At 38.3% G+C, this 144179-nt stretch overlaps 2 protein-coding genes across 4 annotated transcripts in view; both read left to right on the forward strand.

Annotated features, from left to right (window-relative positions):
* On the forward strand, window positions 12470-97267 carry PPM1B (protein phosphatase, Mg2+/Mn2+ dependent 1B). Of its 3 annotated transcripts, none has more exons than XM_018055181.1 (6): window positions 12470-12959; window positions 70717-71576; window positions 80264-80381; window positions 84445-84556; window positions 84941-84998; window positions 95505-97267. In XM_018055181.1, exons 2-6 carry the CDS (start codon window positions 70731-70733, stop codon window positions 95532-95534), a joined length of 1164 nt encoding a protein of 387 aa, XP_017910670.1. In that variant the 5' UTR covers window positions 12470-12959; window positions 70717-70730; the 3' UTR covers window positions 95535-97267. The 3 variants fall into 3 exon arrangements, with proteins under 3 accessions (XP_017910670.1, XP_017910669.1, XP_017910671.1); XM_018055180.1 differs by lacking the exon at window positions 95505-97267 and adding an exon at window positions 93608-94668; XM_018055182.1 differs by lacking the exon at window positions 95505-97267 and adding an exon at window positions 93608-94668 and having other exon boundaries at window positions 12512-12959; window positions 70717-70859.
* Window positions 130106-144179, forward strand: part of SLC3A1 (solute carrier family 3 member 1) — a 33815-nt gene continuing 19741 nt past the window's right edge. Inside the window, exons 1-5 of the mRNA XM_005686551.3 lie at window positions 130106-130195; window positions 130347-130808; window positions 134288-134467; window positions 134620-134774; window positions 137711-137836. Of these exons, the coding sequence (XP_005686608.2) occupies window positions 130379-130808; window positions 134288-134467; window positions 134620-134774; window positions 137711-137836 (891 nt within the window). The 5' untranslated portion in view covers window positions 130106-130195; window positions 130347-130378. The remainder of the gene's footprint in view (window positions 130196-130346; window positions 130809-134287; window positions 134468-134619; window positions 134775-137710; window positions 137837-144179) is intronic.

Below are 144179 nucleotides of genomic sequence, written 5' to 3' on the forward strand. Positions count from 1 at the left end.
TGTAGAGATTTGAGTGTAAGATATCTGAATTAACTTACAGAGGTCTTGGGATGTTTATGGAATTTCACCTACTGTATTATTCTATAGGCTCAGTCCCATAAAAGTGGGAGGGGGTTCCAATTTCAGCATGCTGCCCATCTATTTTTAAGAAAAATACAAATTAGTTGATTTCTATTCAGGTATGATTTCATTTGTTAGTTAATGATATCGTGTTCTTTTAAAAATGCACTGCCTTAACATTTCCAATTATGTTCTGTGGGATTCCAGAAAATGGTGACTGGAAAACAAATGCCTGTCTAGTCAATTAAGTTAGAGAAGCACTGAACAGTAGTGTCCCTTCTTGATTCATAATGCATGGAAATTTACAGAAGGCTCTGAGAAGTCCTGGAGCAACTTAATGAATGGTTAATCAAATAAACGTATTTGGCAGAGGAAGATTTCTCTGAAAAAGTATTCCTTAAAAAATCTTCACTTGGAAAATGTCTCATCCATCCATCCAGTCCCCTGTTCACTTATTCAACAAATAGATATTGAGTACCCACTACACTAGAGTCTGTGAAGAAGACAGAGATGGCCATGACCAGTACTTTTACTTTATGTGAGCCCCTCGTTTCTCATGAAGGCTATTTCAGGCATTAACAGCACTAAGTTTTGTTTTGCCACTAACAGTAACTTTGTCAACAGAGAGAAAGAAAAAGTTGTAAAGAAATATTGACAAATCTGGCTGCTGCTACTGCTGCTGCTGCTACTGCTGCTGCTGCTAAGTCGCTTCAGTCGTGTCCGACTCTATGCGACCCCATAGACGGCAGCCCACCAGGCTCCCCCATCCCTGGGATTCTCCAGGCAAGAACACGGGAGTGGGTTGCCATTTTCTTCTCCAACAAATCTGGCGAGATATGGGGTATTATAAAGAAGACTGAATGGGGAAATTGCAATGCCTTGACAGATGCAAAAAATTTGAGCAAGCTTTGGGAGAAAGGAAACTTATCTGAGGCATATGTATCAATTAGGATGCTTGGGGCTATGAATAGTAAAAAATTCAACCAAAGAGACACATTTAGTAAGGAAAATTGTCTTCCTTATTGAGAAATTCAGGGGTAGAGTAATTGCAAGCTTGCTTAATTCAGTAGCTTGACATCAATGATTAAGCTTCTTTCCACATTTTCTCTCATGCACAGTGGGCTGGTCTTTCTCCTCAAGCTTGCCTCTCCATGGGCATAAGATAGCTGCCACAGCTCCAAGCATCACATCCTTACAAAATAATAATCATAGCTAAAATTTAATTTGCACTTTTGATAGACCAGATACTGTTCTAAGAACTTTGCATATATTAATTCCTTTGTTCCTTACAACAACCCCATGAGTTGCTTCTATCATCCTATTTCACAGATAAGAACACTGAGGTACAGTAAAGTTATGTAACTTGTTCAGAGTCACCTAGCTAGTGAGTGCCATCACTGAGATGCAACTGTAGGAAGACTGGCTCCAACAAATGAAGAGGGTACTTTTTCCTGTTCCCTTATAACAGCAAGGAAAATTCTTTAGAACCTCCTAGTGAAGTCGCTCAGTCATGTCCAACTCTTTGCGATCCCATGGACTGTAGCCTACCAGGCTCCTCTGTCCATGGGATTTTCCAGGCAATAGTACTGGAGTGGATTGCCATTTCCTTCTCCAAGAAAGCGAAAGTCGCTCAGCTGTGTTTGACCCTTTACTACCCCATTCCATTCAGTCCATGGAATTCTCCTGGTCAGAATACTGGAGTGGGTAGCCTTTCCCTTCTCCAGGGTATCTTCCTAACCCAGGGATAGAACCCAGATATCCCGCATTGCAGGCGGAGTCTTTACCAGCTAAGCCACCAGGGAAGCCCTTAGAACCTCCCCCTTCTTGCCTATTTCCCCTCAAGTGTTGCTAGCCAAATCTACATCACATGTACATTCCTAAACCAATCACCCTAAAGGGAAATGAAATTATCAAGGATAATTTAGAATAACCAAGATGAATTTCTGGGACTGGAAAGAAACATACACCAACTAAATGTGATTTATTAAAGGATGGGGCTGGTGTTCCACACTTGGAGCTCAGATTCACTGAGGCAGTGGTGGGAGTCATGAGAGAAGGAAGCATATTTCCAAGGAAGATGGTATAAAAACCAGAGGGCTAAAAACCAAACCTTAAAAAAAAAGCTGAGGGCAAGGATAGTTGAAGCAATGTAGTCCAAATGTTGAGAACTGTACAAGCTATGTGGCTGGTACATGGGGTTCATTATTTAATATCACTGTCTATTTTCACGTGTGACTGAAAATTGCCCTAATGAAAATTTTTTGAAAAACAAAACAAAAACCAACCATGGAGACTTTGGAAACTCTCTCTCACTAGGAAGGAACGTCCTATAGTTGCTTTCCCAACCCTTCTGCAGCTTTGTACTTTCCTTATCCCTTGTCTAAGGTTTGAACCCACTCTTGTGCTTTGAGACAATTTCAGGTCCCAGGCTGGGAGAATATAAGAAGCCCTAGGACTTCCCAGGTGGCCCACGGTTAAGAATCTGCCCACCAATGCAGGGGAAACGGGTTTGATCCCTGGTCCAGGAGGATTCCACATGCCAAGGGGCAACTCAACCCTTGAGCCACCACTACTGAGCCCATGCACTGAAACAGCTGAGCGCCTGGAGCCCATGCTCCAGAGGACAGCCCCCACTCGCCACAACTGGAGGGGCCTCCCAGGCGGTGCTAGCGGTAAAGAAGCCGCCTGCTAATGCAGGAGATGGAAGGGATTCACGGTTCAATCCCTGGGTCAGGAAAGGAGGAAATGGCAAATCCACTCCAGTATTCTTGTCTGGAGAATCCCCATGGACAGAGGAGCCTGGTAGGCTACAGTCCACAGGGTCGTAAAGAGTCGGACCCAACTGAAGCGACTTAGCACGCACATATGCAGCAATGAAGACCCAGCGTGGCCAAAAATAAATAAAACTAAAAACTACAAAATAAAAAAAGAAGCTCTAGTTTGGTCTTTAACTGGTTCAGTTTCTAGTCATTTCTGCCACTGATCTCTAGCTAGTCTCTGACTTCCTCTCCTATCACCATTTCTCAGAACCTAAATTTCTCAACCCTGATCTTCAATTTTTGTATGGCCTGGTCCTGATAAGATACCTGCCTCTAGACAAGTCATCTAACTGCTGGGGCCTGTTATTTTCCAGAAACATAAGGCTTTTATTAAAGGACAGTAATTGTAGGCCTTATTATGAAACCTTTTAAACTAATAGCATTCAAGTCTGGCGTGTCCCTTTCACCATGAATATTTCATCTGAGAGTTTTCTTACAACTACATTGCTGCATGCTTATTGATAATATAACCAACCTGTGACTTGACTCCCGTGCTCATCTCCTTGATATTTGCTTGATTCTGAAATTCTGCTTAGATTCTCAAGATCACTATTCATATCCAGCTTTTTTTTTTTTTTTTTTTAATGCAGTTCCTGATATGTTTTTAGGGCTTCCTTTGTGGCTCAGCTGGTAAAGAATCCACCTGTAATGCAGGTAGACCTGGGTTTGATCCCTGGGCTGGGTAGATCCCATGGAGAAGGGAACTGCTACTCACTCCAGTATTCTGGCCTGGAGAATTCCTTGGGGTCGCAAAGAGTCAGACATGACTGAGCAACTTTCACTTTCACATGTTTTTATTTACTTATCTCTGCATTGGGTCTTAGTTGCAGCTCATGGGCTTCTCTCTACCTGTGGCATTCAGGCTTTGTTGCCCTGAGGCATGTGAGATTTTAGTTCTCCAACAAGGGATCCCACCAGATCAAACCCACATCCCCTGCCTTGGAAGGTGAATTTTTAACCACTGGACTGCTAGGGAAGTCCCCATGTACAGCTTTAGTAGCAGGAAATAAAGAGCTTTCAGAGAAGGTAAACTGGAAAGGAGTCCTTGCAGATGTGGAAGAAGAATAAGGGAAAAGTAGCACAATGTTTCCATTTAGGTTTTTGAAACATGAGGACCCTACCATATTGCACAAGCAAATGACAGTGCTAGCAAGAAGCAAAGATGAAGTTGGCAGAAATGTATAGTTTATTGTAAAAAGAAAGCAAAACATAACAAAGCAAATGAATAATGTAAATGAATTTGGGCATAAATGCTCAACTGCTTACATAAATGGCTGATATTAGCGTTTTCCACAGCCAAGCATGTTTAAACATTTTGTAGTTTTGCAGAATTTATATCACTGGGCTCCAAGTAAAAAGTGTTTCTGATACCACCCACTGTGTTGTAACCATAATCTCAATCATCTCTTGTGCATGACACTCACTTTAAAACACAAAAGTGCATCTGGCTCTGAGGCAGCCAGCTTTGGCCTCCAAGGCTGTGGGGATTGCATGCAGGATGGTGATAGCTTGATCAACTTCCTCTCTTAAGAGGAAGTGGGGTGGGGGGTTGGGGAGAGGGGACCTGGGCCAACCTCTGCTGAGTGGTGCCAAGGAAAGGGAAAATATCCAGTGAACTACTTGAGATGCCCCAAATTTAATTCATGAAGTAATTATTGAGTATCTATGGTGTACAATGTACAACCAAAGAAATAACATCCTTGCTGAACTGAAGATTACAGCAGGGGTTATTATTCCCTATACCATTTTTTTTTTTTTTTTTTTGACAAAGCATTCCTTTGGTGAATCCTGTGGGATCCCTTCCCAGGACAATGTTCTAAAATATGTAAAACAAAGTTCATAAGATTTCCAAGGAAACGATTATATTGAAATAGTCATCAAAGTATTAAAGAAACTAAATTTGTAATACAGTAATATGTATGCTCTTACTTTAACAAGATCTAATGGTGAGTCTAATAATTCCAATAATTTTAAAATAACATTGATTGTATATGTTGAGAGCTTTGTAACAACTCTAATGTGATATTACAATATCAGCAATCTCTGATGACTACAAAGTCACAGGTATTATTGCTGCTCCTGTGGTTTGTTGTCTACATTCATAAGAAAGAAATGCTAAATTTCAGTTAGAGGTTAATAAAAATAACTAATTTTTCTCCCTCCAGGTTCATAAACTTGTGAATTCAATCTCCTTGGACTTTGTGGACCTCAGGTTGAGAATTTCTCATTGGGTATGTGTGTGTGTGTGTGCATGTGTGTGTGTGTGTGTGTGTGTGTACATGTGCACATGTGCTCAAACACGTCCTTCAGACAGAGTAGCATGTTGGAACAATAAATTACCTAAATAATTAAAATATGAGATAGAATAGGATAAGTAGTCTAGGATTGCAGGAGCAAAGTACTACAGGGAATCAATAGGGAGAGGAAATCTGAAAAGGCCTTAAAATAGGTGAAGGGGAAGAAAAGAGAGGGGAGATAAGGAAGGAAGGCATTTTACTTTCTTGGTCATCTTTTTCTTCTTCCCATCCTCCTCCTTAGCTCATTATACTGACTAAAGCTGACTGGCTTTTGGAGCTAGCCCTAGGTGGAATATGATTTAAAGTAGCTCTCAGTTTGGTCTCACTATCTCTTGGCCCTCATAAATTATTGAGTACCCAAAGAGCTTTGTCTCTGTGGGTTATATCTGTGAACATTTATTGTACAGAAATTAAAACTGAGAAATTTAAAAATATTTATCAATTTATCAATTTATATGTTCACATATGTCACTTTTGGTGACACATCACTTTTATTTTATTTTCACTGTTATTATTCCTATAACAAAAATATTAGTGAGGAAGGAGACATTGTCTTATATTTTTGCAGATCTTTTTCAAATCTGGCTTAATAAAAGCAGGCTGGAGTCTGCTTTTGCTTTTGCACTCACTGTGTTGCAATAGCACCTGTTATATAGCCCCTGGAAAGCTCCACTGTATTCTCGTGAAAGAACTGGAATAAAACAGGCAGATAATATCTTAATATCATTGTGAAAATGGTTTTGACCTTGTTGATCCTCAGGGGCCTGAGACCTTACTTTGAGATCTTTGAGTTAAGGATGTCTTCTGACATTTTTCTTCTTTGTTTTACGATTTGAATTTTCTTCAACTATGGAAAAAGATGAGTTATATAACTAGAAATAAATGATATGCATGTGCTTGTTGTCTTTAAATATATGTGTTGGATATCTCTTGTTGCCCCTCCAGATGTCCAGCTGTCCCTCCATTTCTCCATCTTGTTCTGTGACCTACATGGATAATGTCAACAGGCTCCAGTTGGGCTTGGCCCATGGGTAGAATCTGTGGGAGATCAAAGGGTGGGAGGAGAATGAGGTTGGGATCCTTGAAGAGGGCTCACTTGGTCCTTCACCACAGGTCAGACCCTCTGCATATAACGCTTTCCGGGTTCAGGTTTCTGCAAGCCCTTCCTACTCTTATCCCTTCAGGCACAGAGGTTCTGTTTCTGTTTCCCTATTACTAGCCTGAGAGGATTAGATTTTATGATTTATCTCTACCCTGCCTGCACCTTTGAAAACATTTCCTTTATTACACTCTCCTCAAAATTCCTAATTTGGGTGCACCATCTGTTTCTTGCCAGACTCTGACTAATGCAAGCTATGAGAGTTACATGACCTTAAGGATAAACTTCAGTTAAAGTATTACCCATGGCATCCAACCCACCTGATTTTTAATGGAAATTAGAAAGCTCTGAAGCCCTGGTGTCTCAGAGCCTAAGGTCTTTAATGGCTTGAAAAAGAGAGGGCTGGGTGCCTTGACAACCTACTGACGTCTGCAGAGATTTCTTGGTTTTGTCTGCTTGATTTTACTTTCATCTGTGCATAGATAAAACAGAAACATAGCTGCAAAACTATAAATGCTCTGGGCAGCAGTGTGACCATGCCAGGCAATAGATCATGATTAGCCTGAATCAGTGGTTCTCAAAAATGTGGTCCCTGGACTGGCAGCAGTGGCATCTCGGGGGCTCTTGTTAGGCAAATTCTGAGGCCCTACCTGAGAGCTACTGTGTCAGAAACTCTAGGGGTCAGGCCTAACAATCTATATTTTAACAAGTCCTCCAGGGGATTTAGATACTTGTAAAGTGTAAGAACCTCTACTCTAATCAACTCTGACATCACAGTTCTCTAATTTCCTGGCCTCCGTTGCACTTGGGGGTGGTCATGTAACTCCCTCACACCCTACTACCTTCAACTTGGGCATCTTACTCTGAAGACACGGGAACCATCTTGTGATCTTGGGGCAATAAGATCATTGTAGAAAAACTGACCCTGACATCACTGTTCACCTCCAAAGTTCTTGTGCGAAAAAAATGCCACCCCACACTCTCCAGTTATTTAAGCCTCTGTTTAAGTTTTCTGCTAGTTGTAGTCAAACATTTCTAACCAACAAAATATGGTTTTTGGAAAAGACTTTTCCCCCTCATGATGATAAGAATTGTAAACAATATTTTAATATTAAAATAAGTGTTAAGTATGGGGTAGAGGGCAAAATTCTCTGGATTTTGAAGATAATTTTTAGCACATGTGGCCCAATTCTTGCTAAATTCCCAGATACCTTAGGATAAAAGAGCCTCAGTACTAAGAAGTCCTTTCTCTAGAAACACTTTCAACAGAAACAACATTGTGGATTCATGAAAGTCAGGGTTGAACATTTCTAAGAAAGTGGCAGTGGTCAAGAAAAGGGAAAACTTGTTCTCCGACTCTTACTCACCACACTTCTGACACCAAATGTGTGGGTTGTTTTCCTCATGTTATACAATTCTGGCACTAACTACCCGGAGTTAGCACAAATCCCACAGGTTTCAAAGTTTAGTCCCACAAGACCAACCCTGACTTCAGGGGCTAGTCATCAGTTCCAGGTTGTGACCTGTACTTCTAACCGATTAGGTATAAATCAGGAGTTCCTACAACCCCCTCCATGGGTTTGATACTTTAGACGAGCTCACAGAACTCAGCTCACAGGGAAACATTATCACCTGCTTTTGATAAAGGATAAAACTCTGAGATTCATGGGGTCGCAAAGAGTCGGACATGAATGAGCGACTGAACTGAACTGAACTGAACTGAAAACTCAGAAACAGCCAGAGGCTTCCCTGGTGGTCCAGTGGTTCAGATTCTGTGCTTCCAATGCAGGGTGCACGGATTCTGTTCCTGGTGAGGGAACTAAGATACCACATGCTTCTTGGCTAGGCTAGAAAAAAAAAAAAAGAAACAAAACTCAGGAAGCTGAATGGAAGAGATTCATACAGCAAGCTACGTGAGAAGGGTGTGAACTTCCATGCCCTCTTGGGGCTCACCACCCTCCTAGCACCTTGATGTGTTCACCAACCCAGAAGCTCGCCAAAACTTGTCATTGAGGGTTTTTATGGGGGCTTCATTATGTAGGCAGGATTGATTAATTCATTAGCCACTGGTGATTAAGCCCATTTCCAGCTCCTCTCCCCTCACCAGAGGTCAGGTTGAAAGTTCTAACCTTCTCATTACATGGTTGATTCCTCCAGCAACCAGCCTCCATTCTCCAGGAACCACCTCATTAGCTTAAATTCAGGTAGGGTTCAAAGGGGCTTATTATGAATCACAAAAAATTCTCCTGACACCCCTATCAAGAAACTACAAAAGTTTTAGAAGCGCTGTGCCAGAAACCAGGGATAAAGACTGAATATATAATTATTATACCTACCATATCAGTTAATACATTCCATAAGCAGCAATACCCATCGTCTACCATAGCACGTGATTCACAGTGAATGCTTAGTAAATATTTGTAGAGTGGAGCTGGTGAATTTTTTCTTAAGTGAAGAAAACAGGTTTATTAGTGGAACATTTATTTTCAGTGGCCAAGAAGGGAGTGGATCAGATGAGACTACTTGAAGTATGACACTGAAGCTCGTTGTCAGAAACTACAGCATCTGCATATAAGAGGCACATAAATATGCTGAGTGAATAAATGAAATTTCTTCTAAATTTCTCCTAAAAAATTCTTTATAGAGAATTTCTTTCTCTATAAAGATTCTGATTCAACTGTGACAAGCATTACATTAGGTGTTATTATGTACCATATTCCATTTAGTCTTTAAAAGTCATGTGAAGTTGGCAGCATTGGATTACCAAGGGTGGGCTTAGTGCACCAGCAAAACTGGGGCATCCAATTTGTTTGGAGAAAATTGATACCTGATGTCTTATTTTAAAAAGAACTTAAGAGTACTACAGTCAACATTGGAAAAATCGGGACCTTTTCTACATTACGTTTAGCATTATTTCTATTTAAAATTATGTATTAGGGAGTGCTTTGTATTACTAAGAGTGCCCAAAGCGCTTCATCTGACTCTGGAAGAAGATGTTATGATTCCTATTTTACAGAATAATAAACTGAGGCTTGTTTACCAGCTGAAGAGCTCAGTTACTAGCTGAAGCCACACAGCTAGTTTTCAACAGAGCCCACTGTGATGACACTCAATGACACATTATATGTTAACAATAAAGTGAAGTCGCTCAGTTGTGTCTGACTCTGTGAACCCATGGACTGTAGCCTACCAGGCTCCTCTGTCCATGGGACTTTCCAGGCAAGAATACTGGAGTGGGGTGCCATTTCCTTCTCCAATGATACACACCAATTTTGTGAATCTTCTTGGACCTTCCCTATTGGTTTAGTTTTTTAATTAAATAAAGTATATAACAAAATTAACTTAAAATCTTTTTGATCCTTGTATTCTCAGCACCTAGAAGAGTATTCAGTACATCTTTACAGTACATCCTTATTCCTGATTGAAAGAAGGAATGATGGACAATCTTCAGCCCACCTAAATGATTTTGCTATGTATTAATTTTGAGGCCAACCAAGGGAAAGTGAGAAGGAAATCAAGCAGACCCAGAAAATTCTCTGATGACCTTGCTTGGATTCTCAAGACAAGGGTCCTGAGATGTCGCCACTTGTAGGATCTTTAGTATGATTCCTATTTTGGAACCTGGGATCCTAGATTCCCTTACCCCTATATAAGGCATGTCAGGCAAAGGAGTATGATCTAAAGAAATAGATTCTGTGAATCATTTAAGAAATATTTCCTGAGAACTGTATGATCCCATACTGATAATGAGGGGGACAAGAGAAAGGCAAAATCTAAATGGGCTACTTCATTTCTTATTTTCTTCCCAACATGCAAAAGTAGGGAAACTGAATTTTAACTCACAGTGTTTCCGTTATGCTACCTCAATCACTGGAGTACATAAAAACTACGTGTGAGAATTGTTTAAAAATTCACTTGTCTTATCCCCTGGGTCCTTGCTATTAGAGATGTGAGTGGACCCAGGAATCTGCTTCCCAGGTGATTCTGATGCTGGTGGTCTAGCCATCATGCTGTAAGAAACACTATCCTTACACAAACTTGAGTAGATTAAGAAATCTGAATGGCAGTCAAGCCTTTATTTCTGCTATCCTCACAACGGCCAGGACAATCACCCTATTTTTAAATCTGCCCTTCTCCCCAAAACACTGACAGCACCTAAGTTGAGTAACATTGTTTTGGGTCTTAGCTTAACTGTCTGCCCAAACCAATTTACACCAAAGTATGAACAAAGGTTAAATTCTCTTTCAGGGCATTTTCATTGGAAAAAATGAAAAATTTCATTACATTTTAATTTTCTTTTTGTTGGGGGTGGGGAAGGAACAGAGAATCCCATGGACAGAATCCCATAGACAGGTGGGGAAGGGACCTGGAGAATCCCATGGACAGAGGAGCCTGGTGGGCTACGGTTCATAGTGTCATAGAGTCAGACACTAGTGAAGTGACTTAGCATGCATGAATGCACCTTTTAGTCTAATTCAGTTGCTGGAAGAATTATGTCCACTTCTCTCATCCTCTTATTGAATCATTTATTCTAGATTAATCCTGCATTAAGCCTTCCTCTGTAAATTTACAGGAAAGATCCTTTGGGTCATCACCGTCTCTATCATGTTTCAGTTACAGCAAGCATCATCTTATAATTTATTTTTGTACTTCAGCTCTACGTACAGGGCCTGACAAATAGCAGGCGTTCAATAACCGTGGAACGAACGAATGTCAAAGCCTAGGCCAAGAGTTTCTAAAATCAATGTTGACTAAGAAACAAAACACGGAAATGCTAAGGGCTGAATGCCAGGTAGTGCGGGCCTAGAAGAAATAAAAATAACCCCTAACAGCACAGAGAGAGAAGGCGACGGCACCCCACTCCAGTACTCTTGCCTGAAAAATCCCATGGACGGAAGAGCCAAGTAGGCTGCAGTCCATGGGGTCGCTAAGAGTCGGACACGACTGAGCGATTTCACTTTTACGCATTGTAGAAGGAAATGGCAACCCCACTCCAGTGTTCTTGCCTGGAGAATCCCAGGGACGAGGGAGCCTGGTGGGCTGCCGTCTATGGGGTCGCACAGAGTCGTACACGACTGAAGCGACTTAGCAGCAACAGCAGCAACAGCACAGAATCCTTCCGAAGGAATCACCTGTCTCATTTTCTTACATCGCTTTTTGGCCTCTCCAGACACCCCAATTTCCCGCTCTCTAACTCCTTTTCTTCCCTTATGGGGACAGGTCAGGCAGGTAGTCCAGTGCAGCTGCTCTGATTGGTCGGCGATGATTTCATTGTTAGGGAACATCCGGGCCTTTCTCCTCCCCGCACCACCTCCCCCAGAGCCCTGCCTTCTGAGTTTCCCTCTCCCGCGTGCGCCCCACCCGCTGGCTAAAGCAAAACAACCGCCTCTCCTTGGATCGCTTCTTGCCCTCGCCTGCGCCATCCTTCTCGTCTCTACGTCTAAGAGAGGCGTTTATATCTTCCAATGAGGGCCTAGTAGGACTTTGTTTGCCAATCAGCAGCGAACCCCCTGCAATTCCGGGTGGGACTAGGCCTCCACACCTATAATTGGACAGCCCATTGGCTCCTTTATGGCGTTTGGTTTTACGCAAGGCTTAGAGGTCAAAAATAAAGGGGCACGGTCTTCACAGAACGAAAAGGCTCCGCACAGACTCTCTAGGTTTGACCGTTTTGGAGGACTAGCCAATCGCTTTTCGAATACTTCCCCGCCTTTTGCGCGTTTATTTAAAAAAAGCCGGTGTGACGGACTTGGAAATTGGTTCCGTGACAGACATGTAAAGAAAGCCAATGATTGAAAGTTCGGGCCACCATTTGGACCAATAACAAAAGAGAATCGCTAGGGTCTGGGCTCTGAGAGGCAGAGCGCAGGTGGGCGTTACTTGATTGACGACGGTCTCTACTTATGGCTGTTAGGGTGGGTTGGTCCCTGATATCTGGGCGGCATAGCAGAGGCGGGGCCGAATGAAGTAAAGGGTAATGATGGGTTGGGTCTCACTCAGTGGGCGGTGTTTGATGGATAGCTGACCTTGCCAATTGAAAATGGTCACTTGTGTCCAATGGGAAACTAAGAGCCCAAGGGCGGGGCCTTGTGGGCGGGGAAAACTAAGGACGGAGCTACTGGGGCTGCCGGACTGGGAGGGCGGTGATTGACGGGCCGGCCAACCAACCGGCTTCAGTGAGAGGCCGCGTGGCGTCCCAATGGGTGGGAATGGGGGCGGGGCTCTCCGAGGGGCGGGGAAGGACAGGGTGCGGGGAGGGCGTTGCAGAAGGAGCGGAGCGGCTGCTGCTCAATGGCGGAAAAGCCGCCGGTGCTCTGACCGCCTCGTCCCCCTAGCAGTTGCGGGGGAGTTTCCTGCCGGCGCGGCTGGAGTCTCTGTTTCTCAGGGTTAGGTGGCTGGAAGATGCTCCAGAGAGACGAGGCTGCGGCGGAGGAGGTGGCGGCGGCCGAATCGGCAGCGGCGCTAGGGTGGAAAGAAGGCGGCAGCGGCGGCGGCGGCGGCGTGCGGGGCCCGAGGGTGTAAACAGTCCCGGAGGCGGCGGAGGCGGTGGCCAAGACCCCGAGCGGGAAGCGGCGACTGAGGCAGGGTCGCGCCTCCGTTGGAAGCCTGGGCTGAGTGCAGCAGGGGGGCTCTGCGGCGGTCGCGAGCGGACGCCCTAGACCTCGCCTCCCTCCCTCGCCCCAGGTAAGGCCGCTGGGCGACCCGGCGAAGGGGAAGCGGCTCGCGGGCACCGCGGAGGCCCCGGACCGTTTTCGCGGTGCCGCCGAGCCTCGGCTGGGATCTCTGCCCTCCTAATCCTCGCCTCTTTTCTTGGGCCGCGGAGCCCGGAGGAGCGGTACGCCGGGCCTGGCTCCTGGCTAGGCCCCTTCCCCGCCGCCTCCGCGCTCGGCCGAGGTTGGGAGAGGCTCGGGGCCGGGAATTTTAGTTTGCTTCAACGTCTGAAAGTAAACTGCTTGTTCCTGTTCTCTGCGAGCATCTCTATCATCTGAAAGCACTGGGGCTACTCCAGGCCTTAACTCGTTCCGTCCTGGTGCATGCCTATATGAAAACACTACCTTTTCCCATTTGTTTCCTTATTAGCTTCTGCCCTCTGCGCTCCACTTCACTTCCTTGTTAAATCTTCTTTCTCGCTCTTCTATTTCTGCGTCTCATCACCTTCTTTCTCCTTAGTGACTTTAAATCGTTTCTCTTTCTCTTCTCAGCCGACTCCGCGGCTTCCTTCCTTGCCCTTCCGAGCAGTCCTTTTCGGATGTCTGTCTTTTTACAGTGAAGCTACTATCGTCAGTATTCCAAACCCACCAGAGGCCCATTAAGAATAGACTCACCAGTTTGAAGCGGCAGATCAGTTTTTTGATTAACTGAGCCTGTCCGTCTTAAAAAATTGTGTTATTAAATGCAGAGTGTGGAAATAGCCCTGAAGTTATTTTAAAAATGAAGAGCTCAGTGAGTGTTGTAAGAGTTATTTCATTTTTCAAGTTGCATGACCTCCAATGTCAGATTGCCTAGCTCTAGAACATTTGCCCATTTTGTTTAATAGCGACCCACATTCATCAGTATTCAAGTTGGCTTAAAAACAACTTGGAAACTTTAGAAAGAAGACATAACAACAACTAGGAAGCTGTTTTGATGAAGGCACTGCTAACTACCTTTTAAAACAGGCTCCACATGTTTAATGTATCAAAATAAAGTTGGCGGGATTCTTGTAAAAAGGATTATTTAGGAATTTGAGTAGTCGCAGTGTTATGTATCTATTTTAGGAGAAACATTCTTTTTCGGTTAACAATCGTTTACAACTCCTGTGTGAGAATTACCGAGGTTTATTGCGGGATTAACACAGGAACTCATTTTATTTGCGCTACTGCGTGGATGCAGAAGTGGTAAATTGTTCAGGGTAGATAGTGCAAGCCAGTATGTTCCAGTGGATGGAAAAGTATGCCACCAACACTGAATGCTAATAGACATTATTTCATTTACTTTTTCTGTTGTGCAATAGCAAAGTTGTTATTGTTGGCCTCCTTTTAAATAGTGCATTTCTAAATAAATAGTGAGGCAGGTTATTCTAATTATTATAGTATTTTCCAAGTGTACAGCCTTTTAAAAATATAGCTAAAATTACACTATTGAATAATGGTAATTTATTAAAGAAATAATTTTGTAGGCTTCTTGAACAGACTGGTTTCAATAGCACTTTTATTTAGTATTTGAACAGATTTTGTTAGTCAACAGATTTTCAGGGATAATCCTGATTTTTACTGTGCTGCTTTCTCTCAGTTGCTTCTTTGTCTATTTTTTTTAATGGTCGTTTGTGTTTTCTCATCATTTATTTTTGCTCTCATAAAGTCTTACCACAGTTTCTGCAGTGTTTCTTTATGTTGCATTGTCAATATGGAATAGTATTTTTATTATATCTTTCATAACCATTAAGTTTTCCCCAGTGTCTTGGACATTATCCTTTAGATTTATGTTGTGATTCTTCTCTTAGATGTGACCAACAGAGCTTTAAACACCTGTTTTCTTATACTGGGTGTCTGATTTTCTGTAAAGACTTGAGGAATAAGTGAAAGCCTTTTCAGTTTGTCTGCTAGGTCAGTAAATACTATTTTATGTTAGTAATTCACATGTAATTATCAAATCCCTTAAGAATACATCATTTGAAAAAAAAAAGAATACATCATTTGAAGAAGTGGGATAGTATCTAAAATAAGAACACCTCGTTCACAATTTGACAAGGTCAGAAAAAGTGGCTCTCATTGACAGTTTATTTTCTTACATAATTTTCTTATGGAGTCCTTTGAATTAAAATGTGTGGATAGACTCTCGCTTGGCATTTGTGGAAGAGTAGAATTTGCCATTGGATTGTTTAGCAATCATAGTGTTTCATTAAAAATTGGCTGAGCCTGTAATGGAAGAATTTGCACACATGTCCTTGTAGGTGGATTGGTAAACATTTACTACACATGATACTGGGAGTGAATGTTCCCCCTTCACACAGACACACACACTCATTGGTGTTAGTTACACATTTTGTCTACGTTATATGAATGTTTGTATACTATGTATAATTATTTGGAAATATTTTTTGACATCTAACGTAGAAAGTAATAAAATAGTATGATCCTAACTCTACAGTAGTCCTTCAGAAGATATTAATAGCATGAATAAAATTAATATATTAAAATAAAACTCATAGTGTTTTACTTTTTTGTGAAATATGACTTTCACAGTTCACTGATTTAAGAAGTTAGTTGACAAAAACTGACAGTTTCAGTGTTCTAAGAGTTGTAAGTTTTTCAAATTACAAAATTTTCAGGTAATACTTGGTTAAAATTATAGGGAGCAGTAAGGATTTGGGGGAATATGGATTTCAATGATTTTTTTCACACTGTAACTGATTCTTTTAATTTTTCTTAGCTAATTTCAGAATTTGGATTGGAACTGAATACTGAATTTATTTTAGCAACTTTAAAGTTTTATTTTAGAATGTATCATATATTATATCAGAATTGTGAATTAGGAGGATTGATTAATTGGGGATTTGAGATAAGATGCCTGGAAATTGAGAAAACCCTAGAAGTGTAATCTAGATTGCCGTCCACCTTGCTGTCCTGTACTCAAACTTAACAGTCAAGGTAAAATATTGTAGATTGGGAAGTATTGATTTTTATACTTTTTGCTTTGATTATCATAAAATTTATAGAATGATAGAGCTTGTCATCAGCTTTTAGCAGCTGACCTCACAAATATAGGTGAAGAAAAAGATACATGGAGTTCAATATCCCTTTCATTTTATTCCTGTTTTAGGTGGTGGTACTTCTTTACATCAAAACATTGATTTAAAATAAAGTAACTTTCAGTGTTTTAAACTAATTTAAGTATGCTAATATCTCTGATTAGCCATTTTGAAATCTTTTTTTCAAGTGAAATATTTCTAAGGTGATTTAACCTCCTTGTGTATATTTGACTTGAGTTATACTTTTCAGCGTTTTCTCTGGTTTGTCCCCAAACCACCACCGTTTAGAATGATTTGATCAAGTAGTCGAATCAGTGTTATAAAAATGTCTTCACTGAATTCTTGCTAAAGTTACAAAACTTTCAAAAGTGTAGTCTGTCTACTGTAGTTTCATTTATCAGACTTTATGATGATTTTGAGATTGAGTTTTTAATATCAACTAGCAACCTAGGAAACAAGTACATATGGTTGCTTATACTTTTTTTTTTCAAGTTTTCAGAGTGTTTTACTTGTACCCTTAATAATAACAGACATAAACATTTTGCTCTGAATTATGGTTAAGTCATGATACAGAGTTTCTCAAGTTTTTTTCTTTTTCTGTAGCTAGCTTCTGACCACACCTTCTATACCGTAACAGATGTACACTTCATAATAACTTATTTAACTTTGGAACCCAGTAGTTTAACAGTCAAATGTAGCGTTGAACTTCTTATAATTAAACATTTAATTGGTTTGTAACATTTAAAGCATAGTTGGCTAATTTAAAGCTTTTATGACTTAATAAGTGTGATGGTAAACTTATGTGAAAATGGCTTCAGAGTTTTCTTTTGGAGTATGTTGAATTATCAAGATTATGTTTATTGGCTTTAAATTGATTTCTTGAAAATTAAAGATCTTAAAGTTTAGAGACATAACACTAGTTGGAATATGTGCTTTGCATCCTTTTGAACAAAAGATCTATTAAAACATGGTCTGAGGTATAGAAGAGAGAGAAACATTGGAAGACTTCTATTTAATATTAAGGAACTTGTCTCACTTTGAGAGATGGGACCGATCACCGGTAGTCATTTAGGAAAGGTCAGACCTGTGTCTGTCTGGTTCTGTTTTTAATCTCTGTAGAAGGACCTTCACTTCAAAATAGGTGGTAAATGAAAAGTGCATTTGTATGAAAAACCTTTTCATGGAAAACTTGTCAAATGTGGTTATGTCATTAGGTATAACTGAATTTGTTATATAAGAAAAAAGCCAGGTGTATAGATTTTGTTTGATAAGTAGTACATACCTGAGAAGTAGGTTTGATAAATTTGTGAAGTTCTGAAGGATTTCAAAGCACTTTTGAAAGCTTGAGAGTAATGTGACTGATTCTTAAGTATAATGGCATTTTCTTGATGTAGGTATGTTTAAGTGTACTCCTAACCTTGAAAAGGGATGGTTAATAGATATTCTTATAAGTAGGAAAATCTAAGAGAGTTCATATAACTCATGAGTGCTTAAACTTGTCTTGGCAAAGAGTTTTTCCTTCTTCAGATTAAAACAATACTTGAGTTAACGAACTGGTGTTATCTGTTGAACACAGGTGGCCCTTCTTAGTCTCTTACAAAGAGGAAATAAACTCAAAGTGACTCTAAAAAGATAGAATGTAAGGGAGATAAAATTTAGATATGAGGAGCTTCCTGTTACTTTTGCTTACTTTAGGTTACCAACCCAGTGAGAAGTAAAAAAATTGGTAGAACTTAATAGTATTTAGTCTGTAGGCTGCCCTGCTCTTACGTGTGTGCTCAGTGCTGTCTGACTCTGTGCGGCCCCGCGGTCTGCAGCCTGCCAGACTGCTCAGTCCATGGAGTTTTCCAGGCAAGAATACTGGAGTGGGTTGCCATTTTCTACTTTCTAGGCAAGAGGCCCAACAAAATAACAAAATCCTTGCCCGCAGAGATCTTATGTTCTGATAACTCTTCCTTAGTTTACAACTGTGCTCCCTTCATGGGTGACTTGAATTGAGTGGGATTTGGCATGTGTGATGTTTTCTACACTTTGCTTAGAAGCTGTGATTAGAGCTTTACTATTTTTAACAAAGAGAGAAGGAAGAGGAGGTTTTTATAACTGGACGAAAACTGGAATATGAAAAGAGGAAGTAGGAAGGGGGAAATAGTGTTGTACCTAAGATTAAAATGTGAGCCAAAGATTAAAAAAAAAAAGATTCCTACATTAGGCATGTGGGAAGCTGGGGAAAACACCATTTGCTCTCCAATCTTGGATAGAGGAGTTCTTGGACAGGAGAATGGGAGAAAAGATGACATAGTGCGAGAAGGATAAAGAGGGCTTTTAACAAGTCTGTTTTAAGTAACTTGGGATGTTCCTATAAAATATATGTTATTTGTGTTGGAAAAGACCCTTTTCCTTTTCTTTTGTGAACATAGTTGAAAGATTAGTGGTTGGCCAGTAGTGTCTGAAATACTGTCGCTGATTTGTGACCGCTAATCTGTCTCCGGTTAGTTGACAGTTCTGTTGAGGTTAGCTGATGGAGTCAGTCCATCTCTTCGTTTATTGTCCTCCAGTTGCCCTGTATACCGAACTGCATCCCTTAATTCCATAGCTGTTTATGTATTACTTGAAGCTGTGCCTTTGTTTTCCTGCCTTGTAGGTTTCTGCATAACGATGTCCTGTTGTACTTAGGAGACAAAGCAAGTGCTTAGTTTTCTACTTTCTGTTTATAGCTTTTTTTAGTGATGATCCAGTTTGGTAAAGAAGTCTCTTCTTGAGTTTACACAAAACATTGCACACTTTTAAAGATAAGCATGAGAGATCTTTGATGTTTGTTTTTGTTTTAATGCATAATTGTTTTTTGCTTTCATTTATGAGTCATTCCGTCAGAGTCTCATGTGATCTTGCTTGCTGCAGTGAATTGAGATTGATTTTTTTATTTTAAAGCAAATCAACCTCTGTTTATTTCAGTGCTCCAATATGAAAATGAACACTAGTTCCCATTCATGACCTAAGAGACTCCCTTTATAACACGCGAATAAGCCTTCAGAGTACTGGTTTCACTTAATGTAATTTTGTAACTGTATTTATCACTTTTATCAAAACTCCAATGTGCAGAACTTGAACTTTTGAATATATTAAATATAAGACTGTAATTCAGACAAGGTTCATTAAGCTGTTCAAAATCTGGACATCTTTGAGTGCGTATGTTTTAGACCGAAAAATGAAGCAAAAATAACCTTACTTGATTTCTAAAGTTATCTTTTATAAAGTGTTGGTGATTATAGGTCCTAAATATAAGGAAGTTGAGTTTAGCTACTTTCTATTCAACTGTTTTGGAGTGTTTTGAATCAGAATGTGAAAGTGAAATAGTAACTTTTAGCTTAAGACATAATAGATTCAGTTATACTTTCATTTTGTTTTTGGTTTATAAAATCTGACTCTAGTTTGTAAGGGAGGTAGAGGCTTCTAAGGATTAGTGATGATTTAGGATGTTATTACTCTTAACATCTTGAGTCTTTTTCTCAGTGATAGGTTTGTATTTTAGTTCAGTTTATTTGCTGTTGGGCTTTTGGTTTATGTTGCTCTTTCTGCCTCTGTCTTTGCTTACTTGCTTTTTTTGAAGTATAGAGTGGCCACCAAATCTGGAAACAACAACAAAAAACTGTACACGATGAATGGTTTATTGATGTTATAGAATATGTTAACATAATACCTATGTTTTCAGACTTTATGACCATCCTGTAGAGTGGAATTCATGTAAGTAGGTCTTCTGTTTTTGTTTGGATATATATTAATTACATGGTTATTATGGAGTCAGGTATAAGGTATTGAATATAAAGGAGTAGAGATGCATAGTTAACGATAGAGAGCTGGCTAGAATAATGTTGATCCTGCGATTTAAGGGGACTGAAAACTATCTAACATGGTAAAAATAAGTGTGATGGTTAGTTGGTTTGTAATATTTGGCTGACAAAGTTTGGGAGATGCTGGATAAGCAGTAGCTTCAGGACTATATTTGAGAGATGGTCTCAGGAAGAGTTGGACACGATTGAGTGACTTCACTTTCTCTTTTCACTTTCATGCATTGGAGAAGGCAATGGCACCCCACTCCAGTACTCTCGCCTAGAAAATCCCATGGACAGAGGAGCCTGGTAGGCCATAGTCCATGGGGTCGCGAAGAGTCGGAGACGACTGAGTGACTTCACTTTCACTTTTCCCTTGCATGCATTGGAGAAGGAAATGGCAACCCACTCCAGTGTTCTTGCCTGGAGGATTCCAGGGACAGGGGAGCCTGGTGGGCTGCAGTCTGTGGGGTTGCACAGAGTCGGACACGACTGAAGTGACTTGGCAGCAGCAGCAGAGGTGCTGACCAAACAGTGATGCAGTTAAGAGTGTTTTTAGGCCTTAGCTCTGTTGTTTGAGAGTAATGCCTTTGGTAATAGTAAAATCCTTACGTCACTTAAGAATGAAAACTGGTCTATATCCACAGAGCTAGATGAGAAAAACTTTCACAAATGTGTGTGAAGCATCTTTTCAAAAGATTTAGATGCAAAAGATTTAGTGTTTTTGCTGCTCTGTGCTTTTAGGTGATGCTGTCAGATGCTTGACACCGTTAACTTGTGTATGTTTGTAGGTGTATATTAAGTGTAAGAAACCTTTGTATTACTAGGGGTTATGTTTCTTGGAAACTTTTCCAAAGGAAGGAAGGTGATAGGAAGCATAGACTCTATAAGGTCAGAATGCTTCTATCTGAGTCCCTCTTTCCCCATTCTGTAGATTGGATAACTTAAAGCAATTACTTAATGTTTCTAAGCCTCAGTTTTCTCTTTTGTACAGTGAGGCTATTTCATAAAATTGTTTAGTTGGACTATTCCATGTGAAGTCGTTACCATGGAGCCTTGGAATGTTATAATTTGAGTGCTTTCTCTTATTGCTATAACTGTTGTTACTACAGCTTCTAAATGATACTGGTACATTAGAAGGCGGAAGGCCCTGTTTGAGATTCCCACTGAACCTTTTAATGATTATGTGACTTTGTGAGTTATATATTCTTTCTCGGATTTAGTGGCCTTAATCTGTAATGTAATGTTTTTGAGTTAAGGCAGAGCTGAACCATATGATGTCTTGAGGTCCTTTTGATTCTTAAATTTAGAGCTCAGTTTTAAGATTGTCATTTCCTTCCAAAGTGTAAGCTACATAAGGATAACAACTATGTTCTGTGTGGAGATTTATCCATTTATCTCTGTTATATAAACATTTGTTGAATACATTTTCCCATAAAAAACAATGTCTTTTAGGGGGAGGAGAATAGAGAGTAATAAGAGGGAAGGAAGGTTTGCATTCCTTCTCAAGAACTTGATGCTTATTGTGTTAAAGGTATGAACACGGATTCCTGCTGCTTAGTTTCATTTAGTACATAAATAGTGTCTGCTAGCGTTAGATACTTTGGGGGACAAAGATTATCAGTCTGCCATGTGTGGGATGAGGAAGGGAGTATATGAATTGTCATACATGGTGAAAAGTAAAGATGCTATAAAGGAGCTGTAAGTGTATTTTATTGGAAGGATTGATTCTGAAGCTGAAACTCCAATACTTTGGCCACTTGATGCGAAGAAGTAACTCACTGGAAAAGACCCTGATGCTGGGAAAGATTGAAGGCGGGAGGAGAAGGGGATGACAGAGGATAAGATGGTTGGATGGCATCACCGACTCAGTGGACGTGAGTTTGAGTAAACTCCAGGAGTTGGTGATGGCCAGGGAGGCCTGGCGTGCTGCAGTCCATGGGGTCGCAAAGAGTTGGACACGACTGAGCGACTGAACTGAACTGAGGTGTATTTTATATATTAAGAATCCTTATAAAATGTATAAAAAATCAAATGGCAGTATAATTAGATTGTCTTACCTTGTAATTTGCTTTGTTCTCACTTTTAGAAATCAGATGCTTAAAAGGAAAAGCATCAGGGCTGTGAACTTTAGGAAAGTTTACGACCTTAAGAACTTTTACTGAAACTTAAGACTAATATTTATGGAGGAGATCGATGAAAAAATTTAATAAGTATATAATCCCATTGCATTTTGGCCTTTGTATTATGAAAATTTTTAATCCTATGGAATATTGTAACAGTACACTGAGTTCCCATGTGAAAGTGAAAGTTGTCAGTCGTGTCTGACTCTTCGACCCCATGGGACGGTAACCTGGCCAGGCTGCTCTGTCCATAGAATTCTCCAGGCAGAAATACTGGAATGGGTAGCCACTCCCTTTTCCAGGGGATCTTCCCAACCCAGGGTTCAAACCTGGGTCTCCCTCACTGCAGGTGGTTTCTTTACTGTCTGAGTCACCAGGGAATCCCCCTTATGTATACCACCACCTAAATTCAGTGGTATTTTATATTTTTGCCATATTTGCCTCATCCATAATCTTGCTGAACCATTTGAAAATATATTAGAAACATGTCATTTCACCCCTAAATACTTAAGTATGAATCTCCCAAAAATGACATTTCCTTTATACTTAAAATACTTATATCATGCATAGTATAGTTATCTAATTCCTAGAAGTCATGTAATTCTCAATCAAAATGTCTTCTATAGGTTTTTTCCTCTCCGTACCAAGGTTTGGTGAAGGATCTTGCATTATATTGCATTTGCTGTTGTATCTCAGTTCTCTTGTAAATTTAAGCACTAGTTTTAAAAAATGAGTTTCTGAAGAGACCAATTATTTTGTAAAATGTCCTGTATTCAGAATTTCTGTGATTGTTTCTGTGAAAATTGTTTAAAACTTCACTGAAGACTGTGTTAAATTCAGTTTAAACATTTGGCCATGATACCTCATAGGTGATGCTGCTTCGTGTTACACCACGTCAGGAGGTATTACAGAATGATTGGTTGCACTATTAGCGGTGCTGAGTTTGATGGCTGGGTTAAGGTGGTGATTGTTCAGTGTCTCCCTGGACAAGAAACATTTTCTCTTTTGAGATTACCAGGTAATTCATGGCATATTTTGTTACTGTAAAAATCTTTCTCCTTCAGACTTTGACTTAATGGGTTTATTGATATCTTTTTAAAAGATAGATCTGGACAGGCGTTACCAAACCATTGCTTACTGGCCAAATTTGGTCTGCTGCCTGAGTCCATAAATAAAGTTTTATTGGAATACAGCCATGCTCATTTGTTTACATACTGTTTCACTACTTTTCCACTACAGTGGCAGAGTTAAGTAGCTGTGACACAAACCATATGGCCCTGCAGAGCTCCAGATATTTACTGTTTGGTGCTTTATAGAATAAGTTTGCTGACCCCTCCGGTTTGTATTCTCCTTTTTCTCATCATGTTGTTAGTGGTATAAAACTGGTGTTTATATGTTGCCTCTCCTGCGTCCTGATGTATTATTCAAGGTATAATTGCTTTTCACATGGTTGAAATTGTGAAGTTTTTGCTTATGTCCCCACAAAGCATAAATACATAGTATATAAAATCATATGTTAAAAAACGAATATTTCAGACATAAAAAGAATAAAGAACCCCAAAGTACCCACTGTGCAGCTTTAGTTTAGGATGTAGAACATTACTGATACAGTTGAAGCCGTCTGTAGTCTTCCTGGATACCATCCTTCCTTTCCCACTGTCTTGAATGCTGTGCCTTCTGTTGCATATACAGTCTCCATGTATATATATGTATCTGTGTGTAACATATAGAACTGTCCTAAGAGATTTTGTAGTTTCTGTACATAACTATGTATGGAATGTCTTTTTATACAATTAGCATTTCTGCAGAGTTCTTCCTTGTTGATCTGTTCCTCTTTTTAATAGTGTTGCATTGTATCCCGTTGTGTCATTATAACACATTTGTCTAATGTCTTTGGATGAACATTTGGGATTACTTTGCATATATATACAATTGTGCCGAAACATAAATTACATCTTTTTATATATGTGTTAAAGTTTCTCTAGAACACAAGGTTAGAAGTATAATTGCTAAATTGTAGGTTATTCTTATAATCTACCTAGATATTTCCAAAATTCTCTCCAAAGTGGCTGTACCAATTTATCCTCTGGCCAGTGGTATAGACAACTTTTGTTTCTGTTACTCTAGGGCTTCCCTGGTGGCTCAGCTGGTAAAGAATCCGCCTGCAATGCAGGAGACCTGGGTTCAATCCCTGGGTTGGTAAGATCCCCTGCAGAAGGGAAATGCTACCCACTCCAGTATTCTGGCCTGGAGAATTCCATGGGGTCCATAGTCCATGGGGTCACAAAGAGTCGGACATGACTGAGTGACTTTCACTTCACTTCATGTCAATATCAGTGCTGTCTTATATAAATACAGTGTTGGTCATACATGTGACTTAAAATTTTCTAGTCATTAACAAAAAAGGTGAAGTCAATTTTAGTGATGTATTTTATTTAATCATTATATAAAAAATACCATTTCAGTATATAAACAATAAAAGTAGTGAGATTTTTGTATTCTCTATTAAATCATCAAAATGTGATATGTATTTTATATTTAACAGCAAGTCTCAATTTGGGTTAGCCACACTTCAGATTCTTACTAGTCATCAGTGGTTAGTAGCTGTTAGCAGAGCTCTATATCGTCTCCATTCAGTACTAAGAATTCCTTCCCCCGCCCCATATTTCATTATAACGTTAATTTTTTATTTCGTGTGATTTGTGAGGGTGAACATTCTCATATGTTTATTGGCCATTTAAATTTCCCCTTTTGTGTATTTACTGTTTTCATTTGCCCTGCTTTCTGTTTTCCTGGTTTCTTTCTTAATGACAAAATATTATAGATGTAAATATGGGTATACTTTGCCACTAGCATGCTGGTGATTTTGTCAATTGTGTTTTAAGAGTTTTTACAGAAGTGTCTCTATAAAATGACACATTAAACATTTTAACCTAAAGCTAGTTTTAAAATGACTCCAAAAATATTTGGACTGAAGTGAAGTATTTGAACGTTTATCAGGTGGTGCTAGTGTTAAAGAACCCACCTGCCAATGTGCGAAAAGATGAAAGTTTGATCCTTGGATTGGGAAGATCCTCTGGAGGAGGACATGGCTACCCACTCCAGTATTCTTGCCTGGAGAATCCCTGGACGGAGGAGCCTGGCGCAGTCGACAGTCAGTAGGGTCGCAAAGAGTTGGATGCGACTGGAGTGACTTAGCACATATGCATACACTTGAGGGAGAAAAGGGGGGTGGGATGATTGCTTTACACTTAAATAATCCTTTGTGTGTATTTCTTTTCCTTCTCTTTGTTCAGCTTAATCTTTTAGTCTTGCTTCTTTGCTTAACTGTAACCTCAAGGACTCTAGGAAGAACTACCCTGAATGGATTCTGGCCTAGAGTTAAAAATGTTCTCAAAAAAGGCTATAGGGCTCCACTGAGGTAGGGACTTGGGGCTTCTTTATATGCTGCATCTGAAAAAAACCCAGGTGACAAATTCATTAGCATGCCTTCTGTCTGCAGTTAAGTGGGTGTAATTGATTGGGTGCCTTAAATGCGAAGATCCTCTGGAGAAGGAAATGGCAAACCACACCAGTATTCTTGCCTGGAGAATCCCAGAGACAGTGGAGTCTAACCCACTACATACAGTCCCTGGGGTCGCAAAGAGTCGGACATGACTGAGCGACTAACACCTTATATGTGAAACACCAAAAGTAAATTTGCTGAAAATCCAGAACTGCTTTTACTTAATAAATGCTCCAGTAGATGACAGGGGTTAGTCTTTTGATATAATATTTTTATGAATGTTAGAATTAGAATGGCTGCCTTGGAATCTTTTCTTACAGGAGTATCTTTTAACTTCATGCATTTTTTACTCAAACCCTGTTAGTTGCCAGGGTCACAAGTTAGGATATGAGAGGAGGTAAGAAATGCAAAATGAAAAAAAAAAAAGAAATGCAAAATGTTAAAAGGAATATGGATGATTTTATAAAGAATGGTGAGACAGTGGGATAAGGGTTGGAGAAGGCATCAAGGAAGTATTATTTCATTGTTACCCTGAATATCTGGTTATCTTAGTTAAAGAAGGTAGGCAAATTGCCCATGAGGTAGGAGTAAGCATGATGTACTTGGTCTGTGTAAGTCCTCAGCAGGCAGATTAGAGAAGAAGGTTCCAGACTGGATATTTCATACTTAATTTTAGTTGGGGAGTGGGAAGAAGCTGTATTTTTTGGGGACAGTTAAGGTATGTTTTAAGGAAATCAAATTGGTAGTAATATGGAAAGTGAATGGAAGGAAGGGGAAATTGAAGTCAGGGAGACCAATCAGGAAGCTGTGAGATAATCCAGAGGATAGGTTATATTAAAGGCTTAAGATTGGAGGGTAAGTGATACACTTAAATGGAAAATGTGGTGGAATGTGGTGTTGAAGTAGTTGGATTTATATAAATGGTTTATAGTTTCTAGCCCCAGTTAAAAGGATTACAAATATGTAGATTCAGTTCAGTTCAGTCGCTCAGTCGTGTCCGACTCTTCGCGGCCCCGTGAATTGCAGCATGTCAGGCCTGCCTGTCCATCACCAACTCCCGGAGTTCACTCAAACTCAGGTCCATCGAGTCTGTGATGCCATCCAGCCATCTCATCCTCTGTCGTCCCCTTCTCCTGCCCTCAGTCCCTCCCAGTGTCAGAGTCCTTTCCAATGAGTCAACTCGCATGAGGTAGCCAAAGTACTGGAGTTTCAGTCTCAGCATCAGTCCTTCCAAAGAACACCCAGGACTGATCTCCTTTAGAATGGACTAGTTGGATCTCCTTGCAGTCCATGGGACTCTCAAGAGTCTTCTCCAACACCACAGTTCAAAAGCATCAATTCTTCAGCGCTCAGCTTTCTTCACAGTCCAACTCTCACATCCATACATGACTAGTGGAAAAACCATAGCCTTGACTAGACGGACCTTTGTAGGCAAAATAATGTCTCTGCTTTTTACTGTGCTATCTAGGTTGGTTATAACTTTCCTTCCAAGGAGTAAGTGTCTTTTATTTTCATGGCTGCAATCACCATCTGCAGCACAGGTAGTTAATACAGATAGTAGTTAGTTTGGGATATGAGGGTGTTTTGGTGGCAGAGATGAAGATTTTGGTTATGTTTGAAGAAATATGTACAAACATTTTAATGATTGAAATCTGCACTAAAATTCACCTGAAAATCTACGAGTGATAGCTGAAGCAGTGAGATTGGATCAGAGGACGGACACTGTGTTTTGGGTTGAAGGCTACTTAATGTTGTGGGGGGCCCGATTCTCTCTTGAATTTAGGAAGCTGAAGGAAAAAGAATGAACATGAATGGTTGTGTTTAGAATTTGAGTGTTTTCAGAGTCAGCAGAAGTGTCAAGAGTTTCAGGAAGGGTGGCATTTTCAGTAGCGTGATGTGTCACAAAGTAGCTTATTTTGCGAAGCCTCCTTTTTAGGACCAGTTGTTGTTCAGTCACCCAGTCGTGTCCATCTCTTTGCCATCCCATTAACTTCTGTATGCCAAGCCTCCCTGTCCCTCCTCATCTAAAGTTTGCCCAAGTTCACATCCATTGCATCAGTGATGCCATCCAACCATCTCAACTTCTAATGCCTTCTTCTCCCTCTGCCTTCAATCTTTCCCAGCATCAGGGACATTTTCGGTTTGTCCACTGTTCACATCAGATGACCAAAATACTGGAGTTTCAGCTTCAGCATAAGTCCTTCCTATGAGTATTCAGCCTTGATTTCCCTTAGGATTGACTGGTTTGATTTCCTTGCTGTCCAAGGGACTCTCAGGAGTCCTCTCCAGTACCACGGTTTGAAGGCATCAATTCTTTGGCACTCTCCCTTCTTTACAGTCCAGCTCTCACGACCTTACATGACCACTGGGAAGACCATAGCCTTGACTTACACAGACCTTTGTCGGCAGAGTAGTGTCTGCTTTTCAACACACTGTCTAGGTTTGTCATAGTTTTCCTGCCAAGAGGCAAACGTCCTCTGATTTCATGGTTGTAGTCACCATCCACAGTGATTTTAGAGCCCAAGAAAAGGAAATCTGTCACTACTTCTCTTTCCCCCCTTTATTTGCCATGAAGTAATGGGGCCGGATGCCATGATCTTACTTTTCTCCTTTTTTTTTTAGTATTTAGTATTAAGCCAGCTCTTTCAGTCTCTTCCTTCACCTTCATCAAGAGGCTCTTTAGTTCCTCTTGGTTTTCTGCCTTTAGAGTGGTATCCGCATATCTGAGGTAGTTGATGTTTCTCCTTCCTGTCTTGATTCCAGCTTGTAACTCATCCAGCCTTGCATTTCTCATTATGTGCTCAATGTATAGATTAAACAGACCGGGTGACAGCAGACAGCTCTGTCGTACTCCTTTCTCAATCTGGAACCTCTATACAGGGTTCTTAGGAGACAAGCAAGATGGTTTGGTATTCCCATCTCTTTAAGAGCTTTCCAGTTTATTAGGACCAGACTGTTGTATGTATGAACTAATAAGTCTTTTAAGCGGGAGTTGATTCTACCAAGCAAAACATCAGTGTTTGAGTTGTTTTTGCCAGGAATATTACGTGAAACATTCTAGATAAGTTATTCATAATCTAACCATGCTCCAGGGTAAAGTAAATTCACTTTGGTGGATATTAGGACTATGACTGTACTTTAGAGTCTTTATCTATTCCACCTCAATAACTTATCATAAATAGATCACTAAAAGGATTATATAATCAAACCTACAAATGAAAATTTCTCCAAAAACTTGTTGAAACCTTTGCTGTCTGAATTTTTTTCTTCTACTTTTATAGCCTGAAGTCATTTATTTAGGATAGAGGAGAAGACAGAGAACAGCTGGAAGTTAAATCACGTAGCCCTGAACTTACTTTATTGTAATTGCTAATTGAAAAACCTTTGGAATTAAGAGCAGTTATGTTATTCCTGAGTTGCTTTGCTGAAGTTAAGAAAGGTCATTTCTGTCAGTGTGTTTGAAGTCAGTCATGGAGTAAAATGAACAAGTATAAAATCATGACAAAATCCAAGCTACCTTTAGCCCTTGTTTCATTATTCAGGTAGTCAAATACAGGTAGGACATGAGCTACTTCTGATTTTAGCAACATGAGCTGAAAATTGTAGTCTTAGGGTCCCAAGGGAAAATGCTTTTACCTTATAATATCAAGCTTTTAATGGACATATGCAGGTATCTGGTAGTGTGTTCTTTATACTGGCCTAAACTTTCTTTGGGCTTTGCCTCAGCCTGTTTCAGGTCTGTTAGGGCTGAAAATTTTCAAAAGCCAAGGAAGCAATAAAAAGAAACAAACTAATGATAACCACAACATGGATGGATCTCTGAAACATGCTAAGTGAAAGAGGGCAGATGCAAAGGAGTATGTACTATGATTCTGTGTACATGAAATTTTAGAAAAGGCAAAAGTACGCTGAGAGCAGATGAGTGTTTGCCTAAGTCTAGAGGTGATGGGGAGATTATCCTCAAAGGGGATACTTTTGACGAGATAAAAGTGTTCTGTATCTTTATTGTGTGTAGTGGTGGTTACTCAAGTGTATACGTTTGTTCACAACTCATCAAACTGTATACATAAAATGGGTACATTTTATTATACATAAAACAGCAGCAGCCAGAGGTCTTCAGCAACAAGAATAAGTTGGGCAACAGAATGGAACTTTATGGATTGGACTCTAATCCCAGGTTTTCATAGTGAAGTGACCTTGACCTGCTTTTTGACAGTAAAGCTAACACTGATGTCACCTCTTCATGTCTGCTGACAGGGAGTTATCCATATGAGAAGGTAATTCAGATGAATGCGGTGGTTGTTACTACATCAGAAATATAAGTAAACGTGTATATACATATATCAACTGAAATGTTCTGATAATATCTAGTTTATTAAATTTTTTTTTCCAGTTTGCTGGTTTTAGAAGTCATTGAAAGGATTTCAGAAATGAAAAAAGCATTAAAAAATATTTAAATAGTATAGTTCAGCCTAGTTGGGAAAACTTGAGACTTCAGTATATTAGGGCAATCATTCTCTTATATCAAATAGTTTCTCAGGTCAATTTATATATTATTGATCTCGAATATAAACTATAGTTTTTTTATTTGAATATATCTGATTTTATTTATGTCTTAGACTGCTTATGATAAAGTATGATTTGTGGATTATAATGGTAATACTAGCTAATACTTCTGAAGCACTTACTTCTTGCCAGGACCTTCGTGCAGTTAACCTGCACTGTCTCATTCAGTTACTACAGCTGCTCTGTGACACAGGTGCTTTTATTACTCTTCATCTGTTAGATGAATACATCACGGCTCTGAGGAAATGAAATAATTAGGTCAGAGTGGCACAGAAAGCGGTTGAGCTGGCACAGAAAGTGTTTACTTTGTGTTAACGTCCATACTGATTTTTTTTTTTAATGTAACTCTTGAGAGGAAGAGTGGTGATTTAACAGAGAGGGCATAGCTGCAGATGCTCTGGCCCATAATTGTGCCTTTGACACCAAAGAGTCTGGCGTTTCTGGCTTTTGGCAGCCTGTCATGGCAGGCAGTACGTGATGGATCTGGTCATGACGGCCATTGGGAAGGAGGTTTCTGTCATTCCTGAGGACTTTGATGCAACACTCTGGCTCTTTGCCTTCAGGAAGCCTTTTCCCCTCTTCCTCTTCCTCATGCTCACATGCTTATGTCATTGTCTCAAATCAGGTCTCCCTGGAAGGCCGCATGGGAACAATATTTCGCGCGTTCCTGTGTGTTCATGCAGGTTTGTCCATACTCTCTGTACTTGGAAGTTAGTTTTGCTGTATATAAAATTCATGAGAAACATTTTCTTTCTTTGCGTATCTTAAAAATATCACTGTTTTCTGGCATAGAGCGCTGCTATCAAAGTTTGATGCCAGTCTGACACAGCAGACTGTATATTCTTCACAGTTCAGATGCATGTGGGGTCTGATTTTTAGAGGACACTGTACGTATCCAGAGGATTGGGAAAGTCCCCTGGAGGAGAGCATGGCAGCCCACTCCAGTATTCTTGCCTGAGTATTCTTGTTCCTGATTGACAGAGCAGCCTGGCAGGCTATAGTCTGTAGGGTTGCTTAGAGTTGGACATGACTGAAGCGACTTAGCACAGCAGCACATATGTATCCAAACAGAGATGGATTTTTGTTTTCTCATTAAATCGGCAGCTAAAGTGAAATGCCACTGTCAACAAAGCTGTTTCCATTTTTTAAACTATTTTTTCTTTATTGAAGGGCGATGGAAAGGATTAAGAACTGGTACTGTTGCCCTGAATTTGACATCTCTAACTATGCTTTTGAGTTTGAACAAGAAAATACGTTATTCTCATATATGATGAACTTCACTTATAAATTAATTTCACAAAATCTGACTTACTGAATTATTTTCATAATCTAATCTAAAGCTGTAGTTTCCAAATTTGGGGGAATTCTTAAAACTGCCCAGCATGGTCTCATCATGACATCTCTTTATTACTGGAGCTGGGTGTGGTCAAGGCTAGGTGGTCCTTAGTCATGTCCGTCTCTTTGTTATCCCATGATGGACTGTAGCCTGCCAGGCTCCTCTGTCCATGGGATTTCCCAACAAGAATAGTGGAGTGGGTTGCCGTTACCTATTCTGAGGGATCTTCCCAACCCACAGATTGAACCCATGTCTCCTTCATTGGTAGGTGGATTCTTTACCACTGAGCCACCTGGGTAAGCCCCAATGCCTAGTTACCCAGCTGTTATTATAAAAACTGTTAAAAGTATCAATTTAATCACTACCCAGACCCTTTTGAACTTTCCATTTCATTTTTTATAATAATCTTAAACAAATGCCATCCATGTAACAATTCACCAAAGTTGATTTGGAGGCAGGGACAACTTTGAATTTAGTTATAAAAGTATTAAAAATTGGAAGGACGGTGAAGGGATAAGAACCAAATGTTGTCTTTAGTGAATGAGAAAAGTGTTCTTTCTTTGCTTCTTATTCAGACACTAGTATTTAGGATTTGATGCCGATATTTCTAAAAAATAATGCTTTTTAAGACTCTGGATTGGTATTAGTACTGTGTGACTCTTCATGCCTCATTTAAAGCATGAGGGATTTTACTACTCCTGTCATTAACTTCAGTGACATATTCTAGTAAAAAGTCGTTGTCATGTCTAGCAATAGGCTGGTAGTGAAGAATATTTGGCTATATCTTAGAAACATTTCTTGATAACCCATAGGAGAATACTAAATATAGAAAGAGACACTGTTCAATGTATTTCATGTGCTTGATAACTTCTGTTACACTCTGAGGGTAGGTGTTATTCCCAGTTTTATAGAAACTGAGGCAGAGTTAAGGTTAAGTAACTTGACCAAGATTACCTGTTTTGTGGGAAATCAATGGAAATCCAGACAGCTTGGCTCTAGGTCCTTGCTTTTAACTGCAAGTAAATAGAACCATGAATTATATTGGGAAAGAATGCATATATTAAGAGGTAATAGCTGAGAATTTTCCACACTTGATGAAACTGGATTATCTCATTAAGAAAGGTTATCAATTCTCAATCTTAAAAGTACTATTTAAAAGTTTAGAGTGCTTAGTCAGTGATCTAGATCTATAGTCTACAGCATAAAGTTAATCAACTTGTATGCTCTTTCTCCTTCTTTTTGTCCTGCTATTAAATTACAGATTTTTAGTCTTGTGGCTGCTGCTGCTAAGTCACATCAGTCGTGTCCAACTCTGTGCGACCCCACAGACGGCAGCCCAATAGGCTCCTCTGTCCATGGGATTCTCCAGGCAAGAATACTGGAGTGGCTAGTTTAAACATAACTTCAGTTAGTCAGTTCAGTTGCTCAGTTGTGACTCTTTGAGACTCCATGGACTATAGCATGCCAGGCTTCCCTGTCCATCTCCAACTCCTGGAGCTTGCTCAGACTTGTGACTATCGAGTCGGTGATGCCATCCAACCATGTCCTCCTCTGTTGGCCCCTTCTCCTCCCACCTTCAATCTTGCCCAGCATCAGGGTCTTTTCCAGTGAATCAGTTCTTCGCATCAGGTGGCCAAAGTATTGGAGCTTTAGCATCAGTCCTCTCAATGAATAGTCAAGACTGATTTCCTTTAGAATTGACTGGATTGATCTCCTTGCAGTCCAAGAGTCTTCTCCAACACCACCATTCAAAAACATCAACTTTCTTTATAGTCCAACTCTCACATCCATACATGCCTACTGGAAAAACCGTAGCTTTGACTGCTGCTGCTGCTAAGTTGCTTCAGTCATGTCCGACTCTGTGCGACCCCATAGACGGCAGACCATCAGGCTCCTCCGTCCATGGGATTTTCCAGGCAAGAGTACTGGAGTGGGGTGCCATTGCCTTCTCCAGCTTTGACTAGATGGACCTTTGTTGGCAAAGTAATGTTTCTGCTTTTTAATATGCTGTCTAGGATGGTCATAACTTTTCTTCCAAGGAGCAAGTGTCTTAATTTCATGGCTTCAGTCACCACCTGCAGTGATATTGGAGCCCATAAAAATAAAGTCTCTCACAGTTTCCTTTGTTTCCCCACCTATTTGCCATGAAGACCAGATGGGACCAGATGCCATGGGACCAGATACCATGACTTAGTTTTCTGAATGTTGACCCTTAAGCCAAATTTTTCCCTCTCCTCTTTCACTTTCATCAAGAGGCTCTTTAGTTCTTCACTTTCTGCCATAGAGGTGGTGTCATTTGCATATCTGAGGTTATTGATATTTCTCCCAGCAGTCTTGATTCCAGCTGTGCTTCGTCCAGCCCAGCATTTCGCATGATGTTTTCTGCATATAAGTTAAATAAGCAGGGTGACAGTATACAGCCTTGACGTACTCCTTTCCCGATTTGGAAGCAGTCAGTTGTTACATGTCTGGTTCTATCTTGCTTCTTGACTTGCATACAGGTTTCTCAGAAGGCAAATAAGGTGGTCTGCTATTCCCATCTCTTTTTAAGAATTTTCCACAGTTTGTTGTGATCCACACAGGCAAAGGCTTTGGTGTAGTCAGTAAAGCAGAAGTAGATGTTTTTCTGGAACTCTCTTGCTTTTTCGATGATTCAGCGCATGTTGGCAATTTGATCTTTGGTTCCTCTGCCTTTCCTGAATCCAGCTTGAACATCTGGAAATTCAGTTATGTACTGTTGAAACCTGGCTTGGAGAATTTTGAGCATTACTTTGCTAGCGTGTGAAATGAGTACAGTTGTGCCGTAGTTTGAGCATTCTTTGGCATTGCCTTTCTTTGGGATTGGAATGAAAACTGACCTTTTCCAGTTCTGTGGCCACTGCTGAGTTTTCCAAATTTGCTGGCATATGGAGAGCAGCACTTTCACAGCATCATCTTTTAAGATTTGAAGTAGCTCAACTGGAATGCCATCACCTCCACTAGCTTTGTTCCTAGAGATGCTTCCTAAGGCCCACTTGACTTCCGCACTCCAGGATGTCTGGCTCCAGCAGAGTGATCACACTGTTGTGGTTATCTGGGTCATGAAGATCTTTTTTGTACAGTTCTTCTGTGTATTCTTGGCACCTCTTCTTAATTATCTTCTGCTTCTGTTAGGTTGATACCATTTCTGTCCTTTATTGTGCCCATCTTTGCATGAAATGTTCCTTGGTATCTCTAATTTTCTTAACTTAAACATAACTTGCCTGTATGCTATTATGAATGCTATAATTAGAATTACTACTTGTTATAAGCAAGTATGTTTCCATTAAGTTTTTTTTGCCTTAGATTTCTTCATTTTTAAATGTCATTATTACCTTATAACTAACTATTTAAATTCAGAGAAATATGTTTCACATTTTATAGTGGAAAGCAAAAAGAAAAGGTAAATTTCAGTTTATTTTGGTGATCTATTAAGTAAGCAGTCTATTGGCTCAGTAAGGGTACTTTTATATTTAACAGTTTAAAAAAATCAAACTAGTATGTGCACAGTTAAAAAACAATTATATAGAATGCTTGTAACAAAGAAAATCCTTTCCTACAGAAACAGCATTTTTGATACTGTCTGTGGCTTCTTCTGGTAATTACTTCCATTATCTTTAACTAAAATGTTTATACAACTATTTAGTGATTTATGTTTTAGTTAGATAGTATTATTTGATTTTTGCTGTAGAACTTGAAAGGAATTTTCTGTCATGTACTTATGATGATGAAATGTCCCATGCCATCTGGATTCTTATTTTTATGTAGATGACTTACTTGCCCTATTTTTAACCCCAAAAGCTTAAAAAAACAATTAAAAAAAATTTTTTTAATCATGGTTAAAAAACAAACAAAAGTTACCATTTAAACCATTTAAAAATGCACAGTAATGACAAGTATATTCATATTATTTTGAAATAGATCTCTAGAACTTTTTCATCTTGCAAAGCTGAAATTATTCCCATTGAACAACTTCCCTCTATCCCTTGCCCCGATTCCTTGGTAACCACCATTCTACTTTCTGTTTCTGTTGTGACTGCTTATTTCACTTAGCATAGTGTTGTCAAGGTACATCCATATTGTAACATATGACAGAATTTCCTTTGTAAAGCTGAATAATTATTCATTGTATGCATATACCACATTTTAAAAAATCCATCTGGACTATTATTATGAGTTACACTGCCATGAACACTGAAGGGTGTGCAAATATCTTTTTGAGATTCAGCTTCCAGATCTTTCGGATTATATATACTGAAGTGGGATTGCTGGATCCCTTAGTAGTTCCATTCTTAATTTTCTGAGAACCACCATATTGTTCCCAAAAGGTTTAAAGACATCTTAATTTTTGGCCACGTGAAAGTTCACAAGAATCTGTCCAGACATGAGTCTTTCCCCATACTCCACTTCTCCCTCAAGCAATACACTGAGTATTTGTATCTTCCCTCAGCCTTGAGAGATTGTTTTTCTTTTATTCTTTCTTTGATAATTAATTCTCTTGTTCTGTTTCTGGAATACTTATTTTGTCCTTTGTTGCACTTCCTAAATTGAACCACTGTGATGTTCATTTTTTGTGTGTGTATTTGTGTGTGAGAGTTTTTTTGGGGTGGGAATGAGAGTGGTAGTCAGTCATATATTTAAATCTAAAGATCTGTTTCTCATCCTGAGTTCCATTTTCATAGCATCCTGTTCTTGTTTTATGGAAGCAAGAGCCAGTATTTTTTTCAGTTTCTAAGGATTTGGATTTCTGATTTTTTTAAAGATCCCCTTTTCTTGTTGAAATTCCCTTTACAGTGATAGCTTTGTCCCGTTTCCCTCTGTTTTTCATGGTCTTTGCATTTGATGCTGCTGGGTGTCCTTATATATGTGAATATCCTAGGCTGTCTTTCCACTCTTACTCTTAAATATGAGTAGAAAATTCATCTTAAGTTTCTTGAGAAAAAAATACTTCTGATTTTTGTTTGAAAGTAATTCTGATAGAAGCTTTTCTGGATATGGACTTAAGTATGAGGAGAGGGTGAGGTTAGTGGTTCTCTGTTACTTCTTCCAGCTCCCTGTATTTTCATTTGTGTGTAGTCTCCCATTTTACTGTGTTCACACACAAGCAGTGTCTGAATTCTGTCTAGGAGTCTCTCATCACTTCTGATTTGTTACTTGCATATTCATTGTTACTTGCCAATCCTTTCATTGTTTTGTTAATTACCATACTTCCATCTGCTAACACCTTCCAAGGATTTTTAATATCTCTACCTGTGGTTGGAGGGGGCTTCACAGGTGGTACGGTGGTAAATACTCCACCTGCCCATTCAAGAGACACAAGAGACGCAGGTTCGATCCCTGCGTCGGGAAGATCCCCTGGAGTGGGAAATGGCAACTCACTCCAGTGTTCTTGGCTGGAAAATTCCATAGACAGAGGAGCCTGATAGGCTGCAGTCCACGAGGTGGCAGAGAGTCAGACACAGCTGAGCACACATACCACCACCACCCTCCTCCATGGATGGCGCACACCTTACTTCTTTCTCCCTTCTAAGTTGTCATCGTTTATTATGTACTTTCAAAAATTCCTTTACTAACATTTTGATGGTGTATTGGGAGGGATTAGAGATAATGATTTTGTTTTATGTCCTGAACTAGAAAATCCTTTATCGCGTAGGTTAGTATATCAATATGAGTCATTATTTTTGTTACAACAATATTTTGCTGAAGATTAAGCTACCATGGGGCATTTGTTTGTGCACAGATCATTATTTGATAATAGTATAGAGAAATTCAAAAACAACAGGATTTTGAAAAAATATTGGAACTTTAAGTTGCATGTCTTCTTTCCTATAGCATGCTGAAGCTTTAATTCCATTTCCTTGTTCCCATTAAAAAAAATTTTTTTTTCTCTTTTCTTTTGACAGTAATTTTAAAGAACACTCAAAATTTAGTAGGCTGATAAAGTTAAGTGAGTTGATGTTTTATTTGTAAGTGTTAGACTAGATGTCTGATAAAACAGAAGTGACATTTATTTTGGCTAAACAGTTTCTGTTTCGCATATGTGTTTATGTACCTTTTTCACACTCCATAGATTGAACAAAGCAAGTACGCGTATTTTGGGATTGACTAAATTTTATTGTAACATTTGTCCAGGAAATGGGTATTGATGACCATTTAATAATAACAAATTGTTGCAGAATTATTGTGTTTCAGTGAAACTATACTGAGACGTGAATTTATTACATCAAAATATGCAGCTTTTTGAACTGTATTAAAATTTTCTTGCAGGGTGAAAATTTGATTCTTGACATAATTCATGTGCCCATCATCAAGATTTCATGGACATTAAATTTTGCTATTTGCTTCAAACTGCTCTCATAAGGAAAATGTTATCAGCTTTGAATATTATCTCATTCCATCTCCTCTTTCTTAGAAGTTGAGTATTATCAAGTTAGTCTTAATAGTAATTTTAGTTTTTATACTACTTTGGTGTGTTTTTAATACCTTTGCTGTATATTCATGCATCTAAACTATTTATTGGTTTGTAAATTTTATAATTTTACATAAATAGCATCATGCTGTATGTATGTTATACCAGCTACCTTTCTTTTTGAGATTGGTTCATAGTGGTACCTGTGGTATGATCCATACGTTTAACTAATGCAGAATGTTATTAATACATTGCATCAGTACATGTTTCCCTCTAGGGTGAGTATTCTGTAACCCATCAATTCCATGGGAAGTTACGTGCTTCTTTACTTTATCAGATACTACTCTGAGATTTCTGGTGCTGCCTGGTTCCTCATTCTCTGTGTGACCTGTTTTTTTCCCACTGGGAATTTTCAGGGTTTTTATCTTACCAGTGTTTTGAATTTCAGTTACCTTTTTTGTGGTGGTGGTGGTTGTGCTTTCATCAGTTATTAGGCACTTTCAGTCCTGACATTTATACTTTTTAGTGTTGGGAAACTTTCCTGAATCATTTCTTTGGTAAGTTTCTTCTCTTTGTTTTTCTTGTTCTTTCTAGAATATTTGTTAGTTGGACAGATCCCGACAGTTTCTTAGTTTTATTCTGTCCTATTTTAAGTCTTTGTTGTTGGTTTTGACTGGGGATGGGGGTGAGGTGCAGAGACATCCTTTTTAGGTTGTTTTTCCTACTTGATTTTGTGATCTTTTTATTATTATCATTATATACTTTTTGGCTGTACCCCTTGGCAAGTTGGATCTTAGTTCCCCAACCAATGATCGGACATGCACCCCTCTGCATTCCAAGGCAGAATCTTAAGCACTGGACTGCTGGGAAAGTCCCTGTGACCTTTTATTGAAAAACATCTGTCCTCATTTTAGTTTCTAGGAGTACTTTCTTTTTCTCTGGAAAAAAATTTTTTTTTACTCTTGGTAGCATCTCATTCTTGTTTCATGAAATACAATACACTATTTCTCTTGATTTTTTTTCTCTCTTCTGATTTGTTTATGTTCTTGCTTTGATTCTGTTTTGCATATTGTATGTTTTTCTTCAGTGTCTGGTTATCTTTGAATGCCTATTGATATTTAAGTTTGTAAGTCTTGTGTGAATGGACAGGGACTGTCTTAGATAGAGTTAGTAGGATGACTTGATGATTTTGTTGAGTATTCTTTAAGTAGTCTGTAAGGGACTACTGAATTTTCAGTTTTACTGTTGTCTTCCTGAGGTTTGTAACATTTCTGGAAGTTGAGTTGGGAAAGAATGAGGATTTTAGTAACGCTTTTTACTTGACTCAACTTGAGTTCAGTTGCTCAGTCGTGTCCCATTCTTTGCTAACCCATGGACTGCAGCATGCTAGGCTTCCGTGTCCATCACCAACTCTGGGAGCCTGCTCAAACTCATGCCCATGGAGTCGGTGATGCCATCCAATCATCTTGTCCTCTGTTGGCCTCTTCTTCTCCTGCCTTCAGTCTTCCCCAGCATCAGGGCCTTTTCCAGTGAGTCAGTTCTTCGCATCAGGTGGACAAAGTATTAGAGCTTCAGCTTCATCATCAGTCCTTCCAATGAATATTCAGGACTGATTTCCTTTAGGTTGGACTGGTTTGATCTCCTTGCAGTCCATGAGACTCAAAAGTGTTCTCCAACACCACAGTTCAAAAGCATCAACTCTCAATTGAATTTGTTTCTAAATCCAGAATCTTTGTAGTTCAACCTTTTTAAAGTAAACCTTTTTAAAGTAAGTGTCCAGTCTTTTCCCAGGTGTAGTAGTTTTAGTACATCTGCAAGGTTTTTTTTTTTTTTTTTTCATCTGCAAGTTTTTAAATCGTGCTAGGTGGGAGGTAATATATGTGTCCTTCTGAACTGGCCTTCATAACTTGCTTTTAACCTGCAGCATGTAGCAGTGGTGACACTCAGAAAAGGCCATGGAACTTCTGCTTGGTTCTCTTGGGACATTCTCTATGGGGAAAGCCAGGTGCCTGTAAGAAGTCTGACTACCCTGAGATAGTCAAAACTGGAGAGACTACTCACAGGCTCTCCAGGGGACAGTTCAGTTCAGTCGCTCAGTCATGTTTGACTGACTCTTTGTGACCCCATGAACTGCAGCACGCCAGGCCTCCCTGTCCATCACCAACTCCCGGAGTCCACCCAAACCCATGTCCTTCATGTCAGTGATGCCATCCAACCATCTCACCGTCTGTCGTCCCCTTCTCCTCCTGCCCTCAATCTTTCCCAGCATCAGGGTCTTTTCCAATGAGTCAGCCGTTCGCATCAGGTGGCCGAAGTATGGAGTTTCAGCTTCAACATCAGTCCTTCCAATGAACACCCAGGACTGACCTCCTTTAGGATGAACTAGTTGGATCTGCTTGGAGTCCAAGGGACCCTCAAGAGTCTTCTCCAACACCACAATTAAAAAGCATCAATTCTTCAGTGCAGTCGCAGCTGAATTCTAGCTGATTGCTTCTAGCCATTGCTAATTAATAAATGAGTTTTCAAGTGACTACTGTCATCCCTTGGTAATAGTTCCAGGACTCCCCACAGAAAATCAAATTCCACAATTGCTCAAATCCCTTCAATAAAATGGCAAACTATTTACATATGCACATCCTACTGTATACTTTAAATCATCTCTAGATTACTTGTAATACCTACTACAATGTAAATGCTATGTAAATAGCAGCCAGAGCAGGGCAAATTCAAGTTTTGCTTTTGGGACTTTCGGAATTTTTTTTCCCCAAATACTTTCAATCTGTAGTTGGTTGATTGCACAGGTCCAGAATCTGTGGGCATGGAGGGCTGACTGTACCTCCCCAGGCTTTATATGTGCAGTAATATGAGAAGCCCCAAGTGGGAACTGCCCAGTTGAGCCCTTATGATTAATGAGCGAGCCAGTATTGGTTATTGTTAGCTAAAGCTCCCATCTCTTTAAAAATTTTCCACCTTACCTGCCTCCTGAGAAATCTGTATGCAGGTCAAGAAGCAACAGTTAGAACTGGACGTGGAACAACAGACTCATTTCAAATAGGGAAAGGAGTAGGTGAGGGCTGTATATTGTCACCCTGCTTATATAAGTTATATGCAGAGTATATCATGCAAAATGCTGGGCTAGATGAAGGACAAGCTGGAATCTAGATTGGTGGGAGAAATGTCAATAACCACAGGTACGCAGATGACACCACCCTTATGGCAGAAGGCAAGGAAGAACTAAAACACCTCTTGATGAAAGTGAAAGGAGAGTGAAAAAGTTGGCTTAAAACTCAGCATTCAGAAAACTTAAGATGATGGCATCTGGTCCTGTCACTTCATGGGAAATAGATGGGGAAACAGTGGAAAGTGTCAGACTTTTTTTCTTTTTGGGCTCCAGAATCACTGCAGATGGTGACTGCAGCCATGAAATTAAAAGACGCTTACTCCTTGGAAGAAAAGTTATGACCAACCTAGATAGCATATTCAAAAGCAGAGACATTACTTTGTCAACAAAGGACCGTCTAGTCAAGGCTGTGGTTTTTCCAGTGGTCATGTATGGATGTGAGTGTTGGACTGTGAAGAAAGCTGAGCACTGAAGAATTGATGCTTTTGAACTGTGGTGTTGGAGAAGACTCTTGAGAGTCCCTTGGACTGCAAGGAGATCCAACCAGTCCATTCTGAAGATCAGCCCTGGGATTTCTTTGGAGGGAATGATGCTAAAGCTGAAACTCTAGTACTTTGGGCACCTCATGTGAAGAGTTGAGTTATTGGAAAAGACTCTGATGCTGGGAGGGATTGAGGGCAGGAGGAGAAGGATGAGATGGCTGGATGGCATCACGGACTTGATGGCTGTGAGTCTGAGTGAACTCCGGGAGTTGGTGATGGACAGGGAGGCCTGGCGTGCTGTGATTCATGGGGTCGCAAAGAGTCGGACACGACTGAGCAACTGAACTGAACTGAGTCAGGTATTTTGTAGAATGTCTCTGCTGAAATTTGTCTAGTTCTTTCTCATGATTAGATTGGAGTAATGGAGTTTGTGGCAGAAGACCACAGAGATCAAGTGCTATATTTATCATATTGTTTCAGGAGAACATACAATGAATGTGATTATGACTATTGATGTTGACCTTGCTCACCTGAGTAGTATATGTCAGGTTTCTTCACTGTAAAGTTACTCTTTTTACCTGCCTTTCCATGTTGTGCTCTTTGAAAAGGAAGTCCCCATGCTCAATCTACACTTATAAGGGTGGAAAGTTTCTACTTACTTGTGTAGTTTATCTACATAAAATAGTTGAAATTTGTCTGCTCTGGAGGTTTGTCTGTTCTTTCATTTTTTTCAATCACTGATTTTTATCAGTATGGACTTGAGTATTTATACTTTGTTTTATAATCTAATACCACTTTATTTCATTGCTCAGATTATTCCAGCTTTGTCCAGAAAAAAAGAAATTTGATCTACCATAGAGAAAGAGTGGTGAATTAATTTTGCTCTGTTGTTTCTGGTTCTTTTGTGTTACTAGTAAGTTTTACTTGTGTGGTGTGGTGTTGTGTTATTCCACTTACAAAACAAAAGACTTTTAGGAAAGACAAATAGGTCTTTAGGAAAGTAGATGGCAGTTATGATAGTTTTGTGACTGTTGATTTCTCATCTCAGGTGATAGGAGTTAGTCTACTGTGTTATTGGAAATCTCCCTTGAAAGAAGCTTTTTTGTCCAAATAGTTCTTTTAGACTCTGCTCTTTACATAGATATGGGGATTGGGGTTTAGACAAATCCTCTTTCTGCATCTGTTGATTTTCAGATGTCTCAAAATAATTTTTATGCCACTGGGATGAAATTTGCATCCCTTCACATGTTTGAAAGACCAACAGTTTAGTTAGAGATAAAACACTGTCATGCCTGCTTACTTGAAATCTGGCACTGTGCCACTTCCCTGTGCATTGCACTTTGGAAGACTGAAACTAGCCTGATACATCTACTCCTCGCCTGCTTCAGGTGGCTTTATTTCGACCAGTGTGGGAGAGAGTGAAGGATTGAATTCTTATGGGATTCTTTAATTGCCTTTAAAATCAAATAGCTTAAATATAGTGTGCTGTTTTTTCCTTAAATTGTAAATATGTTGCCCCCAAGTTCTTCGCTGACGCGACTGTATGATACTTCATCTGACTGTATGATACTTCGCCCTGTAGATGAGGACTTGTTAGCCTCAGCACCGTTGACATCTGAGCTGTTCTTTGCTGAAAGGCTTTCTGCAGCACAGGACGTTTTGCAGCCTTCCTGGCCTCTTCTAAATGCCAGGGTTGTTCTTCTCCCCACATCAGTTGTGACAACCAGCAATATCTCTAGACATTGCCAGATGTCTTTCTCTCCTGGTTGAGAACCACTGCTATAGATTTGTTCCATTTCTCTGTTGTTAGATATACAGATTGTTTTTATATTCAGTATAAATAACACCATAATGAGGCTTATTATACACAGAGATTTTTCTCTTTTGATCTGTTATTTTGGAGAATTATATTATTTCCAAATACATAACTTTTTCTCTTCCTATTATAGAGGATTATTTTTTAACATACTGATAGATTCTATTTGTTAGTATTTTTAATCTTTTAAAATAATATTTTTTGTACAGTTGGGCTTATTTCTTTAAGATAACTTCTCAGAAACAGAACCACTGGGTCAGAGTTTCCAGGTTTATATACTCTTGGTATTTTTAGGATACATTTATAAGCCACCCTGGCATGATTGGCCAAATCACAGGTAGAAAGATTTTCCATAGCCAATTTATAATCCTTGCTTTATCCAACACTTTGGTTGGTAGGGGGTGTTCTACTTAATTTTGGTAGAACCTGAGACTGACTTGTTACTCTTAAATTTTTTAAAAGAAATTTTAAATTTTGAAGTAATTTTAGTTTTATAGGAAAGTTCCAAAGATAGTACAGAGAGTTCCTGCATACCCCTTAACCAGTTTCCTTTCTGTCAGCTCTTCTGTTACTGTGGTCTAAACTAAGAAACCAACATTGGTGCTATTGTACTAACTAAGCTCCAGACTTTATTTGGATTTTACCAGCTTTTCTAGTAATTCCGTTTTTCTTTGCCAGGATCCTATCTGGGTACCACATTACATTTAGTACCCTTGCCTTTTGGGTCCCCATACAGTTATAGGACTATCGTTGATTTTTAAAACAGAAGGAAAAGTTTTTTTTAATGCGTTAAGCACTTAAGCCTTAAGTTTAAGAAGCTGATCTCTAGACTAGTCTGCTTTGGTTTGAATCCTGACTTGCCACCTAAGTTGTATTGTATGAGTATACTAGGTATCTCACTTTTCTCAACTGTGAAATAAGAATATTGATAGTGCTAACTTTACTACCTAGTTATTTGATTTAAATAATATAGTACTGTCAGCCTCTAGAGCTTGACAGAAAGAGCTCACAAAAAAATTAAGCATTTTTGTTATTGCTGTTTAGTTTTTTAGTCAGAACACCTGGAGAAGGAAATGGCAACCCACTCCAGTATTCTTGCCTAGAGAATCCCGTGGACAGAGGAGCCTGGAGGGCTGCTGTCCACAGGGTCGCACAGAGTCGGACACGACTGAGGCGACTTAGCAGCAGCAGTCAAAACACCATACTTGTCTTTAGAAACCCTGGAGGAAAATCTTGTCCATGGGCCTGAGGCCTCCCTGACACCACATCTTCTGTTTGATAGGAAGCAGATGGGATTGACAGATTATGCTGTTGTTGAATAGACTCATCAAGATCCACATGCCCCTTCTAAGAAGACTGTGCCAAATGTAGAAAGGAGAGGGGGAATTTTGCAGTGTACAAATATCCTTTGTTGAAATTTTATGGCTTGGTTTCTTTAAAGATTTTTGGCTAGAGGTCTCTTTGAAAATTGTTTGCCTTTTTGATATTTGTTATTTTTGAGAGTAGAATTTCAATGAGTTAATGTTTGTGTAGCATTTGAAACACAGAATGAGTGTTATGGAAGTATTCTTCGGTGCCTCAAATGAGATAAAAACATTACGATTGCTTGTTATAAGAAGCCTCTGTATCTAGTTAACTTTATACATAATAAGCGGTGAGAGCACCATTAACCCTCTTAGTTGTCCCTGAGAGGGTTTTGTTGCTGACCAAACAAAGCGCTCTGCAGTCTGCCCCCTCAGACTGTTGAGACAGCAAAAGATTCTTACCTTTGGCCATGAGGCTGGTAAAAGTGTGAGTGATATTTAGCATTTGTAATCATGAAGTAATAAAGGCAAAATGAAATGGCTCAGGAATATTTTTTTTTTACATGTCTTGCAATTTAAAGATCATTATGATAAAAAAATATAAATTTACTTGCTCTTAATTTTGATAGAACGTAGAGAGACAGCATTGTTAGTTTTAAAACATTTTGGTGATGGAAATTTTCAGACATACAGAAAAGTAGAAGTAAAGTGTAAATTGAGCATCCATGTATCAGGTTGGCCAGAAAGTTTATTCGGTTATGGGATATGTTGTTCAATAAAGTTCTTGGTGAAAATGAAAAATAGGTTTTTTATTTTTACTTAAACCTGAACAAATTTTTTGGCCAACCCAATACCTGTTATGCTCCTTTAACAAATATTGACATCAGTTCCATCTTTGCATGAAATGTTCCCTTGGTATCTCTGATTTTCTTGAAGAGATCTCTAGTCTTTCCCATTCTGTTGTTTTCTTCTATTTCTTTGCATTGATCGCTGAAGAAGGCTTTCTTATTTCTTCTTGCTATTCTTTGGAACTCTGCATTCAGATGCTTTTATCTTTCCTTTTCTCCTTTGCTTTTCGCTTCTCTTCTTTTCACAGCTATTTGTAAGGCCTCCTCAGACAGCCATTTTGCTTTTTTGCATTTCTTTTTCTTGGGGATGGTCTTGATCCCTGTCTCCTGTACAATGTCACGAACCTCTGTCCATAGTTCATCAGGCACTGTATCAGATCTAGGCCCTTAAATCTATTTCTCACTTCCACTGTATAATCATAAGGGATTTGATTTAGGTCATACCTGAATGGTCTAGTGGTTTTCCCTACTTTCTTCAATTTAAGTCTGACCTAGAGCCAATTAAATGTAGTATTTTTAGATTGCTGTGGACTGGCATAACATCATCAGTCTGACAACAACTATATTCACTTTTGGATATTTTCCTTTATATGTACAAATTTTATGCTATTCCATGAGTACAATTTTTTGTATTATTTATGTCTCTAAATAATAATCATCATTTTGGTGGGGAATTACATTTTGTCTTTTATCCCTCTCAAATTCCCCTTCTTTATTTGCTCCTCTTACCATATTCCATTTTGACTTTAGCTTAGGAAGCGCACTCAGTTTTTCTGTTGCAGTAGACACCAAGATAATGATGCATCTTGGGTTTTGTGTATAAACAGTAGACATCCTCTAATACAGAATTGTCTTTTCCTCTTTAATTTTGGTGGTGAGTAGTACATGTAAACTGTTAAATGACTGAAGGACAGCTGCACTCCAGTTTTTAATTTAATTTCATCCTTTCTTTCAGCTTCTGTAATGAATAACAATTTTTAAAGAAATATTTTAATGTTAACTAGACACCTGGTAGGTCTGTCCTCAGGAATAGATAAACATGCCATTTCTTCTTTTACAAGGACTCAGGATCCACTATCAGCCCTGCTGGGATGCGTGTGTGCGTGTGCGTGTGTGTGTCACTTCAGTTCAGTTCAGTCGCTCAGTCGTGTCCTCCCTGTCCATCACCAAGGCCCAAACTCATGTCCGTTGAGTCAGTGATGCCATCCCAACCATCTCATCCTCTGTCGTCCCCTTCTCCTCCTGCCCTCAATCTTTCCCAGCATCACGGTCTTTTCAAATGAGTCAGCTCTTGGCATCAGGTAGCCAAAGTATTGGAGTTTCAGCCTCAACATCAGTCCTTCCAATGAACACCCAGGACTGATCTCCTTTAGGATGAACTAGTTGGATCTCCTTGCAGTCCAAGGGAGTCTCAAGAGTCTTCTCCAACACCACAGTTCAAAAGCCTCAATTCTTCGGTGCTCAGCTTTCTTCATAGTCCAACTCTCACATCCATACATGACCACTGCAAAAACTGTAGCCTTGACTAGAGGGACCTTTGTTGACAAAGTAATGTCTTTGCTTTTTAATATGCTGTCTAGGTTGGTCATAACTTTTCTTCCAAGGAGTAAGCATCTTTTAATTTCAAGGCTGCAGTCACCATCTGCAGTGATTTTGGAGCCCAGAAAAATAAAGTCAGCCACTGTTTCCACTGTTTCCCCATCTATTTGCCACGAAGTGATGGGACCGGATGCCATGTTCTTAGTTTTCTGAATGTTGAGCTTTAAGCCAACTTTTTCAGTCTCCTCTTTCACTTTCATCAAGAGGCTCTTTAGTTCTTCTTCCCTTTCTGCCATAAGGGTGGTATCATCTGCATATCTGAGGTTACTGATATTTCTCCGGGCAATCTTGATTCCAGCTTGTGCTTCTTCCAGCCCAACATTTCTCATGATATACTCTGCATATAAGTTAAAGAAGCAGGGTGACAATATACAGCCTTGACGTACTCCTTTTCCTATTTGGAACCAGTCTGTTGTTCCATGTCCAGTTCTAACTGTTGCTTCCTGACCTGCATATAGTCACTGCTGCTGCTGCTAAGTCGCTTCAATCATGTCTGACTCTGAGACCCATAGACGGCAGCCCACCAGGCTCCCCCGTCCCTGGGATTCTCCAGGCAAGAACACTGGAGTGGGTTGCCATTTCCTTCTCCAGTGCATGAAAGTGAAAAGTGAAAGGGAAGTCACTCAGTTGCTAGTCGTGTCCAGTTCTTTGTGACCCCGTGGACTCGATGTAGCCGGCCTGGCTCCTCTGTTCAAGGAATTCTCCAGGCAGGAATACTAGAGTAGGTTGTCTTTCATTCTCCAGGGTTTCTTTCCAACCCCGGGATCGAACCCAAGTCTCCCACATTGCAGGCAGATTCTTTACCATCCGAGTCACCAGGGAAGCCCTGGGACTTAATTCCTCCTCTCTAGTCTAAGCGGTCCCAGCTTCTTCAGATGTTTGTTACCTGATGTATTTTTCTAGTTGCCTGCTGTTCTCATTCTTTTACTTGGGATATATTTTAATTTTGGCAATGTTCCTCTTAAAGTGTGGTCCTTAGAATGAAATTTGTTGCTTTATATGTTTGATAAATCACAGTGCTGAACCTTATATCAATCTAGACTATTGTATTTTTTAGCTTTACTGAGCTTGAGTTGAGAACTGTGGTTCAGCCATTTTCAGTTGCAGTAGGCCTCCCATAATGTGAGCATCGTCCAATGCAGATTATTTCTGGTAAGCCAGCTACTTCATTTGGTGCTCACTTGCTCATTCATTCCATATATATTTATGGGCTTCCCTAGTGGCTCAGTTGGTAAAGAATTGGCCTGCAGTGCAGGAGGTCCAGGCTCGATCCCTGGGTTGGGAAGATCCCCTGGAGAAGGAAATGGCAACCCATTCCAGTACTCTTGCCTGGAGAATCCCATGGACAGAGTGGTGGTAGAGGCTGCAGTTCATGGAATTACAAAGAGTTGGACACAACTTTCCAACTAACTTTCACTTTTTTTCATACATATTTATGGAGTGCTTACTGTGTACCACGTTAGTCATTTTGGCATTGTGCAAGACAGATGTGTTTCTCTTCTTTTGGATCTTACATTCTGGTTGATATCAGTAAAGAATTGGATGAAAAACCGTTTCAGCAAGCGGTGAGTAAAAGAAAACTGGCAAATGAACTGTGATAGTATTTGGGGTATACTTTAGATTGGGTAGTCAGGAAAGGTCTCTTTGAGTTGACTGCTGGGCTGAAATCTAAATGTCAAGGAGCCAGCCGTGCAAGTATGCGGGTGGAGAAATAAGGGTGATTACAGGAAGAAGAAGCAATAAAAAACAAAAGTCTAGAGATAGGGAACAAGCTTGACATGTTGAGTGAAAAGAGAAGTCCACAGTGGCTAGAGAGCTTAAGTGATGGTGGAAGAGTTATAGGAAGTAAGATTGAAGAACTAAACACGAGTCAGATCATAGAGGACTGTAGTAAGTTTTTCTTTAAATTTTCTTTAAATTCAGTGGGAAGTCAAGAGTGAGATGATTTCATCACATTGAAGAAAGATCACTCTGGAGAATGAATTAGAGGCAACAGTGGAAGGAAGAAGGACCATTGGTTATGGCAGTAGTCTACGCAGTGGACAGTGATCACTTTGCGATGGTGCAGCTACAGATGAGAGATGTGGGACGGATTCACGATACATTTGGAGATAAAATTGATAGGGTTTGCTAGTGAATTAAATAGTGCGTTTGAGAGAAAGCAGAATCAAGGTTCTGACAGACGGTTTTTTTTCTTCGTGTGAGGAAGTGGAGATTTGTTTAAACTCTGGAAAAAAAAACCCTCACATATTTTAAGTATTTACTATGGTGTGTGCTGTTGATGGTTAAGAGAATGGACTCTGGGGTTAGACTGCTTGGTAACAATAGCTCTGCTACCTCTTGGACAAGTTACTCAGCCATTCTTTGACTCAGTGCTCTCATCTATAAAATGAGGACAATAATAATATCCATCTTATAAGTGTGTTGCAAAGATTAAATGAGTTGATTGTTACAGGTGTAGATAATACAGGCTCCAGCGCTTACTCATATAAAGAATCTATATAAATGTTAGGTTTTATTATCTTAAAGGTCTTTGCAGGGGTAATATTGAGTCTACATAACTATAGCCATATGCTGACTTTATAAACTAATAGCTATATAAGATACAATTTTTCTTTTTAATTGCAGCTTTATGTATTTTGCCTTTCCCCAGGGACATCTGTAATTTTTTGTTTACTGCCATTGTGAAAATATGATAAAGATTATTTTGTGTTTTCCTGTAGCTCTGTGTTGCTAGCTAAAATCTGCTTAGGACTGCATTTATATCAAATCTCTTTCAGAGTATGCTATACTAGAGTATCTTACACTGAAGAAATAAATATCTTGCAAGAGGTACCAGAAATGCTGGGATTTTGCTAACATGCCTCATAATACAGCTTTTATATTCCTTTTTGGGAAGTGTCTATTAATCCTATTTCTGTAAAATTATAAAATGCACCATGAGAATCTTTTCACCTTGTTTTTTACAGAAGTACAGTTCATTTAACTAGAATTTGATATTTTGATTTATAGCATAGTAAGTAATACTAAATATTTAGTCTTATTCTAAATTCTTTCCAGAAAGGAACTTTTCTGTTAGTGGTATATACATCTCTTTATGAATTTATGATATGCTTTGCCCTAGATTGGTGCTAACTTTTAGAGATTATTAATTACATCCCAGTTTTTTTTAAATCTTACATCGAGTGTAGAAGTCATGCTTTTTATTTATTCTTTTTAATAGGATTTACCAGTGGGTTTACTACTTTAAAGAAGTTCTAGTATATTGAAACAAGCAGACTGTGTCTGCTGGGTGTTAATGGCTCTCACCATGTCACTATGAGTGTTTGTTTCTTTGTTTGCAGAGAGGAAAACCTTTGGGTATCACTATATTGATATTTCTAATCAAAATTTATTTACATTTTTATAGATTATAGCTTTGGTTACTAAAGGATTTGTTATAAAGGGATTTTCCTAGTTGAAATAACATTCATGAAATAGTATTAAATTTAAGTATTTAATATTCATTACATTTACATGGTTTAAAACAGAAAAGTTACAGCATGGTATATAATGGAGATTCTCTAATTCCTGTCTTCCAGCCTCTTGATTTCTCTTCCCCAAAGGTATCAGTTCTATGTATGCTTCCAGGAAATGAATATAAACATTTATGCAGAAATATATACATCTATGCACTTGCCCACGTGTGTGTATATACTTTTTTAAAAGTTGTAGGGTATTATGGTTTATATTTTATCTTTAAGTGTATATCATAATTCATCCCTGTTAAATAAAATTTGCTGCTGTTCAGTTGCTCAGAAAATATATGTATACTCAGATGTGTAGTTTTCTAGAGTTTCTGTCACATGAGGATTTCATAGATCTTTTCAATAAAATATGGCACGTGGTTCTGATGTTGTTCAGTCACTCAGTCATGTCCAACTCTTTGTGATCTCATGGAGTGCAGCATGCCAAGCTTCTCTGCCCTTCACCGTCTTCTGCAGCTTGCTCAAACTCATGTCCATTGAGTTGGTGATGCCATCCAACCATCTCATCCTCTGTTGTCTCCTTCTCCTGCCTTCAGTCTTTCCCAGCATCAGGGTTTTTCTAATGAGTCAGCTCTTTGCATCACGTGGCCAAAGTATTGGAGCTTCAGAGTATTAGAGCTGATAGTAAAATTATCAGTTGCCAAATGAGTGATACTAAAATTATTTTGTCTGTTTTACTGTTGCAACTCATATGTCTGTCCGTCTACCTACCATCCAGTTAACTATTCACCTGTCCATCCACCATCTACCATTTGTACATTTAGGAGTAAACCTGTAGGTAAATTTTTAGAATGTGGTTGAAGAGTATGTGCAACTGCAATTTTTGGTACACTTTATTAAATTGCCTTCCAGTGAGATTGTATCACTCTCTTGGTACCAGCAACGTATGTTCCTGCATCATGTCATCAAGAGAATGATTATCAAACCTTTGACTTTTGCCAGTCTGACGTGAGAAATTATCTTAGTGTAGTCTTAATTTTCATTTCTTTTATGAATGTGAAGTTAGACATAGTTTAAGATCCATTTCTGGGGGTTTTTTTGGTTTGTTTATCTATCATGGTGTTCATCCTCTTACTGATTTATGGGACCCTTTTAATATTAGGGAAATTAGTTCATGATATGTAATACAATTTTTTATTTCTTATCCTTGTAGTGTGTGCTATTGTTTTACTTTTTTTTAATATAATTTTCTTTTTTAATTAAAATAACTATGTAGTTTATAGAATCAAATAGTTCTAAAAGCTCTTCTTGGAGATTCCCCAGAAGCAACCATTATGAACTCTTGTAGCTGATTCCTTTGGAATTTATCTTCAAATTTCTAAACAGCTGTGCTTCTTGATTTTTCTTTTTTTTTTTTAGTTTTAGAAATTATCTGTTCCATTACAGAAGAAGAGATTTAACCGCTGCACTACCCCAAACACATATTCCCTACACACCCCTCTCCCTTCACCTCCTTTTCTTCCTCATCTCTTGCAGATAGGATTTTTATTTCCAGGACAATTTCTTGTTTTCCTTGGAGTTCTTAAATTTCGTTTGGTGTGCTAATCATTAACCCCCAACTTTCCTCCAGTTGAGACTGATGCCATTCTACTTCTTGGGGTTTTGCATTTGAGACTGATGCCATTCTACTTCTTGGGGTTTTGCATGAAAACTTCTTTCTCACTGAAAGCACATAGGCTCTGCCTACCAGTTTTGCATAACGTGCCTTGTAAGTCTTCTATTTTCAGCCATTGTGCTTGGCACAGAGTAGACCCCTTCAGTCTTGGAAATCAAGCCACTCAGTTTGGAAATTTTCTTAGATTATTCTTTAAAATTATTTCCTCTCTCCACTTTTCTGTGTTCTCTTACTCCTGCTTTTGACTCCTGAACCTCCTGGACTGAACCTGTACTGTTTTACCATGTCTGCCTTGTGCTGTAATTTCTGGGAGTTTCCTTCAACATTTATCTTTCCAGCTTTCTCATTTATGATTATGTTTTTACTTTACAGGAGCTCTTTGTTCCTCTGAATGTTCTGTTTTTCCTTTTAATAACATCTTGTTATTTCATGGATTCAAAAATCTTATCTTTCTGAAAGGAGTTTGCTCACTTGTTTCCTTCCTCTCATCTTTCCTTTTCTTTTCCTAACCTCATCCCTTTTTCTTCCAAGCTGCCCTTTTCTGCTTGTTTTGCTTGCCAACCCCCTACCCCTAGCCCCAGCCCTCGCCACCCTTCTATTAGGGGACTTCTGTGTTTGGCCGTGGGCTTTCTGCTTATGTTTTAAAGTGGGCATTGAATCGCTGATTGGAAGCTCTGTGCTTGTCCATGGAACTTATTGGCTGTGGGCTTCACTCCAGGGTAATCTGACTGACCTGTTTGTGTGAGTAACCTCCAATATTAGCACCTTTTGGTCTTCCTTTAGGGCTGGTAATATTCTAAAGAGTAGAAAAACTCTTCTCATCTTTTTAAGAGGGTATAAATTTGATTGCCATCATTTTGAAAATCAGGTGTCTGGAAAAGATTTTCAGTTCACTCACTCAGTTGTGTCCAGCTCTTTGTGAAAAGATTATTATGTCAAATAAAACTTTCACTTAATTTTATGTTTTTAAAATCTCACTTCCAACTTTCATCTCTCTGCCTGGTTTTCTTCAGTACCAAAAGTCCTGTTTACTTTCTTCAGAAATATTATTATTTAGTATAAGTGAAGTGAAGTGAAAGTCTCCCAGTCGTGTCTGACTCTTTGCGACCCTATGAACTGTATAGTCCATGGAATTCTCCAGGCCAGAATACTGGAGTGGGTAGCCTTTCCCTTCTCCAGGGGATCTTCCCAACCCAGGGATCAAACCCAGGTCTCCCGCTTTGCAGGCGAATTCTTTACCAGCTGAGCCACAAGGGAAGCCTTTAATATAAGGCTTTTCATAAAAAATATATAGTTAGTTGTCTCGTGTGAGAAACGCTGCTTCCAGGAGTTCAAAAGGATGATAAGTGATTTGGAGAGTTTTATAAAATTTCATCTAAGGGGATATGCTTGACTTGAAGGTTGTTTCTTTTTTAAGTTGGAGTAGACAGTGTGGTGGCTGTTACTTTGGGAGACTTGGGGAACAGGCCCGCAAAACTTGTAACTTTCATGCAGAAATCAAGTAAATCCTTTTCCTTTTCGTGAATCATTTGCTGTTTATGAGATGTGAACTTGACTGGTGGTAGTGTTCTTTTATGAACTATACTTCGATCTTACAGTGTCATATTGAATCTTTTAGCTGTTGGTAGCTGGTAATTCACTTACTAATCAGACTTCAATACCGTAGAGTTTCAGAGCAGGAGGACTCAATATTATTGCATGTAACTTTTTTCCTAAGAAAACAGATAAGTGGTAGAGGCAGAAATCACACCCAATGTTATACATTCTTTTTCTTGTTTCTTATGGTTCATTGTCTTGGTATGTTTATTGCATGTGTATGTATCTTGAGTACAAATTCAGTTCAGTCGTGTCTGACTTTTTGCGACCCCATGGACTGCAGCATGCCACGCCTCCCTGTCTATCACCGACTCCTGGTGTTCACTCAAACTCATGCCCATGGAGTTGGCGATGCCATCCAACTATCTCATCCTCTATCATCCCCTTCTCCCGCCTTCAACCTTTCCCAGCATCAAGGTCTTCCAGTGAGTTAGTTCTTGGCAGCAGGTGGCCAAAGTATTGGAGTTTCAGGTTCAACATCAGTCCTTTCCAGTGAATATTCAGGACTGATTTCCTTTAGTACAAATTAGTATGCTTTTATTTACTATCAGAAATATTTCATTTTTTAGGCACTGTAAGTTTCTTGGTTCTTTTAAAGTCTATATTGATGTGTATACTCAGATGTGTAGTTTTCTAGAGTTTCTGTTGCATGAGGATTTCATAGATCATTTCAATAAAATGTGGCACTTGGTTCTAATGTTGTCATTCAGTCACTCAGTCACGTCCAACTTTCTGAGACCCCATGGACTGCAGCACACCAGGCTTCCCTGTCTTTCACCATCTCCCGAAGCTTGCTCAAACCCATGTCCTTTGAGTCGGAGTCAGTGATGCCATCCAACCATCTCATCCTCTGTTGTCCCCTTCTCCTCCGGCCTACAATCTTTCCGAGCATCAGAGTCTTTTCAAATAAGTTGGTTCTTCGCATCAGGTGGCCAAAATATTGGAACTTCAGCTTTGGCATCAGTCCTTCCAGTGAATATTCAGGACTGATTTCCTGTAGGATTGATTGGTTTTATCTCCTTGCAGTCCACGGGACTCTCAATAGCCTTCTCTGACACCACAGTTTAAAAGCATCAATTCCTCGGCACTCAGCCGCCTTTCTGGTCCAACTCTCATATCCATACACGACTACTGGAAAAACCATAGTTTTGGCTAGACCTTTGCTGGCAAAGTAATGGCTTTTTAATACTTCATCAAGGTCCTAATAATCTCTAATAGATATTTTTGTAATTTATATGAGAAACTTTTCATGGCCAAGACTTTTAGATGATCCTGTTAAATGAAACTTAATAATTAAAATGACTGTGAGTATGTGTGAGTAAACTGTTACTTCTTAAAAAAAAAAATCAAGGTCTATGCAGGTAGTGGCCAGTGCTCTCATTTGCAGTTCTTTTTCTTAAACCAAAATTCCTTTCCCCTTTGGGAGACTCTGTCCATTTTTATTATTGCCCCTCAATATTAACTTAAGGGAGACAGAGATCTTTCAGCTTATCTTTAACAGCCTCTATAGAACATGAGCTTGAGACTTTCCAGTCTTAATTTGACATGAGATACTTGAGGTAAAACAGTCAGCAAGAACAAGACCGGGAGCTGACTATGGCTCAGATCATGAACTCCTTATTACCAAATGCAGACTTAAGTTGAAGAAAGTGGGGAAAACCACTAGACCATTCAGGTATGACCTAAATCAAATCCCTTATGATTATACAGTGGAAGTGAGAAATAGATTTAAGGGACTAGATCTGACAGATTGCCTGATGAACTATGGACAGAGGTTCGTGACATTGTATAGGAGACAGGGATCAAGACCATCCCCAAGAAAAAGAAATGCAAAAAAGCAAAATGGCTGTCTGAAGAGGCCTTACAAATAGCTGTGAAAAGAAGAGAAGCAAAAAGCAAAGGAGAAAAGGAAAGATATACCCATTTGAATAAAAGTTCCAAAGAATAGCTTGGAGGTATAAGAAAGCCTTCCTCAGCGAACAGTGCAAAGAAATAGAATGGGAAAGACTAGAGATCTCTTCAAGAAAATTAGAGATACCAAGGGAACATTTCATTCAAAGATGGGCTCGATAAAGGACAGAAATGGTATGGACCTAACAGAAGCAGCAGATATTAAAAAGAGGTGGCAAGAATACACAGAACTGTACAGAAGATCTTCACGACCCAAATAATCATGATGGTGTGATCACTCACCTAGAGCCAGACATCCTGGAATGTGAAGTCATGTGGGCCTTAGAAAGCATCACTGCGAAGAAAGCTAGTGGAGGTGATGGAATTCCAGTTGAGCTGTTTCAAATCCTAAAAGATAATGCTGTGAAAGTGTTGCACTCAATATGCCAGCAAATTTGGAAAACTCAGCAGTGGCCACAGAACTGGAAAAGGTCAGTTTTCATTCCAATTCCAAAGAAGCGCAATGCCAAAGAATGCTCAAACTACCGCACAATTGTGCTCATCTCACATGCTAGCAAAGTAATGCTCAAAATTCTCCAAGCCAGGCTTCAGCAATACATGGAACAGTGAACTTCCAGATGTTCAAGCTGGATTTAGAAAAGACAGAGGAACCAGAGGTCAAATTGCAAACGTCCACTGGATGATCGAAAAAGCAAGAGAGTTCCAGAAAAACATCTGTTTCTGCTTTATTGACTACGCCAAAGCCTTTGTGTGGATCACAGTAAACTGTGGAAAATTCTGAAAGAGATGGGAATACCAGACCACCTGACCTGCCTCTTGAGAAACCTATATGCAGGTCAAGAAGTGACAGAACTGGACATGGACCAACAGACTGGTTCCAAATAGGAAAAGGAGTATGTCAAGGCTGTATATTGTCACCCTGCTTATATAACTTATATGCAGAGTGCATCATGAGAAACGCTGGGCTGGAAGAAACACAAGCTGGAATCAAGATTGCTGGGCGAAATGTCAATAACCTCAGATATGCAGATGACACCACCCTTATGGCAGAAAGTGAAGAACTAAGGAGCCTCTTGATGAAAGTGAAAGAGGAGAGTGAAAAAGTTGGCTTAAAGCTCAACATTCAGAAAACTAAGATCAAGGCATCTGGTCCCATCACTTAGTGGCGAATAGATGGGGAACAGTGGAAAAAGTGGCTGACTTTATTTTTCTGGGCTCCAAAATCGCTGCAGATGGTGACTTCAGCCATGAAATTAAAAGACGCTTGGGCTTCCCTTGTGGTGCAGCTGGTAAAGAATCTGCCTGCAATGTGGGAGACCTGGGTTTGATCCCTGGGTTGGGAAGATCCCCTGGAGAAAGGAAAGGCTACCCACTCCAGTATTCTGGCCTAGAGAATTCCATGGACTATACAGTCCATGGGGTCACAAAGAGTCAGACACGACTGAGTGACTTTCTCCTTACTCCTTGGAAGGAAAGTTATGACCAACCTAGACAGCATATTAAAAAGCAGAGACATACTTTGCTGACTAAGGTCCGTCTAGTCAAGGCTATGGTTTTTCCAGTAGTCATGCATGGATGTGAGAGTTGGACTGTGAACAAGGCTGAGCCTGAAGAATTGATGCTTTTGAACTGTGGTGTTGGAGAAGACTCTTGGGAGTCCCTTGGACTGCAAGGAGATCCAACCAGTCCATTCTAAAGGAGATCAGTCCTGAGTGTTCATTGGAAGCACTGATGTTGACGCTGAAACTCCAATACTTTGGCCACCTGATGTGAAGAGTTGACTCATTGGAAAAGACCGTGATGCTGGGAAAGATTGAGGGCAGCAGGAGAAAGGGACGACAGAGAATGAGATGGTTGGATGGCATCACCATTGCGATGGATGTGAGTTTCAGTAGGCTCCAGGAGTTGGTGATGGACAGGGAGGCGTGGTGTGCTGTAGTCCGTGGGGTTGCAAAGAGTTGGACTGAGCAACTGAACTGAATGAGGTAAGAACTTTCAAACTTCATTAAAGTTTGAGGATGTCTGAATGGAAATAAACAGAGCACTGTGTGTGTGTGCACGCGCGCACGCTTGCGTGTGTGTGTGTGTGAGTCGCTCATTTGTGTCCGACTCTTGTGACCTCATGGACTGTAGCGTTCCAGGCTCCTCTGTTTATGGAATTCTCCAGGCAAGAATACTGGAGTGAGTTTCCATGCCCTCCTCAAGGGGATCTTTCCAACCCAGCAGTCAAACCCAGGTTTCCTGCATTGCAGGTGGATTCTTTATCGTCTGAGCCAAGGAAGCTGAAGGGCTATTGATTATGCAAAGTAGCTTGTACTAAGTGCTCAGTGTATGGTAAGGAACTTAGTATTAATGAGGTTTAGTAGAGCACCTCGGGGAAAGGATTTCTGGGAAAGATAGGGCTGAAATCTGAGTTTTCAGGAAGGATGGGAGGTAATTAAGGAAGGAGGGCACAATTTTAAAAATAATTCATTGTCTCTATTAAGGTAGACTAAATAGTCCTGCTTTAGAATTTAGAGTATATTAGAATCAGTTTAATAGTTTTTTTCTTCCTTTTGTATTATTAAGGTACTTTTTATTTGGAAAAAATGAAGCTATATTCTTTGATGACCTATTATTGTTTCTTATTGTGCTGTCAGTTGTTTATCAATATGTAATCTGGTCGGACTTGATTGTATACTGAGGGCAGCTCCAATGTAAGTAGGTCCCTCTCACTTTATTGATGAGAACAAGTCAGCCTCAGTCTACCAGGAAAGGCAAGGAAGCTGGAGCACTAAATTCAAAAGAATTTTTAAGACATGCTTCAGATAATTTTTCTTATTGTCAGAGTTTATCATCAAAATAAGTTAGTAGCCAAGTGCATTATATTTACTGTTTTTAGGAGTAGTAGAGAATTTTATACAGGGAACCTTACATGGTTTATAAGTGGAAATTAACCTTTTTTCTTCAGTAGCAACTATGAATTCAGTTCTTTAGATGAAGTTATATTCCCTCGATATGTTTAGGGTGAAAGGGAGAAAAGGACCTCTATTATATGGGTCAGTTGACTTAAGGAGTAGAGATGACTTTGAGTGAGCTAAAGGGGTGTTTCGAAAACAGGAATCTAATACTCAGTTTTGAAAGTGTTTTATCTGGTGATGAGTAGTATTGGTATCTTCTTAGTATGTACTTTTGCCTGCATTTGACCTTATTTTGAACTTAATAGTAGTAATATTTTAGTGTGAATATTTAAACAGCCCTTTAGGTTTCTTTCTGGAGAAGGAAATGGCAACCCACTCCAGTATTCTTGCCTGGAGAATCCCATGGATGGAGGAGCTTGGTGGGCTACAGTCCACGGGTCGCAAAGAGTCGGACACGACTGAGCGACTTCACTTTCACTTTTACACTTTAGGATTCTTTCAACTGAATTTTGGCTTATTATATATAAAGATTGCCCACCCTCTACCCTCACCCCTTTCAGTGTTGATTTGTGAGCAAATTCAAAGGTATCAGAGTTTTTTAATGTGGAGGCTTGTTCTAGAAAAGAATGTCAGCTCTCGATCTGCTTGTCTAAATTTTAGGCCTCTAGGATTTTTGTCCAGATATTTTGTTTTCGGTGGAAAGCATTTTCAGTCTGGTTTGCTGCTTGCCTAGGCAAGAAGGACAAGGACATCCTTGAATTCCCAAATCTGTGATTCTAAGTAGACAATGGATAATCTCAGTAGGAAATAATGTTATTATTAGGATTTTTGTGCTCTGCTTTACTCTGTGAAATACTCGTGTAAACACACATCGATTCTACCAAATTAACTGTGCTCTTACTCTTTGTTTGGTCTTTATATATGCTTCTCCCACTTCTACCTTCTCCCACTTCTACCTTCTCCCACTTCTACCTTTTACGTCTCATATTAAGCTTCTTCCTTTGGAAAAATTTTAACTACATGTGACTTTTGATGCCTGTTCTTGACATACCTGTACTTATCCCCTTAGACCCCCTGTATCACCATGTGCCTTCATAACATGTGCACTGACCTTTATCTTCCACCGGACTATACTTTCCTGTGGGGAAGAGGTCATCATATTCCTACTACCCAGAACAGTGTCTAGCATGTAGTAGGCACTTAGGAAATGCTTGAATGAGGGACTGTTGGGTTGGCCAAAAAGTTCGCTTGACTTTTTCTGTATCCAATACTACTGTTAAAGTACTTTTAAAGTATTCCTGTGGCAAATACATACATCATGAATATGTATTATTTATTGCTGCATTTTATGCATTGACTGAATGAAACATTTTAGAATCAGTCCAGAATTGAATGCTATATAATATATGTAAACACATGTGAAACCTTTTAAGTGATTTTTAAAATGTGGTTACTTAAAGTGATTTAAGCAAATTACTTAAAGATAGCCAGTAGTTCCATCTTTCGTGTATGAGAACTCTTTAAAATACTATTTCTCAGGTGCTTACTTTATAGTACAGTTACTCTGTACCATTGGTTAAGCAAGTAAATAATAACATTATGCTGCTTTGGGTTCAGTAGTGTGTTTTTCCTCAAAGAAGGCAATGGAAAAAGACAGATGTGCAGAGAACATTGTTTATTCAGTCTTCAGATGATGCTTGCTGTACATATATTCTCAGTCTTGTAAAAACTTAGGCCCACAGAGTGGTATAGACCAAGTGATCTCTATAAGGATTATACAGGACCATCCATCAGTATTAATTTTTAAAGATTGAACCTCTATTGCCGTTCACCCTGAGAAAGGCAAATTACATTTAATATAGGGATAATATAGTGATTGACATTGGCTTCCCCACGCTGTTATTATGTCAGATGGGCTGGTGAGGGAACCTAAGGAATGGTAAAATTTTTACTTCCTCGGTTGTATTCGTTGCTGTACCACATTGAGGTTTACATGTGATTACATTGATATCATGGATCTAGTTTTAGCTAAACTGTCTTCCAAAAATTAGCAAGTGATTGTAAAAGATTCCTCTCAAGAAATTAGATGGATTGTAATTATAATAAAGCACATGTAAGCACACAGCATAAAAAAATGTTAGAACTCTTAATCCCAATATGGGCTCTTAACATGGGGTAAAAAATACAATATCATCAAATCTCAAATATCAACCTCTCAAAATTTGAGATTGTCCAGGATTATTTTAAATAGGTGACTCTATTTACTGTTGTTGAAACCGTAGCTTGCATAAGTGTACATACAGTGTGCTTGATAGGTGGCTAAGTGATAGCATAAAATCATAGCAAATTAGCAAGACATTTTAAAAAATATGCATTCTGAGGATAAAAACTAAGCTTTATGAAGTTTCCCCCAGAAGTGTTTGATAGAGCCATACAACTTTCAATATAGTACTATAGAATTTCTCTAAATTTAATTGTAGATGTTTACAAGGCCCTTTGAGGTTTCTTGTTCAGTAGGAAAAGAGAAAGCATGCCATTGGGGAAACACTAGTTTTTCAGGCCTTGGTCAAAATGACTGAAATAATGCATAGAATATATGGCCATAAATTAAAATACATTCCTTGTCATCAAATGTCTTTGAAGCATGTAGTAAACAGTGCCAAGTTGATGAAACCAGTATGAGACCAATTATATGTGGGAGATTTACTCTTTGCTAAGTTTTGTCTTTTGGTGGGGAGTGAAGAGTTACAGCAAAGAGATGCTGGACAAAAGTATATTCTCAATAGTAAATATTTCTTTAATAAAAATTAGCCTTTTATGGAAGAAAAATCATAGTCACTTAAGGTGAAAATGGTTCACTGCATCCTTCCTAGGAAAATTACTGCAGCAAAGAAATTGAACCAGGAGTTCAGAGCTGTTAGTGTCATCAGTGTAGTTAATTTTATGAAAACAAGACCTTTAACTTTAAAATCCAGGGAGCTATTTACAGCGGTGATACCAAAATATGCAGATGCTCAATTCCCTTATGTAAAATGGTGTGGTATTTGCATATAACCTACGCACAACCTCCCCTTCCCGTATACTTTAAATCAGCTCTAGATTACCTAATACAGTATAAATGCCATGTAAAAGTTGCTGGTGCTTGGCATATTCGAGTTTGCTTTTTGGAACTTCCTGGAATCCCCCCACCTCCCACTAGTATTTTCAACTTGTGGTTGGTTGAACCTGAAGACGTGGAAGCAGCTGATACTGAGGGCTTACTGTGAATGAATGAAATGAGAAATGACCAAGAAGAGTCTGCCACATACAGTTTTGATGATTATCTCATAGCAAAGATTTTTGCTTTTGAAGAGTTAGAGAACTTAAAATAGTAATTACTAATTGCTATGCAGATATTTTTGGATAAAAGAAAATACACACTCTTAATCATGCTATTCAGGATGAAGTTTGCTTACTAAGAAAGTAAACTGATTTTTAAGAGAGAGAGTACTGTTAGCAAAAGAATAGTTAGGAAACAAATGTTTGGAGATGGTTTATTTTGTGATTTTTGTTGAGGGGGAAGAAAGATAATATATATTAAGTGAACTTTAAGAACTTTGAAATTTAGGTATATCTTCTAGGAAAACCCACATATCTGCACCATGATTTTCTTTTTTAAACAGCACTGTTTCATAACTTGTAAATGAGAAATAACTCAAATAGTCGTTGACAGTGGAAGGGGTGGTACAAGCATACAGTGGCATATCAGTTCAGTTCAGTCGCTCAGTCGTGTCCAACTCTTTGCGACCCCATGAATTACAGCATGCCAGGCCTCCCTGTCTATCACCAACTCCCGGAGTTCACTCAGACTCAGGTCCATCGAGTCAGTGACGCCATCCAGTCATCTCATCCTCTGTCGTCCCCTTCTCCTCCTGCCCCCAATCCCTCCCAGCATCAGAGTCTTTTCCAGTGAGTCAACTATTCGCATGAGGTGGCCAAAGTATTGGAGTTTCAGCTTCAGCATCATTCCCTCCAAAGAAATCCCAGGGCTGATCTCCTTTAGAATGGACTGGTTGGATCTCCTTGCAGTCCAAGGGACTCTCAAGAGTCTTCTCCAACACCACAGTTCAAAAGCATCAATTCTTTGGCACTCAGCTTTCTTCACATGACTACTGGAAAAACCATAGCCTTGACTAGACGGACCCTTGTTGGCAAAGTAATGTCTCTGCTTTTTAATATGCTATCTAAGTTGGTCATAACTTTCCTTCCAAGGAGTAGGTGTCTTTTAATTTCATGGCTGCAATCACCATCTGCAGTGATTTTGGAGCCCCCCAAAATAAAGTCTGACACTGTTTCCACTGTTTTCCCATCTATTTCCCATAAAGTGATAAGACCAGATGCCATGATCTTCGTTTTCTGAATGTTGAGCTTTAAGCCAACTTTTTGACTCTCCTCTTTCGCTTTCATTAAGAGGCTTTTCAGTTCCTCTTCACTTTCTGCCATAAGGATGGTATCATCTGCATATCTGTATTGTTATTTCTCCCGGCGATCTTGATTCCAGCTTGTGCTTCTTCTAGCCCAGCGTTTCTCATGATGTACTCTGCATAGAAGTTAAATAAGCAGGGTGACAACATACAGCCTTGACGTACTCCTTTTCCTATTTGGAACCAGTCTGTTGGTCCATGTCCAGTTCTAAATGTTGCTTCCTGACCTGCATATGGATTTCTCAAGAGGCAGGTCAGGTGGTCTGGTATTCCCATCTCTTTCAGAATTTTTCACAGTTTATTGTGATCCACACAGTCAAAGGCTTTGGCATTGTCAATAAAGCAGAAACATGTTTTTCTGGAACTCTCTTGCTTTTTCCATGATCCAGAGTGAATGAGTTACAGCTCTCTCCATCAATGTGAATGAAATACAATGTTGAGCTGGAAATAAAAAAGTACTAGAGTAATATGTAGGGGTTAATATCAGCTGCCTGTTGCTCTGGCTAAGCCATGAGAAAATCACTATGGGAAAAGAATAAAAGCAAAATACAGCAATATAGCATAACCTAAATAAAAGTACATTGGGTTGATCAGTTGTGGTCGTCCTACCCTGCTAAGTTAAGGAAAAACATAGTGTGGACCTTGGAACGCTGGGTTAGTGCAAGTTCAGAACACTGCTTGTGCACACAGTGAGATGTTTTACCAAGGCATATGCGGGTCTGTGACCTCCAGCTAGGGATAGCCCTTGTACAAGAAAATAACAGATAGTTTAAAGTAATCAATAACATGGGAGACGTGACCAGGGACACAGGAGGCTGACTTCATCGTAGCGCAACAGATACTTTCTGCTTGCCAAGACACTAAATAAGAGTGATGTGGCTCCGAGGAACAGGGCTCTTGACCCAAGAGGTCTTGAGTCCCTGGTCCCATCTTTAAAACTTCAATTCTGTCTCTAGTTTCTTTTTCCCAAATTGCGTTGACCACATTCCATCCCTACCTGCTGTGCTGGCCACAGCAATGGTGCCCAACATGGGGCAGGAAAGTGAAGGATCGAAGCAGTGCATGGTCCTGAAGAATAGTGGGGTGAGGCCCCTGAAAATCCCCCTTTGCGGTAAATAACACTCTTTTAGGCATTGAAAGCAGGATTAAATATGGGAAATTCAGAAAGCTCAAAACAGTACCAGCTGTATGTATGCCTCTTAACGCACCTTTTTAAAGAGGGGCGGGGGCGGGGGGGAGTACAAAAATAAGCAAAGGCCAGCTGTTGGAGCTTTTACAAACCATTGAGAAACATTGCTCATGGTTCCCTCTCTCGGTACTTTAGATTTAGGAACTTGGGAGAAGGTACATAGTAAATTAGAGAAACTTAGGCCTGTATCTGTCTGGTCAATTTGGACACTGATAAAATCTATTTTAGAACCTCTTCAGACCCCAGAAAGCTCAGAAGGGAGTGAGGATGAAGGTGAAACCCCATTAAAGGGAAAACCTGAATATGCAAAGCCTGAGGGGGGTGAGCAGAAAATGCTGGAGGTTCTTAAAGCTACAGTCCCTTCTGCACCTTTGGGCAGGACGAATTTCCTTTACCTCCGCTTCTTCCTCCTGTCTTAATGGCTGGAGTGACTCAAGCTTTTCCTTCCTTGCAGGGACAACGGTTCTGTCACCTCTCTAGAAAGGTATTTGGTGGGCTCGACAGGAGGGTGACTTAGAGGCTATGACTGTGACATTTCCAAAGACAATACATGAACAAGTAGCTCCTGGGGAAGATCCTAATAATCCCAATGGGGTGTATGAGGCTGTACACAGATTCCCTTCAGAATACTAAAGGAACTTAGGCAAGCTGTTCAGAGTTATGGAGTAAATTCTCCTTTTACCTTCGGAATAGTGCAGGGACTAGCTGAGGGTCCCTGTTTGATTATGGTTGCTCATGACCAAGTCAGATAGATCCCCGTCTCTTTAGATCAATTGATAGACAGTGGAAATTGGGGGACAACTCAAGAGCAAGTGCTTATGGAAGATCAGGCTATAGAACAGGTGAGGCACTACTGCCTAAGAGCCTAGGGGGAAACAGAGGTGAAAGGACGGGCTTTCTTTACTTCAAGAGATCTCACCTCCCCAAAGGGGCAGTCCCTACTGGGACAACATTACCCCTGTCAGCAGAGCCAATTCGAACACTGGTTTAAATTTTAGGTAAGAAACTAGGACTGCAAAAAGAGATGACGTTTTTGATACTGAATGGCCATGATATTCTTTAGACTCCAGAGAAAACTGGTTTAAGTGAAGTCTTTTTTGAAATTGCAAAACCTGTTCTTCTTGCATGTGGAATTAAAAAAAATGTTGGCTTGTTAAAATACTTCTTTGCAGCTCCAGTTCTGCCTGAGAAACAAAAACAGGCCTGGGAAAAAAACCTAAAGTTAACTCTTATCGTGTCCTTGGGATACGCAGCCCACTCTATCTGGGACTCCAGCCATGAACAAATCAGTAGAACTCAAACCAAGAAGAAAAAGAAGGGGCAAAGATACATTTTAAATATTAAGCAGAAAACTCTGAGATCTCTGCCTGTATGTCTGTCTAAATTTATGTGTGTTTCAGTGTGTGCCTTCATCCTTGGACAAAATTGCTTAAGGCTGATTGGACAATGAGCTCTATTTAATTGGCCTAAAGAGAAGTAAGTGCTTACAAATCAAACAATTATAAATTCAAAAAATTAAAATGAATTTCAGGCTTGTATGAACTGGGAAATATTCACTATTAAATTGACACCTGGTATTAATGTTTGTTTATTGACTTTGTGAAGATACTTTTGCAGATGACATAGCTTTGGGTGATTTATACCTACAAATCTACAGAATGATGATATAAAGTACCGTTCGTGGTTGCTAAAGGAAAGTAAGATGTGTTTTTAATAGAAAGGTATAAGGAATGGCATTGCATCTATTAAGGAAAAAGGAAGTACATTTGAACTTACAGGCGCTATTCTCTGAATGGGCAAATAGAGTGATAAATACAGAAGTATAAAAAAAAGGTTTGTGATAAGTGGGAGAGAGTTTTGTACAAGATACAAGTTTCTTAAAGACATTAAACTGCCTTTGAAATCTTGTATTGTTACTTTGACTAAGTGAATAACTATTGTTTCATAATGAATATAATCTGGTACCAATCTGAAATTTGATTTTCTCTTCCTGTTTAAAAAAACAAAGTCGTCTTGGAATATGACTTTTGATAACAGACTGTAAATTTCTTTGTTTCTAAGTGATTCATACTTGCCTTTAAAATCTTTTGTTACTTTGATAAAATAAGTGAGTGTTATATCACAATGATCTATGGAAACTATGGCACATATAGACAAAGCTTCTACAAAATTAACCCCTCATCAGAAGATTTAAAATGGATAAAAAATGGCTATAAACCAGACAGGCTATGGGAAATCCAAGGTGGACTCTTGGCTTTTCCGGGCCCCCTAACAAACCTCACTTTATTTGATAGGATAAAACCTTTCCTGGCAACAGGGTTAATACCTCACAATAAAAAAAAAAAGATTAAAATACATTTTCTGCAATCTCCAGTGATCAGGGCACCCACTTTGCTGGACAGGTTGTACAGACACTGGCAAAAATTTCATGAGCTTCTTAGAGACTATCACACTCACTGATGTCCTTTGTCGTCAGGCATGGACCACAAAACAAAAGGATTGGTTACATGAGATTGAACAGACTGTTAAATATGACTGCAATTTTCATGACTTTTTGTCTGACATATTACTGGATTCTAATCTTTGTTTTCAGGTATTAAAAAACTCTTCTCCTCAAGTCACTGATGGTTTAAAACAATTCAGTGATTTACACCTGTGGGTAAAATTAAAACATTTTTCTTTTCTCTGTCTCGCCAGAAATTGGAGACATTTGGGTTCTGAACAGCCTCATCAAGGTACAAAAAAGACTGTCTCCAGACATACACAAAAACCGTGGCGTATACTGGGGAGCTCAAACTCATATAGATAAGGATTTTAACAGTTTGGTGGATTTAGCAAATGAAGTGCTACTCTTAGGAAAAGAAGTATAAAATCTTAAATTACAAATATATTTAATGTGTGACTGGAACATTACTACTTTTTGTGTGACCTCCCCAGGAATATAACCAATCTAAACACTCCTGGGAAAAGGTTAGACGGCACTTGAAGGGCCATGCGCTGACAACCTTACACTAGGTATTAAAAAGCTACAAGCAAAAATCATTGGCATGCAACATGTTTCTTTCAGACTATTGCCAGATACAGATACACTTCATGGACTAAGCAGAGGGCCTTAACTCATTGAGTCCTCAAAGGCATCGGAGGTGGTCTCATTGAAACACTAGCTATATTTTGCTGTTTCACTATATAATCTTCCGTTTAGTCCTCAGATGCATGCGAAAAACCCTCCGAGAACTAATAAGAAAGAAGTTGCGAGATCAACATATCTTCTGCTACAAAAACAAAAAGGGGGATATGCAGGGGTGAATAGTCAGCTGCCTGTTGCTCTGGCTAAGCCATGAGAAAATCACCATGGGAAAAGAATAAAAGCAAAATATAGCAATACAGCATGACCCAAATAAAAGCACATTGGGCTGATCAGTTGGGGTCGTCATACCCTGCTAAGCTAAGGAGAAACATAGTGTGGGCCTTGGAACGCTGGGTCAGCACAAGTTCAGAACACACTGCTTGTGCACACAGTGAGATGTTTTACCAAGGCATATGCAGGTCTATGACCTCCAGCTAGGTGATAGCCCTTGTACAAGAAAGTAACAGATAGTTTAAAGTAATCAATAAAATGGGAGACGTGACCAGGGACACAGGAGGCTGACTTCATCGTAGCGCAACAGATACTTTCTGCTTGCCAAGACGCTAAATAAGAGTGATGTGGCTCCGAGAACAGGGCTCTTGACCCAAGAGGTCTTGAGTCCCTGGTCCCATCTTTAAAACTTTAATTCTGTCTCTAGTTTCTTTTTCCCAAACTGTGCGTCAACCATTTTCGATCCCTACCTGCCATGCTGGCTGCAGCAGTAATGCATATTGTATTTTACATCAGTGTAAAGTGTCAAACATAAAACTAAACAACCAACATAAATATGGTTAGACTAGAAGGAACACTAATTATAAAGTTCAGAAATAATAAGAGGCTTCAGTGGTCTTGATAATGTTGTATTTTTTAAACTACATGGAAGGTATGTGGGTATTTAGTACTCTTTAGCTGTGTGTATACATTGTATACAATAAATATGGTATTTCATGATTAAATAATTAAATCATCATGGGACAACACTTAAGTTTAAAATGAGATCAATTTTGAGCTTTGAAACAAATTACTAATTTGTAAAAGAATACGATCCTGGTTACAGCCAGTGACTGTGCCGGTGACCAGAGCTCAGTCGATTAGTTAATAGTTTCCTGAACTTTGAATCTTGAGCAAGTGACTTTCAGAAAGGAATCAAACAAGGTAGAAATCACTGCAGCCCCAGGCAAGGCTGTTTTCGGTGTAATTTTCAGTGTTTGGCTGCCCAGTCTTAGGGACTCCTTTGTTTCCTGAGGGTTTTCCAAACTGTCCTTCCAGGCTCCCTTTGATTTTTAGAGTCTGCTATAGTTTCTGTTTAAGACTCCTCCTTCCTTTTCTCCTTTCTTTATTCCTAAATTAAAAACAAATTTGACGATAGAAACTTTCAAACTGTTTTTAAAACTCTTCTAAATAAGGAGTTCTGGTGACTTTTGAGCCCATTTGTTGAAATTTGAAACAGCAGCACCTTACTCGAAAGAATATCAAGATAATGGAAGTGACAACAAAGTTCTTTTTTTGTAATTGGTAGTTGGGCCTGAAGAGTGGGTGATAAATACAGTTATCCATTCAGTTTTACTTGCATTTAGGTATCTTTATAAGGTGGTGATGTTGTTTTCTCAGGTGAAATAGGCATTAAAAACAATCTAAAATATACTTAGACTTTCAAATCATTGTATCAGAGTGTTAAACCAGTGTGTTAAAAAATAAGCACATTCTGTTACGTTGTTCTCAATACTTTTGTATTATACTTGAATGAAAGTTATTTTTAGGTAAGAGTAAAACTTTGTCTTTTGAAAATTCTTTTAATAAATATTTGTATTTGTATTAATAATTAGTACAGTATTATATAATGAAAAGTTACAAAATCGCTACAATTTACAAATATTATATATAGTGGTTCATTGGGTTTTTAGGAATAGGAATATATAGTTTTATTGTAGTTAGGTAACAGTTACAGCTGAAAAAGAGCTCTCTAAAAGATACCTAGAGCCAAATGAAAGTAAGTTGGTCTAGACTAATATGTCTCAAAATGTGATTCTTAAGTCACCAGCATGCTTTTTTGAAGACCCCATACAAGGTCTGCTGGGGGCAGGGAAATGGGGGTGTGGGAATCTGCATTTTGAGCAAATAGTAACAGCAAACATTTTGTGGTGTTTACTATGTCTCAGGAACTATTCTAAGCACTATATATTAATGCTTTATCTTCCCTGTCAGGTGTAGTGAGTAAGTGAAGTTGCTCAGTCCTGTCTGACTCTTTGCGACCCCATGGACTGTAGCCTACCAGGCTCCTCCATCCATGGGATTTTCCAGGCAAAGAGTACTGGAGTGGGGTGGCATTGCCTTCTCCAGGGTATCTTCCCAACTCAGGGATCGAACCTGGGTCTCCCGCATTGTAGGCAGATGCTTTACTGTCTGAGCCACCAGGGAAGTCAGGTGTAGATACTATTGTTACTATTCCCATTTGACAGAGGAGGAATTTAAGGTATAACAGACTAAGAAACTTGCTAAGGTCATATAACTCAGGAGTCTTAGGGCCAGGCTTGTATATGGAAAACATATCAAGGCATTTGCATTCCCACTGCTCTAGTCCAGGCCCTTTAAAATTGAAAAGATTTTACTCTAAAAGTGAAGTTGGGAGGATGGTGATGTGTAGTGGATTTCACAGTTCTCTCATGGGTAAAAGTAAAAGCACTTTTACTTTTTTATTAATTAAAAGCACTGAGTAAAAGCTGTCCTAAGACCACTTCATGGATTGTGAAACTCTGCAATATTAAGTAGTATGCTCTTCAGCACATCATTAAAGTTATATTTGTTTTTATGGGTTAATGGATTTCCGTCAGTCCAAGTAAAGTTCTTTGTGTGATGTGCAGTATAACCTAGATGGAATCACATGTTTGTTCAAACTGAGATTTTGTTTTAATTAATTTGGGGGATTGTCTGCAACATCTCTGGTGGGGGAATATGCTTGATTATAACACTTACTTTTGGAAATCTTTCTAAAATGTATTAGCATACTTTGAGCAAAATGTTGCCAAGTTTTGAATATTGTCATTGTTCCATCTTACACATTGAACCCTCAAATTATAAATTGAATTTTAAAATAAAAACCAGGTTTTATTTCTTGGTTTTCATTTCTCCAACAACAGTGGTTTTCAGCTTGCTGCACATGCAGATAACCAGAGAGGCATTTTAAAAAAGATAATCATATCTGGGTCCCACCCCTGGATACTCTAGTGTGTAAGGATTGAGAAACCAGTGTTCTAGAAGAAGGCTGTATGGAGCAGTTCTCTTGGTTTCTTTTTGTTGTGGTTCCTGTAAGATTTGATAATAATGAAAAATACACTTGAGATTAGGAGTGAACTAGAAAATAGGTGAACTATTGTTGATAAATACTCTTAATTTAAATATGTAACATCTACATTTTTTTCCCCCTTTCAGATCTATTACTAAACATGGGTGCATTTTTGGACAAACCCAAAACTGAGAAACATAATGCTCACGGTGCTGGGAATGGTTTACGTTATGGCCTGAGCAGCATGCAAGGATGGAGAGTGGAAATGGAAGATGCACACACAGCTGTTGTAGGTATTCCACACGGCTTGGAAGACTGGTCGTTTTTTGCAGTTTATGATGGTCACGCCGGATCCCGAGTAGCAAATTACTGCTCAACACACTTACTAGAACACATCACTAACAACGAAGACTTCAGGGCAGCTGGAAAGTCAGGATCTGCTCTTGAGCCTTCAGTGGAAAATGTCAAGAATGGTATCAGAACTGGCTTTTTGAAAATTGATGAATACATGCGTAACTTTTCAGACCTCAGAAATGGCATGGACAGGAGCGGTTCAACTGCAGTGGGAGTTATGATTTCACCTAAGCACATCTACTTCATCAACTGTGGCGATTCACGGGCTGTTCTGTATAGGAGTGGACAAGTCTGCTTTTCTACCCAAGATCACAAACCTTGCAACCCAAGGGAGAAAGAGCGAATCCAAAATGCAGGAGGCAGCGTAATGATACAGCGTGTTAATGGTTCATTAGCAGTGTCTCGTGCTCTGGGGGACTATGATTACAAGTGTGTGGATGGCAAGGGCCCAACAGAACAACTTGTTTCTCCAGAGCCTGAGGTTTATGAAATTTTAAGAGCAGAAGAGGATGAATTTATCATCTTGGCTTGTGATGGGATCTGGGATGTTATGAGTAATGAGGAGCTCTGTGAATTTGTTAAATCTAGGCTTGAGGTATCTGATGACCTGGAAAATGTGTGCAATTGGGTAGTGGACACTTGTTTACATAAGGTATGTAAGTCTTCTTTTGTTACAATTAAAATGCCCTCTTAATTTTTAAAAGGCATGGTAAGTAAGATTAAGCAAACTTTTAAGTTTTAAAGCTTTTAATATTTTCATTAGGAAAGTCCTAAGTCCTATATATTTTAAAGTTATTCTCTTCCCCAGAAATGAAAAAAAAAAATTTTTTTTTCCATCCCCATTTGTCTAAACCTTCTTATTTGAAAATTAAGTTTAATAAACTTCTGACATTTGTTGTCATTTAAGTGCTTTATGACTTCTTGTTGTGGCAGAGGCATCTATACACAATTGTGACTTGATTAAAAGTTTCAGCATTGGCAGTACCTGTCTTTTTTGGTTCGCTTTGGCCACTTGGCTTGTGGGATCTCAGTTTCCTGAGCAGGGATTGAACCCTGAGCCCAGACATTGAAAGCCTGGAATCCTGATCCTCGGCCATCTGGGAACTCCCGGCAATAGCTGTCTTATGCCTGATTATGTAGCAGTTTCATTAAAAAAAAAAAAAAGAGTGAGAGCATGATTGTATATTAGACACACAAGAGATCAAGAGCCGCATAAAATACTGGAAGGTATAACAGAAGCCTTAAAACTAAGTAGAGTTTTGTAATTTAGCTATGAGCTTACTAGCAGCTAAGACAGAAACTGAAGTAAGAGTTGTATATTTCTTATTCTGTAGTAGTAAAAGAAGCTTTTTCTAGCCATAAAACCTAAAAGGAATTCACGTGTGACTCTGTGTAAATATGACATGGTGGATAATATCTTACTTTTATAGGAGATAATTCCATAGAGATGCCTTTATCATCCCCAATTAGAAAACCAAAGACTAGTATAAAATGCAATCTTGTTAAGAATTCCTGTGGAACACTAAAGTTTTAATTTACATTTGCAATATTATATGAATCTTATTTCGATAGAGTAATAGAGAGGAGAATCCCAACTAACAGGTAGTTAGCAACTTCCTTTAATGTCTTTAAAATATTCAGTAATTTCAAGTGGGCTTTTGACAGCATCTATATAGCAGTCAATTAAAATTTGAGTTATCTGACCAGAACCTAAAATATGTAAGTATTCTGTGACTCTGATTGAAGAAGATTTCAGGACAAAACTAACCTTTGGTTATGTGATGTCAAGATTTTGACTGACTGACTCTGTCTAGATAAGAGCCACTCTATTTCCTCACCATGTAAGTTGCTGTGAAAGATACAAGCATAGCCAGGAAGTTTCTCTAAAGGTCCCTGGGTCTATGGAAACACTCAGGTTTTGTTGAAGTATCTATTACTTTTCCATAGGATGGGAAGAGACACCTTCAAAAAGAGAAAATAAAAGGGCTGGTGTTTCCAGCTTTTTTCTTGATGGTATCTCTAAGTACTCTGCTGTTCATTCGTTTGTTTGTTTTTAAAGCATGTTCTATCTTTTTTGCTTCTCTGGATGAATTAAGTACAGAAATATTGATAGTTATCAGTGATCAAGTAGTAAGTTGTTCTAAAATTGTCTATCTCCTTGGACTCTATATGGAGAAATTGTGACGTACGGCTTTTTGAGACAAAAGCAAGCATGTTTTTTTTCCGCCTAACTGGGAACTGAAAACAGTGTTTTCCCCAATTATTTAAAACAAAAAGTTTGTTTATTGAAAACAAGGCCAGACAATATAGGATGTACATGTATATTTTAAGGTGATACAGAATATGTAAAGGAACACTTGAAAATTTTGCCACTGACCTAAGTGGGCTGTTGTCTTAATTGTGGTATTTATTTTTTTCATCTTTTTTGCCTGCCTTGAATGTGTATATTTTTATAAAAAGGAATTCATTATACTTGTTATTCTGCAGTCTGCTTTTTAATTCAACAGTATATTGTAGAGAGATCTCCATGTCTGTATCTATCGATCAAAATCATTTTTCATGGTTGTGTAGCAGAATGATACGTAGTTTTGAGGGGATAGCCAGAAATCTATTATGTCTATAATTTAGAGTAAGGAGAGAAGTTTGTATTCTGGAAAAACAGCACAGTCTCTTTCCTATAAAGGATATTAGTTTTCAGGAATTTGGACCCAACCATTTTGAATGGGGTTTAAATGATTCTGGTGGTGTATCTTCCTCTGATGGTTTTTATTGGTTTAAAGTGATTAAATATTTCTGTTGATGGTGTTAAACGATTCTAGGCAGAATCTCAGAATCTTAGAAATGACAAATAATAGTGAAGAGGGACAAGGGGTTGGAACGCCACATCTCTGTATTGAATTTAGTTGAATGAAGTTGACCATCTAGTGCCTTTGAATGAAGTTACATTTATATTGAAATCAATTTTGAGATGCCTAGCTAGCTCTTTTGTGTTGAAACGGAATAGAGGTGAATTTTTTGAATCACCACGTGCGACTTATGGAATTAAAGCTCTTACCCATTCCTGTTTTTCTGACTCCATAATACTGTCCTTCCACTACTTTATATTGTAAAGCCACCAGTTAGCAATATTTAAAACACTAGGATTAAAATAGAACCTGTGATTGCTTTCAATTTAGTCTGAAAGATTGAATCTAAATTTTAAAATCCGTGGAAGGTGTGTTGGCCAGTGCTTGCCCTGAGCAAATTGCTCAGTAGGTATTAGCTGATTTTTTGTGTGTGGGTGGTGGAATAAATTTTAAAACATTTTTTAAAATTAATTTTTTATTGGAGTATAGTTGATTTACAGTATTGTGTTAGTTTCTGTTGTACAACAAAGTGAATCTAGTTACCTGTTTTATATATAGTAGTGTGTATATAGAGAAGGCAATAGCACCCTACTCCAGTACTCTTGCCTGGAGAATCCCATGGACGGAGGAGCCTGCTGCGCTGCAGTCCGTGGGGTCGCGAAGAGTCAGACATGACTGAGCGACTTCACTTTCACTTTTCACTTTCATGCATTGGAGAAGGAAATGGCAACCCACTCCAGTGTTCTTGCCTGGAGAATTCCAGGGATAGGGGAGCCCGGTGGGCTTCTGTCTCTGGGGTTGCGCAGAGTTGGACACGACTGAAGTGACTTAGTAGCAGCAGCAGCAGCAGTGTGTACATGTCAATCCCAGTCTCCCAGTTTATCCCTCCCCCCTTCCCTTAACAAGCTCTAAGTTTGTTTTCTACATCTGTGGCTCAATTTCTGTTTTGTGAATAGATTCATTTGTACTTTTTTTTTTTTTTTAGATTCCACATGTAAGCAATCATTGATATGTCTTTCTGTCTGACTGACTTCACTTAGTATGAAATAAGTATACTCTAGGTCCAGATGTTAGCTGCTTTAGGAGAAAGTGTGAATGGAGTAGGTTGAATTTTTAACTAGATGTGCTTTTAAGATTTTTTTTTTTCTGATGATAGATTTAAGTTAAGTGTTGGGAATTTCTTGATGATCCACTGGTTATAACTTGGTATTTTCATTGCCGGGGCCTGGGTTTGATTCCTGGTCAGGGAACTTAAGATCCTGCAAGCCTTGGGGCTCAGCTAACACTTTTAACATTTGTCATTCCCTAATAGTTTACAAGGATTTTTATATGTTAACTCACGAAATGTTGGGATATTATGATAGCCATCATAATCACAATAGTATCAATAAATTGCTTTTTATGAGCCAGATGCTAGTTTAAGCACTTTTTACACATTTTAATTTATTTAATTTTCACAACAACCGTAACAGGTAGCTAGAATTATTGTTGTTATTGATGGTCATTTATCAGAATTGCTATTCAGCAGTATGAAGCTATAAGAGTTGGATGATTCTGGTCAGGTATTACCTATTCAGATAATTAACTCTAGGGGGAAATGGTCCCTAAGGAAGCAGCTTTTCCATTTTATTGCCAGTGCTAGTAGCACTTCTGGTATTTATGCTAATTTCCAGGTGCATAGAATGAAAGTGAAAGTGTCAGTCATTCAGTTGTGTCTGACTCTTTGTGACACGTGGACTGTGGCCCACCAGGCTCCTCTGTCTATGGGATTCTCCAGGTAAAGAATACTGGAGTGGGTTGCCATTCTCTTTTCCAGGGAATCTTCCCAACCCAGGGATCAAACCCAGGTCTCCTACATTGCAGGCAGATTGTTTACTGTCTGAGGCACCAGGGAAGCCCGTGGAGTAGGATATGTAATAGCTGTTTGCATGGCCTTTAAGAAATTTATAGATCACATTCATTTTATTTATCCTCATAGTGACCTTCTGAGGGGAACAAAGTAAAAATTTTTATTTCCAATTTGTAAGTAAGGAAATGGAGGTTTGTCATAAAAGACTTTTTTAAAAAAGAGAAGCTGTAAGTCAGATATTTGAGTTTTGAAGCAGAGTCTAGAATTTAAGCTTTCTGAGTTAAGTTTTGCATGTATGTTACCAAAGTTTCCCACTAGATTTGATGAAAACAATATTTCCAAGGGAAACTTTTAAGACCTTCCTTTCCTTTTTTCAGTAATTACAAAATTAAAAAAAATTTAAACAAAATGATATTTGAAGTGAAGTTATTAATCTTTATGTCTCTTCGTCAGTCTCATTCCGTTTAGGTAGCCGCTGTTTACAGTTTGCTGTATACTCTTCCAAATAATTCTCTGTGTATTCATAAAAATAGAAGTATAAAAAGTAGGATCATGTATACATGTTACTTTGCTAGCTCTTTGTTTTTCTTAATCATAAAAGTCAATATTCAAGTTTTTAAAAAATATAATTTTATTTCCTTTAATCAATCTATATACCACCTATTAGAAGCTTATTTATTTTAAAGCATGAGATATAATGCCTGATAATTGGGTTATGTTGAGGGGAAATTAATAACATTTTCCAAAGGCAATATCAATCTAAATTGCTGATGAAACGTGGAAAAATGTACTGCTGTACCCCTTAGAATAGTTGTTTAACCCTAAACTCAGGAGCTTTTTGATTACAGTTTTCAGAAAATATAATCATAAATAATGCAAAAATAGACATAGATAGTATTAGAGTGGAGTGTGGCTGGGTTTTTTGAAGTATGGAAGATAAGGATGTAAAAATACAGTATATGTAATGTAGAAATTCCGAAACTTTGTTGATGTCTGAATATCTCAGTAAGTTTTTTTGTAGTGCTACTTAACCATATTAATATCTAACAGTATAAGTATTAAGTGGTTAGATCCAAACTTAAATGAGTGTACAAGTAATATTTAACAAAATAATACACATACATGGAAAAAACATTTATTCCATTCTTTTAAAAACGATAGTTGCATAATATGATACATGGGCACCTGTTGGACATGGCACAACTTCTCAAGCCTTGGAATCATTGGATAGTGCCACCCTTGGAGGACTTGACTTTAATCACAGTAACTCCTAGAACCTCCGCTTTGGGAAAAGAGAATGTCATTGAGAGGACTATAGCGCTATCTAATGTTAAAAGTGTGAACTACCTCGAACTAGTTTGGAGTGTTCACAGATACTGAATATTGCTGTGTCCTTCCCTGCCTCATTTAGAATATCTCTGAGGACATTTGGCATCCTGGGGCTTTTTGGTACCCTGTTTAGAACCACAGTTTCAGTATTAGAACATAGGCTCTTTGGAAACAGACAGCTTGGTTTTGAGTTGTGCTCTGCTGCTTGGTGCAAAGCATGGGTTTCTTCATTTTATAAAATAGAGATAGTAATATCTTCTTCATGGAGTTGCTGAGACTATAGCTTTTGGCAAGTGCATGAACAGTATCTGGTTTACAGTCCTCAGTAAATTTTAGTTCTATTGATGACAGTTATGAAACGAAGAGGTAAATTTGTGCAAAGGGAAATACAGTTTCAAGAGAAGGGAATGGTGGGAGAATTGAGTGTTTCAGAAAGGAAGTAATGATAGCCTTCATCTTTCATGGGTAAGTGGAAATTTGGGCTATTCCTTAAAATTGGCTGTTTTGAACGCTGTGTAAATGTAATAACTACAGTGAGTGGCAGATTTTAAAAAATTGATTTGAAGAATTACAACTTTGTAGTGTAAGATTCTGTTCACAGCCCATTTCATATGCTGTGTTCAGGACTTGATCCAGAAGGCTTCAGAAGCATGCAACATTCAGCTTTAAAACTAACAGCATCAGATTATTTTCTGATTAATTGTAGATAATCTTACTTACGGCAGGGCCACTGGTTAGTTTGATCTGTTGTTGTTCAGTCGCTTAGTCATGTCTGTTCTTTGCAGCTCTGTGAACTGCAGCACGCCAAGCTTTTGACCCATAACTATCTATTATCTTTCTGATTTCTTTAAGTGCTGCTGCTGTGCTGTTGTCAAAATTAAAAAATGAAAAGATGCTGAAGTCATCAGTTTTTAAACATCTGGCTGATTGCTTTAATTGTTCAAGTTGATTTTTGCATATTTCATTTGTGGACTTTACAAAAAAATATATACTGAATATGCAAGGATGATTTATCTCTAGAAAACTAAAGAGTCATAAAGGGAACACTCTTTTTCAATTGCTATATAAATTGTTATAAATTAATATGTAAAAATTAATGAAATACACCCATACTTTGTATTTAGGGGAAGATCATCTTTATGTACGGAGAAGGCAATGGCACCCCACTCCAGTACTCTTGCCTGAAAAATTCCATGGACGGAGGAGCCTGGCAGGCTGCAGTCCATGGGGTCGCGAAGAGTCGGACACGCCTGAGCGACTTCACTTTCATTTTTCACTTTCATACATTGGAGGAAGAAATGGCAACCCACTCCAGTGTTCTTGCCTGGAGAATCCCAGGGACGGGGGAGCCTGGTGGGCTGCTGTCTGTGGGGTCACACAGAGTCGGACACGGCTGAAGCGACTTCGCATCAGCAGTAGCGTCTTTATGTAGAAATAGAATTACCATCGTTGAAATCACACATGCTGAGATGTTTATGTAAATTATTTTCTTTAAATATCTTCAGGTTCTTAAACTTCTTGAAATTATCTTTTAGTTAATTTTCCAAATAATAGGATGTATGTTTTATAACTTATAAAAATCTAATGGAAATTATATACATATGATAGATTAAGAATGGGTAAACAATGCTCATACTGTTATTAACAAAATAGAGAATAGAAGAAACTGGATTTCTAAAAATGTAAGGTGTTAATTCTGTTTATTCATAAAATTGCTTTAAAAAGTCATTGGTATTCATGTGATGCTTGATTCTTGAATATCTATGGTATAAAGAGTTTTCCTGACCTGAATTTACATGGTAAAACCCGATTCCTATTCCTATGGGATGTATTGCTGTTTGGAATTGTAGGGTGTATATGTGGGATATGTGTATGTATATCTTCATATATATATGTGTGTGTGTGTGTGTGTGTGTGCGCGCGATGATATATATATTCATATAGCCAATGTAGTTGTTGTTGTTGTTTTTTTTGCCACACCACATGGCATGTGGATCTTAGTTTTCCAACCAGGGATCGAATCCGTATCCCCTGCATTGGAAGCACAGAATCTTAACCACTGGACCATCTGGAAGTGCCCGCCAGTGTATACTAGGTCATTATGAAAGTTTTGGTGGGTTTCATTAAGTAATAAAATTCATCTGGGCCAGTTTGGAAATCCTGATTCTTTTTTCCCCCCAGATATTAAGAATTGAATGATATATTCATGATGATTCTTTCTATTAAAGCATAAGAATTTGTACAGAGAATTACTGTTTTCGAAGTCTTCTCAAGACTCAACCTATACTGCCTTCAAACTTTGCTGCATTGAGGTTTAGCAGTTTTTCAAGGCCTGCCTGTGTGTGACTGTGTCATGTGGGTCCCCAGAAGGTGGCAAGTCTTAACCAAAGAGTGCTCACCCAGATTCTGGCCACGATGACTGCAAAGAGCAGCATGGGTGTGTTGTTGGCTCTCTTCACTTGGGTTGGCAAATCCCACCTCCATTGACTTAATGTTTTAGAGAGGTAAATAGAAAAAAAAAGTTAAAAGAAGATCACTATTCTAAGAACAGTTTCATTCGGTTTTAAGAAATTCAGTAAAAGTAATATACCTTTAAGAAACTGTTTTAACTTTATTGCTTATAGTCTTGTGGTAACAGAGTAGTGTATATCCCATGTTTCCTTTTTGATACAGATCTTTTGTGATGGTGTGATTAAAAAGGCAGCGGTAAAATTTGTCCTTCAATTAGTAGTTTTAGCTGCTCTCTCCAGATCCTGACACTGTCTGATGTCATTTCTTCAGAAGTTATTTCATCTGACTATGCTATGATACTATACCCTCAGAACAGTTTCCAGTTTAACTTTTTTCTCTGCTTGTTTAGTTTAGTGTCTTGGGTATCCTAGTGATCCACAGTTTTCATCCATGTCAGTTTAGTAGAGTTTCAGTAGCATTGCTCCAATGCAGATTAATTAGCTAGGGGGAAAAATGCATATTTTCTTTGGGAGGATGCATTTTGGGCTTAAGTCGCTTTCGGAATATGCAGTGTTGAGTGGGAAACAAAGTTTTTAGAAGATTTAATATGTATGAAGATATCTTCATTTCTCAAGTAGTACAATAGACATAGATAAGAGGAGGTGCATAGATTCAGAAATCATAAAATAATTACGATCTACCATACCTAAGAGTCCTTGTTTCTTCAGGGTGTGCTTCAAACAGTTGTTTGAAAATGAGTGCGTTGAAGGTGTACATTCTGGATAATTAAATAATTGCTTAAAGTAAATAATAGTTGGTAGACTGTAGAAGTATAATTTTTATTTTCTTTTTTTTAATATACAGGGAAGTCGAGATAACATGAGTATTGTACTGGTTTGCTTTTCAAATGCCCCCAAGGTCTCAGATGAAGCAATGAGAAAAGACTCAGAGTTGGATAAGTACTTGGAATCACGGGTGGAAGGTAAGAAAGATGCTTCTTTTTTTTAATTTAGAAGAAAAGCAAAAGTATTATTCCTTGTTTGTCAAATAATTCTTTTAAAATTTCCTATAGATTTTGGACTAAAAATCCATTATTCAGGAATGAGAGAGGGGAAAGCTAGTCTCCTTAACTTCAACCTAATTTGCTAATTGTTTGGGTTTGAATCTTTTGTTTACATATATTCCCTCTATTCTTTTCCCTTTTTTCTTCCCTTTTGGGTTAATCAGTATTTTTATTTGAGTTAATCCCTGCATTTGCTCATTAGTTATACATTCTTGGAAATATTCATTTAGTGGTTACCCTGATAGAGAATACATTTTAGAGTCTATGGCAGGATTGCTGGTTTAATACTTTAGTTTTATATGTGCTACTTTTCAGATATAAAATCATTTTGTATGACGTTATACATGTCGGTCTTATTTATTTTGCCTCAATGTCATCCTTACAAAGTTCTTTCCTCAATTCAGGGTTACATTTAAAAAAAAAAAATACAAGATTTTACTTTATATTTTTTAAACTGTTTTTATATTGGAGTAAAGTTGATTAACAATGTTGTGATAGTTTCAGATATACAGCAGAGTGATTCACTTATACATGTTATACATGTCTGTTCTTTTTCAATTCTTTTCCTATTTTAAGTTGTTACATAATATTGAGTAGCAAGTTCAGGGTTACATATTGACCTATATTTTTTCCTAACACCTTTATGGCTTGATCATTATTACTTTTCAATAGTAAATTTAAATGATATAATGATTATGGTGTGGTCAGCTTGTTGAATTTGGCCTATTTATGAGTCATGTTTTAGATGTATAGTAGCCGTAGTAATTGGTAAAAGTTTTGAAATGCAAAGATTGGTGATTTCAAATGTGTAATTACCAGAAGAAAACTACATTCTTTTGCAGATTTGGTGGCGAGGGGCTGATTTATCTTTGCTAGCTTTACGGTTGTCTGCACATCTAAACAAAGGTGCCATAAGGGTTTTTGTTGTTGTTGTTGGTCTGCAATTTCTTCAACCCTGAACTGTCAGTGAAGTTGTGTTTTCAGCGTAATGGAGAGATAAGGAACATGTGAAAACACTTGGAAGACCGTGTCAGAAGCCTTTATTCCTGTTGATAATGTCGTAATTATTAAGAGGAGCTGTTCATAGTTTTTAGTAACATACATTTTCTGAAAGGTCAAGTGTATTGGGGTGGGAGGTTGCTGGCTCAAATTTGTCAGAAGATGAGGAAGAGTTTCTTATTGTCCTATTTCCTTGTTGACAAAAAAGAAGCTAGATAGTTTTCATTTGGGGGAGAACTCTAAAATTTGGTCAATTACATGTTATATGATCTTGCTGCTGCTAAGTCGCTTCAGTCGTGTCTGACTCTTTGCGACCCCATAGACGGCAGCCCACCAGGCTCCCCCATCCCTGGGATTCTCCAGGCAAGAACACTGGAGTGGGTTGCCATTGCCTTCTCCAATATGATCTTGACCAACTTGCCTAATCTCTCTTAAGGCTCCAGTTTGTTTATTGTGAACTAAAGGTAAAAATACCAACCATACAGTTTGTTTTAAATACATGAGATAACTTTGTTAAGTACTTGGTAATGTGCCTAGCACACAAGTCCTCAGCAAACTGTAGCTTTTATTAACTGTTCCGTAACAGCTAAATTTTAATTTCTTAAATGTGTGGTCAGTTCAGCTCAATGTGGGTTGTTAACATTTAATATTAATTTTATTTTGTATGGTTTTAAACTATCCAAAATACGTTATATGGCAGAGATAACAAATATGTATTAATATAATGTGATCATGGGCCCTGTGGCAGACACTTGATTATAATCACTCAATCAAAAAACTCTATAAAATCCTTGAAAAAGCAGCCACTACAGATCAATATGCCTCGGTACCTAACTTCTTTTTTATAAGCAGTTGTTCTTCAAGAGCTCTATATTTCTGTTAGGGTTTAAAGTCATGTAATCTGATATTAGAATTTTGAGGTGAAAGCGTTCTGGTATATTGGCAGGTCTGTGTATGTGTTTTCATTGGGTGTGCAGAGGGGAGGTATAATGTTAAATAGTCTTTAACCTAAATTGATTAGATATCTGGTGAATGCCTTCTGTATGTATTCATTACTTCAGCAGTCCCTGAGCATGTAAGGTAGCAGAAAACAAAGCAAATATGTTCCTGATCTCACGGAGTTTATAATCTAGTAGAAATCAGTATGTGTGTGTGTGTGTTTTTAATAGAAGAAAACAGAACAGTAGGCAGACAGTAGTAGCAAGGAATATTGGTTAGGAAGTTCTTTTTGAGGAAAAACATTTAAGCAGATGACTGTATATGGGAAAGAGTGGCTATTTGGGGAAAGAACATTCCAGCAAAGGAAGCAATAAGAACTGAGGAGTGAATGTGCTTAGAGTGTATGGCTGGATTAGAAAGAGCTGGTAGAAAAGTGAAAGACTAGGAGAAATTGCTAACGAGCAGATCATGCACTACTCTGCAGACAGATCATGCACTACTCTGCAGACGTAAATGAGGACTTTGGACTTTATTTAAATAGTGTTGGGAAGTCATGGGGGATGTTGAGCACAAGGGTAACTTGATCTCACTTTTTAAAGACCTCTCTCTGTTGCTCTGTGAAGAAGAGATTGTAAAGAGGGACAGGAGAGAGGAAGCCAAGAGACCAGTTAGAAATGCATTGAAGCAGGTGACAGATGGTGGGGGAGGATTGGATTGCAGAGTCACCAGTGGTATGTGAAAGTTGGTTGGTGAAGTGCTAGACTGCAGTGGTTTTGGGTTAGGGGAGGTTGTCCCTCATGCCACACACAGCAATGTCTGGAGACAGATGTGGTCTCATAAATGAGGGTGCCACTGACATCCAGTGAGTGAGGCCAGAATGTTCCTTAACATGCTGCAGTGCACAAGACAACCTTCACAGCAAAAAATTGTCTAAAACATCTGTTGTGCTGAAGTTGAGAATTCTTGGACTATAGAGATAGAGTGTAAGGTAGAAAAACACAGTCCTGCCTTCATGAAGTTTACAGTCTGTAATCTAGTAAATATCATGTACAGTAGGAGTATCTAGCAACACTCCTCTCCAGGCATGGGTCAGAGAAGGATCTGAGAAAGTTATACATGAGGTTGAAACGTGAAGGATGAATACACTTTAACCATACAAAAGGGTTAGTTGAACAGGTTTAAAAAGTGTTGCAGACCAAGGGAGGAAGTACATGTGAAAATCTAGAAGACTTCTTTGAATAGCTCCTTTGGCAATATAGCTAGGGGTGGGGCAGAGTTGAATAGGAGCAGTGAAAGTTAAGGTCATGGTCCTTGTGAGGGATGCATGGTAAACCGTTTGGATTTTGCCTCTTGAGGGCTGCTTAGGACGCTGCTTTGTTGTTGTTTTAAAAGTAAGTTTGCCGTTGTCTGATTTTTCAAGAAGTTTATTGATACTGGCCAGATAAATCATGCCTTAAGAATCTGTTTTCTGGAAATTGTAAATATAAATGGAACATATACATGTTTTATTTTGTTAGAGTATTAGCAAGTTCTGAGATTTATTTTCCTTTTTTGTTTTAAATAAATTGTGCCTGGTGAAAATAATAAAGCAATGGATTCATAAAGGCAAAAATAAATAGATTATAGAACATACTGTTTAGACAAAAACCTATAAAGCAAATTTTAATCTTCTCTTCTTATAATCCTTACCCTTCCATTGCTTTTCTTTTCCTGTAATTATAGCGTTAATAACTTTTATATATTCATATAAAATAATGTGTTTCCATGTGGCTGTGCCTTGTTCATAGGGATCATTGTAGTGATTATAAGCCATTTCACTCAGTGGCTATTCTGAAGTTTTCTTAACTGTTCCTTTATTGGACATTTAATGTTCCAGTTTTTGCTTTTATGAATAATGCTAGAATGAGTATATATATGCAAATAACTTTTTATCTTGCCTTTTTTTGTTCCTTGTTTGATAGTATTGCCAAGTAGTACCTCTTGATTCACTTTGTGAATTCTGAGTTATCACATTAATTCAGGAACTCTTCTTAAAAACCTGCAGAAATTATGGAGAAGTCTGGTGAGGAAGGGATGCCTGATCTTGCCCACGTCATGCGCATCTTGTCTGCAGAAAATATCCCAAATTTGCCTCCTGGGGGAGGTCTTGCTGGCAAGTAAGTAGAACAAAAAGAACTAATTTTAACTTCATTTATAATTAGTAATTAAATAATTTGGGTTTAGAAGTACATCAATTATCTAAAGATGAAATAGGTTGACAGTTCTTATACTAAAGAACATTTAAATTTCATCCAAAAGGTTTTCTTTTTAAGACATTATTTATTATATTCTTTGGAGGCTGAGTATCCTTCCCTTAGTAAATGAGAACAGATGGATTGTGCAGGATCAAATTCTGAGAGAAATGCAGACACTGTTCTTGGCAGGTATTTATTGAGGCAGTTAATTTTTGACTGTAGTCAAGATATATGAAGTGTTATTTTAAATATGCAGAAGCTTAATAACTATGTAATTTAATAAAACTAAAGCATAATTTTTTTTAGGCGCCATGTTATTGAAGCTGTTTATAGTAGGCTGAATCCACATAGAGAAAGTGATGGGGTAAGTTTTGTTTTATTTCTTAAGTATTTTAAATAATCTTATTAAACTGTGGCTATAAATATACATATACACAATGACTGCTTTTCACTTTAAGGAGTCAGTTAAAGTTTAAGGAGATGTATTGAAGTGGAAGATAGAGCTAAAGTTCTGTTTTGTAGATAGGTCTGTTGTCATTTAATGGGCATCAAATACCTTTCTGTGTGGGCTGTACTTATTTCTTCCCTGTATGTCTTGCCTTTCCTTCTCCTTCTCCCTTAAATCTTAATTTTGAGGCAAACAAAGAATGTGCTTTTAAATGTGTCCATTTCTCCTCCAGCAGGCTGCTGCCATCACTGGAAGTTAGTGATCCTGATCAGACTAGACCTTTCAGACTCTTATTTTATAGACTAGACCTTTCAGTGCCTCTTTTGTGCCCAGTTGAACACCTGAGAATAATTTCATTCTAGCCTTCTTGTTGTGCTCTGGGTATATATGTTGAACTGAGATAACCATTTTTTGTTGTACTCTGCTGTGCTTCATCAGAGCAAAACTGTTTGTCCCTTTGCCTTCCTTAGAAATACTGATCAACTGCTCCTCTGTAGGTTTTTAATTTTATTTTAATACTAGTACTAGGAGGCCAGACAGTATCCTTTAAAAAAAAAAAAAAAAACTGCCCTAAATTTCAAAGTTAGTAATTCAAATAACTGTTTTCTCATAGTTTTCAAGTTTTTGGACGTCTAAAACTGAACAATTTAATTTTAACATGTATGCTTCAAAGATTTAACAGAGCCAAACTTCGTAATAAAACTTACTGAGAGGAAATAGCCTCTATGCTCCAGCTCCTCTTGGCAGGTCTTGAGAGACCACTATCGGCCACTGGTAGTAATTATGTGTCATTTTAATTGCATTGTTTTCCAGGCTTCATTATTGCACAGCAGTATCATATAATTTCTTTTTTCTTAGCAATAAAAGTTACACTGGCTAAAAGGGAAATTTTTACAACTAATGCATTTTAGTTACCTGAATAAAATGATACTATATATTGCTAATAACAGAATTTATACCTGGGTTTAGAGCAGTGATTCTGAGACTTTCTTTTGTGTCAGGTACCTCTAAAGTATTCAGAATTGTGTCCAAAGCTGTGGAAATTAAGAATAAAGATAACATCATCTGATGCATTTAGACAACGCCAAACCAAACAAGGGAGGATAGGATGTCAAGAAAGATGGTGGTAGTTGGGAGGTAAAGAGAGCCTTACCTCTTCAGGTAGATTATAGGTTCCACGTAGCAGCCACTACCAAGGTTGGAGGAACTAAGCCCTCAAGTAGTTATTGATTCATTATTAGCCACATAATTACTTTGTTCCCTCACATGTTTGAAAATGTAGTCCCAGTGTGTAATCTGAAAAATTATTTCATAATATACTTGCTAGGTTTCTTAGTCTCTCAAGAAAGTTCGCAGCTTTTATTCCAAACAAAAAAGTTTATAACCCAGAATTTCTGTTATACATATGCCAAGGATGAACAACACCGACGAAAGGATGAATTTTAAACTTTCTTTAAAAATAGAAAATATGTATTATACATAGTAGCTGTGTAAACAGTGCATAAATAAGCAACAGAACCATGAAACTGAGGAGAGCTGCTCAGGATATAAAACTGGCCTTAAAGATGATTGTTTGAATTGAAATTGAAAGTGTTAATTGCCCAATCATGTCCAGCTCTTTCCAACCGCATGGACTGCAGCCCACCAGTCTCTGTCCATGGAATTCTCCAGGCAAGAATACTAGGGTGGGTGGCCATTCCCTTCTCCAGAGGATCTTTCCAACCCAGGGATTGAACCCAGATCTTCCACATTGCAGGCAGATTCTTTACTGTCTGAGCCACCAGGGAAGCCCTGGTGATTATTATATGATTGTAAATCAAGAAAATGTATAGTTACTCACCTTTGTATATAAACACTGATAATCCACCATGTAATGAGTGGATGTGGGAGGAGATTATGAAACATAAGGCAAGGTCCCCCATCCCTGCTCTGAATGCAGCCGGCAGTGTTCATACAAGCAGAGAAGTTAGGTTTCACATCATTTCCCGAAGAACAAAAAGAAATGCAAAATATAGACTGATTGCCATGCGAATGTCAGATTTTCAGAGATAAGATGAGATTTGAAGAATGGTTTGCATGACAGAAATTAAAAGAGGGAGATTATAGTTCATGTGGATCGGGAGAGGCAGGAACAAAGTTTAAGCTGTCTCTGAAAGAGCGGATGTCATTTTGGCTCGAGCAGGAAACTGCTGTGGTGAAAAATAAGAATTCAGGATGCCAGAAGTATTTTTGAAGAGACTGGAGACACCTTTTGAACTTTATATTTTTTAGAATGAGGAGCCACTGTGTGTTTACAGCGTAAGAATGGCAGACTCAGGAGTATCTGTGGTATTCTAATCTGTTAGAAACATATGCAGTATTAAATTAAAGAGATGCTAGAAGTCAAGTAGTTGTGAATGATCACAGAGATACTAAGTGTAAACTCATTAGATAAATGTGTGAATTAGAGAAACTTTCTTGTTTACTGTAAAAACGCGCTTTGAAGCCCAGAATCCTATGTTGGGAAACATTACTTTACCCTTTCAGAATAATCACAACCTTAGAAAAAATGTTGAACCATAATCAAAAGTAGAAGTATACTAAAAAATACAAAAGAAACAGAAAACTGAAGAAATGATCATGTTTGATTAAATTCTTAGGCCTTAACTTGAAGCACGGAAGTGCTCCATGAATGCTTCTCAGCTTGGTCAGATCTGTGCCAAGTGGAAGTTGCTGCCAGGAAGTACAGAGTGGCAGGGACTGATAGAGTTAACTCGCAGAATGGGCAAGACAGGAGTGTGCTAGAAAGACAGAAGAGGAGACAGTTGTATGGGGCGGGGGAGGGGAGGAGCTCACTTTTAAAATATTTTTTAAATAAAAATAATTATTCAGGTATTTAAAAATACAAATGCTAGTCACAGTAAATCAAAGATTATTTAGAATCTTAAAACATCTGCTTTATATTAAATATAGAATTGTTCTGCTATAAATGCTTATCAGCAGTATCAGAAATGGGTATTCATTCATTTTTCTTATATTAAAAAAATCCTTTTGGTTAATAAAAGTATTTTTTTAAAAAGCTGAGTTGAATATAAGTCAGAATATATTTAAATATATTCAGGAAAGTCATTATTTAGGGGAATTTTAAATTGTTTTACTTAACTATTTTTTTTTTTTTTCTGTTCAACTTTCTGGAATATGTTCAGTCTTCTTAATGTGATACTTTCCCAGCTTTAAAATCAGTATCTGGAAAAGAGTCAAGCTTGAAATTTTAATAAAGGGTTTTGTGAATCCCTCAAAAGTTTTTGCAGATATATTTATGTGTGTGCATAAATACTATTTAATGATTAGAGTATGTCTGATTTTCATTAGTTCCTCAAAGGAGTCTGTCACCCCCAAAAGAATAATAACCTAGGGAACCAGAAAAAGTAAAAAATTACATTTTGCTCTAAGTTATTGTTATATTACGTAGGGCTCTGGGATAACCCCCACTCTTTCTTCTTTTAAAATGCTAGTTTGTTTTTAATTGAAGTATAGTTGATTTACAGAGTTGTGTTAGTTTAAAGTGTACAGCACAGTGATATACAGTTTTCAGTTTTTTCAGATTCTTTTTCATTACAGGTTATTACAAGATATTGAATATAGTTCTCTGTGCTGTATAGTCCAGAAAATGCTAGTCTAGTTTTATAACTCGAATTTAAATTCTTTTGAGATCTGGGACTTCATCTAATTTGTCTATAGCTGTTCTCCAGCACCTTTAATAGTGTCTGGTATATGTTGAGAGCTCAGTAAATACTAGTTAAATAAGGAACATTTCTGTTTCTTTCTCTATAGTTGTATGCTAAGACTATCTTTAAGTCATATATTTTAAAAACTAATTTGAGGTTGCTCATGAGTAGGAAAGTTTATTATTTGAGCTTTGTACTTTTCACTCCAAAAGGTTAACTTCTTCCCTCAAAGGAGACTTAAAATACTTTTGAATTATTATACCAGTGATCAAATAGCTGTATAAGTTGATGATTCTTCAGTGATAAAGAGGAACTTGTATTTTCCCAACTCCTACTTGTGCTAAGACGTATCTGCATAACTGTATCAACATACTATGTAGGTAACTCAGCAATCTTACCTTACACAGAAGACTAAGAATTGGTGCAAAGAAGTAGCTTGCCCAGGCTGCAAAGCTAGATGAATCCAGTAGCTAGAATTGGAGTGTGAGTCAGAATGCCTCCAAAACCTGTTCCCTTTATACCTTTCCATGCAGCCTCTCTAAGATATTTAGAGATTACATATGTGTCTATACCCCACCTCTGTCTCTCGTGTAAGAAAAATCATTTCCAGTTCTCTAGTAGCCTTAAAATATTCCATTTTTGATGAGGAATAGTTTATAAACTTGTTGAGATTAAGCAGTCAAGCCCAGTGTCTTATTAGTTATTTTTCATTTAAATATACACTTTTATTCTAATTAAAAATAAGGTATTTGGATTTTGAGAATGGGAGGAAAGAAAACAAAAGCCCTCCAAAATCTTCCTTTTCGGTTTTCACATTACTAAATTTTATAGACAAATCTTTTTAATTTTATTTCAAATAGATCAATTATATTTTTATATCAGTGTTAGGACTTTGTGAATACTGGGTTTTTTTTTGTAAATTGTTTCTCATTTACTTTTTCACTTGTCAAAGCATTTTTTATGGAGAAGATCTACTTCCACTGACAACACACTAACTTTAGTCACTGTTTTTTAAGGTGTCATTTGACATACTCCTCCTCATAGCTTTGGTCTTGACCATTTTTAAAATTATTTCAGATTGACTGAAGTTTACACGCTTCTTGCAGATGGTATATCATTTATTAGATTCTTTATTAGTCACCCTTAATTATATCTCATGAAGTCATATTTGAGAATCTCCTAAAGATTATTTTTACCTGACAAGCAGGGATGAGGACTCCAAAAAAAGGAAAAAACCACACAGTAAATATCTATACTAGCATTCCTTAAGTTTTCTCCACTGTTTGAAGAGTTTTGCTTATGGCTACTATGTTTTTAAAAAATTGCTGCAGATGAATTTTAGCTGATTAAATTCTATTTTTAAAATGTGCTTAGATTTCCCTACCCCCCTTTTGCTGTCTCTTTTGATTTATCTATGTTCCTGGGTCTTACTTTGTGTAAGGCAATGTTTTCATAATGAGAAATTTAATTCTCAAGCTGAGTTAGTCTAGGTGACAGTGAAACCTTAAAAACAGAATCAGAGGGAAGAGTCCTAAATTCCCATGTCTGTAATTGTCTTAAATTTATTTTGCAGAATAATTTAAACTGTCCCATCTGATATGATTTTTTTGTCCTGTAATTTCATTAATTTTCCTATTATAAGAAAATACATTATAGACTTCAATATGAAATAATTTGTGGTCCAACTCAACAGTAGTTTTAATTATTTATTTAGTAAGCATCTATTTATATGAGGCACTTTACTGTGCAAAACTGTTACCATAATGTAGTCAGAAGAACATTCAGAGGGACATTGATGTTGATTACACTTGTACACAAATCTGAGCTCTGTCACTTACTAGCACTGTCATCCTGACAAATAATTTAAATCTCTCTGTGCGTTAGTTTCTTTGCTTATAAAAATTAGAGTTACAGTATCTATTACCATAAAGTACCTACAAGGATTAAATGAAATTATGTATATTAAGTTCTTAGCATAAGCATTAATTTTTCATCCCTAGGTGGTTGGGAGGATACAGAAAGGAATAGAAGTTATCTTTGTCTAAAAGATTTTACAGTGCAACTGGAGAGACTTGCCAACAGTTGCAAGGTGAAATAAATTGCTCTGATAGAGGTGTAAACTTGAGGTACCTTTTGTGTGAGTTCAGGTAAAGAAGGTGCAGCTAAACAATAGATTCATTTTCTGATATTAATGAAAATCCGTGACTGTTGTATAACAGTATTTTGAAACATCAGATGAAATGGAGAAGTTTCGCCTATCTACTGTCTAGCACAATAGGGAAAATGTAATTTGCTATCATATAGAATGACTTAAATGTGGTCATTAACTCAAGTTCTTTTCAATTGGCTATTGTAAATCCATTCCTATTGAATTTAGAGTTTGGGTTTTGTGTGCTTTTTATAAAGCAACTACTTCTCTCTCCCCAGCTACCACTACTGAAGCATTTCACAGAAATATAGATGATTACTGTGATGATAAAGATGTCAAATGGAGTGTGAGATACATCCACGTATAACAACTTTGATCCAACCTTATCAATAAGCTCAGGGAAGTAAGACAGTTTATCAGTCGTTCTCAACCTTTGCCTTGTATCAGAATCACCTGTCAGTCTTTAAGAAAATCACCCCAGCTCACTGAATCTGAATATCATGGGTTGGAGTTTGGCATCTGTATAATTTTAGAAATTCTACAGGTGATTCTAATTTGAAACCAGGGTTGAGTTCTCTGTTGTCCACTTGATTTTGTTTCAGTGTCCAAGGGAGTTGTCAAAGGTAGTTGTTGCTTTGAGGGCTTTTTATTTGGAGGGCAGAGAGGAGTCTTATACCCTCCATTAAAAGTTCTTTGTGATATACTCTCAAATAGAAAATTTCCTTTTGGAAGACCTGATTAAAAATTGATAAGGTTTATGATCAGCAAGCATTTAACTCATTGTTCCATCTTAACCTTTCCTGAATGGATTCAAATTAGAAACTGTATTTAGGGAAATAATGTTTATTTAGTACAGAAAGAAAGGTAAATGGGGGGAGAAAAATCTTAAGAGACCAAAATTTATTATGTTCTCTCCACAAACTAAATTTTGCAAATTAAAAAGTTATTTTGATAGTTAATATGCTTGATGTAGAAAATTGAAATAGTCAAAGCATCTGAAACTTCATCACCCATTATTATCATTTCTATATTGCTGTGTTTCCTTTCTTCCTAGGCATTTTACATATAGTATCCTAAAGAATATGGGCACACATATGCCCACACATAAAACATATGCTGTACACAGTATTATCTCTTGCTTTTTGCACTTTAAAAAAATATTCAAGGGCTCTCATTTTTCTAATAATAAGCATTGCCATTTAGTGTATGGCTATAGTCATTACCTTTGTTGTAGAATTACAGAGTAACAGCCTCCAAAGATGGTTAAGAGTTCGTATCAGATCTGTATCAGTAGCCTTTTTGTATTTTATTTTCCCAACGTTTTATGGTGAAAACTTCCAAACATATAGAAAAATTGAAATGGTCATAGTGGACATCTGTACCTTACCTAGACTCAGTAGTAAGTTTTTACAGTTTACCATATTTGCTCTCTTTACTCTATGTGTACATTCCTGGCCTTTTTTTTTTAACTGACTGAACCTATGACAGCAAACTGCTGATAAAATATTTTACCTCTAAATATTTTGGCACACAGCTCTTAAGAATGAGGACATTTGTCTATATACCTAAGAAAATTGGTAATAAATTTAATATCATCTCATATAAAGTCCACATATTTTCAGTTGTCCATAGAATGACTGTTAAAATTGTTACGTGGGCTAGTCCAGTTGTTACCAGTTAAGCATGGTAAGCAAACCTTTAATTAAGCTCCCAGTTTGTTTTTCCCCTTAACACTGAAAATAAGTCTAAGCCAGCTTTTAATAGGATGTCTTACATTCTGGATCATACGCTAGTTTCCTTGTGGTGTTTTTTCACATAATTCTGTGTTCCCTGTTTGCTTATTATATTGGGGATTAGCTTAATTAAACATTTTTTGGCAAGATCACAAGACATAGCTTTGTCCTCCCTAGCACATCATGTCAGGAGGCACATATAAGGTAGAGTTGTATCAGTATGATCAGCTTGGCTATTAGAGATTGTTCTGCAAACAAAGTTAAGTAGCTACTGTAGGAGAAATCTGTCAGTTTTACAAAATTCAGTACAATATAAAAGAATTGAGTAGTTTACTATTAATATTTTATTATAATGTTTAAAATGATTTCTTTTTAATCTAGAGATTTTTAGTAAAATATTTAAAGACAAAAAATAAGTAGAATTTTTATCCACAGAAATTTTACAATTCCCCCAAATTTAGTTTATATAATACTACATTTTGTTTCTCTTCTCCTTCCTGTCATTCAGCAGAAATGAAGAAACTAATGTTCTAATGGCCTGCTTTCTGTCCTTTCCTATTGCTTTAAACACTAATTTCCTTTAGTACTAAATAATTATAGCCAATTATTTCCTCTTGAAGTCAGTTGCTTTTAGGAGATGCTGTGTTGCTGTTGAATTTTACTAGCAAGTAAATTTCAGATTAAGCTTCAAATATCAATGTAAAATAAGACGTTAATAGTTCATGATGCTCATTTGCTAAAAATAACTTGAGGTATTTCGATTGGAAAGTTTTGTTAATTGACACAGTAACACTTGATTCTTACTTAATGAAATGTTCTCATGCCTAGATATATTACTCATGGTAGAGAAATGAGTGTTTTGCTGTGATATGTTATGAAATACATGTGATATCCTAGTTTGTCTACTGACACTGGGGTCTTGAATCTTAAAAAAAGGCCTCCGATGAAGCAGAGGAAAGTGGATCACAGGGGAAATTGGTGGAAGCTCTCAGGCAAATGAGAATTAATCATAGGGGAAACTACCGACAACTTCTGGAGGAGATGCTGACTAGTTACAGGCTAGCTAAAGTAGAGGGCGAAGAAAATCCTGCTGAACAAGCTGCTACAGCTGCTGCTTCGAACAGTGATGCTGGAAACACAGTGACAATGCAGGAAAGCCATACTGAATCAAAAAGTGATCTTGCTGAATTAGACAGCTGTCCTGAAGATGCAGGGACAAAGATGAGTGGTGAAAAGCTATGACTTGACTTTGTGGTAATATTTTTGTGATCTTTGATTTGATGGTTTTTTTCTTAGGAAGTATAATGTATGCATTTATATAACCATTTTGTTATTTGAAATCTTGGTAAACTAGTTTTATTATATTCATATATTATAGCCTTGTTTTTTAAGAAGGCTTTTGCATACATCTTTATCAGATAGTTTAAAATTGGCTATATTCTAGTACTTTGAATTTAATAAAATTACATGTCATTTCATATTGTATGCCAGAAATGAGGCTAACAGTTATTAAAGTCAGTAGTTAAATTCATACTAGGAAAGGATTAGAAATTACCGATTAGCAAGATTACTTTATATTGTGGAAAAAATTGTTAATGTAGAATTATACTGCTTCACATATTAGTACATTCATAGTTAGCTCTGTACTGAATTTGTGTTTTCTTTAGTAATTTTAGTTCTTCAAAGAATGGCAGATGCTGTCCTGTAATTTCTTTTTTCAAGGATGATAATTTGTGTGTTCTTGGAATTGTTTATATTTTGCCTCTCTGTAGTTTTATTTTTTAGTAGTTTTGAGATTCCAGATGTCTGGTTATTTTTCCTTTTTCTGTATCCTTTATGAAACATCATTTTTGAAAAACCTATGTATTATTCATCCAGCTTTGGTTTGTATATTCTGTATAGCCTAACTACATACATCCAAATGTATGTCAACCAGTGTTTAGAATGAAATTATAAATGTTTAAGTCCAAATAAAGCATGTGATGTGGAATAACCTATGCATGTTGTACTTATTTTTAATTTTTTTAAAAAACAACCAGGTTTGGTATATTGGAAAAATAATTCGAATTTCATTTGTATCTATATAAAACTTAGAAAACTTTTGGTTTGGTGCGTTTTTCATTAATTAAAAAAATTTTGAGAAGTCTTGGTTACTCAAAGTAAATCTATTCTGTTTCTTAACCCCCTTTGTGACACAAAATATTAATCTTTGGACAGTATGAACACATGTAAGCATGTCAGAAGGTTGTCATGATGAGCTTTTTAAAGATTGCAAGACTTTGAGTTTTGCTAGAAGTATTCATCAGAAAATAGTAATGCAAGAAGTATAAGATATTTTAAATAGTGGTGGCAGATATGAGTTTCACTTTGCTAAAATGAATTTTTAAAATACAAACAACTAAATCACATTAGAGTATTTTTTAAAACAATTGTGTATGTAGAACATTTTAACTTTGCTTTTTCATGTTTTATATTTATCATGTGTCTAAAGTTGCTTAAGGTGCCATAAGTTGAAGCTTTGCAGTCTTTGGATATAGCTGATGTTTTGATCTGTTTTTCCAATGCCAGAATATTTTTAAGTGGTTTGAGAAAGAGGAAGTCATTTGGTGGAAAGGGGAGGAAAAAACCCAACCAATTATCTATCTATATTAGATAGATCCATGTGTGTATACACACAGTATACAATACACACAACTCTCTCTGTAAAAGTACCTTTCAGACAAAGAAAGGAAGGTAACTTGTTCATCTGATTTTGTTTTCTTTTGAAATTCAGTCCAGCCTGGAAGTGGTGTAGGTAAATAGTAATAATATTCTTCCTTTTCTCTTCCTGTAGGGTGCTGGAGATCTAGAAGACCCATGGTAGCCTTATAAACCTTCTAAAATGCTTTTGATTCTGAAAATTGGGGGAAAAAACTTTTAATCACAATTTTCTTCAATACAAGGGAAAAATATTCTTGTGGATTCCCAGCGTTTTGTGATATGAGCAGAAAATCATTAGCATTTCCCATCATTTGTTCATATTTGTGTTTTCTGGTAATTGCCACTTGTAGCATTGCCTGTACTACAGTATTTTTGCCAGCCTCAGACATACTGGTTACATCTGTATTGAACTTTTGACCCTAGAAACCAATGGAGTTATTTCACCACAAATAACGAATATGCCTGAGGTGCATGGGAATATAGTTAGCTGTACTCTGAAGATACATTATTTTTTTTTTTTAACTAAGGCACACAACATATAAGCATGTAAGAGTAAAGAACTGTATGAGATGTTCCTTTTTTCAATTCACCAAGTTGGAAGCCTTTTGCAGCTCTGTGGCTTAAAATTTCATTTGAGCAATTTACTGTAGGATTTATATTTATTATTAATTGTTATTTAATTTTTTTTTCCAATTTTACCTGTATTACCAAACTGGGTTCTCCAATAATGTCCAAATTGTAATGTTGCCTGCTTCAACATAAAGTATATTTGGCAATAATATTATAAACCCTTACAAATTTTATGCATGTATCTACTACATCCTTCAATTCTCACTAGAAAAATCTCTTGAAACCAAATGGATTAATTTATGGCTATTTATAATTTGCTTTGACATCTCACTGCTGCAAATTTTTTTTAATGATGAAATTTGCCTTTATAATGTAAATTGTGATTTTTGTTTTACATGTGGGTTTCTATAGTTTTAATTTTTCAGCTTTTAAGATACAACAGGTTTTGTGTAATTTGGTATAATTTTTAATTGTTTACATTATTTTAAAAGCTCAGAATATCACATTGAAATGACTATAAATACATTTAAAATTATCTATTTTAGATCTAAGGAAATATTACAGAGATATTTTCATGGGTTCAGTAACCTTTCATTTTATAACATTGGGCACGGTACGGAGTGGCTGTCACATAAGGTACTTGAAGATTATTAGTTTAATTCTATTTTTACAATAACCTTGAATTCTTGAATTCTTCTGAGTTTTGCATGTATCCAGTTAATGCTGAACGTGAAGAGTGAAATATTTATCTAAAAGGAGCGTGGGGGTAGGAGAGCAATGAATGTATCCATTTGTACATGGTGTACATGTTGTGGATGCTTTGTAAACATTTTCCTATCTGTTCAAATTGTGTTTCAGCAGGATGTAATTGCCCTTGTGTGTAGTTGAAATGAGTCATCATCTGGTCCTGTGTGAAATGGAATTCATGGTATTTTCTGTAACATTTTCCTGAAGCTGTTTCTGGAGAGCCACACATTTAAATACAGCTTTCTTGATCATTTCGATTTATTGTGCACCTGATTTTTTGGTCTGAAAGGAATTATTGCCACAACATATTTTATTTATTCTTTAGATTTTAGCCTTGTAAGTTAAAGTGCTTTACATGATGATGTTAAGAGCTATTTGTCCCTTGACTGGGTTTGGGGGGGTTGTTAAAAGATAGGGAATGAAGAATGCAAAATGGTTGTTGTTCAAACTGTCCACTCTGATCCAACCCTGTACTGATAGTACCTTTCCAGTATGATATTGTGATGTTTCATACAATGCAGTGAACATAACCAACTTGTTACCTAAATAAAGACTTGATAAAAACAGTGTGACATATTACTATTTTGTATGGTATTTAAAAATAAAAGTTCAGCTTTGTATGTTATCGTAAACATCTGATATAGTTAGAATATCTGTTATAAAAATTTCATACAAAACCATGTAGGGGAGTTACAATTAAATCCGAGGAGGTATGAACCAAACTCTGTAGGACAATACTAGTTAACCCCTTATCCCCTCCCAAAACATTTTTATACTGTTTTAAGAAATCTTTTTCAGGGGACTTTGTGGCCATGGAAATAGAAATTTTGTGTGAGGTAGCAAAAGAAACACCCATATTCCGTATTTACTAATCTGAATTCCGTAGTCTAGCTGTTCTCGGCTGTTTTTGTTATCAGGACCCATTTATATATCTAAAAATTCAAGATCCCAAAGGACTTTTCGCTTTTGTGGGTTTTGTGTATTGTATAGAAGTTAAAACCAAGAAATTTTGCATACCATTTTAATTCATTAAAGATAAAACCATTACCTGTTAAAATAAATAGCATGTTCTATTAAGATAATTATTTTCCAAATCTAAACAGTTTAGTGTGAAAAAATAGCACTTGCTTTCATTTTTGTAAATCCTTGAATGTTGACTGGATTCTCTTATTTACTTTTGCGTTCAATCTGTTGCAGTGTGGCACTATGTTTGCTGTATATAATGAACTCTGGCTTCACACAAATAAGTATTGGAAAAGAGTATTTTATTAATATCTTCAGATAATTATGGATATTCCTCTTTGATACATTATTAAAACTTCAGAGCAGGTAGCTTCTTAAAGATTCGTTGTAATGTGAAATCTGAACTTTATTGTCAGCTTTGTTCTCTGTTACATTAAAATCCGTTTGATCTGTCTTGCATTGTAAATAGTGGATCTTTGACATTTGCATGATTTTATAACATGCCTTGGTCATTTGGAAAATACTGGTTCATTAAGTTAATGCAGTTCTTTTAGAATATTGACATCTGATTATTGTGTTTATAATTTTTTTTTAATATAACTGATCTTATCAGAAAAGTCTTTTTAAGAAAGCTGTCAAGCTCATGATGATGGATACAGATTTTTCAAAATTTTAATTTTCATTTGAAAGGTGAAATGTTATCATTGGCAACAAATATTGTCAGTTGTTTTCAGTATATAACAGGCTTTCTTCATTTCAGAGAAAATGCTGAATTACCACTGTCTGTCGGTCATTCTTTCAAGTAAAACGATGTTCGTGTAAAGTGGCCGCTAGTTCAGCACACATGCCCCACACTTCAGCATGCCGTAGAGCCAGCACTTCTCATTTCACCATAATAGGACATTAAAAAGATGTATACTCAAGGGTAGAGGTATAATGAAATTTTTACTGCTTAAGGACCTTCTTTGTTAACTGAAATTTGTACCCCCCACACCTTTTTCTCTTCTGTGAGTACAAGGAAAATAGTGACTAGCTTGATGCCGGAGTCGTGATTCATGCTGAGGTGCCTGCAGCTTTGCCCACCATTTCTCTTGCCCAGTCAGTGCAAATTTTGATACTTTGAGAAAGAATAAATACTAGTATTATTAAGAAAATAGTTTTGATTTCTTGGACTTCCTTTAAAGATTCTCTGGGACCCCCAGACTTTAAGATTTGCTGCCCTCATCCTGTTGGACAGCTTGACAGTGTGTTCGTTTATCCCCAACATTACAGTGTAATAGATGAATCTGAAGAAATACAGGTTTGATACAAAATTTACTTGGGGGAAGAGATGTTTATGTAGTTACCATTACACTGATCCTTAGCAAGATAAATAAAGTGGAATCTTTTTATTGTGGCATTTTTTTTCTCCCAGAAGTTTCCTGTAATGGGTTTCAACTTGGAAAACTTGTGATGTTTGTATGGCATAGATTTGGATCATTTTAATCTTTTAAGATGACTTCTGTTATAGATTTGTGCTACTACTTTTGAGAAGGTCTCAGTGGTTTTATGCTGAATTTTTGTTGTTAGATTTTTCAACTTTCTCAACATTCAGCAAGGTTGGGGAAAGTTACCTTGGAGACTGTGTTTTTAAAAGCACGCTTGGGAATTTCCCTTGTGGTCCAGTAGTTAGGACTGTGCACAGGTTTGTTCCCTGATCAGGGAACTAAGATCCTGTGAGCTGCACGGCACTGCCCCTCCTACCTGCTCCCACAAAAAAAAAACCATCTTGATTTCTGTTATACATTTCTTGTCCAGTTATGAGGCATGGTACTCATAATATTTACTTAAGATACTTACTACTTAAGATACTTTAAATATGTTTGGGTAGCCAAAAATGACTGCAACTCTGATTTCTCCCTGAGTCAGGTTTATTTTCAGATGTGTAGGTCTCAGTCAGGTGTTTTTCATAGTGCTATCAGGCAGTTTATGTTGCTTGGATTAAACTGAGTTTTAATTGAGATTAACCTGAAGACACCCATTGAATTTCTTTTGCTAGCCAAATATTATCCGTCTTGAGTTTAGATTCATTTTAAAATGATATCTCATATTCACATTTCCTCTTCCAAATTGCCTTTATTTGTGCTTTGAAATTAAACTGGTTTGATAAGACAAAGCATTTGATGAAAGATTTTAGAGCACAGTCTGTTTGGGGTAGCTAAATAGTATTACTGAAAACTAGCATACTGTGATTTTCACATACTAAAACAGTGCACAATGTGCATAAAATCTGTTAAGATAGTCAAATGCTAATATAGTAATCATTGAGACCAAATTTTTTAAGTTATTTCAAAGCAATCCTGAGCGTTACTTGGTTTTGCAGGTCAATTCTTAGGTGCACATTCTAGCAATTTCTGTGTTTTTTTTTTTTTTTTTTTTCTTGCCTGCTGGCTCTTAGTTTCCTGACCAAGGATTGAATCTGGGCTCAGAGTGGTGAAAGTGCTAAGTCCTAACCACTGGACTGCCTAGGAATTCCCATGCATTGTCATTTTTTATGCTCAATTGCTGTGTGAGGTTTTTTTTTTTTTTTCCTATTCAACATTGGGCATTGTTCTGTAAGGCTTAATGAAAATGCTAAGCAAGTGTTTATTTTTGCCCATTGTTCTGGTGACTCCTGTACAGTTATGCTATATTGTGATCAGAAGTAAAACAGTATAGCTAGTAATATAAAAGTTGCTTTTCAGACATCACCACTGATTCCCCTTCTGCTAGCTTTCCTGGCAATGGTATTCTCTCTCCCTTATTTCCTGTTTGTTTTATTCTCCCTGGCAAACACTTCTATTAAGTAGTATAATACATGGTTTTCTACTCAGACATAACCGGTAGCTGTGTTATTCTAATTCAAGAGGGAGAGGGTGCATGATTTTGGTATTAACGGATTAGTAATTATTTCTTTTACCTGTTATCCACCACCCTAGTGAAGCACACAAGAACCATAACTTATTAAACATAAATAGAAGAATCAAAGATAGGGGTTTTCTCCCCCTTGACTATAAAATCCCTGCACGATAATGTTGGCAGTATTCATCTTTTTAGTGATTAAATCTATACAGCAAAGGTACTCTTTTTTTACCGTATAATATCCACCTGCATTTAAAATACTTGGACATGTATTAGAGGTGAAGAACACCAGTACAATCCAGGAATTAATATATGGATCTGACTGCTTCTTTCCTTTTCCCGAGTCGTTTATGCTTATTTTCAGTTGTGCACTCATTATGAAGAGATGGTTTTGCTTTATTTCTAAATCTTGAAGACATGAAGTACACTTTATTTTGACAAAATTCCACAGTAACATGATTTAAAAGACCATGTCGCTTATGTTCATGATGTTTTGCCTATGAATAAGCATCTTATAAGTAAATTGATACAGAGCTTATTAAAAAGATTGTTATTTAATATTTACTATTAAGATTAGTCTTGGATAAGACTGGTTAGTTATTGTAGCACTTGGATGCTATTGACGTATATACTCTTAAATTGAACATTAGTGGATTTAATTGTTATAGTTTCTTTAGGAACTACAAAGCTTTTCATGAAGAGTTGGCATTTTAAAATTATGTGTAGTCAAAAAATAAAGAGTCTTCAGTTCTGTTCAGTTGCTCAGTCGTGTCCGACTCTTTGCGACCCCATGAATCCCAGCACGCCAGGGCTCCCTGTCCATCACCAACTCCCGGAGTTCACTCAGACTCACGTCCATCGAGTCAGTGATGCCATCCAGCCATCTCATCCTCTGTCGTCCCCTTCTCCTCCTGCCCCCAATCCCTCCCAGCATCAGTCTTAAGAATTTTCATATATGGTTTACACTGTCTCTAAAATGTTATAATTACCAAAGGAAGTTCTAGGGTTCTAATCCTCAACCTCCAGAGCAGTTCTGCTTTTTTCTGTTGTTGAGATTCCATCTAAGATTTCATTTGAATAAAAGCTCTTTGAAAAATTTGAAAATCACTAGGCTCAGAGAAGGTATTTGTGGACTTAGGCAGAGGAAACTAGTAATATTTGTTTTGCAAGAAAGGAAACTGAAGTGTTTGGCTGAGCTGTGAACAGTATTTACAGGTTTTGATTGAGTTACCTACCTGAGTATTACCATTGTTCCATTTAGAAGAGGGGAGGAGGGTGTTGAACAGTGTGTCTGCTACCACCTACATTAAGAGGTCAGTCACCTCATTAACTTGCCCCACACTTGTCTACCCACCATGTTTGGTAGTTTGGATTTTGCAGGGTGGATTATGGGAGAGGAAAAGGTGTTACTTCCAACATCAGGTTTGAATTTATTCACATTATTACCTCTACATTCCCCACCTCTTCCATAAATAAGCTAACAGTTAACTGGTTTATTTTTGTTGAGAGATTTAGATTGTTTACAACTTTTTACTATTACAAAACACTGATGCAGTAGGCATCCTGGTGTATGTCCCTTGAGTATGTGTACTAGTGTTTCTCTAGTATTTGCCTAGAAATAAAATTACTGGGATATAGAGTGTGCTTATCTTCAAGTTAATATTGTAAGTGCATTATACTCACGGTGTGCTAACTTCACTTCGACTAGAAATCTGTGAAAATTCCTGTTCCTCTGTCCCTCCCTATCCTCAGTAACACTCAGTAAAATTGTCAGTCTCTAAATTTGCCATTCATTTGAACGTGAAATGATAAGCTAATTTGCACTTCTAGTTACATGTGAGGCAAACATCTTTCCTCTGTGTGTTGGCTATTTGGGTTTCTTCTTTGAATTGAATGCCCATGACTTTTACCTGCTTTTCTTTGGGATTATCTTTTTCTCATTTATTTGCAGTTTTATTTATTTATTTTCTATGTAGTGAGGATACTAGTCCTCTGTTACGCTTTGTAAAGTGTTAATCTCAGTTGTGTCTCATTCTTTGCAGCCCCACTGACTGTAGCCCACTGGGCTTCTCTGTCCTTTGGGTTTTCCAGACAAGAATACTGGAGTGGGTTGCCATTTCCTCCTCTAGGGGAGCGTCTCAACCCAGGGATCAAACCCAGGTCTCCCACGTTGCAGACAGGTTCTTTACCATCTGAGCCACCAGGGAAACCCCAGTGTGTTTGTAAAACCCAGTCTTTATTCTTTTACTTTGTGTGTGGAGTTTTTTGTTGTTGTTTATCCATCCTTTATGGTTTATGTTACTGTCGTAAGAAGTTATTGTCATCTTAAGTTCTGTATCCTGTATTTTCTTTCAAGAGTTTTTAAGTCGTCTTCCCGCATCCCAAGCACATACATACAGGTTTTTGTTTCATGCTGATTTTTTTGTTGTTGTACGTGGTATGAAATAAGGAATCCAGGTTTGTTTTTTTTTTTACATAGGTTAATTGTGCCAACACCGTGCCAACCCTGCCTAATACCAACTTCCCATGTGTATATGATCCATTTCTAGTTTCTGAGTTTGGTTCTGTGTCTTTTTGTCTGCTGCTGAGTCGCTTCAGTTGTGTCCTACTCTGTGCGACCCCATAGATGGTAGCCCACCAGGCTCTGCCCAGACAAGAACACTGGAGTGGGTTGCCATTTCCTTTTCCAATGCATGAAAGTGAGAAGTGAAAGTGAAGTCGTTCAGTCGTGTCTGACTCTTAGCGACCCCATGGACTGCAGCCCACCAGGCTCCTCCACCCATGGGATTTTCCAGGCAAGAGTACTGGACTGGGGTGCCATCGCCTTCTCCGGTCTTTTTGTCTAACCCTATGCAAATGTGATACCATGACACTTTCAATTACTGTAGCCTCATAAATGCTGATACTTAGGTGTGTGTTGTCTTCATCTTATATAAGCCTAGTTCCTTTTAATAAAAATGATCTTAGCTCTTAGTAGCCTGCATCCACTTGGAGGATCTAATACTGAAAATTGCTCACCCTACCTATGAAAATGTGTGTGTGCTGTTGCGTATTTGCATTTTAAACTATAGCAAGGTAGCACATCTGTCACCCTGACCCTTTCCTTCCCCTGTAAGGCTGCACCAGTAAGGGTGCCTTTCCATGCTCTGTTGGAGTTTAAAGCAAAGGAAAAATTAATAATTGTCATTTGCAATTTTTTGATATTTTGTGCATCATGGGTTTTTGCATTCATTTTATTCTTTTAAATATCTTAAACTATTTCTCTTGATTACTGAAGTTTTTGGTACCCCTTATATTTTGTCTCCAAGGCAGGTACCTCACTTGCTTCATCTTAGTCCCAACTGATAAATATATTAATTCCTGAACCTTTGAAATGACTGTCTCTAGATCGTTTTCCTGATTGAAGCAGACATTACCACAGAGGGATCTCTCTCTACTAGTTCCCTTTAGCATAGATCAGTTTTTTTTGTGTTGTTTTCTGGGCTACTTAGAGAAATGGAGGAAAGGTTTTGCTTCCCTAAGCAGTGAGCCATCATTTAATATTTTGAAAGCAAAATGCTCAGGGAAACCGCAAGTTCCAAAAATATGTAATTTATGGAAAAGCTTTAATCTGTGAAATGTATTTGAAAATAATATTTTCAAAATAAATAAGGGAAAGGGAGAACTATCTTAAGTCAATGGCATCTTACAATTGCCATTGGCTAGGCAGTTGTCATGGCATAGTTGCACCAACTTGTCATAGCCGTTCACATTTTAATTCCACAGTTAGGTTTTAAGTCTTAAAAAACTTCTATTACAATAGATATAAAATAATCTTAAGTGTTATTAAAGCATTGTTTCGTGGTTTAATTCACACCTTTTTCCCCTTAGTCATACGTAAAGGAACAGCATGTAAAATAATGAAAGCTTAAAAGTTGATGGAGTATGATATATAATTTATAAGCACAAAGTATGTATAAAACAGGGGCTTCCCTGGTGGCTCAGAGTTTAAAGCATCTGCCTCCAATGCAGTTGACCTGGGTTCGATCCCTGGGTCGGGAAGATCCCCTGGAGAAGGAAATGGCAACCCACTCCAGTATTCTTGCCTGGAGAATCCCATGGATGGAGGAGCCTGGTAGGTTACAATCCACGGAGTCGCAAAAAGTCGGACACAACTGAGTGACTTCACGTATAAAACGCCTGGGGAAAATGCCCATTAAGTAAGTGCACAGTAAGTGTTCTGGAAAGTGTGAGAGTTTTATTTTCTCTTCCCTCAAAGGTTATATAAAGTGTTAACATCTGTTAAAGCTAGTAGGTAAGGGTGTTTGAATAAAATTTTGAGTTAAAAAGTAGAATACAGAAACTGAATTCAGTTTAGTCCTGGATTGCTTTCCATGAAGCGGGCACCAATATATAAGCCTGGCAATATACAACAGTGCTCGTTTTCTGTTTTGCCAGTATTGCAAATTGCCAGTCCGGTGGGTATAGTAATTTGTGATTTTCTTTTTAATTCTCAGTTATTTGGTGACTAGTGAGATTGAACTTCTCTCTTTTTTTTGGGGGGGGGGGGCGTCGGAAATTGTATGGCTTTTATCTAAGCCTGTTTGCATATGTTGCTTGCTTTCTGTTAGCACATTGACTTTTTTCTTTCTAATTTGTGAGAGGTTTTTATGTTTTTAGGATATTAGCCGTTACTCTAACATATGTCACAAATTATTTTCCTAAGTTCGCCAGTTGCCTTTCAGTACTGTTTAAATAGGGATGTCAAAGCATGAATGGGAGCAAACTGTTCAGTTTAATCTGATACTGAAACATCCTAATTCCTGAAAAGCTACAAACTCAAAGGCATAGAATTGCACCTCCCCCATCTTACAGCATACTACCCGTGTATACTACCCGTGTCTGCTTTTTCTTGGACAGTGTTTTTTTGTTTCTATGCCAGCTTTTCCTATAGGCAGAATAAAGGCTTTTAATCACTGTGATTGGTGAGAGACAAGAGAGAGCTAAGATGCTCTGATCTGAAGAGTACTGGATAGTTCTCCTTGGTCAAAAATAATTCTTTTATTTTCCATATAGTTTAAGAATACAGTGGGGTTTATTTTTTGTTTGTTTTACTTTAAAAATATATATGAAGTGAAATTTAAATGAAAAGAGATGTTCAATTTGAGGTTTGAAAAGTCTCTTGGTTTTTTTAAGTTTCAGTAGTTTAGAACATTATCATTTTCTTCAACAGTTTGAACCTTCACTTGTATACTTAGACAGTCTTTTCACATTCTGAGTAAGTATTTACATGTATTCTTTTACAGTTTTGGCCTTTATTATAAACTTGTAATATAAATGGAACTATTTATAAAATATTACTCCACTCCTAAAATGTAATATTTTCCATCATTCCCTCACAGTAGCTGATACCTAAAGTTTTTGTTTATTTGAAAGTGCCCTTTTACTATATTTTCTTGTATATACTTGTATTTTTATGAACATTCTATTTCATTACTTTGTATTGTATACCAGTATGTCATCTAAGTTATCATTGTTTTATTTTTTTATCTGATAGGGAGAGTGCTCCCTTATTAATCTACTTAAATAAAAATTGAACGTTTATTCTTCCAGATGACCTTTTTAATAATTTGGCCAAGATTTCACTGCCAAATAAAAATCCTGTAATTTTGAGTTGTTACGTGGTAGATTAACTTGGGGGTTTTTAGCAGAGATGAGTTCCATTCCAGAATTAGTGCTGCATCTTTTTACATAGAAATATTCCTTAGTGCCCCAGTAAAATTTTTATCTTTTTCTCCATATGTTCTATACATTTACTAAGTTAATTCTGTATTTTATATTTCTTACTGTATTATGAATGAACTGTTTTTCTTCCAATTTATTTTCGATTTGTACCTTCTTAGACAACTGATTTTTAATCACTTACAAAAACCATTTCAATTTCTATTATTTCCACCAGATGGCAGTCTTGGGCATGTCCATTTGTAAACCCGCTGAGAACTCTGGTGACAAGAAAGGCAGTGGCTGGCAGACCTTACAAGCCCTTAAAAGTACAAGAACAAAAAGGTTTTTTGTAAACCTGAAAGAAAACAAACCCAACAATATGTAATTATAGTATTTATGCTGCTATTAACCTTTAATCTTTGAGCCTGTTAATGAAGGCAGAGAACTGTCACTGTACCCTTCAAAATCATATCTTTCTCTGTCCTTGTGATAAATACCTGTGGCTTCTTGGCAGTACTTTTTGCTTTTATTCCAGAGACTTTCATGGTTAAAGGCAGGCTGTATTTAATAAAATCATTATTGTTTCCCCTCTCTTAAAAGCACCATTTAAATCAGAAGTTACTGGATTTCTAAATGTTTATGTAAGAGCATCTTGTAACTCTTTCATGATGCCCAGAACTCATTTGAGGTATGAGGTACTGAGTTAATAGCTAATATAAAGGGAAGTAGGTTTGTAACTGGCTTGTTCTACATGCATACACATCTTAATAAATCCCCTAAGTTAGACACTTTTTAGCTTGCTTTTGGTGACTTCAAAGACCTATGTTTAGGAATATAGAAAGTAGTGAATTTCTCGATCAGACAGGGAATTGGCTCAAGTGCTTTCTCATAGATGCTTTTCCCAGTGGCCCAAAGAGAGTATCTTTGGACAGCAATACATCACCTAGGTAAGCTCCCCTTTTGTACCTTTCATTACAGTTTCGTTTGCTAATTTACTTTTATGTAACCAGAGAGTAGTAAGGACTGAACAGTAACTTATGTACATTCCCTTTCTGAGAGATTTTATTTCTGCTCTGAGATTGAAAGGTGCAAAAAAAGTATTATAAGAATGAAAAGAGCAGGTTTGGTACAATGGTATGCCAAGGTTAATTCTTGCTTTTCCAAAGAAAATTGATATACATATCCTAGGAGGTGATATAGAAAAATTGCTGACAGATGGTAGATAATTTCTTTAGGGAAAATCTTGGAAAAGTTTCCTTTCACAGTTCCTGGTGATTCTAGGATGTAGTTATGTGAAGTAGCAAATTTCTTTCATGTATTACATGGATTTATTCATATTTTGTGTGATCTCTGAGAATGAATGTTGAAATGGACTTCAGGGAATCCTATGCCGTAGTTACGCCTGGAGGTTTAGTGTAGTGTAGTGTAAAACATACTTTTAATTAATTTTAAGACAAAATTGAACTTGGTTAGTTCGTACCACACATTTCCAAATAGTTTTGAGTAACCTAAATTATACAAATAGATCCATAAGTTAAATAAACCTGAAAGATTGGCGTAAAATTATTCTTGACAACCCATGTTTGTTTTTATTTATGTAATATTTTTTAACGCTTTTTCAGGACAGGACACGCATGAATCTGGCAGTTAAGGATGTATAATAGAGTATGCACTATTATAGTGTAGTAGTGTATATACTACACTAGTCAAATGCCTTTCACCATCAAAAGTTTACATGTCAGTGCTGATTGCATTAACACTTGGGGAAATTTCACATCAGAGAGCAACACACAAACAATGTTTGTCAGTTTGAGAGAGAAATAGGCCCATAAAGCAAACTCTGAATGATTTGTAATTTCATATTCTCAGATGTTTTAACACAGTAGTCCTGAAGAATTGTCATCTGTGTGTGCTTCAAAGAGTAATTTTATAACGGGACGGTTCTTTAAATGTTTTTATGAGGTCTCCAAGTTGATTCCCTACATACCAGATGGGCCTTTAGAAGCTCTGATTGGGTTCTCAGGGGCCAGAATCTACTTCCATTTGAGGGCAGCTCTGCCTGTTCTGGTTGCTTCTTCCTGTCATTTGTCTCATGAACCCCTTGAGGCCAAACATTTAAGCACAGCTCTTACAGTGACTTGCAGTATCTTTTCTAATTCTGTTAACTTCATTGATACATTGTGGCTTCAGCTGTCTCTACCATCCAAACCTCAGTTCTCCAAAGGCTCTAGTTTTCTTTCTTTCTTAAAGTATACAACCCAGAACAGAAACAATACAGGTAGCAGAACTGTGGTCCTTTGTTCTAGTTACTGCCCTTTTGTTCTTCTATTTAACACTGAAATAATGAACTAGCTTTTCTGACAGCCGCATAAAAATGAGCCTTTGAGGTTGATTATTTTTACTACTGTAAATAGTCTTTCCCCATCCTGCACTTGTGCAGTTGGTGTTTCGTTCAGCCTGCTTTGCAGGACCTTCATTTATTCTAAGTTGTCTTGCGTTAGATTTATTAACCTTTTGAAATGTTTTGGGAATCATCTAAGATATATATACTATCTTATTCTTTTCGATCACCCCAAAGTTTGAAACTTGAACATTCAATATTGAATGAAACAAGTCTGAGGACAACGACCTAAGAAGCTTCTCTTGGATATAAATTGACCAGTATTTTAAGCAGTATCCATTAGGTAAAAATTTTAGCAATTTACTGATTCATCTATCAGTCTGTTTCTCTCCAGGTTTGTCTGTGAGAGCATCATGGATCTTAATTCCTTGCTGAAGTCCTGCATTTCTCAAATGTTAGTCAAGTAACTGCCCTCCAAAGTTCATGAAGTACCTGCTGATACTTGGTGAACAATGTTCTCTTGCCAGAAGACTTAAGAAACATCATTATAAGTAAGGTTTTATTCTAGGGCCTTTCCTGAGATCATTGTCAAGTTGTTGCCATCTTTTACCTCTTATAAAAATTGGACAGATAAAAATAGTCACGCTTTCTAATGTAAGGCGAGTACCCCCTTTCCCACTTCTATATAACTACAGTGGGTCACCTAGAAATATTCTTAGATTTCCAGGATAATTTTCTTGTTTTCCATTAGCATAAAATAGGAAATCAGTTTCTTATTGGCCTTATCACTTCTGTATAATTCAGTTTATTTGGAGTTTTCACTTTGACCCTATTCCCACAGGCCCATGCAAATTTATTTGTTTATTTTTGCTTATGGTGTTTCTTGCATCATTTATGTGTTTTTGAAACTCTGAACTTGTTACATTTTGTCCTGTGTAAACTGGTGGTTCTTGTTTTCTTGTTTTACTGCTTTCAATTACGTCTCCTTTTTTATTCTGTATATATGTGACTCATCAATTTTAAAAGTATTTTAAAAGTAACCTTGATACATCTAAAAAAAAACAGATTTACAACCTGGCCTCACGCCTGAGGCCAGCCGCAGCACGTGAACTGAACAGAACAGAACAGGGCCACATCCAGAAGATGCTCTTCACATCACAGACACGGGGGCCTTACCTACGCAGCTTCCCAGCAAGGGGAAGGAAGGTGTTCCTACTAGTAAAGTCAGTATGGATATAGTGCAACAAATATCTGTTAGGTGACTTGAGAAAAGGAGTCCTTTATAAAGAGCTTTTTAAAAATTTATCAAAGATGCCACATGGGCCAGTAGTAACCCTGGAGCCTTATATTTGTTCTAGGAAATGATGTAACTTCTCTCTTCATATTCTTCCCTACCTGTTTTATATCTTTGTTTCCTTAAAACATGGGGAAAGATAGCACTGTAGGAGTGTGGCAGAGGAACTGAGCAGCATATAGGTGATTGCAAAAGACCAGCTTTGGCTTTTTAGCCTTGAGTTCAAGAGCCTCTCTAGGATAAACTCTTGGGTGTCCTCTGTCTCTTGTTTTCTTGACTTTCTTGATAAGCAGGGCTTCAAAAATAGCAAGTGAGAAATAACAGGAAAAAATGCTCCAGGTGTAGACAGCCTTATATAATTCTACAGGTATATAAGTTACATATAATGTATGTATAGATAGTATGTTTTTTGGCACCTGTTTCTGTACACCTGCTATATACTTCAATAAAAATTTATTTCAAAAAAATCTTGACTGGTGCAGTAAACTTCCTATGTATTTATTTTTATTCATATGAAGGTTTTGTCTGTTAATGGAACACATGAAAATATTGAGTAGATGTGGTGGGTATGCTTTAGATAGTATGAACTAAAATATAGACTGTGTTTTGTGATAAATTCAGGGAAATGGAAAGCAGAGGGGAACCTTCAAAAGATAGCATTTGAATCTCAGGGTAAGGTAAACTAATATAACAAACAGAACCAAGCCTGTAACGGCTCAAAAAATAAATTATTTCTTGCTCGTGTATCACCAGGTTGAGTGTTCCAGTTGAGGGTCCTTCTTTTGTCTGTGTAGTGATTCAAGTCTGAGATTTTTAATCTTGTGGCTGTATCATCACCCAGGGCCTTGTTGCTGTCTGTGTCCAACCAGCAGAAGGTGAGCAAGGAAAAGGCACCCCTGCTTCTTAAAAGTCTCCTTAAGTTTAAAGGGCATTATTTTCCAAACACAATGGAATTAACATAAGCAACAGAAAGATAAGAACAATACACTTAAATAATCCATATGCCAAAGAAATCATAAGAGAAATTAGAAAATACATTGGCTAGAATGAAAATAAAAATCATAACATCAGAATTTGTGGGCTACAGCTAAGGCAGTATTCAGAGGGAGATTTATAGATTTAAACATATTAGAATGTAGAGTCTCAATTAACTTTCCAACTTAATACAAGTGCAAGAAAAGAATAAGAAGAGAAGTCAGTGAAATAGAAAACAAAGCAAATCAGAAGCTGACTCTGTAAATATCAAAGAAGTTGATAAACTTATAACCAGGCTGATCAGGTAAAAAACAAATTATCAGTGTTCGAAATAGAAGGGGAGATACCAGCATGAATCCTACAGACATTTAAAAAGGAGTATTAGGAAATGATTTATGCCAATGAAATTGATACCTCAGAGGAAACATTTGAAAATGAATGTAATTCCATGCTGGGAGTAAAATAGAAAAACTATATCATTACATTCAGAAAAAGCATTTGATGAAATTCAAGACCTATTCCTAGTAGAAATTCTCAGCAACCTACAAATAAAAGGGAATTTGCTCAGCCTGATAAAGAGTAATACCATATTTAACAGTAAAAAACTGAATACTTCCCCTCTAATACACCAAACAAGGCAAGAACGTCTGGTCTAAACACATATTCAATACTGCTTGGAGGTTTTAGCCAGTGCAACAAAACAAAGGAAAACAAATTGGAAAGATACATAGAACTGTCTGTATTTGTAGATGACATGATTGTGTAAGTAGAAGATAATAAACTAAAAGTAAGATACTACAACTCATAAATAAGCTTAGCAAGGTCAACAGGATGCAGTCAGTGTACCATAGTATTTTTATATACCAGGAACAAACAATTGAAATTTAAAAATAACACCATAGCATTAAAGACCATGAGATAAATTTTGTGAAGTATGTGTAAGACCTGAACATGGAAAACAAACCGTTTTGAGAGAAAAAACCTAAATAAATGGAGAGAGAGACCACATTCTTGGATGAAAGGTTTAATGTGGTGGTTTCGTAACTCAGTCATGTCTGACTCTGTGACCTATGGATTGTAGCCTGCCAGGCTCCTCTGTCCATGGGATTCTCCATTCAAGAGTACTGGAGTTTGTTGCCATGCCCTTTTCCAGAGGATCTTCCTGACCCAGGGATCGAACCTGGGTCTGATGCATTGGCAGGTGTATTCTTTACCACTGATCCACCTGGGTAGCCCTTAATATGATTAAGATGTCAATTAAAATTAAACTGACATGTAGATTAAATGAAACCCTAATCAAAGTACTTAGCCATTTAGGGTAGAAATTAACAAGCTGAGTCTAAAATTTATATATAAATGCAATTGGGCCTTGATAAAAAGATTATATTGGAGGATGTATGGCTGATTGCAAGAATTACTATAAAGCTACCATAGTTAACATGCTTTTGGTATCAAGGTGTATATGTAATCTGCTGGAAACAATGGAAACAGTGACAGACTTAATTTTCTTGGGTTCCAAAGTCACTGCAGATGGTGACTGCAGCCATGAAATTAAAAGATACTTACTCCTTGAAGGAAAAGTTAGGACCAACCTAGACAGCATATTAAAAAGCAGAGACATTGCTTTGCCCACAAAAGTCTAGTCAAAGCTATGGTTTTTCCAGTAGTCTTGTATGGATGTGAGAGTTAGACTAAAAAGAAAGCTGAGCACCGAAGAATTGATGCTTTTGAACTTTGGTGTTGGAGAAGACTCTTGAGAGTCCCTTGGACAGAAGGGAGATCCAACCAGTTAGTCCTAAAGGAAATCAGTCCTGAATATTCATTGGAAGGACTGATGCTGAAACTGAAACTCCAATAGTTTGGCCACCTCAAGGGAAGAATTGACTCATTTGAAAAGACCCTGATGCTGGGCAAGATTGAAGTCAGGAGAAGGGGACAACAGTGGATGGTTGGATGTCATCACTGACTCGATGGATATGAGTTTGAGCAAGTTCTAAGAGTTGGGTGATGGACAGGGAAAGCTGATGTGCTGCAGTCCCTGCTGCTGCTAAGTCGCTTCAGTCATGTGCAACTCTGTGCAACCCCACAGACAGGCAGCCCACCAGGCTCCCCCATCCCTGGGATTCTCCAGGCAAGAACACTGGAGTGGGTTGCCATTTCCTTCTCCAATGCATGAAAGTGAAAAGTGAAAAGGAAGTCACTCAGTCGTGTCCAACTCTTAGTGACCCCATGGACTGCAGCCTACCAGGCTTCTCCGTCCATGGGATTTTCCAGGCAAGAGTACTGGAGTGGGTTGCCATTGCCTTCTCCCTGGGGTCGCAGAATTGGACAGGACTGAGCAACTGAACTGGACACAATAAAGAATCCAAAAATAGACTATGTGACTATGTAACACCTATATGGTAACTTGCTTTTTCACAAAACTGACAGTAATTTGATGGGAAAAAGGAAAGTCACTTCCACAAATAATTCTGGAACAAACATAACTATATATATATATTTTTTAATCAACCTTTATTCCTCTGTGTCACACAAAAATTAACTTGAAACACAGACTTAACTGTAAGAACTAAAACAAATTTCTAGACCAAGACATTGAAGGAAATTGGGTTCAGCAAAGCTCAGATTAGAAAAACAGAGAGACACTGTTGAAAATGGAAAGATAAGCCTTAGACAAAACACATCTTGCTAAATATGTTAAAATGTTGAAAAACTAAATAAGGGTTTTATCAACGAAAACATATGAATAGCAAATAAGCACCAGTGATCCAAGTTGTTATTAGTCATTCAGGAACTGCAAGTGGTAATACCACCACAACTCAGTAGAATGACTATAATTAAAAAGACTGGAATTGCCAGTAGCGATAATGGTGAGCAAATGGAACACATGCATTGCTCATGGAAAGGTTAAGGTCCAAGGACCTCAGATGACAGTTTGGCAATTTCTTATAAACTTAAATATTATACTAACCTCATGACTTAGCAATTCCACTCCTAAGTATATACCCAAGAGAAATGAAAACGTGCACACAAAAAACGACATGAATGTTCATAAGCTGTATTATAGTCCGAAATTGAAAACACCTCCAGAAGTTCAGCTGGTAAAAGGATAAACCACATCCATACAATGGATGCTAATTAGCAGTGAGGAACAAATTACTAACTCAAGCAACAACACGAGTGAATCTCAAAAGCATTATGCTAATTGAAAGAAGACACAAAGACTGATAACATTTATCTGCAGTTTGTGAAAAGGCAAAATTTAGAGGCAGCAGGTTGATTGTTGCCAGGGCTAGGGGGAGTAGTGGAACTTTGGGGAGTAATGGAGCTGTTGGGTATCATGATTGTGGTAGTGATTACATAACTACATAACTGTACATTTGTCAGAAGTCATCCAATCATACACCTGAAAGTGGTAAGTATGCATTTTATATCTCATTCCTCTGGCTAAAAGAAAAAAGTAATAATAAAAAGAATCAAAATGTGTTAATGTAAATTTGGGCTTATGGGTATTCAATATTCTTTCAAATCTGTTTTGCATTTAATAATTTTAATTTTTACATATTTCCAAAGACATGAACTTGAGATAAAATTCACAAGAGAAGAATAGTCCAAATTTTGTGCCCTGAGTTACTTTTCACATGGGCGCCTCTATGTGACCTGCTTAGGGTAAATAGCACCAGGGATTTACCATTTATGTATTTATTTAGTATCTGTATATATGTATGAATTTATTGTTGATTAGCTACGTGATGGTTTTCTTGAGCAACTGCTGGGCTGATGGGGTTGGATGATCAGGAAGCTTTGCTAAGTAATCTATTTAAAGGGACTGAATTACTGGATATAAATTGATCAAGTCCGTTTTCTTATATAATCCCATTTGCTACCCTCTCCCACCTCCTGAAAATCAGGAAGTCTTGCTAATAAAACACATTTTTAAAATTTTGTAAGCTTAAGTAAAATTTTTATTGAAATCCAGCTCTAGAAGATGCCCATAGTTGTTTAGTAACCTTTTAGAACTGTCTCTTGAGCATGGTATCCTCACTAATACGATATTCCTCAAACCAAAATCAATTTCATTTACTACATATAAAGAACAATTATTCCATAATTACTCCATTTTTATTATGACTTTCACTTTGATGTTTCCTCAAGCTTAGGAAAATGGAATTCTACTTTTTAAAGCAAGACTATTGCTTGTCTGGCAAAAAGGTATATAGGCTTAGGCTGGCATCCCTGAGACTTTTGGAGCGATATCTTTTAAAAATAACCTTTTAACATCTTTAGTTATTGTTCTTTATTCTGTAGGTCCACGGTTGGCAAACTGTCTATAAAGGGCCAGAGAGTAAATATTTTAGTCTTTGAGGACCAAATGGTCTCCATCTCTCAATTCTTCTGTTATGGCAAGGGGCCACAGATACAAACAAGTACTGGCGGATGTATTCAAATAAAACTTCATTTATAAAAACATATATAGTTCTGGATTTGATCTGGGACAAAGTTTGCTGACCTTCACTGGCGATCATAAACACCCTGCCAAAGCAAATCTATTTGTTTTGACAAACCAGTCACAGACTCAAATAACTTAGGTGCTTCTATGAAAAGAAAGAATAATGATAGCAATGGAGTTCTGGACATGGTACCCCAAAATATGGCACCTTGACATATTGAACATTTAAAGCTGAAGGAACTTGAGAAATGACATGTGCAGGAAGGATATTCTGAACTTCTCTGAAGCAGGTCATAAAAACATAAAACAGGTCATAAAAAAATCTTGTGAGAGATTTATGCCTTCTCTATGCCAGAGGAAAGGAACATCTCTGTCTGAAGACGAAGGGACACGGAGAGGCCTCCGAATATTAGCTTTGCTAAGTTTCTCCAGATTCCTACGCTTACCTCATACCCTTTGTTCTATTATATCTTTCCACCCTGCATCAAGCTTAGCATAAAAACATGCGGGCTTAACTTTCTACAAGTATTCATTTCCTTACTAAGTCTCTTGTGACACATAAAGCTTATGTTCAATGAATGTGTATGCTTTTTTTCATGTTCCTTTGTGTTTTGTTACAGGGGTCTCAGTCAAGAACTTAAAAGGGTAGAGGGGAAAGATATTTTTCTTCCCCTATAGAAAATAACACCAATAAAGTGTTCATTAGGGAGGCTCCACATCAGAAAGTCAAGGTATGCATATTCTGCAACTCTGTGTGATTAACTGTGTACAAAAATGTATACTATCTAGAAAATATGAAGATACTTGTCCGAGCTAGCTTACAAAATACTTCATGAATTTGATTATGACTTTGCTTGGTAAAGTTTGCTTTGTAACTTGTTAAGTTACAAATGTAAATTTCAGAGAGTAGGTTTTACTTTTATTTTTGTTCCCCTTTCTATATACAAGATTATGTTTTTTTAATATATTTAGCCAGTAACCAAAGATGACCACTCTTCTTGCTAAAACAGTACAACGAATAAAATTCACTCCTGTTGATTTAGTTCCACAATTTTTCACTCTTGTTTGTAAGGAGTAGATAAGGACCTGACTAACACTGATGACTACAACCTGGACACTTTGTGTTGCTCCCTGTTTTTAGATCATTTTCCCCAGTTTAAAGCAGAGTTGCTAATGAAGGATTAACAGATGATCAATTATGATTCAAGTAGAAATACTATAATTAAGCAGAACTTGGAAGAACTAGAAGTCCTGGTCCTCATGATCTTATCATTCAAATTAAATATATTTTTAAAGGGAAAACAGAAGAAACAGAAACAAGGATGTGGTGGTTTATATTATTATAAAGCTCTGCTGCCTCTAATCAGTGTTTACTATGAAAGAGAACTATATTTACTAATTTTTGTATTAATACTTTTGAATATTAGAATATTTATGTTTAGTGAGATAACTTTCCAGTTGCCTCTTGGAATAACTGAGGATAGAGAAATTACCTCTAAGCAGGTCATTCTTGTGAAGAATAAGAAGTTCCTTTCAGTTCTGTAAATGTAGTGAGTAGACCCCGTTGACCTGATACTTAATAGTAATGGTTATTATTATAATGTTAACAATAGCAACTTTTACCAATGACATAGGCCTCAGTCTGCAAATCGCTGCAGAGAAGGAAGCTGACCAGCCTTTATAAAGCAAGCCTGTTATCACTGGTAGGTAGTTTGTATATGCTATTTAATTAAATTTAAAACTTTAATTAAGTTTTATTTATATTAAAAATAAATTTTACAATTTAAATGTATTTTATTTATAACAACATTATGAAGCAAGTGTAACAGATGAAAAAGCTGAGATCCAATCAAAGAGGCTGAATGCACTTGCCCAAGACCGTGAAGCTTAGAGGGGCTGCTCTCCGTTAGGCAGGGCTTGAGTCTCCTGGTTTGCCACCATTCACCGTCCCCCCACTTTACTCTTTTTAATTGAAGTGTTAATTAGTGCTGAAAAGCAAAGTGATTCAGTTATATATATATATATGTTTATTTTCTTGATGTTGTTTTCCACTACAGTTTATCATAGGATGTTAAATACAGTTCTCTGTGCTACACAGTAGTAACATGCCCACCACTTTCTGTTGAGCCCACCCTGCCTACTTCACTCATGTGCACCATCACAACTTCAAGCAGCTGTGGTCCAGGTACCACACTGGCATTATCTGGGAGGTGGTTAGAAATGCAGAACCTCAGGTTTCACCAAAAATCAAACGAATCATAATCTACATTTTAACAAGATCTCCGGGAGATTTGTATGCAGATTAAAATTTGAGAAGACTTGCTGGAGGGGATCTCCAAGGTCCCCCCCTACCACACACACACACAGCATTCTGAATGTTGACCATGGGCCAAACCCTGAACTTTTCACTTTGTTAATAGGTACAGCTTTCCATCGTTTAAGGTGGAAAATCCAAATAAAATCCTATATTAAAGTAACTGCCCTTATAAGGATGGATATGCAAATGAATAACACAGTCAGGAATTCTGCAAGGGCTAGATCAGTGTCCATGGGAGTGAGGGAAGGCAGATGAAGCAGGGCCTGTAAGAGAGGTGGGAACAAATGTCCTGAACACGTCTCCCTAATCGGCAATGAGAGGACAGTGAGCATGGCTGATGGGAGTAGAGAGCTTGATTTGGGGATACTAAGACAGAAATAAGTTTAGAAATGTAATAAGTGTGTAGATTGTAGCTTGGACCTCTAGGTTGAACTGAGATATTGGAGTTTATTCTCTTTATAATGAGCAAACATTGATAGCTTTCAAGTTGCCATTTGAGAGTTTTGAGAAGATTAATGGTCTGACAGACTGTGTAGTATAAGTGGGCTTCATTTTAAAGGTATATTCACAGTGGTTTTATGTACATGCCTTGATGTGGGTAAAGCACTTTCCCCAAAGTATGACATGTTTAGTGTTTTTTCTGCCTATGTTGGCACTTGTTCCTCTGATATATGTTCACAGAAACCCCAACCCAGCACCCAAACCATTTTGAATGTTTCTGGGCTTTGAGGCAAGCCTTGCTGAGAGTGTGTCCATTAAAGGTCAGGGAATCATAAAGCCTCCCCCAGGAATACTGGGTCTGACCTGGGAATTGAAGAATTCGCTCAACATCCAAGAACCACATTTCTGTGGCTGTAGATTGCAGAAAATGATGTTTGTGTCCCAATGAAGTTCAAACCCGCAGTGTTCTCAGATGACTGTAGCATTTTAAAAGTAGCACGGGAGTCACACTGTTTGAATTTACAGTGAGACTATTCGTGGCAGTACAATGTCTATTAATGCTAATAATTACAAGTTTTCCAGAACAGCTCAGCGTATCTGTATTTGACATACTGATCACAGGGTAGGTAAGCTGGCATTTAGCTGTTGGGCCCCACTCCAGTACTCTTGCCTGGAAAATCCCATGGATGGAGGAGCCTGGCAGGCTGCAGTCCATGGGGTTGCTGAGGGTTGAACACGACTGAGCGACTTCACTTTCACTTTTCACTTTCATGCATTGGAGGAGGAAATGGCAACCCACTCCAGTGTTCTTGCCTGGAAAATCCCAGGGACGGGGGAGCCTGGTGGGCTGCCACCTGTGGGGTCGCTCAGAGTCGAACACAACTGAAGTGACTTAGCAGCAGCTCTTTTTCAATAGAACTTTGTTAAAGGCCAGATATTATATATGACTGTTTCTTTTATGATTCTGGACTGTTTTGGAAAACAAAGTCTTTAAGCAGTAAAGAATTGAGACATTCCAAGGTTAAAACGCTTTCTAAATCAGCCCATAACACTGTGAAGTAAATTACATTGTTGGCCAGTGATGTCAGGGAAGGACCTACTTATGCTTGTTTGTGTGTGTTGTTTTATTTTGTAATATTTGGCCACCAGGAAGGCACAGTGGTGAAGTGTGACTCACTGTGGCTATGGGGACTTCTCTTGTGATCCAGTGATTAAGAGTCTTTCAATGCAGGGGACGCAGGTTCAGTCCCTCTTCAGGGAACTGAGATCCCACATGCCACAGGGTGACTAAGCTTGCATGCCGCATCAAAGATCCCACATGCCTCAAATGAGACCAGATGCAGCCAAAGAAATAAATACATATTTTAAAACAATAGCAGTGACTTCTGGGTTGACAACACCCACAGAAACCCCCAAGCTGTGAGTATCACAAACTTGGGTCTGAGATACATGGAAACACCTGCCTCTCATCAGGCTGACACAGCCAACTCAGGGTTGCACCTGGTGCTACAAGGGCCTGTTGGAAATACAAATCAAAACGTTGTTACAACTCAACAAAAAAAATCAAATAACCTAATTTTTAAAATGAGCTAAAGACTTGAACAGACATTCCTCCAAAGATGTACATCGTCAACAAGTACATAAAAGATGCCCAGTGTCACTCATCATCAGGGAAATGCAGATCAAACCACAATGATGGACGACCTCACTCTCATTAGGATGGCCACTTTAATAAAAATACAGAAAATAACCAGTGTTGGCAAGTATATGGAAAAACTGGAACCCACTGGAACACTTGTGCACTGTTGGTGGGACTGTAGAATGGTAAAACCACTAGGGAAAACAGTACGGTGGTTCCTCAAAAGATTAAAAATTGAGCTATCATATAATCCCACTCCTGGGTGTATATCCACAAGAATTAAAAGCAGGGTCTTGAAGATACTTTTGTACAACCATGTTCACAGCATCATTATTCACAAAATCTGAAAGATGGAAGCAACCCAAATGTCTAACAGTTGAATGAATAAACGAATGTGGTATATACATACAGTGCAATAACATTTAGTCTTAAAAAGGGACGAAATTCTTTCACATGCCTCACCATGGATGAACCTTGAGGACATTATGCTAAATGAGGTCACAAAAAGTCAAAGACTGTATGATTTTTATCTAAAATAGTCAAATTCATGGAAACGAAGTAGAATGGCAGTTACTGAGCTCTCGTGGTAAGGAGAAAAAGGAGAAAAATCTGTGGTTTAATAGGTATCAAGTTTCACATTTGCAAGATGAAAAAGTTCTAGTGGTCAGTTTCACACCAGTATGAATATACTTGACTCTAGAGAACTGTACACTTAAAAATAGTTAATGTGGTATCTTATGTGTATTTTTAACCACAATTTTAAAAAGTATTGTGAAGGTGTGTGTGTCAGATTAATTGCACTAAAAGCCCAAATAATGGCTTCCCTGTATATCCTTTACTCTATAACTTCTCACATGGACTCTGGCCTTGGTTCATCAAGTACAGTCAAAAAGATGCTATATGACTTCTGAGGCTCCGTCACAAAAAGGATAGAGTTTCTGCCTTGCTTTGTTTATTCATCTGGGGCACTCACATTTGGGACCAAGCCGGAATGCTATGAGGAAGCGCAAAGTAGCCAATGCTATGGAAAGATCCCTGTGGAGAGAACTGAGGCCCCCTAGTTGACCCCTTAGCCAGCGTCAGCTGCACCAGAAAGATACCTGGGTGGCAAGAAACACTGGAGAGATACTCAGCATCACTAGTCAAAAGAAATGTGCAGATTAACTGCAATAAAATGCCACTACCTACATACTAGAATCACACAAATTAAAGACTGAACATAGCAAGTGCTGGGAAAGATGAAAGAACTAGAACCTCAGACGCTGCTGAAGGTAATCTAAGATGGCATAAGCACTTTCTGAAATAGTTTGGCAGTTTTTTAAAAGGTTGAACATATACAATGTACACCTTCCATATGCTCCACCTGTCTGTACCCAAGAGAAAAGAAAACTATATCCTTACAAAGACTCGTGTATGATTGTTCACAACAGTTTTATTTATAATAGTAAAAAACGGGGGAAAACCCCAAATGTTCAGTTATCAACATATATTATATATTCATAATGGAATAGTACTCCATGATAAAAGAATTAACTAAAAAATGGGATACCACTGTTCTCAGAATGGCTTATGTCCAAAACACTGACTACTCTGTGAGTGAAGTCACTCAGTCGTGTCCGACTCTTTGCTACCCCATGGACTGCAGCCTACCAGGCTCCTCTGTCCATGGGATTTTCCAGGCAATAGTCCTAGAGTGGATTGCCATTTCCTTCTCCAGGGGATCTTTCCAATCCAGGGATCAAACCCGGGTCTCCCGCATTGTAGACAGACGCTTTACCATCTGAGCCACCACGGATTAGCAAAGATGTGTATCAAGAAGGAACTCTTACTAACTGCTGGTGGGAATGCAAAATGATACAGTCACTTTGGAAGACAGTCTGGCAGTTTCTCGCAAAACAGTCTTAGCACAAAACCAGGTAATCACACTCCTTGGTATTTACCAAAAAGTTGAATACTTGTGTCCACACGAAATCCTGCACATGATGGTTTATAGTAGCCGTATAATTGCCGAACTAATATGTCCTTCAGTAGGTAAATGGATAAACTGTGGTACATCCAGACAATGGAATATTATTTGGCACTGAAAAGAAATGATTAAGCCACAAAAAGACATAAGGCGACTTAAATGCACTTACTAAGTGAAAAAAGCTAATCTGAAAAGACTTATAATGTATTATTTTATCTATATGGCATTCTGGAAAAGGCAAAGCCCTAGAGACAGTAAAAATATTGGTAGTTGCCAGAGGTTCAGGGGGATGGAGGCATGAATATGTCACATAGTCATGAAATACGCTTCAAGCACAGGGTATTTTTGAGAAAGTGAAGCAATTTCATCTGATGCTGTAATTGTGAGTACATGACTACGCATTTGTCGAAACTCTTAGCACTGCAACACGAGGTTCAGTTCAGTTCAGCCGCTCAGTCGTGTCCAGCCATTTGCCATCCCATGAACTGCAGCACGCCAGGCCTCCCTGTCCATCACCAACTCCCGGAGTCCACCCAAACTCTCATCCATTGAGTGGGTGATGCCATCCAACAATCTCATCCTTTGTCGTCCCCTTCTCCTCCTGCCCTCAATCTTTCCCAGCATCAGGGTCTTTTCCAATGAGTCAGCTCTTCACATCAGGTGAGCAAAGTATTGGAGTTTCAGCTTCAACATCAGTCCTTCCAATGAACACTCAGGACTGATCTCCTTTAGGATGGACTGGTTGGATCTCCTTGCAGTCCAAGGGACTCTCAAGAGTCTTCTCCAACACCACAGTTCAAAAGCATCAATTCTTCGGTGCTCAGCTTTCTTTATAGTCCAACTCTCACATCCATACATGACCACTGGAAAACCATAGCCTTGACTAGATGGACCTTACGAAGAGTGAATCTTAATGTAGAAAAGGGACTGTAGTTAATAATGGATCAATATTGATTCATCAATGTACATCAAATGTACCACATTAATAAGGGAGAATGAGGACATAGAAGAGGGGAGTATATGAGAACTCTGTAGAACTACAGCTCATTTTTTTCTGTAAAACTGCAGCTTTCTCTAATATATTAGCTAATACAAAAAGAATGAAATATTGATACACACAAGACAGATAAATGTCAAAATAACTATGCTGAGTAAAAGAAACCAGACAAAAATTACATGCTGTATGGATGATTCTGTTTATATAAAATTCCAGACAATGCAAACCAATCTATGGTGATAGAAAGCAGATCAGTGGTTGCCTAGGGACAGGCATGGGTACTGGGTGAGAGAGGTGTAGGGAGAAGCAGGAGGGAGCGAAGATGAAGAGGCTAGAGACACTTTTTGTAGCTGATGGATACGCTCATTATTTTGATTGTGTTGATGGTTTCATGGATGTATACACATGTTAAAACTTGTCAAATTGTGTGCTGTAAATTTGCAGTTTATCAGTTATCCCTCAATAAAGTTGTTTTTTAAAGGCCAAGCCAAAAAGTAACCCAACCATGTATTAATTCCCATGGCACTATAGTTGTTCATAGGCCAGTTTGAATGACCTGGACCACATTCCACTGATCCTGGCTGGGCTCACTCAAGCGTCTGTGGTCAAATGGCTGGGTGCCTGGGAACTGACTCATCTAGAGCACCATGGATAGGAAGGCTCCATAGGGAAGGCCCTTATCTCGCCCACATCCTACAGCAGACAAGCCTGGGCATAATCTCATGGTGATGGCGATTGTCTAGAAGAGGAGCACTTTTTAAAGCCTCGCTTTGTGTCAAGTTTCTTGTTCCACTGTCCAAAAACAAGCCACATGCCCAAGTCCAGACTCAGTGTGTCAGGAGATGGGAATGGTGGGGCAAAAGGCCATGTTTGACAGGGCTACAGGGATGCTCTTAATTACTGTTAATGCAAGTAATCCCTCATGTACCTGAACAATGTTTTAATTTGTATTGCTTTAATCCTGTAAGGAAGGTACTTTTGTTCAAAGACTTTTGTTGTTGTTCAATTGCTAAGTCATATCCAACTCTTTGTGACACCATGGGTTGAAGCACTTGAGGCTTCCCTGTCCTTCACTATCTCCTGGAGTTTGCTCAAACTCACGTCCACTGAGTCAGTGATGCTATTTAACCGTCTCATCCTTTGCTTCCCTCTTCTAGAACATTTTGCCTTCAATCTTTCCCAGCATCAATTTTTTTCCAATGAGTTTGCTGTTCCCATCAAGTGATCCAAGTACTGGAGCTTCAGCATTAGTCCTTCCGATGAATATCCAGGGTTGATTTCCTTTAGGATTGACTGGTTTGATCTCCTTGCTGTCCAAGGGAATCTCAAGCATCTTCTCCAACACCATAGTTCAAAAGCATCAGTTCTTCATCGCTCAGCCTTCTTTATGGTCTCTCACATCCGTACATGACTACTGGAAAAACCATAGCTTTGACTCCATGGACCTTTGTTAGTAAAGTGATGTTTTTGCTTTATAATACACGAAGTTTGTCATAGCTTTCCTGCCAGGCAGCAAGTGTCTTTTAATTTCATGGCTGCAGTCACCGTCTGCAGTGATTTTGGAGCCCAAGAAGATAAAATCTGTCACTGTTTGCACTGTTTCCCCATCTGTTTGCCATGAAGTGATAGGACCGGATGCCATGATCCTAGTTTTTGAATGTTGAGTTTTAAGTCAGCTTTTTCTTTCACCCTCATCAAAGAGGCTCTTTAGTTCCTTTTCACTTCCTGCCATTAGAGTGATATCATCTGCATATATGATGTTAATTTCTATTAACATCAGAAATGTTAATTTCTTATATATTATTTGCAATTCCTTTTGCTCCTTTATTGAATGTAATTTAGCTATTGATTATTGCAGCAATTCTTTGTATGTAGAAATAGTAAGGTTTTGTGACATTTGTCAAGTCTCATGTTCTGTTAACATTTCTTTTGCTAGCTGAGCGCCGAAGAATTGATGCTTTTGAACTGTGGTGTTGGAGAAGACTCTTGAGAGTCCCTTGGACTGCAAGGAGATCAGCCCTGGGTGTTCTTTGGAAGAAATGATGCTAAAGCTGAAACTCCAGTACTTTGGCCACCTCATGCGAAGAGTTGACTCATTGGAAAAGACTCTGATGCTGGGAGGGATTGGGGGCAGGAGGAGAAGGGGACGACAGAGGATGAGAAGGCCTAATGGCATCACCAACTCAATGGACGTGAGTCTGAGTGAACTCCGAGAGTTGGTGATGGACAGGGAGGCCTGGCACACTGCGATTCATGGGGTCACAAAGAGTCGGACACGACTGGTTGACTGAACTGAACTTAATTGAAGAATGTTTTAAATAGTTTAACTTCTACCAAATCATGGTTAAATGTTTTCTTTCAATTCACTGGATATATAAGTTGAATTCCGACCTCTAGCTAGGATAAGTCTATTTTTCTGTTCCTTCTAATTAGAAATGTTTTTAAAAACATTGTACTCTGGACTATATTTATAATGTTAACCTCAGAATCAAATTCAATTTTATAGCTGAGGTAACAGAGGCTTAGAGACAATTTTGTCTAAGATCAAGCAGAGAGCAAATGGAGGCAGGCTTGAATCTCACTTCCTCTGACTTAAAATTTGAGTCATGAAACTGTATCAAGGTTGGAACATTTGGCTGAGTGATAAAAATCTGCACTTTTAGGCAGAATGTACTTTCCACTTTTCTGTTCTTCCTCCTCTCCCCCTCTCCCTCCCCTTCCTTTTCATTTCTTCCTCCCCCCCCCCCACTTACTCATTCTCCCCTTATTTTTCAGCATAGGTCACCTACCTTTAAGTAACTATTCTTTTATTAACTTAATAATATACCTGACACTGAGCTGGATACTGGGAACTTAAAGATGACTATGCAGATCTTACCCTTAGATCACAGAGGCTGTAAACAGCTAAGTGCAATATGGAAAATCCTATTTTGAATGTTTACTAATCTGACAGGTTATATGCTGTAAGATATTTTGGTAGGTTTGCTGTTAACTGGAAGTCTTTATGACTGAATATACATGTATATTTAAAAATCCATTTATATATAATATAAAATATATTTCTTGTTGATTTTTGCTTTCTATATGTTTGTTTCTGTTTAATTTACAGGATGCTTCTGTGTCTGTGGTAGCCCCATTGTTCTGTTATCTGTTTTCCAGAGGGTTCATTCTTCATTGTCATGATTGTGTAACTCACTTGGGATTTGAATTTACTGAGGAAGTATATCCAGATTATCTCTGATTCTTTGTTCCAATTATATGAGTTAGCTCTTAAAGCTTCCTTAGTGTTCTTGTTCCTTATTCATGTTTAGGAGTTTTAACAGGCAGTGTATTTCTTTTTCTACAATCAATATTTCCTTCTAAGTCTCCTTGATAGTAAGTAAAACATACTTTGTACTTGGTGGGAAGTCTTAACTCTGTGACTGTCTTCTCCAAATTACTGTCAACTTCTTCCTCCCTCCAGTGTTTCCATACTTTTTCACTGAATCCATGTCTTCCTTCTGCTTTTTGAAGTTTGTTTCTTTTCTCTTTAAATCTTAGTTTAAATCTTGAGTATGAGATGTTTGTGAAGTTTGGGTGACTGATACTAGAGGGAATCACTTTAAGCTGAACTCTACAACCTGACTGGAACTTCTAGGTAGACTCCAAACTCAAGGTTCCCTAGCTTATTTTTTTTCTAATGGAAGAGTAATATTGATTGTAATATTAATTACAGAAAAATTACAAAAATCAGAAAAAGTTTAAAGAACAAATTATGTATCATCCATAATCTTAGAACCCAGAGAGAAACACTTTAAACATATATTCTAATAGGACTTTATATATATGAGAATTTTTTTTTACATAATTAGAAGAATTACTTTATATCTTGCATTTTCCTCACTCAACACAATAATGTGAGATTTCTTCCATGTCATTAAAAATCTTTGAAAATATGCTTAGTGACTAAGATTGTATAACATGGATGTACAGTAATTTAGTTAGTCTTGTGTCACTGAACATTTTGGTTTCCAATATTTGGCATTATAAATGAAACTGTAATTAATAAGCCTTATTGCTCATAAACTTTTGTTCCTGTCTTGGATTATTTCCTTAAGATAGAGTTTTGGAATTGAAATTGCCAAGTTAAAGGATATGAACCTCTTCTCCCCTTTTTATTACAAAAGTCATAAGATGCTGAGAACAAATGACACAGAGTAAAGTGGAATGTATGAATCCAAGGAGTCTCATCTTCAGGCTCTGATTCTCAGCCTCCAGGCAGTCACTAGCTGACACTCAGTATGCAGGCACAAATGGCTGTGCTACTTTTCCCACATGACTCTGATCGTATTTGCTCTCCTTATCCAGCTGCCCAACATCACTCACTAAATAATCTTTCTTTTCCTCACTTTTCATATTCTAAATCTCCTTCTGTATAAGGAATAGGGGTCCATCTTGGATGACTCCAATCTATTTAATTAATCTTTTGACCTAACCTAAACTTTAATATCAACTCTTCACTTTTTTTTGAAGTTTTTATTTTAAAATCTGGTAGAGCTAGCCTCATTTATTACTCTGAAAACGTTAAAACTCATGATACACACGGCCAAATTACTTTCCAGAATTATGAGTTTACACTGGATCCTTGCTAGTACTATTATCTTTTGGAAATTCTTTGTCAAAGTGATTGAAAATGCTTATTTCTCTAACATTAATGAGTTGATTTTCGTGAAATATCTGTTTACAACCTTTTTTTCCAGCTTTAACTGATATTTTTAAAATGATATTATGAAATTTTATATATGTATACATAATCAAATTGCCAAGATCTGTTCGATCATCGAAAAAGCAAGAGAGGTCCAGAAAAACATCTATTTCTGCTTTATTGACTATTGCAAAGCTTTTGACTGTGTGGATCACAATAAACTGTGGAAAATTCTGAAGGAGATGGGAATACCAGACCACCTGACCTGCAAAAAACCTGTATGCATGCAGGTCAGGAAGCAACATTTAGAACTGGACATGGAACAACAGACTGGTTCCAAATAGGAAAAGGAGTACATCAAGGCTGTACATTATCACCCTGCTTATTTAACTTCTATGCAGAGTACATCATGAGAAACGCTGGGCTGGAGGAAACACAAGCTAAAATCAAGATTGCTGGGAGAAATATCAATGACCTCAGATAGGCAGATGACACCACCCTTATGGCAGAAAGTAAAGAGGAACTAAAAAGCCTCTTGATGAAAGTGAAAGTGGAGAGTGAAAAAGTTGGCTTAAAGCTCAACATTCAGAAAACTAAGATCATGGCATCTGGTCCCATCACTTCATGGCAAATAGGTGGGGAAACAGTGGCTGACTTTATTTTGGGGGGCTCCAAAATCACTGCAGATTGTGACTGCAGCCATGAAATTAAAAGACACTTACTCCTTGGAAGGAAAGTTATCACCAACCTAGACAGCATATTAAAAACAGAGACATTACTTTGTCAACAAAGGTCCATCTAGTCAAGGCTATGGTTTTTCCAGTAGTCATGTATGGATGTGAGAGTTGGACTATAAAGAAAGCTGAGCACCAGAGAATTGAGGCTTTTGAACTGTGGTGTTGGAGAAGACTCTTGAGAGTCCCTTGGACTGCAAGGAGATCCAACCAGTCCATCCTAAAGGAGATCAGTCCTGGGTGTTCATTGGAAGGACTGATGCTGAAGCTGAAACTCCAGTACTTTGGCCACCTGATGTGAAGAGCTGATTCATTTGAAAAGACCCTGATACTAGGTAAGATTGAGGGCAGAAGGAGAAGGGGATGACAGAGGATGAGATGCTTGGATGGCACCACTGATTGATGGACATAAGTTTGAGTAAGCTGCGGGATTTGGTGATGGACAGGGAGGCCTGGCATGCTGTGGTTCATGGGGTTGCAAAGAGTCCGACACGACTGAGCGACTGAATTGAACTGAATGTCTAACAATGTATACATACCTTTAATTTTAAGAACACAAAGTTCTTTGGCATATTTATTACCAATGCATTTCCCAATTTGTCACATGTTCTTCAATTATATGCTTTGTTGTATAATAAATTTTCCTCAATAAATTAAATCTTTGTACTTGCTTTTACTGTTCAAAAAATTCTTTCAATTAGCTCCTATGGTGAAAATTACCATTATGTGTTTGAGAGATAAAGTGATTTGGAAACATAAAAGTTAAATTCCTTTAATTGTTAAAAAATATACAATATGCCTAATTAGTAATAATGAGAGATGCCACTTATCGGATGCATTGAATGAGCTAGATTTTGGGATTTACTCACTTAAAAAAATAACTTAGCCGAAATCAAACAGCTCATTTCTCTGTACCAATTACCGCCTCTAAGTTACTCTACAAATTAACAGTAATAATAGGAATCCATGTAATAACTTTCCTCACTTAAAACAAAAAGCTTCTTATTTGATCAAAACAGTCATAGAGCTGTTTATTATATGTGCACTGATTAAAAGGAAGCCATGAATCATCACATTCTTTTAAGGTTTGCATAATCTTCCAGGAAAGCATACCTCACTTTTAATGCAGTTTCTTCTTGGTTGCAGATTTGTGTTTTATACTTGTCAATGATTAAACAACTCTTTAGTGCTTGTATTAAGAACTGTTTACCTATAATAAACCGCTTGAACTTGCTAGACATGAAATTCCCCATTCTACCATCCCCACTTGGAAAAGTGCTTCCAAGAATGGGCAACCATACTCTTCTGAAAATAGGAAACAAGACTGAAGGCACCTGGGGTCGAACTGAGCATACAAGCAGGCATGTATCAGGTTGGCTTGAACTGAGATAAAATAGTTTCAGGAACAAAGGTGTTGTCGTCCCCTGTCTTCAGATCCTCTTCCTCTTGGATTTGTAGAAGAGACCTTCAAAATAAAAAGTAAAGAAAAGCATGTTTCCTCCTGCAAAATTCTGTTTCTTTTTCTCATACCTAGTTGACAAGAAAGAAAATTTAAGCTATTTTTTATTGTAAAATATACATAATATAAAATTTACCACTTTAAGAACTTGAAAGTGTACAATTCAGTGGCGTTGAATACATTTACACTGGTGTATGACCACCTCCAGAACTTCTGCATCATCCAAAATGTAAACTTTATACTCATTAAACAAGAACTGCTCATGACCCCCTTTCTTCCAACTCCCATTCTGCTCTGTTTCTGTGAATTCATGTACCTACCTCATATAAGTGGACTCAGACGACATCTGTCCTTTTGTCCCTGGCTTCCTTCACTTAGCATAATATCTTCAAGGTTCATCCATGTTGTGGCCCCTGTTAGAATTTCATTCCTTTTTAAGGTATATGTCACAGTTGGGTTGTCCATTCATCCACTTGGCTTCTTTCCACCTTTTGACTGTTGTGAATAATGCTGCTATGAATATTTGTGTGCTCAACCAAGTAAGGTCTTAAACTGCAGTGGAACACTGTGTCCTCTTCCCATTTCGCCTCCTCTGTGCCTCTGTTCCAGTCCAGATCTGAATCCCTCCATCTGGTTGACTGTTGCTACATCAGTCTCACAGGGTGTAAGGAGAATTTTTTAAAAACCCCACTTTACCCTTTACCCTTCCTTCCTTGGCTGAACTTTGTCCAGTCAGGTTTATTTATAAACCATGAAAAGCTCATTAACATGATCAAGCATTTCTGCAAGCTCTCTTCTCCCTTTTGTTACTACAGGAAGGCACTTGGCAGGGATAAGATTGTGAAACATGGCTGAGGATAAAAGCAAGAGAGATTCCATTGGATTAAAAGCGAAGGAAGGCCAGACCAACAACGGGTTTGTACAAAATGAAGACATCCTGGAGACTGACCTGGACCCAAGCAGCCCAGCGGCTGGGCCACAGCACAACACCGTGGACATCCTCGGCCCCGGGGAGCCCGACGTGAAGGATGTCCGGCCCTACGCTGGGATGCCCAAAGAGGTGCTATTTCAGTTCTCCGGCCAGGCCCGCTACCGGATACCGCGGGAGGTGCTCTTCGGGCTCACCGTGGCTTCCGTGCTCTTGCTCATTGCGGCCACCATAGCCATCATTGCCATCTCTCCCAAGTGCCTGGACTGGTGGCAGGCGGGACCCATGTACCAGATCTACCCAAGGTCTTTCAGGGACAGCAACAAGGATGGGGACGGAGATCTGAAAGGTGCGTGACTTGAGACTTAGGGCAGGGCGGGATGAGGTTCGTTTAGGGCTCTTCGTCCTGGAAGCTCATTATGCCTGGGCTGTGCGGTAATAAGCACATTCCACCCGGTATGACTGATGATGCCTTTCTCCTTGTTTATGATATTTAAAAAAGCCACTCAGCAGAACCCAGCAATTCTTAGCATATGATGAAAGGATACTTGCTAGAGCCCTTTGAGCCCCCAAAGGGCTGTTAAGTTTATTGCCCAGTAGGAATTTTTGCATAGTCATCTGATCTAACTTCCTACATGAGCAAGTTTCCTCCTGAAATGTGTCCTTCTTCTGTGCACTTTAGAGTTTGTCATCTCAGAATGACTGTTTAGAATCTTTAGAATCCCTTTTCCAGGGTGCACAGTGGCTAGTCTGATAATCTGGCAGAGAGATTCTGATTAATGAGCAAAGCATAATTCATTATTTTAGAAGAAGATTAAGTGATATCTTTAAAATGTATAGACTGAGTCTTTAAAGCTTAAATCTTGAGAAATGAAGAAAAGGTATAGTGTGGGTTGGTCGTTAGTTGAATTAAGGATTATTTAAAAAAATCCATCTTAATAAAGAAAGTAAAAAATATTTTTAAAGTTATGCTAATAATTTCCTAGTGTGTTATGTGTGGGATGTCATTACTATTTATTGCTCAAATGAGGACACAAGCCAATCGCTGGAAACTGTCCCAGGCAAATTGGTTGATATGGTTACCCAGTTAAGGGAAGCAATAAGGAACAAATAAACTAATAAGATAATTTTTGATAATGCGATTTGGCTTGAAGAAGACAAAATAATGATTTAAGAGTATGGGATAGAGAAGGGAATGGCAACCCACTCCAGTGTTCTTGTCTGGAAAATTCCATGGACAGAGGAGCCTGATAGGCTACAGTCTGGGGGGTCTCAAAGAGTTGGGCACAACTGAGCAGCTGAGCACACACGAACGCATTGGGGATAGCTCTAGAGCTGATATGTAATAGCTTGCTGAATTGTTTGCTTTTGGCTAGTTGCTTGGCTCCCTTCCTGGTGCTTAGTATTCCTCTTTTCATTGCTGTAGAGTCTGTAAGGGCCTCCATTCTGCAGCCCCTTCTTCTGGCTTACCGGAGAAGGCCCCAGTCCAGCATTCTAAAAGGTGGCTTTCCTTGCATACCTCCTATAACAGGTCACCCACTACTTCCTCAATTAGTGGAACAGCTTAGACTCAGAAACTGCAGCCTTTGAGACTGTAGTTGTTCTAGAATACAGTATATAAGGATAGATTTATCTCAGGACTGTGTGGTCAAGGCCTGCACCTTACACAAAAATGTCTGAATACATCAGGGAGTCCTCACAAAACTATTAGGTTGGTACGAAAGTAATTGAGGTTTTGCTTTGTTGAATTTTGCTTTTTGATATTGGAATACATTCTTAGATAAATGTGATTATGTTATGCATCAAAAAGAAAAGAGTATAGGAAGTGGTAATGAGCTTAGTCGAACTTTAAAATGCTTCAAACACATTCCTAAAATCTTCAGCTTTCTTTAGTAAACTAATAAAAGACTTCTTCATACTCATATAATGTTTCTCTTAAAAACCATCCTTCATCTTAACTAATTGAAATATTATCTGACCCTCAAGATGCAGTTCAAACCCACTTCCTTCATTAATCTGTTTAACCTCCTGGTCAGAGGGGGCGCTACCCTCCCCAAACTCTTTCAGTGTTTTGGATGGAGCCACACTTCTGGTGCTTCGGTGTAACATATCTGGGTGACTTTCCTTCCAACCCCTCAGCCCCTAGCATGATCCTGTCACCTGCTGCTGCTTACAAAGTAAATGCTTTGCAAAGTGATGTTTGATGGAATAAAGCCCAAAACCCTATACCCCTAAACTATACTACCCACTTCCTGGCCCTCCCTCTGTAATCTCCTTCTAAATTCCCCGTGCAAAGGGCAACTTCTAATCACCTCTCACATTTGTCATTTCCTATAGCTTTTCCTTGAAGGACTGGCTGCTTCCTGTAATTAATAGGTATTTTTTCTAGAGGTTGAGAGGATTTTGTTCTAATTTGAAGAAAAAGTTCCAGGTTTCAGTTTAGTCTATTGCTTTCTGTCCCCTGGAATGTGGACATGGGAGATCCTTTGTTACTCTGTGTCCATTTGGCCTCTTCGTTTTTATCATCCTGTTCCTTTGTGCTTATTCTTGATATAAATCAAAATTTTGACTTTAATCTGAATTAAATCAAAATTCTTTTGTTGCCTGCTGATACTCCAGGAGGTCTCACGGCCATCCACGGAAGGGAACTGAAGTATAGTCAGGACACAGGTGTGCAGCCCGACTCCTGCTTTGGTCTCAGCGACTTCTGACAGGGGTCCCGCAGGAAGTTACTGCAGACCGAATACTAAACTCGGGCTCTGCATTTAGGATGCTGAACTGGAAGCACGTCCCCCCACTAACTGTCTGCTAATTATCCTACGGGGTCCCACGTACAGGAGTTTCATTCCTATGTCTCTTCTCATCTAAGTCTAAAGTTCTTTTCTGTATAAATGCTTGACTTCAGCACTGTCCAAAGGAAACAGGATGTGGACCACATAGGTAACTGACAGTTTTCTAGCAGCCATATTAAAAAAGTAAAAGAGAAACAAGTGAACTTAATTTGAATAATATACTTTGTTTAATCCAACATATCGACTATCTTTTCAACATATTGTTGTTGTTGTTTTTCGATTGCTCAGTTGAATCCAGCTCTTCATGACCCCATGGACTGCAGCATACCAGGCTTCCCTGTCCCTCATCGTCTCTGCAGTTTGCCCAAGTTCATGTCCATTGAGTTGGTGATGCCATCTAACCATCTTATTCCCTGTTGCCCTCTTCTCCTTCTGCCTTCAATCCTTCCCAGCATCAGGGTCTTTTCCAATGACCAGCATCAGGGTCTTTGTAACATATAATCAATATAAAAATATAAATGAGCTATTTTACATTCTTTCTTTTCATACTGGGTCTTCAATGTCCAGTGTGTGTTTTACATTTGCACCACATCTCAGTTTAGACTAGTCACATTGCAAGTGCTTGATAGCCACATGGCAAGTGGCCAAACACTGGACAGTGCAGCTTAGGTCACGTGACCGTCAAGAATGCATACGTTATTCTTCTTTGTGTCTTGGTACTTAGCCCAGCATCTGGCCTGGATTAGGTGCTTGAAAACCATGTGTAGAATAAATTAACAATAGTGTAGTTTGGGTTTTAAGTATAAAATATGAACAAACAACAGACAGATTTTTAAAATATTATGCATCGATGTTAAAGTTCAAAGCTTATTGCCAGAAGGCTAATTTGCTGTTGGTTGTAGAACTAGACCTTGCTATTTGAATTTTACCCAAATTCAAAAAGACCCCAGATATTTCTGTCTTAAGCCTATTCGTTTTATTTTTAATCGTTCAACTGAAAAAACAAACTTTTTCATGGCTTTGACTTTGCCTTCAGGTATTCAAGATAAATTGGATTACATCACAACTTTAAATATAAAAACTGTTTGGATTACTTCATTTTATAAATCATCCCTGAAAGACTTCCGACATGCTGTTGAAGATTTCCGAGAAATTGATCCCATTTTTGGAACAATGAAAGATTTTGAGAATCTGGTTGCAGCCATACATGATAAAGGTAAATTGAATGGAAGGTGGGTGGGATGGTTTAAGGAAAGCATTTCTCCAAATGCTTAGCTTAGAGCATTTTCTTCCTCACTATTGTATTATTCTAATATAATATTATGTAAATAATATTATCTTACCATTTGAAATGTTTTCACTCACTAGGTTTAAAATTAATCATCGATTTCATACCAAACCACACCAGTGATAAACATGCTTGGTTTCAATGGAGTCGGAACCGGACAGGAAAATATACTGATTATTATATCTGGCATGACTGTAACTATGAAAATGGCACAACCATACCACCCAACAACTGGGTAAGTCCCGACATGCTTGATTTACAGAAGTAAAATTGGCAGATCTTCAGTTATTAAACTGGTTATTTATAAAGCTATTTTAAAGGAAAGTGAATGATAGCTATAGTTTATGAGAAGAGAAACAAATTTCCCAAAGAAATAGAAATGAAGTCCCAAGCTTCTAATCATCTGTGGGTTTGGATTTTTCATTTCATTGTAGAGCTGATGTGTTTTAGCATATTAAAACCTATGCTCTCTGTTAACCTCTCTTTCCTTTATTTCCCCCTCTGTCCAGCTGAGACCCCATGTCTTGTTAGTTTAGTAACTGTCTTGCTACCCTCCAGACCCTTTTGCCTTTCTGACTTTTTGACTCCGTTGTCCAGTCAAACACTAGCCATAAAAGAACTCAACCATCCATTTTTTCTTTACCTGAACGTTGGCATCCAAGCCTCTGGACATATTCATAGTCCCTATCTGAACTGATCCATCCACTCTTTTGGGGGAATTTTACTAAATCCAGCTGATCAACATGCCCTCTCTCCTCTTCAGACATCTTACCCACCTTCACCGCATCTCATCACTCTCAGCAGCAAACCCAGCTTAAAAGGGAGATCAGAAGCTGACACTCCTGCCTCTGTTCCCACCCTCTTCCTGTTCACCTCTTCTGGGCAGAGACCTTGTCTCTCCTGCCTGAGGGAAAGCCCAGTGAAATGTTTTAGATAAACAGTGAACAATTTCTAGTGTAAAATATTTGGAATACACTTACACTAAAAACGGATTCATTGCTTATGTGAAATTCAGATTGAATTGAATGTCTCCTGGTTTATCTGGTAGCTCTCCTCCTGTCCCAGGTCAGTCCCTCTGTGTACTCTAGTTCATCTTCTCTCCTGCTTTCTACAGACCCTTTTTCTCTGGATCATCTCTCCCCACTCCAGGGCCTCCCTCTTGACCTCCCTAAGCACTAAAAGAAGCTGACTCCTGGGCATCAGCTTTTAAATGACCCAAGGGCACTCAAACGATGTGTGTCTAAAGTTGACCGTGTGATCTTTTCCCCCAACCTCCCGTATGTGAGGTTATGTGAATAGCACTAATATACACAGCCCGGTGAACAGCCCTTTAGCAAGTCCTGGCAATTTCACCTCTTCCCAGGTGGCTCAGTGGTAGAGTCCACCTGCCAATGCAGGAGATGCAGGTTCAGTCCCTGAGCCGAGTAGATCCCCTGGAGAAGGAAATGGCAACCTTCTTCAGTATTCTTGCCTGGGAAATCCTGTGGACAGAGGAACCTGGTAGCCTATAGGCCACAGGGTTGCAAAGAGTTGAACACAACTGAGTGACTGAGCAAACACACAATTTTCCTTTTTACCAGTCCACCACTTTTGAAAATGATGATGGTGTTAGCAAACATTTGCTAAATGCTTACTACTGTGTGCCAGGCTCTGAGTGTGTTATATTGATTATATTCATTAATTCCTTTAATTCACTGTAGAGTCTTATGGGTTGGGCTTTAATTCCTGTTTTACAGATGAGCAGACTGAGGCAGAGAAATGTTAAGCACCTTGCCCTGGTTCACAGCTAATAAATGAAAGGGCTAAAGACTGTATCTAGCCTAATTTTTACTGAGTGAACATAAATTGGTACAATGTTGAGGTCTTAATTTTACATTTCTCTAACTGCTAATGATTATTTATATAATTACTAATTATTGGTGTACTAGTTGCCTAATTAATAATGCTGCTGAATATCTTTTTATACATTTATTCACTTGAGCTTCCATTTCTGTGGAACATCTGTTTAATGGTTTCTTTCTCCAGTTTTTTGTTGGATTGCTGGTCCCTTTGAAATAGATTTGCAGAGTTTATTTATTTATTTTTTTGTATTTTGTATATTGATCTTTCTGTATACTGATATATGCTGTAAAAATCTTATCCTGATTTGTATTCAGGTGGGCCATGAGGTGAGCTGGCAAGAATGTTTCCTCAAAAGGCATCAGCTACTACTTAGCTTGGGCCGGTTGTTGCCATGGAAATGTGGACTCAGTGTGACTAGGTCTTTCAACTAAAAATAAAATATTTATGCAAATCCCTCAGTTTATAAATGTTGTCTAGATGTTCTCTTTAGTGTGAAATGAACAAATGGCCCAAGACAGAGCCCCGAGGAAACTGACACAGGTTCCTCCTCCTGGAAATGCCACGGATGTGAGAGCTCCTAGAAGGAGGAAAGCAGCACCCCTGTCAAATGCTGTTGGGTGCCAGCATTTGCAGTTACTGTGTGTGTGCTCAGTCACTTAGTCATTTCTGACTCTTTGCTACCCCATGGACTGTAGCTGCCCAGGCTCCTCTTTCCATGGGATTTCCCAGGCAAGAATACTGGAGTCGATTGCCATTTCCTTCTCCAGGATATCTTTCTGACCCTGGGATCGAACCTGGGTCTCCTGCCTTGCAGGCAGATTCTTTACCATCTGAGCTATAGGGAAGTCCTCTTGAAGTTGCTAGATTTCTTTTATTCCTGAGGGCTAGCAGCATTTTAAATAGAATGATTCTAATTTAAATAATCGCTCTATTTGGATTCAAGCTCCAAAGATCAGTGGAATGTGTCTTTCTCCCAAATTGACCATCATTTGCTTTTCTTCACAAACAGGAGTCCAGAGCCTGGACAGAAGTTTCAAGAAAATAGATTAGAAATGTCTGCTCCTTACATTGAGAGCATTGATTTGATGTTGTGGTTGTTGTGAACAGTTTCTGCTGTACTAACACATCACAACCACTTTTGTGGGGCACTAGGCCAGCAAGTGGAATTTTAGGGAATTAGTTTATCTAGTGCTCTCACTAGAAGGAAAATTCTGGGGACGCATGCACTTAGTCTGCATGGGGCTGACGATGACAATGATCATTTCTTTGTGGGCGATACCATCATAGAAACCATGCTAAGGAACTGATCTGCTATTTTCTGTTTGCTAGTTAAGTGTATATGGAAACTCCAGTTGGCACTTTGATGAGGTACGAAAACAATGCTATTTTCATCAGTTTATGAAAGAGCAACCTGATTTAAATTTCCGTAATCCTGATGTTCAAGAAGAAATAAAAGTGAGTACAGACATCCACGTAAACTTCTCCATTTCATGGGTGCTTAAGTGGTTATTTGCTACACTTTGTATTGAATAGTAATTGTGTCAGCAAAATCAAGCAGTGCAATTCAGTTCTGGGATTAAGGTGTCTGATGCAAATACAGACTCTCAGATATGTCAGTGGCTCTTTCCTTCCTCTAACCCCAAATAATTGAAATGGGTGGAAGGCAGAAACACCTGTTACCTCAGCTCTGCGATGCCTCTCTGCCTGTGCTAAGCTGGCACAGCTCCTGGGTCTGGACCTGGCCTCATCATTGGCTTCAGGGAGCTTCTGTGTGAATTATTTAGCTTTTCTGTGTCTTGGATCCCTTGTCTATGACACACGATTGATGGTGCAGTGTTTGTCTCACAGGGACTTTTTGGAACATGAGTTGATATAACCCATGTGCAACACTTCTGTATTCACTCAGTAAATATCAACTTATTATCTGCTCCATGTCAGGTCTGGTTCTAAGTAGTGGGAATGCAACAGTGAATCAAAGAAACCCCACCCTCAAGGAATTCCCAATAGCCTTAGGGGAAGGCAGACAACAGCTAAATATTTAACATGTCAGGTGGTGATGAAGGCTTAAAGCTTCGCAGCGCCAGTGAGAAGTGGGCTCAGAGACACCCCTATGTTGAAGTCTCATTTGCACAAAAACCTGATGTTTGCAAGGGGGGCATGTGAACAGCTAGGGAAAGAGAACTTCAGGCAGAGAGAAGAGCAAATGCAAAATTCTCTGGGGGAGACTGAGCTCCATGTGTTTCAGAAATGACCTGGGGGCTGCTGCGCAGAACTGCCAGGCACAGCAAGTGATATTTCAAGACGTTCGATTAAATTTCAATTTCAGTTAAATAATGAATAGTGCAATATTTGATACTTTCTTCTACTAAAAAATTATTCGTGGTTTATCTTAAATTAAAGCTTAACTGGTTGTCCTGTATTCCATGTGGCAACACTACCAGTGCACTTCTGTGAAGTGAGGGACAGGCTTGGGGAGTTTGGTGTTATGAGGGCTGGTGCTGTGGGGCTGTGAATGCTGTCGTAGGGACACTTGCTGAGCTAGAGATGATGCTCTGCGGTCTGGTGACGCTCAGATTTCCTGCAGCACCCAGGTGAGAGTTGCTGGCACTCACACCTGTATAGTGGTGGTTCTAACAACACCTGACACATAATTCACAGTAAACATTAGCCCTGTTGCTGTTTGCATCATTGCTGCTGCTGTGGCTCTCACGGGCAAGAATTTAGGATACCAGGGTAGGGCTCTGAGGTCGGTGAGGAGGAAACCCAAACAGAGCAGAGCAGGGAGCTGTGGGTCTCTTTCTACAAGTCATCATGTCAGCCAGATGGAGAGGATGCCTTGCTGGAGTCTCTAAGAACACCTGTGCCCTTTAGTCTGTTCTTGTTTTGTTTTTAAATAACAGCTTTATTGAGATATAATTGACATACCACAAAATCCACCCCTTTCAAGTATGTAAGTCAGTGGTTTTAGTATGTTTATGGGATTATGCAAGTATCACTACTAATTTCAGACACTTTCATCACCCCCCAAAAGAAACCCCATACCCGTTAGAACTCACTCCCTCTGGATACCATATTTTCTCTCTTTGAGCCCTGGAAACTACTACTCTACTTTATGCCTCTATAAATAAGCCTGTTCTGGACAGTCCACATAAATGGAATCATATAGTATCTATACAGATGTCTGTGACCTGTATCTATATTATAATTTAATTTCTTGAGAAACTGTTTTCCAGTGTAGCTGGACCATTTTACGTTTTTATTAGCAATGTATGAAGCTTCAATTTTCTCTGTATCCTCATTGACACTTGCTATTGTCTTAGCTGTGATAACAGTCATCCTAGTGAAGTGGTATTTCACTGTGGTTATGATTTGCATTTCCCTGACAGCTAATGATAGTGAGCATCTTTTCATGTGCTTATAGTTTATTTGTATATTTTCATTGGGGAAATGTCTATTCAAATCCTTTCTCTATTTTAAAATTGTGTTATTTGTCTTTTTGTTGAGTTATAAGTTTTTTTTTTTAACACATTCTGGATATATGATTTGCAATTAATTTTCTTCCTTTGTATAGGTTGTCTTTTTACTTCCTTGATGGTGCTCTTTGAAGCACAAGAGTTTTTAATTGCTGTGATCTTCAACTTACCTATTTTTTTTCTTGCTTACGCTTATAGTGTAACATTTAAGAACCAGTGCCTAACTCCAGGTTGTGAAGATTTAACTCATGTTTTCCTTTAAGAGTTTTGTAGTTTCAGCTCTTACGCTTAGGTATCTGATCCACTTTTTGTTGATTTTTGTATATGGTAAGAGGGAGTCTAACTTCACTCTTCTGCATGTAGCTATCCAGTTATCCCAACAATACATGTTACCAAAGATTATTCTTTCACCATTGAGCTATCTTGGAACCCTTTTGAATATCAATTGATCATAAACATCAGGGCTTATTTCTAGACTGTCATTTCTGTTCCATTGATCTATATGTCTGTCCTACGCCAGTACTGTCTGGATTACTATAGTTTTATATAGTAAGTTTTGAAATTGGGATGTGGGAGAGCTCTACAACCTTCTTTTTTTTCAAGATTGTTCAGCTGTTCTGGGTTCTTTGCACTTCCCTGAGAATTTTATTACTAGCTTGCCAATTTCTGCAGAGAAGCCTGCTGGGATTGTACGGAACCTGTGGATCAGTTTGGGGGAGTATTGCCATCTGAACAATATTAGCTCTTCGGATCTGTGGACACAGGATGTCTTTCTACTTACTCAAAATCTCCTTTAGTTGTTTTCAACAGTGTCTTCTAGTTTTCGGTGTACATATCCTGCACTTCTTTTGTTAAAGATATTCCTATAAATTCCTTAGTTCAAAGGCTATTTTTACTGTATATGTTTTCCAGAATTTAGATGAATTGCTTTGAGATCTTGAGAAGTAGGCTCCTTGTCATGGCAGCCGTGTCTCATTTGGGGGAGGGGAGGTAGACACAGTCGGTCCACTAACAAGGGGTTAGTTTTAAACTTCTCTGATGGAGTGTGAACTTTCCTCTTCTCCATCACTGAAGATCATTTATACAATCACACCCCCCACTCTTATTAGGCACTTACTTTTTGCCAAGAGCTTTACCAGCATCATCTCATTTGATGCTCAAAACAAACCTAACTTAGGAGATTTTATGACCACGACTGTTTCACAGAGAAGGAAACTGAGGCTTAAAGAGGTGACACCACCCACCTTGGGACTAAGGGGACAAGATTCAAACCCAAGCACCGAGATTGTGGCATCCATGTACTTAAATTAACCACAGCCCCATGCCTAATTTGAGGCAAACGGCTTCTCTCTCTGTTTCACTTTTTCTACACAGTTTTTGTAAGAAGGTTTGTAATTGGAAATTCGTAAATGGGAGCATAAACCAGTTGGTTTATCAGGCAGTGGATTTCTCCAGGCTCCTTGCGGCAATATTGATGGATTGCCTGGAGATGTTTAGACAAATGTGATAAATTTTGCCAAAATGTGCCAGCAATACATTAATTCTTTTTTGGCTAACCCAGCAATTCTCTTGAAGGCATCCAAGTAGTGGAGGACATAAATAGGAGCCTTAGTTACTAGCATTGCAGGATGAAATCCCTCTTGAGATGAATCATTACTGCCTCTGGTTGGAGAGGTTAGACATTTTTTTGCAAGGCTGGTTTAGAAGGTTTTCTATTAGAAGTAAATAAGAAAGGCTGAATGCTGTAAAGGAAGGCTCTTCGCTCCTGGAAAGGGACCTTTTACATGAAGGGACTTCTGACATCCTCCTCCCCCGAGCAGCACTTATCTTTGAAGCAGAGTTATGCAGGTTAATAATTTGCAACTCTGAGAATTTGTGGTGAGGAGGCATTTGGAATGAGTTGTGCTTGCATACCAGCTTGTACTCAGGACCTGAGCCTTCTTCTTTAGGGCTCCCATCAGATTTCAGTTTATCTGCACGGTGGGAGGCCGGCAGGCGGGGACATCCAGCACAGAGCATCCTTCTTCTTCCTCTTTGTCCTCTCCCTTGCACTGGCCATTAGGGGTTTGGCTGTGCCCTGAACCTTCCAGGGCTAGAGCTTTTTCAGCTAGAGAAGTCAGGAAGTCTTCTCAGAGGAGGAGTGGCTTATATTTGTCTAGTATTTTATAACTTTCTGATCAGTTTGTTTTTTATTTGCCCTCCAAATCCCTTATCTGACAAATAAGGAAACTGAGGCCCAGAGAAGTGATCAGTAGACAAGCTGCCGAGCAGGGAAGAGATTCCAGATGGACTGGCCCCATGTCTGGGGCTCAGTCTGATTCCTGAAACCACCCACGTGGGAAGGCTGAGCCCTGGAGTGGAAGAGTTAGTGTATTTACAGCAACTGGTGACTGGGAACCAAGATGCCCTCCTGGCTAAAGATGGGATGCAGAGCATAAGTAATGGCTCTGTTCTGCCCCTACTGAGCACGGTATTGATGGCGACAAGCAGCTCAACTCAAAACAAAAGATACTCACTACCTGCTTTATAAGCCGGCTCAGTGCTTGATGCTCATCACTGTAGCATCGTTATACCACGTGTATGCCATGCACTTCGTTATAAACCATTCCCTCAGTAAACAGCATGTGTTGTGTACTGGCTATATCCCAGAGTAGGCTGATTCTGAAGATGGACCCATGTTGTGGCCATCATGGGCTATGATAATATATTCTGGAGGTGGGTGGCAAACAAATGGGAAATAGAGCGTATACCTAGATATAGATATATAGATATAAGCAATGATTCCTAGAGAGTGAGAAAGAATGACCCATGTTGTAACCATCATGGGCTATAATAATATATTCTGGAGGTGGGTGGTAAACAGATGGGAAATTATGGTAAAGTGTGCTGAGTGTTCATGGCAGTATGAAGTAGGAGAATGCAGGGCGGGGACCTGAGAGAGACTGGGGTAAGGTTTACAGAGGAAGCAATGATAGCTAGAGGGTGAGAAAGACTGAGCCAAGCAAAGAGACACAAGTGGGAGTGTCCCCAGCAAAGAGAAAGCACAGTCATAGCACAGTAGAGGTGCTGGGAGTTGTCCACTGTGGGTACATGCTGTCCCGAGACGGGGTGTGTGATCGGGCGAGGTGAGAGGTGGGTAGGAACCACATCATGAGCTGCATTGGAGGCCATGGTAGGATTCAGGTTTAAAAGGTCTTGGGCAGGGAAATAATTTTAATTTGCACTGGGAAAAATCAATCTGGTTTGTGATGAAGGCATTTGAATATGGCAGGTTTGAAGGCAGAAAAACTGGGGAGGTGGGTGATGCAGTAACTAGGAAAGAATGCTGGGAGGCTGGACCAGTGAGGGTGGCAGGTGGGGTAGGGGTTGCAGAGGCATCATCAGTCCTTAGAGAGGAGCCTGGTGTGACTTCCAGGTTTCAGATTTGAATTCTGGCTGGGTGGCAGGTCCGTTTCCTGGGATGGGAGATATGGGAAGAGTGGGTGTGTGTGTGGGGGATCTCAGTTGTGTAGAGTTTGAGCTCTCTGTGAGACATCCAGGTGTTCAGTGGGTAGCTGGCTAGAATGCCATGGAGCTCAGAGGAAGGTCTGGTCCAGAGATAAAGCTTTGGGACTTGTTGCCATGTGGACAGTGCCCTCAGAGGTCAGGCGGGTAACATCGGTGAGTGAACTGGGCTGGCTGAGGTGAACCAAAGGGCCAATGGTCATTTATCTTGAGGGGGTTGTTGTCATGTGGGAATGATGGCCAGGTGTAGCAGGTCCTCCAACTAAAAAAATTAAAGGAAAGGAAGGCCACATAACAAATGGAGTACCATCTGAGCCACCAGGAAAGCCTGTAAGGGCACCACATGGTTCCAGTTACGATGTACCACTTACTTGTCATATGACCTTGATCAAGACGCATCATCTCTCTGTGTCTCAATTCCCCCTGATGGTAAAATAGGAACAATAACGGTACATGCCTTGTGGGGTTGTTTGGGGATTAAGTGGTTTAACCTTTGTAAAGCACTTAGGATAGTGTGGTGCTTATTATGTGTGTAAGGGGTCCCCAGCCTCCAGGATCTAATGCCTGATGATCTGAGGTAGAGCTGGTGTAATAATAATAATAGAAATAAAATGCACAATAAGTATAATGAGCTTGAATCTTCCCCAAACCATCCTCCCACCCCCAACTCCTGTCCATAGAAAAACTGTCTTCCGTGAAACTGGTCCCTGGTGTCAAAAATGGCTGGTATAAGTGCTTGTTAAGTAATCAATAAGTGATAGATAAGTGAATCAACACTGTTGTGAAATGAAATGAACGGAGGGTGTAAGATGGAGCCCCAA

This window comes from Capra hircus, chromosome 11 (genome assembly GCF_001704415.2).
Source record: "Capra hircus breed San Clemente chromosome 11, ASM170441v1, whole genome shotgun sequence".
Taxonomy (NCBI): Eukaryota; Metazoa; Chordata; class Mammalia; order Artiodactyla; family Bovidae; genus Capra; species Capra hircus.

Excerpts from the sequence above, each read along its gene's own strand:
- PPM1B (XM_018055180.1), top strand. The coding sequence starts at position 70,731 with ATGGGTGCATTTTTGGACAAACCCAAAACTGAGAAACATAATGCTCAC. Across the intron at positions 71,577-80,263 it reads TGGACACTTGTTTACATAAG|GGAAGTCGAGATAACATGAG; the intron begins GTATGTAAGTCT and ends TTTAATATACAG. Across the intron at positions 84,999-93,607 it reads CACATAGAGAAAGTGATGGG|GCCTCCGATGAAGCAGAGGA; the intron begins GTAAGTTTTGTT and ends TCTTAAAAAAAG.